This window comes from Ixodes scapularis, unplaced genomic scaffold, assembly GCF_016920785.2.
Source record: "Ixodes scapularis isolate PalLabHiFi unplaced genomic scaffold, ASM1692078v2 PGA_scaffold3__209_contigs__length_174095766, whole genome shotgun sequence".
Classification (NCBI taxonomy): domain Eukaryota; kingdom Metazoa; phylum Arthropoda; class Arachnida; order Ixodida; family Ixodidae; genus Ixodes; species Ixodes scapularis.
Genome location: NW_024609868.1, coordinates 29,216,861 through 29,348,950, shown reverse-complemented (window position 1 = coordinate 29,348,950; position 132,090 = coordinate 29,216,861). Strand labels below are relative to the sequence as shown.

At 48.5% G+C, this 132,090-nt stretch overlaps 1 protein-coding gene, 2 long non-coding RNA genes and 1 pseudogene across 3 annotated transcripts; 3 read left to right on the top strand and 1 right to left on the bottom strand.

Annotated features, from left to right (window-relative positions):
• Positions 1–22,534: 22,534 nt before the first annotated feature.
• LOC121837041 lies at positions 22,535–26,263 on the top strand (annotated as a pseudogene).
• Positions 26,264–30,454: 4,191 nt separating this feature from the next.
• On the top strand, positions 30,455–30,948 carry LOC121837040. The gene is made up of 3 exons (XR_006078071.1): positions 30,455–30,511; positions 30,629–30,710; positions 30,845–30,948. It is a non-coding gene; the product is annotated as an uncharacterized LOC121837040 (long non-coding RNA).
• A 19,391-nt stretch (positions 30,949–50,339) lies between these two features.
• On the bottom strand, positions 50,340–51,093 carry LOC121837039. The gene is made up of 3 exons (XR_006078070.1): positions 51,022–51,093; positions 50,820–50,886; positions 50,340–50,626 (listed from the first exon to the last, which is right to left on the bottom strand). It is a non-coding gene; the product is annotated as an uncharacterized LOC121837039 (long non-coding RNA).
• A 6,418-nt stretch (positions 51,094–57,511) lies between these two features.
• On the top strand, positions 57,512–127,481 carry LOC115317863 (ornithine decarboxylase-like). The gene is made up of 9 exons (XM_040205729.3): positions 57,512–57,607; positions 58,122–58,218; positions 90,365–90,441; positions 94,927–95,093; positions 95,676–95,810; positions 96,213–96,378; positions 99,417–99,570; positions 123,927–124,030; positions 127,125–127,481. The coding sequence occupies exons 1-9, from the start codon at positions 57,512–57,514 to the stop codon at positions 127,479–127,481; spliced, it is 1,353 nt and encodes a 450-aa protein (XP_040061663.3).
• Positions 127,482–132,090: the final 4,609 nt, after the last annotated feature.

The following is a 132,090-nucleotide window of genomic DNA, read 5'->3' as shown; positions in this document are numbered from 1 at the left end:
GAGGTGAATTAGCTGAAGAGGCACACGTGGCTGTTGCACTCCGACGATGGTATCAGCGGAACCGAAATGCCGGTCGAAGCAGAAGCCCAGGGTAACGACCAGAGCAGGAAAAACGCCAGGATCGACTGCGAAACGCAGAAACACAGCATGAGAGTCATGCTGTCACCACTGTTCCCGAGCCCACTGGAGCAAGGTTCGCATAGCAAGCTGTTTAAGGGGGGGTGCGGGAACTGATGTCGCTGCTGTTGACGCCGTTGTGCCGAAAATGGGGAGCATCCGAGACGGCCGATCCGAGGTGAATTAGCTGAAGAGGCACACGTGGCTGTTGCACTCCGACGATGGTATCAGCGGAACCGAAATGCCGTTCGAAGCAGAAGCCCAGGGTAACGACCAGAGCAGGAAAAACGCCAGGATCGACTGCGAAACGCAGAAACACAGCATGAGAGTCATGCTGTCACCACTGTTCCCGAGCCCACTGGAGCAAGGTTCGCATAGCAAGCTGTTTAAGGGGGTACGGGAACTGATGTCGCTGCTGTTGACGCCGTTGTGCCGAAAATGGGGAGCATCCGAGACGGCCGATCCGAGGTGAATTAGCTGAAGAGGCACACGTGGCTGTTGCACTCCGACGATGGTATCAGCGGAACCGAAATGCCGGTCGAAGCAGAAGCCCAGGGTAACGACCAGAGCAGGAAAAACGCCAGGATCGACTGCGAAACGCAGAAACACAGCATGAGAGTCATGTCGTCGCCACTGCTCGCGAGCCCACTGGAGTAAGGTTCGCGTAGCAAGCTGTTTAAGGGGGGTGCGGGAACTGATGTCGCTGCTGTTGACGGCGTTGTGCCTAAAATTGGGAGCATCCGAGATGGCCGATCCAAGGTGAAACAGCTGAAGAGGCACACGTGGCTGTTGCACTCCGACGATGGTATCAGCGGAACCGAAATGCCGGTCGAAGCAGAAGCCCAGGGTAACGACCAGAGCAGGAAAAACACCAGGATCGCCTCCAAAACGCAGAAACACAGCATGAGAGTCATGTCGTCGCCACTGCTCCCGAGCCCACTGGAGTAAGGTTCGCGTAGCAAGCTGTTTAAGGGGGGGTGCGGGAACTGATGTCGCTGCTGTTGACGCCGTTGTGCCGAAAATTGGGAGCATCCGAGACGGCCGATCCAAGGTGAAACAGCTGAAGAGGCACACGTGGCTGTTGCACTCCGACGATGGTATCAGCGGAACCGAAATGCCGGTCGAAGCAGAAGCCCAGGGTAACGACCAGAGCAGGAAAAACGGCAGGATCGCCTGCGAAACGCAGAAACACAGCATGAGAGTCATGTCGTCGCCACTGCTCCCGAGCCCACTGGAGTAAGGATCGCGTAGCAAGCTGTTCAAGGGGGGTGCGGGAACTGATGTCGCTGCTGTTGACGCCGTTGTGCCGAAAATTGGGAGCATCCGAGACGGCCGATCTAAGGTGAAACAGCTGAAGAGGCACACGTGGCTGTTGCACCCCGACGATGGTATCAGCGGAACCGAGATTGCGGTCGAAGCAGAAGCCCAGGGTAACGACCAGAGCAGGAAAAACGCCAGGATCGACTGCGAAACGCAGAAACACAGCATGAGAGTCATGCTGTCACCACTGTTCCCGAGCCCACTGGAGCAAGGTTCGCATAGCAAGCTGTTTAAGGGGGGTACGGGAACTGATGTCGCTGTTGTTGACGCCGTTGTGCCGAAAATGGGGAGCATCCGAGACGGCCGATCCGAGGTGAATTAGCTGAAGAGGCACACATGGCTGTTGCACTCCGACGATGGTATCAGCGGAACCGAAATGCCGTTCGAAGCAGAAGCCCAGGGTAACGACCAGAGCAGGAAAAACGCCAGGATCGACTGTGAAACGCAGAAACACAGCATGAGAGTCATGTCGTCGCCACTGCTCCCGAGCCCACTGGAGTAAGGTTCGCATAGCAAGCTGTTTAAGGGGGGTACGGGAACTGATGTCGCTGCTGTTGACGCCGTTGTGCCGAAAATTGGGAGCATCCGAAACGGCCGATCCAAGGTGAAACAGCTGAAGAGGCACACGTGGCTGTTGCACTCCGACGATGGTATCAGCGGAACCGAAATGCCGGTCGAAGCAGAAGACCAGCGTAACGACCAGAGCAGGAAAAACGCCAGGATCGCCTGCGAAACGCAGAAACACAGCATGAGAGTCATGCTGTCACCACTGTTCCCGAGCCCACTGGAGCAAGGTTCGCATAGCAAGCTGTTTAAGGGGGGGTGCGGGAACTGATGTCGCTGCTGTTGACGCCGTTGTGCCGAAAATGGGGAGCATCCGAGACGGCCGATCCGAGGTGAATTAGCTGAAGAGGCACACGTGGCTGTTGCACTCCGACGATGGTATCAGCGGAACCGAAATGCCGGTCGAAGCAGAAGCCCAGGGTAACGACCAGAGCAGGAAAAACGCCAGGATCGACTGCGAAACGCAGAAACACAGCATGAGAGTCATGTCGTCGCCACTGCTCCCGAGCCCACTGGAGCAAGGTTCGCATAGCAAGCTGTTTAAGGGGGGTACGGGAACTGATGTCGCTGCTGTTGACGCCGTTGTGCCGAAAATGGGGAGCATCCGAGACGGCCAATCCGAGGTGAATTAGCTGAAGAGGCACACGTGGCTGTTGCACTCCGACGATGGTATCAGCGGAACCGAAATGCCGGTCGAAGCAGAAGCCCAGGGTAACGACCAGAGCAGGAAAAACGCCAGGATCGACTGCGAAACGCAGAAACACAGCATGAGAGTCATGCTGTCACCACTGTTCCCGAGCCCACTGGAGCAAGGTTCGCATAGCAAGCTGTTTAAGGGGGGTACGGGAACTGATGTCGCTGCTGTTGACGCCGTTGTGCCGAAAATGGGGAGCATCCGAGACGGCCGATCCGAGGTGAATTAGCTGAAGAGGCACACGTGGCTGTTGCACTCCGACGATGGTATCAGCGGAACCGAAATGCCGGTCGAAGCAGAAGCCCAGGGTAACGACCAGAGCAGGAAAAACGCCAGGATCGACTGCGAAATGCAGAAACACAGCATGAGAGTCATGTCGTCGCCACTGCTCCCGAGCCCACTGGAGCAAGGTTCGCATAGCAAGCTGTTTAAGGGGGGTACGGGAACTGATGTCGCTGCTGTTGACGCCGTTGTGCCGAAAATGGGGAGCATCCGAGACGGCCGATCCGAGGTGCATTAGCTGAAGAGGCACACGTGGCTGTTGCACTCCGACGATGGTATCAGCGGAACCGAAATGCCGGTCGAAGCAGAAGCCCAGGGTAACGACCAGAGCAGGAAAAACGCCAGGATCGACTGCGAAACGCAGAAACACAGCATGAGAGTCATGCTGTCACCACTGTTCCCGAGCCCACTGGAGCAAGGTTCGCATAGCAAGCTGTTTAAGGGGGGGTGCGGGAACTGATGTCGCTGCTGTTGACGCCGTTGTGCCGAAAATGGGGAGCATCCGAGACGGCCGATCCGAGGTGAATTAGCTGAAGAGGCACACGTGGCTGTTGCACTCCGACGATGGTATCAGCGGAACCGAAATGCCGGTCGAAGCAGAAGCCCAGGGTAACGACCAGAGCAGGAAAAACGCCAGGATCGACTGCGAAACGCAGAAACACAGCATGAGAGTCATGCTGTCACCACTGTTCCCGAGCCCACTGGAGCAAGGTTCGCATAGCAAGCTGTTTAAGGGGGGGTGCGGGAACTGATGTCGCTGCTGTTGACGCCGTTGTGCCGAAAATGGGGAGCATCCGAGACGGCCGATCCGAGGTGCATTAGCTGAAGAGGCACACGTGGCTGTTGCACTCCGACGATGGTATCAGCGGAACCGAAATGCCGGTCGAAGCAGAAGCCCAGGGTAACGACCAGAGCAGGAAAAACGCCAGGATCGACTGCGAAACGCAGAAACACAGCATGAGAGTCATGCTGTCACCAGTGTTCCCGAGCCCACTGGAGTAAGGTTCGCATAGCAAGCTGTTTAAGGGGGGTACGGGAACTGATGTCGCTGCTGTTGACGCCGTTGTGCCGAAAATGGGGAGCATCCGAGACGGCCGATCCGAGGTGAATTAGCTGAAGAGGCACACGTGGCTGTTGCACTCCGACGATGGTATCAGCGGAACCGAAATGCCGGTCGAAGCAGAAGCCCAGGGTAACGACCAGAGCAGGAAAAACGCCAGGATCGACTGCGAAACGCAGAAACACAGCATGAGAGTCATGCTGTCACCACTGTTCCCGAGCCCACTGGAGCAAGGTTCGCATAGCAAGCTGTTTAAGGGGGGTACGGGAACTGATGTCGCTGCTGTTGACGCCGTTGTGCCGAAAATGGGGAGCATCCGAGACGGCCGATCCGAGGTGAATTAGCTGAAGAGGCACACGTGGCTGTTGCACTCCGACGATGGTATCAGCGGAACCGAAATGCCGGTCGAAGCAGAAGCCCAGGGTAACGACCAGAGCAGGAAAAACGCCAGGATCGACTGCGAAACGCAGAAACACAGCATGAGAGTCATGCTGTCACCACTGTTCCCGAGCCCACTGGAGCAAGGTTCGCATAGCAAGCTGTTTAAGGGGGGTACGGGAACTGATGTCGCTGCTGTTGACGCCGTTGTGCCGAAAATGGGGAGCATCCGAGACGGCCGATCCGAGGTGAATTAGCTGAAGAGGCACACGTGGCTGTTGCACTCCGACGATGGTATCAGCGGAACCGAAATGCCGGTCGAAGCAGAAGCCCAGGGTAACGACCAGAGCAGGAAAAACGCCAGGATCGACTGCGAAACGCAGAAACACAGCATGAGAGTCATGCTGTCACCACTGTTCCCGAGCCCACTGGAGCAAGGTTCGCATAGCAAGCTGTTTAAGGGGGGGTGCGGGAACTGATGTCGCTGCTGTTGACGCCGTTGTGCCGAAAATGGGGAGCATCCGAGACGGCCGATCCGAGGTGAATTAGCTGAAGAGGCACACGTGGCTGTTGCACTCCGACGATGGTATCAGCGGAACCGAAATGCCGGTCGAAGCAGAAGCCCAGGGTAACGACCAGAGCAGGAAAAACGCCAGGATCGACTGCGAAACGCAGAAACACAGCATGAGAGTCATGCTGTCACCACTGTTCCCGAGCCCACTGGAGCAAGGTTCGCATAGCAAGCTGTTTAAGGGGGGTACGGGAACTGATGTCGCTGCTGTTGACGCCGTTGTGCCGAAAATGGGGAGCATCCGAGACGGCCGATCCGAGGTGAATTAGCTGAAGAGGCACACGTGGCTGTTGCACTCCGACGATGGTATCAGCGGAACCGAAATGCCGGTCGAAGCAGAAGCCCAGGGTAACGACCAGAGCAGGAAAAACGCCAGGATCGACTGCGAAACGCAGAAACACAGCATGAGAGTCATGCTGTCACCACTGTTCCCGAGCCCACTGGAGCAAGGTTCGCATAGCAAGCTGTTTAAGGGGGGTACGGGAACTGATGTCGCTGCTGTTGACGCCGTTGTGCCGAAAATGGGGAGCATCCGAGACGGCCGATCCGAGGTGAATTAGCTGAAGAGGCACACGTGGCTGTTGCACTCCGACGATGGTATCAGCGGAACCGAAATGCCGGTCGAAGCAGAAGCCCAGGGTAACGACCAGAGCAGGAAAAAAGTGAAAGCCGTTTACCACTCCCTGTAACGCCGAATTGGAGCGCAGCTCTTGAGGAGGAGGAGGGGAGGGTACTGAGGGCCACGTGCTCTCGGGGGGGGGGGGGGTCACGTGACCTCCCCGAGGGCACGTGACCTTGGTGGGGTCACGTGGGGGCAAACACGTGCCCCCCTCAGAGGTCACGTGACCTCGGGGTGTCACGTCTCCCCGGGTCACGTGACCAAAATTTTTCCGCTAGATTTAGCGGGGAAATGTTTTCCGCTAGATTTAGCGGGGAAATTTTTCCGCTAAATTTAGCGGGGAAATTTTTTCCGCTAGATTTAGCGGGGAAATTTTTTCCGCTAAATTTAGCGGGGAAATCTTTTCCGCTAGATTTAGCGGGGAAAATTTATCCGCTAGATTTAGCGGGCAAATTTTTCCGCTAGATTTAGCGGGGAAATTTTTTCCGCTAGATTTAGCGGGGAAATTTTTTCCGCTAGATTTAGCGGGGAAATTTTTTCCGCTAGATTTAGCGGGGAAATTTTTCCGCTAGATTTAGCGGGGAAATTTTTTCCGCTAGATTTAGCGGGGAAATTTTTCCGCTAGGTTTAGCGGGGAAATTTACCCATAATGCACCGCGCGGTTACGCCGACGGCGACGGCGACGGCGACGCCGACGCCGACGGCGACGCCGACGCCGACGGCGACGCCGCTCAAGCCGGAAACAGGCGCCTAAGAGCTGCGCTCTAAAACGCCAGGATCGACTGCGAAACGCAGAAACACAGCATGAGAGTCATGCTGTCACCACTGTTCCCGAGCCCACTGGAGCAAGGTTCGCATAGCAAGCTGTTTAAGGGGGGTACGGGAACTGATGTCGCTGCTGTTGACGCCGTTGTGCCGAAAATGGGGAGCATCCGAGACGGCCGATCCGAGGTGAATTAGCTGAAGAGGCACACGTGGCTGTTGCACTCCGACGATGGTATCAGCGGAACCGAAATGCCGGTCGAAGCAGAAGCCCAGGGTAACGACCAGAGCAGGAAAAACGCCAGGATCGACTGCGAAACGCAGAAACACAGCATGAGAGTCATGCTGTCACCACTGTTCCCGAGCCCACTGGAGCAAGGTTCGCATAGCAAGCTGTTTAAGGGGGGTACGGGAACTGATGTCGCTGCTGTTGACGCCGTTGTGCCGAAAATGGGGAGCATCCGAGACGGCCGATCCGAGGTGAATTAGCTGAAGAGGCACACGTGGCTGTTGCACTCCGACGATGGTATCAGCGGAACCGAAATGCCGGTCGAAGCAGAAGCCCAGGGTAACGACCAGAGCAGGAAAAACGCCAGGATCGACTGCGAAACGCAGAAACACAGCATGAGAGTCATGCTGTCACCAGTGTTCCCGAGCCCACTGGAGCAAGGTTCGCATAGCAAGCTGTTTAAGGGGGGTACGGGAACTGATGTCGCTGCTGTTGACGCCGTTGTGCCGAAAATGGGGAGCATCCGAGACGGCCGATCCGAGGTGAATTAGCTGAAGAGGCACACGTGGCTGTTGCACTCCGACGATGGTATCAGCGGAACCGAAATGCCGGTCGAAGCAGAAGCCCAGGGTAACGACCAGAGCAGGAAAAACGCCAGGATCGACTGCGAAACGCAGAAACACAGCATGAGAGTCATGCTGTCACCACTGTTCCCGAGCCCACTGGAGCAAGGTTCGCATAGCAAGCTGTTTAAGGGGGGTACGGGAACTGATGTCGCTGCTGTTGACGCCGTTGTGCCGAAAATGGGGAGCATCCGAGACGGCCGATCCGAGGTGAATTGAGGCACACGTGGCTGTTGCACTCCGACGATGGTATCACCGGAACCGAAATGCCGGTCGAAGCAGAAGCCCAGGGTAACGACCAGAGCAGGAAAAACGCCAGGATCGACTGCGAAACGCAGAAACACAGCATGAGAGTCATGCTGTCACCACTGTTCCCGAGCCCACTGGAGCAAGGTTCGCATAGCAAGCTGTTTAAGGGGGGGTGCGGGAACTGATGTCGCTGCTGTTGACGCCGTTGTGCCGAAAATGGGGAGCATCCGAGACGGCCGATCCGAGGTGAATTAGCTGAAGAGGCACACGTGGCTGTTGCACTCCGACGATGGTATCAGCGGAACCGAAATGCCGTTCGAAGCAGAAGCCCAGGGTAACGACCAGAGCAGGAAAAACGCCAGGATCGACTGCGAAACGCAGAAACACAGCATGAGAGTCATGCTGTCACCACTGTTCCCGAGCCCACTGGAGCAAGGTTCGCATAGCAAGCTGTTTAAGGGGGGTACGGGAACTGATGTCGCTGCTGTTGACGCCGTTGTGCCGAAAATGGGGAGCATCCGAGACGGCCGATCCGAGGTGAATTAGCTGAAGAGGCACACGTGGCTGTTGCACTCCGACGATGGTATCAGCGGAACCGAAATGCCGGTCGAAGCAGAAGCCCAGGGTAACGACCAGAGCAGGAAAAACGCCAGGATCGACTGCGAAACGCAGAAACACAGCATGAGAGTCATGTCGTCGCCACTGCTCGCGAGCCCACTGGAGTAAGGTTCGCGTAGCAAGCTGTTTAAGGGGGGTGCGGGAACTGATGTCGCTGCTGTTGACGGCGTTGTGCCTAAAATTGGGAGCATCCGAGATGGCCGATCCAAGGTGAAACAGCTGAAGAGGCACACGTGGCTGTTGCACTCCGACGATGGTATCAGCGGAACCGAAATGCCGGTCGAAGCAGAAGCCCAGGGCAACGACCAGAGCAGGAAAAACACCAGGATCGCCTCCAAAACGCAGAAACACAGCATGAGAGTCATGTCGTCGCCACTGCTCCCGAGCCCACTGGAGTAAGGTTCGCATAGCAAGCTGTTTAAGGGGGGGCGCGGGAACTGATGTCGCTGCTGTTGACGCCGTTGTGCCGAAAATTGGGAGCATCCGAGACGGCCGATCCAAGGTGAAACAGCTGAAGAGGCACACGTGGCTGTTGCACTCCGACGATGGTATCAGCGGAACCGAAATGCCGGTCGAAGCAGAAGCCCAGGGTAACGACCAGAGCAGGAAAAACACCAGGATCGCCTCCAAAACGCAGAAACACAGCATGAGAGTCATGTCGTCGCCACTGCTCCCGAGCCCACTGGAGTAAGGTTCGCATAGCAAGCTGTTTAAGGGGGGGCGCGGGAACTGATGTCGCTGCTGTTGACGCCGTTGTGCCGAAAATTGGGAGCATCCGAGACGGCCGATCCAAGGTGAAACAGCTGAAGAGGCACACGTGGCTGTTGCACTCCGACGATGGTATCAGCGGAACCGAAATGCCGGTCGAAGCAGAAGCCCAGGGTAACGACCAGAGCAGGAAAAACGGCAGGATCGCCTGCGAAACGCAGAAACACAGCATGAGAGTCATGTCGTCGCCACTGCTCCCGAGCCCACTGGAGTAAGGTTCGCGTAGCAAGCTGTTTAAGGGGGGTGCGGGAACTGATGTCGCTGCTGTTGACGCCGTTGTGCCGAAAATTGGGAGCATCCGAGACGGCCGATCTAAGGTGAAACAGCTGAAGAGGCACACGTGGCTGTTGCACCCCGACGATGGTATCAGCGGAACCGAGATGCCGGTCGAAGCAGAAGCCCAGGGTAACGACCAGAGCAGGAAAAACGCCAGGATCGACTGCGAAACGCAGAAACACAGCATGAGAGTCATGTCGTCGCCACTGCTCCCGAGCCCACTGGAGTAAGGTTCGCATAGCAAGCTGTTTAAGGGGGGTACGGGAACTGATGTCGCTGCTGTTGACGCCGTTGTGCCGAAAATTGGGAGCATCCGAGACGGCCGATCCAAGGTGAAACAGCTGAAGAGGCACACGTGGCTGTTGCACTCCGACGATGGTATCAGCGGAACCGAAATGCCGGTCGAAGCAGAAGCCCAGCGTAACGACCAGAGCAGGAAAAACGCCAGGATCGCCTGCGAAACGCAGAAACACAGCATGAGAGTCATGCTGTCACCACTGTTCCCGAGCCCACTGGAGCAAGGTTCGCATAGCAAGCTGTTTAAGGGGGGTACGGGAACTGATGTCGCTGCTGTTGACGCCGTTGTGCCGAAAATGGGGAGCATCCGAGACGGCCGATCCGAGGTGAATTAGCTGAAGAGGCACACGTGGCTGTTGCACTCCGACGATGGTATCAGCGGAACCGAAATGCCGTTCGAAGCAGAAGCCCAGGGTAACGACCAGAGCAGGAAAAACACCAAGATCGCCTGCGAAACGCAGAAACACAGCATGAGAGTCATGTCGTCGCCACTGCTCCCGAGCCCACTGGAGTAAGGTTCGCGTACACTGTAAAAAATGTACGTAAAATATACGTGCATTTTCACAATCAAAAAATGCGACGCGCCCTCGTATTTTTAAAAGACGAGTTGTGATCGTTTCTCGGAGTGCGCGGGGCGAAAAGCGCGCGCGGCGAGCCGAGAGCCAGCGGAGCATGCCAAGCGCCAGGACGCCGAGCATGCGCAGAGAAGGGCGAACCCGACCCGTGCTCGACGCCCGGAGGCCCCCCTCTCCCTTTCCGGCGCATCGTCGCGTTTGTCCATGTACCGCCGCGTGTAGGACGGTACTAACAAACTTTCTCTTTACGTTCTCGCGGCAATCACAACCTCGTGGTTTTTGGCGTTGCCTTATAAAGGGGTGTCCAAACAGGACACTACAAAACCCGCGACTCCGATAAATCGTGAAAATTGAAGCGGACGCTTCTATTTTTCCGGTCTGTCGGAGTCGTGGAAATGTTTGCAGGAGTCGTGAAAATTTTTACGATCACGACTGCTCTCCTCTTCAGATTGACGTCACACGCCACCTGCGTCTGTCTCACCTCGCCAACTCCCTCGCGTACCGCCGTCGCCTCTGCTCGAAGGCCAAGGAGGTCCGGCTTTGGGTGGATTTGGGACATTCCTGCGTCAAAGGGTGCGTTTCGCCCGCCTCGGATCTGCTTTCTTTGTCGAGATTCACTTTCGTCGTGATGGCGTCCGATGCGGTTCCGTATTGTCAGCGGTGGCCTTGACCAATTGACCGACAGCCAAAAGAGCGTGTGAGTGGCTCTCCAGACCTACGTGATGAGCAGAGCAAGGCCGCCGTGGAGGAAGCGAGGGGGAGATTTGACGGGGGGAAGTTTTCCCCCGGGAAGAATTGACGGAGGGAAATGTCCCTCCGACGGCCGGAAGCGGATCGCGGCAGAGCGCGGCACGATTTGCCGGAGTCGCGCGTTTTGTAGTGTCCTGTTTGGACACCCCTTAAAGGGATCGTCCGGTCGAAACCGGAAGTACTTAAGTCCTTGCTCTCGTTACGTCGAGGGAGCCTTCATATGGACAAACGTCATTTTTATTTTTATATATGATCTCCCGTTATTAATTAAACCTTTCATGATCCTATGTACGAAACTGCGCCCCGAATTTCGCCAGTGTCAATGGCTGACATCCGTAGGTGCTGAGTGACGTCACAAAACGCAAAGGTTTGTCGGATGGTCGGGATAACAAGCGTTGGTCAATTGATGTCTTGTATTTTGTTTCGAATTATATAGTCTCCTAGGCAGTACCCTACTGAAATACGGTTCTTTTAATGCACGAAGCGGCATCTGGGTACACATTTCGGCGGATCCACTGGATCGGTGATGAGGCTGCGGGTCATTCTCTCAGAGGCGACGTCCGCGGGTCGAAGGCAAACAGCGAACCGTTCATATGCATGTCGTCACTTGACTTGGACGATCTTGGTGAATCGTAGGTATACGCTCCATTTTCACACGCAGGTCAAACAGATATCGGGCTGCACGCGTGCTAAATACAACTTCTGGTATCATTTCGAGATGGCCAAGCTGTTGGTTTCGGTTTCACTGCATAATCAAGGTCTGTTCGATTTGGCCAGGAAGTTCTAAACTGTCGGTTACAAGTCAAGAAGGTAGCGGCAAATGCCCCTCAAAGGGAATCTTTGCATTTCGACGATAGGTTCGCGGCATCAGGATGGAGACGAAGGCCTGACGATAACGTCGTGGCCAAGACAATTATCGACCGTAACTTTGGCGTCAAGCTAAAACGAAAATCGGCAAAAAAAAAAAAAAAAGCCGATTCTTGGTGCTTTTCTCAGGCCCGTTAGTGGGCGTCCACAGATACCAGCGGACAAAGCATGCAGTATTATGCTCAGCTAGGGGGACATGCGAGTGCCAACGCACTAAATCCCAGACCTCTGCAATGTATCGGAGTCGTCAATATGCATCCAAGGGCAACGGAAGGCGGAGACTATCAAGAGGGCAACACCTTTCCCGTGTCTGTAGGTAAGAATATCAACACTGTGGATCCCCACATAGCATCAAAAAGAAACAATTTACGTGAGCCAATATTTCAACACTCACCACGGGGAGCCAAACCTACGCGAGCAGGTGCCTAAAACGCTTTTAGAATATCATAATCAAGCAAATTCCTGCCCTCGGTGATGATCTCAATTCCGCGTCCACCGCGGGTACGTTATTGTCATAAGTGAGGGGAAATGCAACCCCCGTATCGGCGTTATTGTTAAACATCGCAGACATTTGAGCAAGCGCTGCGAAAAATGGCACCGCGAGCAGAGACGGACGAGGAGTTCTGTTATCGCCGACTGCTCTTGTCGTCTGCTTCTGCACGGACGCTGAACTGGCTGAACCGAGTCCGTAGCAGGTGCAAGATTTTGAGGAACTGGGTCTGAACTCGTTCAGAACTGGAATAAATCGAATGCGCCAGTGCAGCGGTCGTGCAACTTCCGGTTGAATCGAATGCACCAGTTCCTGCACTGCCGAACTATTTCAGCCAGTTCAGGCGAATCGAACAGACCTAAATTGACTGATCCGATTTGGGCGAGGAGTGGGTGGACGTAGTTTAATATCGTTGGCGCAGCATCACACCTCAGCTTACAAGCCTTCTGTCCGCTGAGAGCCCAGCTCGTAGCTTTCTTCTGCGAGATGATTGCTGCATAAGCAGGATCTCGATCTGGACGAGAATCCAGTCCCTACGCACGACGACGATCCACTTTGCTCGTCACTGCACGTCTCGCGGAAAAGTGTGGAACGTCATGTCTTGGCTCGCATGTGCTGCCCGGTGGTTGTGGCACCCAACCGCGCAACAAAACACTTACCCAACCACGAAACAAGTCGAGCGCAACAACAAAAACGAAGCACGCTGAGGGGTTCACTTGCAGGCAAACAACGAGACAAAAATGCTTGCTTTGTGTTTTGTGACGTCAGAGCTTCAATGTTGCCAACGAAAGCAGCGTTTACGCTAGAATGTGATTGGAAAAGTATAAATTCAATTACTCACGTAGAGGGGCATATAAAATTCGGATATTGCATGTACGATGCTTCTCGAGGCAATAACAATGATATTCAATTGTTTTCTCGAATACAAAATTCGACCGGACAATCCCTTTAAGCCGTTCCCTCCATTCGTTCCTTGCGGGAAGCGGCGTCCAAAGGTATGCAATAGGGTGCCTTCTTGTGCGCTTCACATAGGGTGATGCCAACTGCCTGTTTCCCTTTCCCACACCCTCGTCCACCGCCATTTTGTTCCTCTCATTGTTTTCCCGTGCGCCGGAAAGTGGCCTTTGTGTCCATCGGTAATCCCATCCGAGGGGGAAAATGCTAATCCTCCCTCCGTGGGTTCCACAACGCTGCTCCGAACTTCCGAGATAAGTTGCTTGTTTCCGGAAGGGTTATAAGCCCCACGGATTATCGCCGAGGAACAAAATGGCTGCTGGCTTGTCGGCGAGTGGTATTACAAAGGATGGCATCACCCTAGCAAAGCGCACATGAAGGCTCCCTAGTATGCACTACTCCAACAAACTTTCTATGTAATATCGGAGACAATATGAGCGTGAACGCGCCTCCGCTTGTCACTGCGGAAGCGCGTTCACGCTCATATTGTTTCCGATAGCACTTGACCCTCTCGCACAGCAATCGAAGCCTCGTGGTTTTTGGCGTGACCTGTTTGGCTGTATCGCGCCGTTCCCTCCGTTGGTTCCTGGCGGAGCGACGTCCAAAGGTATGTGAACACTACTTTATTGCTTCAAAGAAACATCGAAAGGCATAAAAAGAAGGATGGAGCTTTTTGAAATCGGTACTCCAAAGAACATGTTGTATACGCTACAAAGTGCTACTGGTCCCCGCTCTGCATTGCCGTCGGTAGTGTCTGCGGTGCTGCATGAGGACCGAGTGTGAGTGCGTCCTTTTGAATAACTCTTGTATTTAAAATCCAATACATTTGACGTGTCTTTAAAGGTTCAAATTTCAAACGTGCTTACCTGAAACTGGTCATACAAACATTTTTGAGCGAAGAGTATTATGTTTTTTCTCTTATTCGTCAACTCTGAAGCCGTGAAATCTTAAAAACAGAACAAGAACGGCTACCGTGCATATTTTCGTTGCCGTCGGCTCCGGTAATGTAGTACTGAATGCAAAAAAGAAGCCTCCTCTATCCTACAAGAGGCTGGTGTCCAGCGAAATAATCGCGTTAAATAATGATTTGATCGAGGCGTTTGACAAATTGTGCATTTCTCGGAACAATGTTAGTGCCTTCTTCTTGCAAATCTGGATAGCTCGCCGAGTGAATTCCTGTGCCCCTTGTAAATCGCGAGCGATCTCTCTGTGTGTTGCGCTTGTAGATCGGGAGACGAACTGATGTGCCCAAGGAGGTGGAGCGCGTAGAGCGGTTGGAAGAAATTCGCTGCGTAGTGGTTCCGCATAGGCTCGCGCGGTGACCGCAGGGCCGTAACCAGGGGGGGGGGGGGGGGGGGGGTTAGGGGGTTCTGACCCCCCCCCCCCCCCCCCCCGAAATATTTTTCTGGGTACGGCCCTGGTCGGTGCACTGGCATCCAGTCGATTTTAATCTCCACCTCTACGCACGCGCAGTGGCGCCGGTCGGCTGCCGGCTACCAAACCGGGACCGGTTCTCCGGTTTGCTGTAACTCTCCATTATATGCCACCTATGCACATGATTCATAGGCGAAAATAAGACAACAGACACTTTCAAAATGGCTGCCGTTGTCCTAGAAACCCCCTCCCCCCCCCCCCCCCCCCCCCCCCCCCCCCCCCCCGAAATTTTTTTCTGGGTACGGCCCTGGGTTGACGTATGTATATTCACTCGCGACATTTCGGTTTCGATGTTTATGCCGCCGTGTTCGTCACAGCCGCGACAGCGATCGTATCCATTTCGCTAGCAGTACTCTTGATGTCATGTTATCAGGTGGGTGCATTTATGTTACACGAGCTATACACGTGCTCATGGTGCCCACCATGCCACCCAAGTTTGGTGCCGACGCTCTTGCCTAATAATCGAAGTTGAAATCGGAATCCACTAATAGGTACTTGGGAGGGAACGAGTTTCGTCATTATTCCGTGGGGAGGGTAACAATTTGTTTATCCGCTAAGGCAGCAGAACCGTAAGTTATGTTGCGTATGTCGGATCACGACGCGACGTCATCGCCCGAGATGGTTTCCGTGCAGCCCGTGAAGCATCGCCGGAGAGCTCGGCAGTGGCAGCGGCTGCCAGAGGACAGAACAAACTCGTTTGCTGCAACATGTGCCGCTGAGCTCGCTCGCGGAGGCTGGGCGCTCGAAGCTGTGATTCTGCTAGCGCTCTCGGTTCGCAAGGGGAAGGGGCTGTAAAGCGGACGAACGGTTGTTTTTCCCATTTCGTTCTGGGAACGCCCAAACGAATAAGCAAGACAAAAAAAAAAAAAAAACAAAAAAAAAACAACAGGTGCAATTTTTTTTTGTGTAATGTAGACCTTTCATAAATAAACGTTTCTTCATTTTAAAATATTTGTTAATCTGGGTAATTGGTCATTTAATTTGTAAAAATAAATCTTCATCGCAATTATATCGTTCATCGCCAGCTGCAAATTTTGCCAGCGTGCCAAACGTGCCGGCTTTTACGGTCGCACCGAGTACATTTATGCAGACGGTAAATTCAGAAAGGTTTCCGTTACCTGGTCCATGCAAATTCAAGCGTGTACATAGTATTAATTTGTTTTTCGTAACTTTTTTTTTACCCAAACATATATCACTGTTTTGTGCGGCTATGCGACCCTGTGTCTTCCGCCACAACATATTGTGGCGGAAAGTGAGTCATGTAGTATAACTGACATCAGCAACATCTCAAATTATGTGTACACCACTTGACTAACTCTATCAATGAGTGTGTTGGTATAATTAGGCCAAACATCAAAAGGCAAAACGGAAGTGTGCAGCTCTCCGGAATCAAACAGTGCGTATTTTCTGGTCTATAGTCTGCAGACTATGCATGTATAAAAGTTGTTTTTTTATGTTGTGCAGACTATCTACAGATACGGGTTATACTATGCAATACTTTTCGTTTCTAGATCCTTCGTTAGCACCAGACTGGTCTGATTGGCTTGCAGATTTTAGAATATTTTATGCCGGGATTAAGAAGTGAACGTCACACTTTCAATCTGTTGCTCAGGCTTTCTATGCCTTGCAGGTGACACACTGGTCGCTTGGATGCCTGCAAGCGGTCAATGTGGGTCAAGCTGAGAGCTCTGCGGTTCACCCAGGAGAGGTGCACAAGAAAATCCAGACTTTCGTCCGCAAATATCTTTTGTGCGAGAGGTGCGGACTGACAGACTATGGATGTTAGCTTTTCAGCCTACGTTTTGCCCTGCGGACTATGCATTGAGCGCCAACTATCCAAACGAAAACTTATCTTTTAGGCAAAATTGGCTCCTAGGGTCTTTAGACCGGAAAATACAGTACTTTAAAGCACTTGTTGCTTACGCTAGAAAGTTAAACGAACCCTGCCGTCAGTGTTCACTGTCTTCGGAGCCATAACTTCCCTGTCAATCATGTTCGGGAACCGACAGTTGGAGCTCAGTCATTAAAATCAGCATAACATGCTGATGGTAATTTCACAAAAAGGGCTTTCGCACCGTCCTCCCTGGAAATTATTTCGCGCGCCTAATTTTTCTTTGTTTCCCCAGACCTACAGAAGGGCTCTTTATGTCCCTCTGTCCGGTGGTGGTCGCAAGCGAGGCCTGCACCGTTATTGCCATCACCATTGTCTGAAGGTACATATACACCACTTGTCTACTTCCATAGAGGAGTGTGCTCAAACATTAAAGGGCCAAATGCCAGCGTGCTGCTCTTTTAAGTTGGGCAACACTCCAAACCATGTGTTTTATAGGCAAAAAAGAAGTTTTGCACTTGAGCGGTCTGCGGTGGTGGTATTTCACTCTCTGCGGAGTTGTAACTTTCTTGTGAATCATGCTAGTGCAGCGCAATTTGAAGCCAAGCAACCATAACATGCGGATGGCTAATTCACATACTCTCTCCTCTGTGGTGATTACTGCAGGCGTCTAATGTTTCACTTTTTTACCCAGACCTACAGCAGGGCTCTGTCTGGCTCTGCGTCGCTCTGTCCAGTGGTGGTTGCAAGCGAGGCCTGCACCGTAATTGCCATTACCATAGTCTGAAGGTACGTATACACCACCTGACAACTTCCATAGAGGAGTGTGCTCAAACATCAAAGGGCCAAATGCCAGCGTGCTGCTCTTTTAAATTGGGCAACACTCCAAACCATGTGTTTTATAGGCAAAAAAGAAGTTTTGCACTTGAGCGGTCTGCGGTGGTGGTATTTCACTCTCTGCGGAGTTGTATCTTTCTTGTGAATCATGCTAGAGCAGCGCAATTTGAAGCCAAGCAACCATAACATGCGGATGGCTAATTCACATACTCTCTCCTCTGTGGTGATTACTGCAGGCGTCTAATGTTTCTCTTTTTTACCCAGACCTACAGCAGGGCTCTGTCTGGCTCTGCGTCGCTCTGTCCAGTGGTGGTTGCAAGCGAGGCCTGTACCGTGATTGCCATCACCATAGTCTGAAGGTACGTATACACCACCTGACAACTTCCATAGAGGAGTGTGCTCAAACATCGAAGGGCCAAATGCCAGCGTGCTGCTCTTTTAAATTGGGCAACACTCCAAACCATGTGTTTTATAGGCAGAAAAGAAGTTTTGCACTTCAGCGGTCTGCGGTGGTGGTATTTCACTCTCTGCGGAGTTGTAACTTTCTTGTGAATCATGCTAGACCAGCGCAATTTGAAGCCAAATCAATAGCAACCATAACATGCGGATTGCTAATTCACATACTCTCTCCTCTGTGGTAATTACTGCAGGCGTCTAATGTTTCTCTTTTTTACCCAGACCTACAGCAGGGCTCTGTCTGGCTCTGCGTCGCTCTGTCCAGTGGTGGTTGCAAGCGAGGCCTGCACCGTAATTGCCATCTCCATAGTCTGAAGGTATGTATACACCACTTGACTTCTTCTACAGTGGAGTGTGCTCAAACATCAAAGGGCCAAATGCCAGCGTGCTGCTCTTTTAAATTGGGCAACACTTCAAGCCATGTGTTTTATAGGCAACAAAGAAGTTTTGCACTTCAGCGGTCTGCGGTGGTGGTATTTCACTCTCTGCGGAGTTGTAACTTTCTTGTGAATCATGCTAGAGCAGCGCAATTTGAAGCCAAGCAACCATAACATGCGGATGGCTAATTCACATACTCTCTCCTCTGTGGTAATTACTGCAGGCGTCTAATGTTTCTCTTTTTTACCCAGACCTACAGCAGGGCTCTGCCTGGCTTTGCGTCCCTCTGTCCAGTGGTGGTCGCAAGCGAGGCCTGCACCGTAATTGCCATCACCATAGTCTGAAGGTACGTATATACCACCTGACAACTTCCATAGAGGAGTGTGCTCAAACATCAAAGGGCCAAATGCCAGCGTGCTGCTCTTTTAAATTGGGCAACACTCCAAACCATGTGTTTTATAGGCAGAAAAGAAGTTTTGCACTTCAGCGGTCTGCGGTGGTGGTATTTCACTCTCTGCGGAGTTGTAACTTTCTTGTGAATCATGCTAGAGCAGCGCAATTTGAAGCCAAATCAATAGCAACCATAACATGCGGATGGCTAATTCACATACTCTCCTCTGTGGTAATTACTACAGGCGTCTAATGTTTCTCTTTTTTACCCATTTGTAGTTAACTTTTGGAATTGAAACAAGCCCACAGACATCGAGATAGCTTGTACAGTGGGACACCTGTTCTACAATTTAAATGTAACACAGATTCGACAAACATTTTGCTATTTTTGGATCGTTTACTAATGGAAAGCTGGGTCAATTAAACCAGGATGTCAAATGAACACATTTAACGCACACTTTCAGTATAGGAATCTGCCTTTTCTGGACATTTGATACTTTATGAACCTCTGCCGTTGGTTACATAAGCACGACATTATGGCAGTATTCATCGGTTATGTTATTTCTTATTTCAAAAACTCTCCCATTTCAGGCCGGAAGTTCACATCATTAAAACTGCATCATGTACAGTTGCCATGTTTGCAAGCTGCGACAGAAAAACTTGTACCACTATGAGAGACACTATAGGCTTCATTCAACAAGTCACAACCTAAGTTTGCCCTGCTTGAAAGAATGGTGTAGCAGGTCTTTCCGCTCATTCAATGCCCTAAGAGTGCACACGTCAAAATGTCACAGTGGGCAGAAATCTCATCACGACGGGAGAGAATATGTTTGCCCTCACGCATTCTGCTCACAAAAGGTTTGGAGCAGACTGGAAATGACCAAACATATCAAAGGCCACATCAGTTCAGGCCTCAAGACAAGTTGCTTCATGGAAAACTGCAGAAGGCAGTTCCAGAACTCAAATACATTCTCGGCGCACATGAGTCGCTGTCATAGTCACCAGGCAAAACCCCCATCGTCATACAGTCAACATGATTATGATAGTGATGGTGCACAACCTAGAACTGACATGGAGAACAGTGAGTCTCTTTCATTTGCGCACAGTGCTGAACAGGCAAACACATCTTGTGAGGGCCCTGGTGAGGCATCGTTAGAAACAACACATCTGGCCTTGTTTTTTATGAAGTTGGAAGCAATGCACCTAGTGCCTGCATCAGTTGTCCAGAGTATTGCCAATGAGATGTACTTTCTTGACTCTGTAGCTAAAGACAGCAAAGTTTCAGGCATTTGTAGAGTTCTGGAATGCTTCGATGTCAGCGCAGAAGTATGCCATGCAGTTTATTTATTGAAAGTACCCTCAGGGCCCGAAGGCATTACAGGGGGGGGAGAGCACATACATGAAACAAAGATAGTAATATAGTAACAAGTCAACAATATTAAATATACAACAAACAAAGAATAATAATAATAATAATAATAGGTCATGGGTCACTGCTAAAATAGCTAGTGATGTGGCGGAACTGAAAGCTAGAGTTGTGGCAGAACTGAAAGCTGAGCAATCTCCTCTGTGCCCAGACAGTGGGGTCGTGCGTAGTATGCATTCGAGGAGCCAGTTCTACAAAAATAATTTTGCCGTGATAGACCTTGTGGAGGTTAAATGTGCGCATGCTAGAAGTTTTCACTATGTGCCAGTGAAGGAAACACTAGAGGCTTTCCTTTCTGACATTTCTGTTCAGAAGCTACTCTCGCACAAATGATCTGGAGCCTGGCTTTCTCCAAGACATCACTGATGGGAAGCTCTATGGAGAGTCCAATTTTTTTATTGCTGGTGAGAACACCATTCAGCTACTATTATTTCAGGATGCATTTGAAGTTGCTAACCCTTTAGGATCTGCCAGAAAAAAACACAAAATCTTGGGGATGTACGACACCATCGCTAACATGCCACCATTCGCTCAAACAAAAGTTCATGCGATGCAGTTAGTAATGTTGTGCTATGAGTCCACCTTACAAAAAGTGGGACATAATGTTAATGGTGATGAAGTATCTTGTATCAGACCTTGCAGATCTTGAAAAAGATGGTGTTACAGTAAATGGAGTCAGATACAACTGCGGCTTGTTGTCATGTCTCGGTGACAACCTCGGAAGCCACGGGATAGGGGGCTTTGTAGAGTCGTTTTCAAGGTCAAAATATTTCTGTCGCTTTTGCGAAGTGACAAGAGATGCCTTTATGGCCGATTTTAGATCGATGGGACCTCGCCGTACGGCTGAGAGCTATGAAAAATGTCTAAAGCGCATCAAGGAAGAAGGACTAGACTCATGTCTTGGGGTTAAGTTTGACTCATCCCTAAACTCACTCCTGAGTTTTCATGCCACGTCTGGCCTGCCCCCGTGCATTGCTCACGACCTATATGAGGGTGTAGTCCCATATGACCTATCGCTTATCCTTCGGAGACTCGCCACTGAGAAGAAGTGGTTCAGCATTGAGGAACTCAATTCAAGAATAGCGAACATGAAGCTTAAGGGGCATGACTCTAAGAACCGGCCGTGCAGTTTCCTGTGAAGGAAACTGTAGAGGAGAGGCAGTAGAGACATTTTATCTTGTCAGATTTTCACCCGTCCTGCTCTTTGACAAGGTCAGAGATGTGGAAGATGAGGCCTGGCAGCTATACCTCATCCTAAAAGACATTGTAACCATCTTGGCATCGCCTCAACTTGATGTGATTCAAATAGAGTACTTGCGTGCTCTGATTGATGACCATTTGTCCCGTAGGGTACATCTGTTTCCTGGCATAGCTCTAAAACCAAAACATCATTATCTGAGGCACTACCCCGACCTCTGCTGCGAATACGGTCCATTGTGCCATTTGTCAACGCTTCGCTTTGAGAGCAAGCATTCTTACTTTAAGCGAATCATACGCAGCACTCAAAATTTCAAAAATATTACTTACTCTATGGCAAGGAAGCACGAGATGCTTCAGTCATATTGCAGAGCGGGCAAGCTTTTTCCAGATGAATTGCTTCAAGAGCATGCATTGTCTTCTGTAGAGGGAATGTATTCAAAAGAACTCACTGATGGTGTAGTGAGCTGTGGCATTCAACTGTTAGCTGCTGAAGTTAGTCAAACATTGGTGTATCGAGGGACAGAGTATGTGGCGGGGTCGGTAATTTTTTTTCCAACAGTGTAGAGAGCCAATGGCTGGCAAAATAGTTGCTGTATCGTTGAGCACGGGAAGGTTGTGTTTGCGGTAGAGGCATGCGAAATAACAACATGGGCAAGCATGGGACTGAAAATTGTAAATTGTTGCAGAGGTAGTTTCCTGTGTGTTGCTTACAGTCAGCTTCTGGATTTTTCTCCTTTGCACATTTATGCCTGTGGAACAAGGAATGTGGTTTCCTTGAAACATGATGTGGAATATACTCCTTACCTGTAGAGCCCTGTGTATCTGTGGGTATCCACAGTGAACTGGTGGATGTAATATCTTAATAAAAAGAAAATCAAACAGCTTATGAAGTGTGACTGCGAGGGAATCTTTTTTAATTCACGCTTGTGTTTATGGTGTAGGAGAAATATAAAGGAACACTTTGGATGACCGGTGGAAAAGAAAGTCGAAGATACAGTTCAGGTGTGGGTATAAAGTCTCCAGATGCAGATTGCATGATCAGATCGCTGTATTCATGCAGGGTTTTGCATATCTGTAGTTCTCATCACAGTGATGCTTTGCCAGGCTCCTTAACGCTTTAGAATGCCTTTATAAAAATAGCTAAGTGTCTCCTGTCACTTTTTTTTTGATAGTGAAGGAAATTTAATCTAATCACATTGACTGTATTTCTCCCCTAAAATAAAGATGGACTCTGTAAGGGCAACTATAACACAACTGGTACCCGAGATACCCGATGGCCATTTCGACGCACTGGTGACCCACCTTGTGGAGGAGGGATACAGTACAGCAAAATACCTTCTATACTTGGAAGAACAGGACTTAAAGCCTTTCCCCAAGACCTTGCATATCAGGAAGCTTTTACATCTCATAAAATCTGGTTCCCAACCACAAACTGAAAACTGTGCACTTCCCTCAACGTCAGCTGCTTCAACACCGACAAACCCAGCGGCAGCCACGGCTCACCGTGCATCACAAGAGAGGGCTTCGAAGGACCGCTGGGCGAGTTCTTTTGAAGTGGATTGGGGCGCAATGCCTGCAGATCTGGTACGAACCTGCCAAGAGGAGAAGGTGCCAGAGCCTTACCTAAGACGAAAGATGGTCAAACTCCTGGGAGAAGCAATCGCAGTGCATGATCCGAAACCCAAAATCAAAGAAGTAAGCAAGATTGCCTCCCTGGTTGTGGCAAGATACCCACACTCCTTTGCTGACGTGATGTCGACAGGAAATATTATTGGTGACGTTACGTCATCTTGAACACGACAACTTGCTGTATAGATGGATAACAGGCGTCGGCCACACAATGCTGCAAAACGAGGGCCGGGAAGAACTGAAGATGACGAACCAGAAGTGACATCATCTAAGCAAGGCAGACAAACAGACTCCCACGGTTGCGTGGCATGGGAGCCAGACTGTGCGCCATACACGTGGGACGATCTAGAGGTAATGAGGCAGCAGCTGTGCAAAGCCACCAATTTAGAGGAGATCTCCTCTACTATGAAGAAAACCTACGCACTGCAGAGGAGGCACATCAACTCCATGCAGCAAACACTCCTTGAAATTGCGGAGTCTTGGTCTCACCTCTTCGTTCATGTTGATACACTCCTTGAGTTTTCCTACCACACTGCCTTCACCACTGAGCTGACGTCGAAAGGAAATCAGCTCTTTGATGTCATATGTGGAGAGCCTGGAAGCCTCAGTCAAGGTCCCTCCTCCAGACAATCCAGAAAACTTTGGACTGCAATGGACAAGCGCCACCACGCTACGCCTTTGTTCTTCAGCTCCTGACTACCTACTTCGACGAGAATCCAGAGGCTCTCATCTCATTTCACCCGGTGAGCTTGGTAATCTTATTCCATGAACTTGTTTAGTTATTCATAAATGTATGCAATCAATTGCAGAGGTCAACTCTGTGAGGCAGTGATCATCTGCTTTGTTGACTGCAATTCCTTGTGTGAAGTGCATAATACCACGCACAATATTGTTCATGGCATTTAAATATTAGCTGCAAAAAGTTTATTAATTTAATTTCTGAATTCTCAGCCTTGCTGACCAATTTTTTACCATGAAAGTATCTGTTTTCTTATCAATAACAAGTACACCATTAAATATTCTTGATTTTTGTATTAATTATAGCACTCAACAGCTGCCAGTGTTCTTGGCTCCTGCCCAGATACACCTCACCTTGCAATCCTTGGTGAGATAGCTTTGCGCTGCCTTTTAATTTTTAGATAATTAAGAAAATTGTGAAAGAAGTGCAAGTACTGTCTAAGCTCGTTATAATGGCCCTTGTTATTGACCAGGGCTGGGCTTTCGATAGTATACTTGACACCATGGAAAATTACATTTAGGTACTGATACAAGATACAGACGCAAAGTCCATCTTTGATATAAATACTCCATGCAGTATCCTAGATGCTTCGATACATAGCTGAAATCCCATCGCAAGTATTTGGAAAGCAGGAAACCTGATTAATTTACATTGATTATAAACATTTCTCACCTGGATTTTATGGGTTCTGGTATCGATATTTTTCATAAACGTTTGTTAGCTTTGCATGTTAGCTGCGGAGTCCAACAAGGTACCGTACTCGGCCGACTTATTTTTTATTTATATTAACAACCGTCCTGCACGTATCTCCTCTTTCATAGGCCTCTATGTTGACGATTGTGTTATTTATAAAGAAATTCTTAACGATTCTGGGTTAGGAGGCGAATTGATGGAGTGGAGGAAATCGAGAGATATCGGTCTAAGTCCACGATTGCACAAACACATAATCACACAAGGGAGTGAGGAGGAGGGGGAAGAAGGAATGAAGGGGAAGGAGGGTGAGGTGGATGGCTGAGTGGGAAGGAAGAGGGATTTAGAGGAGAAGGAAGAGGAGGAGCAAAGAGGAGGAGACGAGGGAATGAAAGGGAGAAGGGAGGGGAGCTAGAAGGGATGGGGGACACAGGAGGAGGAGAGGTCAAGGGTCCAAGGTCAGGGTCACCTTTTACCTTGACAAACGCACAGCCAAAAAGGGAGAGAGGAGGAAGACAAGGGGATGGGAGTGACGAGGGTAAACGAGGGATAGGGAGAGGTGGAAATGAGGAGGGCAGGGAACCAGGAAAGAAAGAGGTCAAATGCTACTGGCCACGATTGCCTCGGTAGCTCTCTGCCGAGCTCAAAGGCACGCTTAGCAGAGATCTTGAAATTTTTATAGACCGTTTTGTTAATCCCGATGACGATACCTTTCTATTGCCCTTAAACATGTTTCTTTAGTGGGTATCACTTTAGGACTGAAAATCCGGCTTACTAAAACCCTCTAATGATGATATATTGCATTGCATTAGTCCACTTATCAGCCTTCAACTAAGGAGATCTCAGTTCAACAAAGATGCCGGTGTTGTCTGTCTGCCCTGTTACAGAAGGTGTTTCCTGACCTGTTCCCACAGTTCCAAAAAAAAAAATTGTGCAATTTGCATGTACAGCTCACAAAATAGAAAGAAGGATAGCCTGGTTTTGCCAGAAAGAAAATGAACTGGAAGTGAGCTTTAAAAGTTAATGCTAATTTCTTAACTATTGGGTATCTTCAAAATACTCGATACTGTAAAAATGGGTATTAGGTACTGATACATTGATACATTTTTTCCTGGCAGGCAGTACCAGATACAAGGTACTCGACTGTCTCTGAAGTTAGTATTGGAGATACATGCATCTTTGATATCGCCGAGCCCTGGTTTTGACAACTATTTCGCTCTGTTGTAAAAAAGGATTATGTATTATTCAGATAGGAAGTTGAATCAGTGGTACAAATAGGAAAACCAACTGAGCTTCACAAATCAGTATGTTGTATCCAAGTTTCTGCTGCAACAAGATCTGTTGTAACGAGCTTGTACTGTATTGCAATGCAGAGCATCCATATTTCCTAGTTTACCTCATTGCAATGTCCTTTCTGTCATCCATTTGAACCGTTATGATTGCAATAAATTAACTACATCTGTAACATGTAGGTTTGATGATCATCACCTCTTGCTTTTTTTTTTACTTAGGTTCTACGCTTCTAGATGACCCTCTCCAGATTGCGCTGGTTGTTGACAGGGTGCTTGTGTTTGAGGCAAGCAGTCTCGAGGTCGCTCTCTGCTCGCGCCTGGGAGCTTATTTCGTCTTCAACATCAAGTACCCAAAGGAGGCCTCGTACACGCTGGAGTTCCTTCAGAGGTACAGATATGTCAGAATTCAGTGTTTGTTCATGGCAGGACTGGTGGTCGATTATGCTAGGGCACCGGGACCCTGAACATGTGGACCTAGACCTCGCACTGCAGAGTCCAGGAATCCACAGTCGGACTAGCGCCTCACCTGTTCTAATCTTGATAGGCATTATACTGGCATCTGTTCGTGTATCACTACTGCATGTTGGCTCTAAAGGCCTCGGGTTAGCAGCCATACTGCACGAGATATTTTGCTGCGCAGTCTGAACCAGCCACCGACATGTGAAAGTCAGCCCAAAGGCAGGCTGTATAAACACGCACAAGGACATCTCGACATCTTTCACCCAAAAATGTGAGTTGTTCATGTTCAATTGACGTGCGTTTCTTTGACCTGTTATACAGGCATTTTGTCCAGGTAAACCCATCTAAAGGTAGCAAGTCCAGCTCCCGTGGTCACAACAAGGTCAATGGAATCCCAGCCAGAATTCTAGGCCTGCTGAACAAGATTGGTTCACTCTAATGGTGTGTTTTCTATTTTCGTCTTTCCCTCTTATATTTTGTGATGCTTGATTTTTGCTATTACAGATAAAAATTTGTTTTATCGGATCAAAAAAAGAAAAAGACGTTTACAACACCCCGTAACGCCGAATTAGAGCATAGCTCTTGAGGAGGAAGAGGTGAGGGTATACCCTTCCTCCTCTCCTGCTCCTCCCTGTCCCTCCTCTGCTCCTCATCCCTCTTCCCTTCTCTTCTCTTCTCCTCTTCCCCTCCTCCTCCCCTCGTCCTCCTCCCCACGTGTTGCATGATGGGAGCGGTCTTATAATGCACCGCGCAGTTACGGCAACGCCGACGCCGCTGAAGCCGGTAATGGGCGCCCAAGAGCTGCGCTCGAAAAGAATTCCTTTAATTCGATTTTCTTTTTCTAATTTGACCGATGGGGATACGAGACTAAAGGCGAAAATGTTTCTAAAAGTTCCTGTACTGCCTTCAGTTCTTACAAATGGTACACAATATAAAAGAAAAAGCAAGGACATATGCGGCAGCCCTGCAGCATAAATTAAAGAGACAGTGTTTTATTTATAGTACTAGATGGAATTAAAATGATAGACAGATGAGATAACTTGATTTTATATATATTATTTATATTAGGTACAATGAAGGCTCGTGTACCGCCGCCTATACCATTAGAATCTTGAGGTCCTTGTAAATTTACAAAAATATTTGTTAATCTATGTTTTAATTGTTACAGCGAGGGCCAAAGGAATCTAACCTACAAATTTATATACATCGCAAAAATCAGTAAAAATAATTGGGGTTATGTGGATAGTTATACAGCGTGTAGTTAGTCAGCTATTTCTAAGTTGTGACAAATAACTCGCTGTAGATGAACGATTTAGCCAGTGCTGTACAACCGCTAGCCTGCGGTCTTTAACAAGCACACGCAGTAGTGAGACACGACCGCATGCTGGTACGATGCTCATTCAGTTCAAATGAGCATGTGTGGGGACTTAACCCAGGATCCCTAAGTTCTGCAGTGCGAGCTCCCGCTCCACATGCTCCGATGTGGTGTGCGCTAGCGGACTTGACCACCCCCCAAAAATCAGTCTCGCTTGCTACGGTAGTGTGGTTTGTGACGTAGGTTCAGCTAGGTTGTGGATTTGTTTTGTTAAAATAGTACCAAAGAAAACACTTACCTCAGCAAAGAGTTACAAATAAAAACAATATATTTGTTATAGGCCAACATGGTTTTGAGCTTATTCAGATTGGAGCTTGAAAATGTTGTGGGCCAATGGGACGTTCGAATTAGCTCAAACATTGAAGGTAGGAACGAAGACACTTATTACTTCGCTCTCATCACCCAGTTTGTCTTGTATATGGTTTAGTGCCCCTCAACCGCGTTTTTAAACTTCCACCTGAGACAGCCTTAATCCCATGTCTGTCCATAGGAAACCTATTGTATTTATTTGTAACATTTGACCGGGGCAAGTTTCTCCTTCGAAATTTTTACAAAAAAAATCCACCACCTAGCTGAACAAACCGTAGAATACCGTGCATCCGCCCACTCTCCACTAAGTGCCCATTCCCAAATTTGTAATATCTGAGAAAGTCTGCGCAGTACGTTGAAATGTAAAATTAATAACCGGAAAAGCGCCCATCTCCCATTTTTTTGCGATTATGTCTAAATATTGAGTGGGCGCTTGCCCGGTATTTTACGATACGTCACAAATTACAGTGCCGCTTCTCGCGAAGATAGGTTAGATTCCCTTTGGTTCTCGCTGTAGAGTGTTTAAAAATTGGAAGACTTTTTTTTGTTTTTCATAGTTTATATGTATCATCAACCTGATTACTTTTTATATGCCATATTTTTAGAGTGGTTCAGTGGGCAGGTTTCATATGTTGCCCTAGTAGTCTTAAAATAGTCTCGTTTTCACCTGTAGCATATGTGACTTGTTGTAATTTGCGGATGATTTCTAAAAGATCCTAGAACACAATACCTGGCCTTGAGGTGTTGGGATCAACGAAAACTGCATTTTCTCAGACAAGCGCAGGTTTCCTCGGAGAGAAGCACAAGATGGGGCGTTGACAAGTCTTCTCTTTTCAACTGACCAAAGCAGTGTTTTACTGGAGGTGAGCTATGGTCTCTTTAACAGTGGTCTTTGTTTTATTCGTCATAGACATTATTCAGCACATCAGTTGTTTTTTTATGCCTCTGTTCTGTAATGTCAATTAGTTATCAACTAAAACTGCATTTTCCCTGATAAGTGCAGGCTTCCTCAGATGAAAGCGTAGGCTGGGGTTCTGTCAAGTCATTCTTTTTTTAACGGGTCCGGGCACATCGTTTTTATTGAAGGTAAACTATGGTCTTCTCGAAGTGTCTGTTCCTTATTCATCACAGACATTATTCGCTGCACTAGATTTTTCTTCTCTTCTGAAATGTCAATTGGTTTTCAACTAAATCTGAATATTCCCCGGCAATTGCAGGTTTTCTGCACGTAAAGCGCAAGATGGAGCGTGGACAAGTTTTTTGTTGTTTTAATCGTCGAAGACATGGAGTTTTACTGAAGGTGAGCTATGGTCCCGTTACAAGTGGTCCATGTTTTATTCGTCAGACATTCACTGCATCAGGTTTTGTCTTGCTCCTCTTGTGCAACATCAACTTTAACTCCATTTTGCCTGACAAGCGCAGGTTTCCTCAGACGAGAGCGTAAGCTGGGGTCCGGACAAGCTGTTATTTTTTTTTTAAACGGCCCGGGCACATTGTTTTATTGAGGGTGAGCTATGTTCTTCTTTAAGTGTCTGTGCCTTATTCGTGACAGACATTATTCGCTGCACTAGGTTTATCTTCTGAAATGTCAGTTGGTTGTCAACTAAATCTGCATTTTTCCCTGGCAACTGTAGGTTTTCTGCACGTAAAGCGCAAGATGGAGCGTGGACAAGTTTTTTTGTTTTCTTAATCGTCCAAGGCATGGAGTTTTACTGAAAGTGAGCTATGGTCCCGTTACAAGTGGTCTGTGTTTTATTCATCACAGACATTATAGCCACATCAGGTTTTATCTTGCTCGTCTTCTGAAATATCAATTGGTTTTCAACTAAAACTGCATTTTCCTGTTAAGCGCAGGTTTCTTCAGATGAAAGCGTAGACTGGGGTCTGAACAAAATGTTCTTTTTTTTTAACTGGCCCAGGCACATTGCTTTATTGAAGGTGAGCTATGGTCTCCTACCGGCCTTACTTGTCACAGACATTATTTGCTGCCCTAGATTTTTCTTCTCTTCTGAAATGTCAGTTGGTTTTCAACTAAATCTGCATTTTCCCTGGCAATTGCAGGTTTTCTGCACGTAAAGCGCAAGATGGAGCGTGGACAAGTTTTTTTTGTTTTTTTAATCGTCCAAGGCATGGAGTTTTACTGAAGGTGAGCTATGGTCCCGTTACAAGTGGTCTGTGTTTTATTCATCACAGACATTATAGCCACATCAGGTTTTATCTTGCTCGTCTTCTGAAATATCAATTGGTTTTCAACTAAAACTGCATTTTCCTGTTAAGCGCAGGTTTCTTCAGATGAAAGCGTAGACTGGGGTCTGAACAAAATGTTATTTTTTTTAACTGGCCCAGGCACATTGTTTTATTGAAGGTGATGCTATGGTCTCCTACCGGCCTTACTTGTCACAGACATTATTTGCTGCCCTAGATTTTTCTTCTCTTCTGAAATGTCAGTTGGTTTTCAACTAAATCTGCATTTTCCCTGGCAATTGCAGGTTTTCTGCACGTAAAGCGCAAGATGGAGCGTGGACAAGTTTTTTGTTTTTTTAATCGTCCAAGGCATGGAGTTTTACTGAAGGTGAGCTATGGTCCCGTTACAAGTGGTCTGTGTTTTATTCATCACAGACATTATAGCCACATCAGGTTTTATCTTGCTCGTCTTCTGAAATATCAATTGGTTTTCAACTAAAACTGCATTTTCCTGTTAAGCGCAGGTTTCTTCAGATGAAAGCGTAGACTGGGGTCTGAACAAAATGTTCTTTTTTTTAACTGGCCCAGGCACATTGTTTTATTGAAGGTGAGCTATGGTCTCCTACCCGCCTTATTTGTCACAGACATTATTTGCTGCCCTAGATTTTTCTTCTCTTCTGAAATGTTAGTTGGTTTTCAACTAAATCTGCATTTTCCTTAGCAATTGCAGGTTTTCTGCACGTAAAGCGCAAGATGGAGCGTAGACAAGTTTTTGTTTCGTTAATTGCCTGAGGCCCAAGGCACGGTGTTTTACTGGAAGTGAGCTGTGGTCTGTGTTCTATTTGTCACGGACATTACTTGCTGTATCAGATATTTCATGCCTCTCTCCTGCAATGTCAATTGGTTTTCAACTAAAACTACATTTTCTGTGATAAGCGCAGGTCTCCTCGGAGGAAAACACTAGGCGCCGAGATGTGCTGGCCTTCCCTTATGGTCCAGACCAGTTGTTTTCATCAAGGTGAGCTGGTCTCTCTTTGCAGATCGAGCAGGATTATTTGTATTGTGTGCATGTCAGGCTCACCTTGTTTTGAATTGTTTCGACAGCCTTGTGCTTAGCTTATGACTATATACATCTTTCTTTTGCATATGCAGGGAGCATTGAGATAGCCCTACACCTCGGAAGAAGTACCCATAAACGAATTTTAGATATAATAAAGAGCTATTACAATTTCCCTCGTTTTTTGTTGTTTAAAATAAGCTCGAAGAAAACAGCTACAAAGAGCTAAAGAAAAATAATTTACAAACAACCGACCAAACTATTTTGCATTTTCACTGCTGTCTCAATTCTGAACCCTTTCTCAAGGGTGTTTATGTTGCGAGAATTTGCTGCCGATATGATGCCTTAATATGATCCGGCCAGCTTGAGCTGCACTTTCGAAAACCTCCAGGTCGCTCTGGTCTGTTCCAACTCTAGAACAGCAAGAGCAAGCCCCTCCCACAGAGCCCGTCACTCTTTCAACATCAGCAGAGCGGAGGCTGGAGAGCAGGGGAGTGGGGAGGAGAAAACAACCAATCATGGTGCAATGGTGGTTTCCTTCCCTCCACTTACCTATTATTCTTGGCTTGCAACAGATTTTAGCAGCTCACAGCTGTGTCTGCAGGTGCATCACATGAGAAACACTGTAGCTAGTTGCTGTTTTGCTGCACCCTATCTCACCTATTTTGAAGTTAAAGTTTCTGTGCCAATTATTTTCTCTTCATTTTAGACAAAGCAGCAGAGCTGCTCCAAAGTGCATGAATTCACTATTGCATTGCATTGCAATCCCCATAGTATATGGCTCACGTTTCCAGGTGCATCAATGACCCTGAAGTTATATTTCAGAATATCATTGCACAGAAACTTGTGTAAGTGAAAAATATTGGACAGCAGAACATGAGCTACTTCAGTGCCTCAGCTAAAAAGAGATGTAGAAACAAATATTTTGTAAAAAAGAAATGATGAAATGCTTGGCAGCTCTATTAAGAGGGGTTGCCCATTAAAATGCTAATGTGCCCCCATATTGTGAAAATATGTGAAAAAAGATGTCGTCAATGCAACGGTACCCATTTTACCGAAGTGCAAGGTTGCTTGTTAAAATTATGTGCATGCATAATTTTAATGGGCATCCTTATACTTCGGAAGAATGAGTATTGTCATATTAACGACTTTTTTTTACATTTTTTCAAAATATGGGGGCACGTTAGATTAATGTTATAATACCCATTTTTTCAGAGTATAAGGATGCTCATTAAAATGATGTGTACACATAAGTTTAACGAGCATCCTCGTATTTTGAAAAAATGGGTATCCTTGCATTAACGTCCCTTTTCACATATTTTCTGAATATGGGGGTGCGTTATTTTAATGAGCATCCCCTCTTAATAGAGCTGCCAAGCATTTTCTCGTTTTTTCTACGAAAGATTTTTTACAGTGTAGCAAGCTGTTTAAGGGGGGTGCGGGAACTGATGTCGCTGCTGTTGACGCCGTTGTGCCGAAAATTGGGAGCATCCGAGACGGCCGATCTAAGGTGAAACAGCTGAAGAGGCACACGTGGCTGTTGCACTCCGACGATGGTATCAGCGGAACCGAGATGCCGGTCGAAGCAGAAGCCCAGGGTAACGACCAGAGCAGGAAAAACGCCAGGGTCGCCTGCGAAATGCAGAAACGCAGCATGAGACTCATGTCGCTGCCACTGCATCCAATCAACTTATTAGTTAAAGCAGCAATATTCGACAACATCATATTTCCTGTTTACGCCATGCATTTTATTAGACAGTTTTAGTATAACGTTTCTGGCTCTTGCGTACGCAATACGGAATAGTCCAGCGTAAGCTAAAAACGACCTCCTCGGACCGATTTTATATTTGCGTTATGGTGCCCAATGAATATCTCGCGTGATCTTTGCTGATTTGCTGATTCAATATGCCAGAGCCGTAGAATTCCGCGTGTATATAGCGCCATTATGCAGCTCCAGAGAAATATTGAAAATGAAAATATTTCCATCACTTTATTTCATATTGAACTAAGCCACAGCTGCCTGGTTTTTCCTGGCCGGGCTTTTCTGCGGGGTATGGAGGCTGAATACGAGTGCGTAGCCAAATTCGATCACGGAGCCTGCGTCAATCATTTCGTGCAAACGGCACCTTTTATCAATGCTATCGCAGAAAGAAATTCATGACCACAGGGATGTCCAATCCGCAGCGACGACTTCGGCGATTTTTCGAAGAGCCGTTCGTCCGTCGGCGATGAACTGCGCGAAGAGGCTTAGCATTGAGCAGATCGCAGCGTTCACGCATATTACGAGCGGTGAACATTTTCACGATGCACTCCTTCAGCTGCACGGCGATCTTATTCGGCCGCGGTATACGTCCCGGAAAAAATTGCCGAGACGTATACCGCGCTATTTTAAGCAACAGTGAACTTCGTGAGTACCACGTCGCCCTTGCTGTGCCAGTCGAGGTAATCGCCATCTTGAAACAGGTGCTCTCGCGGGCCCCGATATCTTTTGAGAGCTTCCCACAAAGCCCGCTAGCGTGCAACGCTAAATCCCCAGCGTTGCGTGCATACTCAGTACGCTAGGCCTTCTACTGCGTTCTGCGCATGCGCACTCTCGACTCGCACTGTCTCTGCTTATGCAAAGCCTTAGCGTACGGTCCACTAAAACTGTTTGTTGACACCGCAGCAGTTTCGTCGAACGAATGTTGCAGCGTGACAACGGGTGCAAGCGATATTTTTTTTTTTTTTGGCGAGACGGACATGCATCTAGGGCGCTATAGCTAACTTTGTAAGGGTGCCTTTCTGTGCACATCTCACGCCAGTCGCTCACAAAGGGACACGGAACATAACCTATAGACCGACACGCGGAAGGGCTCTGTTTACCAACACGGCCGGAAGGCCGCGCATGCGCGGTAGCTATGTGGGCAAAAGCAGCCCGGCTCTCCGTGTTTTCGCCATTGCGCTCTATGGCGTGCGCTCATGTTGTTGACGTTGTAGGGACGCTTGTATCTTTATTTGTGCGTCGTATTTCCTCACAACGTATGTCGTATGCTATGCCCGACTATTTGAGCTCGTTGCCCGAGCCTGAACGGCAGCGGTATCGAAACAAACTGTGCGTGGACGGCGTTGACTACGAGGATCCGTACGCCGTATGAACAAGACCTGCTGGACTTCCGACGTAAAGTTGCTGTCACCAACGTCGATGGCTCACGTCGTCTTTTATTTAGTTTTTTCGCCAAGCCACTTCACGGCCGACACGGTGCAGGCGTACACGTCTCTTGAGGTCTACGATTAATTCGAGTTTGTTTCCGCACTGCCGGCGGGATCAGCAGCCTGTGGGTCCGCGGAAGTGCGTGTATTCATTAATTGATTAAATACACACAGCGTCTTCAAGTCAAGGTATGATATTTTCCCTGCCCTCATGACCACAAGGCATGACAAGCAGTAACGCTTTGTCCGTTCTGCAGTCTTGGCGGTAACAGGTTACAACTAACGGCGTTGTTGGTAACGCGTTACTTTTTTCAGTTACGTAGTAACGCACTCGTTACGTTTTCGACACAGTAACGGGTAACGTATTTATGTTACTATTTCAAGTAACGTAGTTACGTTACTCGTTATTACTTCCTAAGTCTTAAAGAAAGTACACTTCAATTTTTTACGTGTTTTAGGCGTCAAGCCATGATTTTCTTTGCGTTTTTTCTCGTAAGTATTTAGGTGAAACCGTAAAAAAAGATAAAGTAATTATGTTCAGTTTCTGCATGAACGTAATGTTTCTTGATATATTACCTGTATCGTCAAAACCGTAAAATGTGTTAAATCCTAATTTAAAAAAAAGTAACGCAGAACAGAAGTAACGTGCGTTACTTTTTATCGGTAGCGGTAACGCGTTCCTTCTATTTTTAGGTAACGTAGTTCAGTAACGCGTACCTTTTATTTGCAAGTAACGAGTAACGTATTTCGTTACTTTTTTCGGTAACGCCTACAACGCTGCGGTTCTGTCGCCGTTCCCCTTCTGCTGGGTAGCACGGGCATAACGAGCCTCCGATGAGCGCTTGGCCGGCACGTGCTTTGTGCGCGAACACCATGGGAACAAAATCCGGGAGGTCTCGATCAGACAACGGTTTCCCTGCACATAAGCAAGCCTCGGGACGGAGATTGAAATGGAAGCCGCACTTGTCTTCAAGAAAGTGTTTGCCGCACAAACGGTCGTTCGCGCGAGGCGACCATACTTTTCGATCCACGGATATTATCCACCTTCTATGCCTTTCAGAGTCTGCCGGGAACTTGTGGAAACTCACTCCGCTGCTTTTCTTGTACATTTTGGCGCAATTAACGGCAACACAGCTTCGCGGCATGCTGAAATGCTATGACGCCCAGGCGAAACATGCGCGCTTTTGCCCACACCCCCCGGCTCAGGCGCGATTGGAGCGCCGCCGCAGCTCCGTGACGTCAAGCCCGCGTGTCGGTCTATGAAAGCCCAACTAACGAGAACACAATTTGCGGCTCGAAATTCGCTTTCTTTCCGCCCGAAAACAGCAGGTCGAGAATTGGCCGGTTACAGTCGCGCTCACTCTCTTTTCCATGGCGACCTGGCCTTCAAACTGTGTACGAAATGTATTCAAAGTCGTCGGTAATCTTAGTCACACATGCAATATTATAAAAAAAATATACAAACGCTATTTTTGTGGTTTCTAAAAAAAACTGCAAATGTTCTGTCAAAAAAAAAAAAAAAAAGCGTACACAGATTACAGGAACTACATCTAGACGTCACTGGGGGTCTTCTAGCAAACCGTTACAGTGTTTCGCGTACCGCACTAACGGAGCCTTCGAACCATGCCTTTAAGCGCACGCTCTGCAGTCACGGCATCACCGGGCGCGCGCTTAAAGGGTAACTGCAAAGAAAAAAAAAAAAAAAAGGACTCGTCAAGCTGCACAAATGCAGCTTTTTTTTCTCTGTCCCCTTCCATCATGTACTTGTGCTTGATGGAAAAATAAACATTATTATTATTGTTAAACAGCCTGATTGGGACAAGCATGTCACAAAACAATTTTTCCGCCAAGAACAAACTTTTCTACAGCAATATTTATTGCGCGAGACCGATCTTAGTTTGCAGCTATTTCGTCCATTTTAAATCGCGCGCCACAAAGTTGGTATTATACGTCACGGAGTGGCTGCTATACGCCACGTCACGTATTATAACCACTCCGCGCGCGTCGAAAGAGCGGGAGTTTCGAATGTGGAGAAGTTGCAACCCCGACTAAATTACGTCTGTGTCTTAAATATTGCTAGAAAAAGTTAGTTTTTTCGCGGAATATTTGTTTTGTGACATGGTTGTCCCAATTAGGCTGTTTAAAAAAACACTTTTTTTTTCTTTGCAGTTACCCCTTAAACTCATGCGTCAAAGGGACCGGTTGTGCGGTACGCGGAACACGGTAACGGTTTGCTTAAAGCTTTTAATATGGCGACGTATCGCGGGCATAGCGCGGGCTGGACGACGCAATGGCGGCGCACGACAGACCAACGATGCGACGGACGTGGGGCCGCTACTTCGGAGCCGTCGTTCCTGATACCGGCCAATCGATCTTCAAGCGCAGAACGTCGAGCGGAAAGAAGTGCGAAATAATCGCACGACAAACGGTTCACGCAACTTTGTCGTCTGCTTCACGCGTCGAAAAAAGAAAAAAAAAAAAAGAAAACCAATACAAAAAGCTTCGTCGGACGTAGTCATGGGACTTCCGGCCATGAGCTTCCGTGCTGGTGTTTGCGGGCTTCTAGCTCCGGTACTCACAGACCCTGTTCCCGGATGAATATGACACTGCAATGCTTCGCTCTCAGCAAAGGGTTTATACACTCACTCATTGCCTCGGGGAGTCTCGGGATCGGGGAACGGTCATCAGCGATGCCGGGGGAAAGTCCGCTGCCACTGCAGCTTCTCCTAGTCCCAGCGGTGGTCATTCACACCGCGTCATGGGGACGTCGTCGTCCAGGGTCGCTGTCCGGTCCGTTTATCGAGTCCGCCACTCGACGTAGTGCCCGCACTCCCCGCGCCAGCGTCCACCGCCGTCCGAGCTCGCCTCCGTGACTCGTTGATCCTCAAGTCGGCAGCAAGAGAGCGAGCGTCACCGTTCAAGAGCGCTGCCGTCCAAGAGAGCCTTCTTTTGTGCGGCTTTCCCCTTTCAAGCCTTCGCCCCTTTTCCTGGGAAGCCAGTCCCGTGACGTCAGTTGGCTTAGGGGAGTGGTCCAGCCGGACCTTGTGCTGCGCGAGGTCACCGCCGCTCCCCCGAGGCATGACATATCTCGGAGGCATCGAGTCCGAGTTGCCGGAAATGGACTTCTTCCAAAACCGACGCGCCCCATCGCGGCGAAATACTACGCAGTGCACTCTGGGAACTAGTTGGCCACTCAGTTTCGGTTTCGACTGAGCAGCTCCATCTCATGCTATCGCGCCGCGACCGAACGCGCTGCTTGCGTTTTCGATTATCTGACTTTTTACGAACGTACAGTACACCCATTTTCGAGCGATACAAAACGAAGACCGGGGCACTTTCCTTGCTTCCCGAAACACCGGATATTATGAGTGCGTATATGCAAACGTAGTAAGACGTGGCTTAGTCAGCTTACCTTTGAGTTCAATTTCAGTAATCCCATCTAGTACCAATGAACTACAACTGAAATTTGATCACCTGGAGCCTTACACGTATTTTGTTTGCCAAACGTCCGCTTCTTGTTGCTTCATTGGGCGAAGCAAGCCACATCCTCTCAGGAGTATCAAAGTTGAGCCCAGCGTTGACGCATGAACTTTTAAGGAAACGCAATAAATTCGACCTCACTACTGCACCAAAGTTACTATGGTGTCTTCCTCGTGTCATCATATATCTCCCACTCAAATTTTATGCTGATAGAAGATTAAGTTTTCGCAAACGCCGAGGTCGGCTAGCTATGACGGAGGCCCTAACAAGCGTCCCGTACTCCTCGCTAAGCCTTTTTGGACGAGCTTTTACTGACGCCCAAGATCTGTGCCTGAACGGTGTGTCTGAAATTATCTCGGCATACCCAGGCAGGAAGAAAGCAGACACATAAGAAATATTATGCCAATTAGCAACCGTCCAATGCACTTTGAATAATTTCGTTCGCTTGGCGCACCGCATAGGGGTTCATGCTCGTCAGGCGTACTTCTGGCGAACGGTGCGACATTCTTCCCACAAGTGCTCGACTTTTGCTTTCTTAAAACGGTTTGTATGTGCGGATGTGCCTACACGATTGCAGGATAACGTTATGCGCATACGCGATGTTGAATATTAGTAAAATGCAAGTGGGTGGGGACTTCGCTTCGTACAGTGCTGCGGGTCAGTACAGTTAAGAGATAAGAAGTGTGTTATAATCTAGCTTTTCAGTGGCGCCTCCGAGTTTTACCTCATGTACTCAAGCGTATTAAGAAAACAATAATTGCAAAAAGTAATATTTCGTTTATGGGCGCACGAAACAAACTTCCTGATCAACAACACTAATGTAAACGCGCGAGCTCGATGTATGCATACTTATTGGTTGCTACAGCTTGTTGATTCTTCCGTAAGCAAGATCCCCGAGCTTCGCAGCGTCGACACTCCCAGCACTGGCTCGTCCACATTCCTCGAAACGCTGACAGAAAGGCACAAGTACAAAAATACAACAAGCATGTGTTAACACAAGCTATACGTCTCGGGCTTGTGCTAAAGCTTCGAGATCTGTCCATTTAAGTTAGTTTAGAGACCACAAATGACGTTCTCGGGACCAGAAAGCATGAGATAACGGTCATTATTAATAGTCCACGCTTCGTGTGTAATCTCTTGCTGGCGTGTCGATCGAAACCGAAACCATGCCACTCTCCTCCCTGGCCAACTAGTTCCCAGACTGCAACGCGCACCGTGTTGCATGCAGGGCTTTATGGAAGTAGTCTATTGGGGCCCGGAGGGTCGGCGCGGGGGAGGGCAGCCAGAGGCCAGAGGCCGGATTCTCAAAGCGAACTTACGACGAAAAAAATGCGTACGACAAATTTGAGAGAAAATCCGTATTCTCGAAACGAAATTGTCGTAACTTTTGCGCAGTTTACGACAAAATCCTACAACAGCTCCGAAGCTGTCTTACGCACTTTCTACGATCAAATTAACATGGCCGACAACGTCGCTCAGTTGCTCGGTCGCGACGACCCAACAGATATTTATTTTTCTACCTGCTCTTCTTGAGCGTCCCGACTTCAAGCAGCAAGAAAAAAATGAAGTACTTGAAACCGACCACGACGAACATGAACGCTGGATCCACAGACACCGGGAAAAGGCAACAAAGGCAACGATCCCACCGACCAAGCGAGCTCGGCAGAATATATAGGCCTAGCAGGCACTCCGACCCGTTCCGGCGCAGCATTACTCAGACGGTCCTTGGCCAAGACCGTCTGCCCACGACCGGCTGACTTGCTGAATGGAATATGCCCGCGCGACCCTTCTGGACCCTCCCCGTATGAATAGTTTGATAGCTGAACTAAACTTCAGAGGTCAACCGATTCCCCTTATCATCTCGATCACCTTGTTTTCCGAGGCAGCGGTGACGAACGCTGTCGTCGAAAAGGGACTCCTCGATTCTATCTCCTTGTTTTGTGTGATATGGAGCTCAAATAAACGCCGTATGGATTACCTTCGCAACACGGTATGTACACTTTGTTATTAGTATGCCATTTTTAACTGTCGAGCTGTATCAGTTTGTGGGAGCTACGTGATGCCGGTCCAACCTTTCTTTGCCGAGTGTCACGTCAGTATCGAGTTGCAATCGTAGATGATCGGTCCCAAAGCGCTTACCGAAACGCAGTCTGAATCCAGCACTTCGATCAAACGCACGCGTCCGCTCCGAGTGTGTACAGGTATTTGCGTGACTCTTGCTGACACTCTCGTAGTTCAAACGTATCTTTTTTAACGTCGGCGCACTCCTACATCTCGGAGGCCGCGAGAAACGCCGCGGCGGTTTGTTTCCATCTACGTCGCTTTGCAAACGACTGGCACGGGGCTTTTACCAACGATGACAGTTGTGTTGACTTCGTAGCGATCGAGTTTGTAGCAGTCAACGAAGCGTTTAAATCGTGTTAGCGTCGATATACTACTGCACGGACACGAACCCCAGACAAGCGGTGGTGGAAAGGTCGCCCGTGTTTGTGAGAATCAGCTTGAACACTACACATTTACACACAGACAGGACAGGAAATACACACAGCTGTCTATGAACGAGTGGTTAGCCTGTGTTCGTTATTAAAAATCCACGTGCTCCGAACTATGCCTAGCTCTCTAATTGGTTGTTCGTTTTGCCGAAGACGCCGTTGCCATAGCAACAGCACCGGAAGTCATCGTTTCTCCGTAAGAGGTCGTAACTTTCCTCCTCTCACTTAAGAACACGTTTGTGAATACCGTTCTCGCCTCATCTTACGATGATCGTAACTTTACGAACTTCGTAGCTAAGTTGTCGTAGGTAAAAGATTTTTTTATGAATCTAGAACGGTATTCACACACGCGTTCTTAAGTGAGAGGAGGAAAGTTACGACCTCTTACGGAGAAACGATGACTTCCGGTGCTGTTGGTATGGCAACGGCGTCTTCGGCAAAACGAACAACCAATTAGAGAGCGAGGCATAGTTCGGAGCGCGTGGATTTTTAATAACAAACACAGGCTAACCGCTTGTTGATGGACAGCTGTGTGTATGTCCTGTCCTGTCTGTGTGTAAATGTTTAGTGTTCAAGCTGATTCTCATAAACACGGGCGGCCTTTCCACCACCGCTTGTCTGGGGTTCGTGCCCGTGCAGTGGTATATCGACGCTAACACGATATAAAAGCTTCGTTGACTGCTACAAACTCGATCGCTACGAAGTCAACACAACTGTCATCGTTGGTAAAAGCCCCGTTCCAGTCGTTTGCAAAGCGACGTAGATGGAAACAAACCGCCGCGGCGTCTCTCGCGGCCTCGGAAATGCAGGAGTGAGCCGACGTTAAAAAAGATACGTTTGAACTACGAGAGCGTCAGCAAGAGTCACGCAAATACCTGTTCACACCCGGAGCGGACACGTGCGTTTGATCGAAGTGCTGGATTCAGACTGCGTTTCGGTAAGCGCTTCGGGACCGATCTTCGATTGCAACTCGATACTGACGTGACACTCGGCAAAGAAATGTTGGACCGGCATCGCGTAGCTCCCACAAACTGATATAGCTCGACAGTTAAAAATGGCATACTAATAACAAAGTGTACATACCGTGTTGCGAAGGTAATCCATACGGCGTTTATTTGAGCTCTATATCACACAAAACAAGGAGATAGAATCGAGGAGTCCCTTTTCGACGACAGGGTTCGTCACCGCTGCCTCGGAAAACAAGGTGATCGAGATGATAAGGGGAATCGGTTGACCTCTGAAGTTTAGTTCAGCTGTCAAACTATTCATACGGGGAGATCCACAAGGGTCGCGCGGGCATATTCCATTCAGCAAGTCAGCCGGTCGTGGGCAGACGGTCTTGGCCAAGGACCGTCTGAGTAATGCTGCGCCGGAACGGGTCGGAGTGCCTGCTAGGCCTATATATTCTGCCGAGCTCGCTTGGTCGGTGGGATCGTTGCCTTTGTTGCCTTTTCCCGGTGTCTGTGGATCCAGCGTTCATGTTCGTCGTGGTCGGTTTCAAGTACTTCTTCATTTTTTTCTTGCTGCTTGAAGCCGGGACGCGCAAGAAGAGCAGGTAGAAAAATAAATGTCCGTTGGTCGTCGCGACCGAGCAACTGAGCGACGTTGTCGGCCATGTTAATTTGATCGTAGAAAGTGCGTAAGACAGCTTCGGAGCTGTCGTAGGATTTTGTCGTAACCTGCGCAAAAGTTACGACAATTTCGTTTCGAGAATACGGATTTTCTCTCAAATTTGTCGTACGCATTTTTTTCGTCGTAAGTTCGCTTTGAGAATCCGGCCTTCAGATCTCCACATGTTTCAATTTCGAGCAGCTTATTATTTTCTCTTTCGTCTAACAGCGAGTACGAGCTCGATTGCGAGACTTATCGCCGAATTCAGAAACCTCACTCAAACTACACTCAAATTGAAGGGCCCCTCCACTTCCTCGAGGAAGGCGTGAGGGCCGGCCCTGGCCAATCGCGACGGCAGATCCGTCCTCGCGATTGGCCAGCGCCGGCCCTCGCGCCTTCCTCGAGGAAGTGGAGGGGCCCTTCAGTTTGAGTGTAGTTTGAGGGAGGTTTCTGAATTCGGCGGTAAGTACGGTCAGCGCGCTGGTGGCCAAAAAAAAAAAAAAAAAAAGGCAGCCTTTTTCAGTTTATGCCAGCGAACGAGCGGATATTAGGGAGTTTGCGTAGATCGTTTTCGCTGTCCCGCAAAGCCCTCGGCAACCCGCTAGGATAGCGGGAACTCCACAGTCAAGGCTATCGGCGCGCAGGCGCAGTAGCAACTTATTCGTTGCGGAACGCTTAGCGGAGGGGGCAGCGCGGTCTGCGAAAACTCCCTATTAGCTCTGCGTCAGTGTTTGCGGCAGGGCACTCAGAAATTCGTGCTCGAGATCGGGTCTGCTTGCGAGGCGCAGGCCGTCTGAGAGTTGCGAGAAATCCCTATAAGATGGCGCTACCTGTCCGACCAAGCTTCATAGGGCATTGAACGACCGATCTTGGTGATGTTAAAACTGCCACAAAAACCAAGAATACCTACTGTTCAAGAGGAGCCGTGACCGTCGTATACCAGCCAAGGTATATGCAGACTTGGACACGTTACTGAAAAATAGTAAGGAATTACATTTACAATTACTCAAGTCTAGATTGTAATTTATTACAACTACAATTACCCTCTCATAAAAGTAACTGACCGTTACCCCAAAAAGTAATCCGTTACTTTCGTGGCGTTACTTTTAAAGTTATTGTCCTCAAGCAGAAAATAAATGGACGAGGGTCATTCAAGTTCTTATCGGATAAGGCGTCCTGTCTAGTTCTCCCTTCGTTTTTTGTCCCTGTTGTTTTGGCGTATTACACAATGAAGTTCTTATCGTTGCAACCTGTTCCATTTAATGACCTTGAGTATTTTGAGCAACACGGGCTCTCGAAAGTCTCCTCAGACATTTTGCGTTATTTCTTACTCAATATGTCGACTGCTACGCTGAACACCATTTGAGCTGAGACACTGGATGGGAGTGCAATGTTGTTCCTCAAGAATGCTTCATGCTCTGCATTGAGCTTTTTCAGCGAAGCAGTGGAAGTACTATTTACCTCGAATGTAGAGCAAAGCTTCGTCGCTGCGGCCGTTGCTTGCTATTCGAGAGATTTAGTAGATCGTTACGATACCTCCGATACCCGCGATTACGGTACCCGATAACGATATGATGCATGCGCAAAGACGGCGGCGAGCTATCAGATATCATTATCGGAATCATCGGACCGATCTACTAAAATTCTTCATTGTCTAAATCTCGAAGCTGTGGAAGTCATCATACATCTAGCCAAGAGTAGAATAAGAATTGATTTATGTCCATTTTACTATACCGACATTTATTGCCAGACATAGCAAAACATAGTTGTAACAGTAAGGTGATAATTAAATAATAAATAAGGTTTGGCTCGATATTCTTGTTCCTCTGGGTCTGAACAGTTCGAGCCTCGGTTGAGACGTTGGTGAATAAAAAAAAAAAAAAGGTTTCTACTATACAAATATAAGTAATAAAAGAAAAATAAGGACACTCATAACAACAATTAATTAGAACTTCGGTTAAAACAAGGAAATGTAAACGCACGTTTGCCGTGTGTACCTTTCTTGGTGCCTTTCAAAAACGCACGACGCACGAACCGACTGCAGTTTACTCCGGTGTTCTCCAGATAGACGTCCGCTGATGCCGCAGGCAGTGAAGGGCAGAGTACTAAGTAAGCCGCGCTATGGCCCCACTCACGAGTTTCACTCTCTCCTCAAGCCAAGAATATCAAGCCTCCGTCAGCCACCATTATGTTTTATTTGTAAAAATATCTGCTTGAGATAAGATGCGTCCTGCTGGGGCAAAACAGGAAGAAGAAGGAAGACCATTACCATTTTCCAAGTGCTCGCAAATAGCTGACTCACAAAAAGGGTGACTGAGATGCTGACAACCTGGCTAGAATTCACAAATAAAGTGGTCCAACCATAGAAGTTGGACTACAAAAAAGCAAGTAGCTTTTAAAACAGGGTCAAATAATATGAAAGATGCAGAAAAAAATCATCCTGTTTTCTAAGAGAAGATGATAAGTGTGCAGCAACGAACTAAGATGCTTGTGGCAATAACACCATCACATATTGTCGCATCTCTTTTAGTGGATTTTACGGTAGACGGAACGTTGTCTGGTGTTGTGACATTATGAAAATGGTCGTAGTCACTATAACCAAGAAGGACATTGTTAATTCTTGTCTGTGCACTTACCACCTCGAGCTTCTCGAAGAGGCGCACAATCACTTGGCGCCCACCTCTCCCCTTCTTCGATCGCAAAGAAAAAAACAAAGGGACAAAAAAAACGGATATAACTTGCCCCCCCTTTTTTTTTGTAGAATTTTTTTTAACAATGTTGTTAGGGTAAAAAAAAAAAAAAACATCAGGGGCTTAATGTTGCAAAAAAATGCTTTGCGGAACTGAAGGGTGCCAAGCCTCCCTTTGCGCTGGTCAATTCGCGTGACAGTGTCACTGCGCTCGACTTTACCAAAATGAAAAAAAAAAAATCTTTATTGAGAAAGGGGGGAGGGGGGGTTGGGTTCTGGAAAAAAATGATTCGGATTACAATCAATCAATCAATCAATCAGTTTATTAAGTCACAAACAATTACATTTGGGACTAGGGGGCTGGAAAAAAGCTGCGTACTCGCAGCTTTTTCAAGCTTTTTTCAAGGAATCCGTTACGTCAAAAATGTAAGGAAATTACTTTAAAATTACCCTAGAAAATATGTAGCTTTTCCGTTACTAAATTACTGATAAATGTAAGGGATTACAAGTAATTCCGTTACTTGTAACGGATTACGTACAAGTCTGGGTATATGTATAGATGGTAGCGAAGCTTCCATAGAAGCCCATAGGCGCAAAAAATGGCGGCTCATGGGGCGCAGCGCCATCTGTTAGTTGCGCGGCATTGTCATTAGTCATGCTCGCCCGTGACGTACGAGAAGTGACGCTTTATTAAAAAGGAACAAAGAAACACGATATGACGTATTTTCCTCAAGATTCCCTATTGAAAATCGCTCTGAGGGGACTTCAGGAATTTTTTAAAGGGTGTGAAGGGGACTTCAGGAATTCTTGTGATGTTTGAAAGGTGCACCGATATTTCCTGGTGGGTTCGTTGGCCCCGTCAGAGAGTTTCCTGAAATGTCTGAAGTCCCCTTTACAATGCCTTGAAATGTCTGAAAGCCTGTCAAGAACTTTTCTAATGGGGTCGGGAAAACCTTCAGGCTTCTTGATATGTCTGTGGGGACACGGCCTAGGTGGAGAAAATACATGTCGCAGAATTAGAACATAGCTACGTACTGTTCACAAAGGGAAAACAAATAATTATTTGGAGAATGTCGATCGTATGTGTGTACGGTCAGTTTTATTACTGCTCTTCTATCAAACACAACTGGGCTCCTCGACCTGTCTGTCACTGGCCGGGTGTTCGGTCGCCATGGGGGCTACGGGTTCGATCGCCCCATGTGGAGAATTGACAAGGCGCGGGCCGAGTGTTGTTGGCCGAGCGGCGTTTTAAAGGCGAACAAGCTTTACTTGTTGCACTAATAATAATAAAAAGGGCAAGCCGAGAGAAGCGCGTTCCCCAAATTCAGGGACCCTGGGGAGGTTCCGGGGGCGAAGCGGCAGCGACTCGTGCCGGGAACCGGTTTCCCCGCGGGAAATGGTCCCCAAAAAGAAAAAAAAAAATGAACAAAACTATTTTGCTTTTCATTCAGAGTCGGAATTCCTCTCTTTTTCGTCGTCGCCAAAAACACGAACAGGCAACTCAAATCTCCCCCCCCCCCTTTTACATTGCCTACACACACACACTGCGTTTCTCTCCGCCGGGCAATGGGGAGAGGGTGCAATACCGTCAGTTCCGGACAGCACGCTTCTCCAATGGTCGGCGGGAGAGAGTGGTGTGAGGACGAAGAAGTCAGGAGGCCGCTATAGCCATTTTCTTTCCGCTCGTGGGCGGTTTGTTTCTCACTGCCATGGAGATCTGGAACGGACCGGTTTCCTACATCCAGAAAGGTAAGCACTGCTTTGAGGGCTCGCCCCTTGGTCTGTTTTAATCCGTGCCGTTTCTTCCTTGAACCTTGGATCCGCAGGTGAACCCCAGTTCGGCGCTGGCCGCCTTCAGCACCGCTCGAGCGCCATCGAGTTCAGCGCATTCAAGGAGATGGTGGCCGGTGTCGGCCTCTTCGCAGCAAGCCTGGCAGTCGGGATCAGCGTCCCACCGCATGTAGTGCCTGCGCACCGGGATCATAGCACTGTGGGTCCTGGGACGGTGGATGACGGCCGCTGTCGCGCCTTGTTCCTTGCGCCTCTTCGTCCGACCGGCCTCAGAAGCATCCAGCGAGCGAAAAATACGCCGAAGACGCTGCCCCGACGACATCGTGGACGAAACCGTGACTGTGCTCGGAATTTCTCAACGGTGACGGGATCTGCTTGCGAGTTCGTGGTTTTCGCTAAACGTGCTTACTGAGACTGTGTATGTGTACCTGAGATGCACCTGCTCCGTTTTATTAGCTGAAGTACCGTACATCAGGAATTTCCCCAACGGCATTGTGAGTACTTTGAAAGATATTTTTCGTTGTGATGAAGAAGTTAGTTGCTCCTATTTGATATGATCTCTTTCGTCGACGGCTGCTTGCGCCCAGGTTTGAACAAGCGTTCGTTTTTATCGTCTTTTTGAGTTTTAATACGCATGTAAAACTCGATCAATGTCCGCAATAAATTTTCAATAACGTTTTGAACTGAATTTTGTCTATGGTTCCGAGTCATTTAGGCGTCTAAAGGGTTGATGGGCTAAGGGGTTTGGGTTGAAGGGCTGTGGGGCTGGAGGGTTTTTTCTGAGGGGTATACCTGAAGGGTATCTTTGAAGGGTTTTGAAGGCCTGTGAGGTCCCATAATCCTTCAAGGCTGATGGGCCTTTTAGAATTGTTTTCAATAGGGTTGTGACGTCACGATTGTTTTCGGCGCGAAATTTAAATGATTTTCGCCCGTGGCGCGAAATTTAAAGTTTTTCAGATGTTCTACATGCCTGCTACCGTCCTTCAAACCTTGCTTCACGCTTAATAGCCTTGTTTGTATCAGTCACTCCCATGTAATCCCTCTCCCAAAAGAACCAGTTTTTTTATCAGTTCTGGGAACCACCAATAAGTTACTATCTTCAACTAAGCAGTGTGTTACAGCACGCCTATGAAGGCGTACTTATCATTGTAATACCGGCTTGTTCGCAAAGAAAGACAAAAAGGCACAAGCTTGGTTTACACAGTTTATTATATACAAACTTACAACACCACCACTGAACACTTGATGATAGATATGGCATTAAAAGGAAGTGAAATAAGGTCTGGACAACTCTATGCACGCACTTAATACTCTCGACGGGAGGCACGTTTACGCATTTATCTTGTACTGTTCACGTTGAGAGCTCGTAACTAGATTTAACTATATCAATCACAGGTGGAGGTGCGGGGCTATGCATGTCTTTTGCATTGGAATGTCCGCATGAATTAATGCTTCAAGAGATTGAAAATTGAGACGTTTCGTTATAGCACATGCGCTCGTCACACACATATTGCGCTCCACAGCTTGGCTATTTATGTGAGGATTAGTACGCAGGAAACTGCCACAAAATGACAGGAAAGAAAGCATTAGAAAAAAGATAATAATTCGCTTTGTGGCAAATTGTTAGCACCATACTGACTCACTGAGTTACGTTTCATCGCAGTTTGATATACTTTTGTGTACCTCACACAACCAAACATTAATCCAGGTTTATGTCTCAAGTCGTCAAACTGCACAAGAAAACATCGAGGTCAACGCTTCTTCTCACACACTCCTCAATAATGCACAGGGTGTGTAGGGTGTCTACCAACCTGGAAAACTTAAACTATTTAAGTAAGGGGGATTATATTTGAAGAACAGGGTAATATAAAGGGAATCGTAAAAAGTTCCTAATCAGTAAAAATTATAAGCGAAAGTGGAACGGCAGCGTGCAACGAAGCCCGATGATTGCACAAGGATTTCACGGTGGTGCCGCTGCACTGAATAACGTTGCCCGACACGTCATTAGGCAGCGCAGGCCACTAGGCACTCCCTGAACCGAAGTAACGGTCAACATTTTATCGAAATAGAGAGGAAAACCTTGGGAAAATTGGGAAATTTGGAATAAGTGATTTGGTAGACACCATGTCCCATCATTCAGTGAGCAACGTCATCTAGCACTATACAGCGAGGGTCGAATGAATCTAACATATTTTACTTAGAACGAAAAAATTAGTTTTGCATGCTGTGACACTGAAATTTTGATATTGATTCATTGAAAATTCAAGTTCATCTAGCTGAACCTATACGTTGATTGCACTGTCTGAGCATTAGAAACAAACTTTTACACTTAATTTAAAGTATGATAGATTCATTTGGTCATCACAGTAGACAGTTTCGGCAAACCGTGTGATAATTTAAAGGCATGTACTCGCACAATCCGGTATGCCAGCGTGATCGTTGAATGCAACACGTAAGACAAACTAAAGGGACTTCCTGTGGGCATAACGCAAGTGATGTCTCATCTGCACAGCCTCTGGACTCGTTGCTGGGTTTTGCGTCTCACAGCTGCATCAAGGAGCTCAGTATTTTTTTTACGGGCGAACCAATGAAGCCTCACCCTTGTAAAGAAAGCAAATAAATCACCATAGACATCCTCACTGCAGAGTGTCAGCAGCTTTTCGACCTTCTCATGAAGAGTGATGCACAACGCCTTCCCAACGCCTTCTTCCAAAACAAGACTGTCAATTGACGCCACAAAAACCTTCTCACAAGCTTGAACGAAAGAAACAAAGCAAGGTGAGGGGACCGAGAGGCTTCCAAAGTCTCCTTCAGCCGTTTCTTTCACACTCAAATACAACAACACTTGGCTGTCATCAGAAAAAGTGGCATTCTTGATTTGCAATTCACATTGCTGAGTCACGTTTTGACATGTGTGATATTTGATAAACCTTGTTGCAAGCCATCTAGCAAAGTAAACCATGTTGTTAAGTGATAATAAAGTGGGATAACTACAGGATGTGAGGTCAGCTGCACATTGTGGAAGTGAGCTTCCTAGACTAAGTGAAGCTGACGGAGATGAGAAACCAACCGGAAGAGCCGCTAAAAGAGTTGCCACGTCCTCTTCGCAGTTCCTCTTGTCAGACAGTTTAAACAAGTTGCTAACTAGGAGATGTCTAAAGGCTGCCTGAAACTGCCGCCAAGAGGAATTGGCGTTCGCACCAGACTTTGACCTTATTACGGAGAATGTGTTTTCGAGAGTGCATCTTGGTTGAGATGGCGAGTCAGGAGGTATCCAAAACCATACTCAGATGTCAGGTGCTCACAAATCAGCCTAATAGACCGAATGGTCAAGGAGAAACCGCTAATACAAGCAGGCTGCCGTGGGCACCCAAGAACGGTAAGGCTTTCGAACATATGAAGGCATTCTTTCAGAAACTCCTTGTGAACAGAGCCTTCGTGCATTGCAGACACATATGCACTCTTCCCGCGTTTCTGTGAGCTGTTCAAGCTATCAAAAAGACGATCCATTTTTTCAATAAACTGGGCCGTGTGGATAGCTTCAACTGGCAGTTGCTGGCAAGTTACCATGGCAAACATTGCAGCAGCACAGTGATTACTGAATATTTGCGCTGCTAGTTTCACTGACATTTTGGAGGCAAAAGTCAAATTAAAATGCTTCTCACTGAGCCTTGGCATGGATCGGATTTCAAGCTGTTTGTCTCTTTCGTAAGCTTCCCTGAGGAAAGAGCTTCTCAACGTGTGGTCCCCAACTTGAAAATTGTACTTGAAGAACATATTTCGTAAGCACTTCAGCAGATGTGGAACATCAAATAGAAAAAAAAGTGGCTTCTCATTCACAGTTACGTAGGGCTTCTCAGGGGTAACAAGGCCATTGAAAAGAGCAACATTTTGATTGCCTTGGTCACATACGACAGCTACTGGCTCCAGGCCGGCTTTCACAAGCAAATTGTGGCACTGGAAAAGAAGGTCACGCAAAATGTTGGCAGGTGTTCCCCCATGAGCAAAAAAATAGCTCAGTGGCTGCTTACATATCGTACGAATGCCTTTAGCCATAAACACAAGAGCTTTGTTTGCAAGGTTATGGCCTCTTCCAGCGTTACTTTCTTCGAGCCCTTCAAACCTGTCCACAGAGGGGTTGTACGAGAGCTCTTTCGTGACGTGCATCTTGTCAAAGGCAATAATGCATGGCTTGTCTTCTGGTGAAAAAGAAGCTGCACGTCTTTTGACTAGTTCGAAAACTTCTGGGTAAAAACCAACCCTCAGGGCAACACGCTGAAGCCAAAGCTGTAGCGACCTATCGGATGGGAGTCTCAACAATCGCCTACAGTACCGGTAACCCTTAGGGCTGTGAAAGTACAAGCCCAAGGCAAAGGCTTTGTTCTGGCTGCACCACCGCCTGCCGAACCTGCTCGCATTGGTCATCTTCAGCTGAGCTTCCACAAGGGCAGCAACGGCTGGAGAGACGAGGCTACGTACACTTTCAGCTATCTCAGTGACAGTCAGCATATGACGCCGTCGCTGCAGTCGTTGCTGGAGTCTCTTGTTATGTTTCCGAAGCTGTCGAAGTCTGGCCCTCAACACGTCCATCTTCCCCTTGCCCTCGGTGCGGGTGGCACAGGACCCTGCAAGGGGAAAGCAAAAGCAATTATGAAACATTTCGAGAAATAATGAAATAAACAATGTGCCTCCTCTGAAGAAAATGTGGAAGTACAAGTAAACTTTGTGCATCATGATGGACACCTACGTTGGTGAGGAACCGCAGAAGTCGAAGACACCGACGCATCATAATCGGTAAGGGAAGGTTCAGGTGCCCACACATCGTTTCCTCCAGACGGCGGGCCATGTCCATCCATCGCGCCTTGCATCGCGTATGTGTGATCCACTACAATAAACAAAACGATGGAAACAAAGTGAAAGAGTGGTTGCAAAAAGCTGAGCCAGCTATGACTGGTCAAGTACTACGCAACAAAGTAGTCTTCAAAGACTGTCCTAAACAACGCACACTATAAAAACTTACCATGAACTCTGGTTGGAGGGCTAGTCTTCGTGCCAGAGGTCAGAGCCGTGAGACTGCTCCCCACATCTGCAAAGCAATGACGAGGCAATTAAAAAAATCTGTCAAAAACATCAGTCATTGTATTGTTTCAGGAAATTCCTGCGGCATGTGACAAGCTGTAGCCCGTTGCAACCTAAGAACGAAGGGCGAGGGTAGGACAGGCCGGGGAGGAAGAAGCAGACGGAACGCTGGAGAAGAGAGAGGAGAACCTCCTTCTCTCTTTAGCGTTCCGTCTGCTTCCTCCTCCCCGGCCCGTCTTACCCTCGCCCTTCGTTCACAGGTTGCAGCGGACTATAGATTAAAAACGTGTTCATACATGTTTTACATGTTTCCCAAAGATGGCTGCTTCACGACAGTCCGAAATATATAAGAAACAAGGCCTGCAACACTTCTCCGCCAATATGCAATTGCTTTTACCTTCTTCTGTAGTGTGGTGCTTGTGACACCGTGATGATGTGGGCCCATCGGTGCTACTGCTGCTGGCCAGTGTGGGCTCGCCCTCGCTAGTCAATTGGCCAGGGCTGCTGCTCTGGACGGCATCTCCGGCACCTATGCAAAGTTAAGCACACACGTAATGTACACTAAAAAAGTTCCCTGTATCTGCATGTAAAATACTTTCTGAATAAGCTCATCTTTTCAAAGTTGGTCAAAAGACCAACTTTTCAGAGAGCTGCGTGTAGTGAAGATATTTGATCACTATGCTTTCAAACTTAGCATAAAGTATAAACAGGAATGTTGCGAGTTAAACAGTTTTTTATTGTCATTATCATCACTTCGAAAAAAAGCTGCAACATATTCCCCCCGTCACTCCGATGTTTGGGCAGTAGAAACGTCACGAACAGATTATGGCCTCAAAATGATTAAAATAAGCTTGCCAACATTACTGAACACTCTTATGGGCTCTAAATTTGATGTCGAATCTTCCAATATGTGTGCGCTTAAGGATTATTTTCTTTATAATTAAACAATCCTTACTGCTCTTGATTAGCTAGAAGATTTTTGCTTTTGTTCTTGTTTCGTTAATTTTTTGCTGTTAAGTATTTTGTATTATATAAATTCTTGTGTATGACTTCCCCAGTGCTGTGTACCTGTGGGGGGCTGAGGACCAGTCAAGCTGCTTGCACAACTTTTTTCCTCAGCTCCCATCATACTTGTATGGTAAAATAAAGTCATTATTATACTCAGTAATAATGAAAACAATATTTCGTGCTCACCCTCAGTGGTCAAATATGCTGGTATTGCATCACGACGCAGCCTTCCTCGGTAAAGAAATGCAGAGGGTTTGAAGTGCCTGGAGCATACCACCCGTTCCCGCAGCTGCTGTGGTGTCTTGTTCTGTAGGCTTCTGTTCCGGCAGAACTCAATCCAGACCCTCCGCCTGAATGTGAAGCAGTGTATTACTTTACATACCCTTGGCTAAAGTGGACATTTAAGAAAGAAAAGATTACACAATAATGTTAGCGATAAACTAGTCACATCATTGTACTTGGTCTCCCGTCTGGGTCCAGCGAACGCCATGAGCGAGGAGCACACCTCTGTGCCCGTGAGGTTAGATAGGTTCACAACGCAGACGATTACATTACTAGATTCCCGAGCACGACATCCACAGGAAGTAGACCTGATAGTCGCCAGCACGTTAGAGGGACGACACCAAACACGTTTCAAGCAGAAAGGACGTTTTAGTGTTATTCACACCATAACATGAAAGTTCGTTAAAACTGAAATGTTCAGTCATTGTTTCTTATTAGGTTTTTGGGGTCACGCAGCCGTTCAGCAGAGGTCAAGCAAAGCCGCCACTAATATCTAAGATTAGTTTCGTCTCGCGAAGCTTGGAACGGAGACTGGGCCCAAAAAAGCTCGATCAACGAGTGGTAATTACTAAATGAGCATGCATGAGGGCCCATAAAAGAGGTCAAGAGCTTACCAGACATCACCGGACAACGGACATCAGGACATCACACATAGTTGCAGCGGACACAGCTGCTACAAGCTTCACCTTGCAGCGTCTACAGGAAAACGATGGAGTGTGATGCCAGCGGTGCAGTCATCACTTGGGGATCGCGCTACCGCGCAGCGCCTCTTTACATGGGGCGGGCGCATCGTCCCGACGACAGAGCCTTGAACGCGCCCGTCCGGCGCTCGACGACAAAAGCAACCAAACGGCGCAATAGAATTCAACTAGTCCAGACCGTTCGTTGGAAAACTTAAGACCACGAAGTCGTTTTAAACTATTGCAAAAAGTGAAAGTTCGACGGGAGCTACAGAAACGTAGACACACTGGCGAACGCAAACAATGCAAACACGAGGCGTATCAGGACTGCGAACTTCTGCCGACGGCGAAAAATAGCGACGTTGTAGATGTCGCAACAAGTATGCATAACATATTACATATTAAACATAACCTGAAAAATTCACCACACTAAACATGTTTAAACTAATTTATTATTAATAAATAATACTTTGATTTAAAGTCAACTATATAAGACACTGAAAGTGTGTCTTTAATATTTTACCAGCTTAGTGCTTGGCCGCGCAAAACATAGTCGCGCTGCGGTAGCGCGGCCTCCAGGGTGACGACGCTAACGATTGGTTTTGGGCCGCTTTTTTGCTCCACTTTCGCGACCTATATGAATTGACCTTGTACCAGCTGTGAGTTGTTCACCACGGACACCGATACAATAAAAAATGATAACAGTGGTTTTTGACGCAGGATATGCACATGTGTATTTCCGTCAAGTGTCACTCGTATCGGTCCATTAGAGCGTGTGATTGAGCCCATCAACTACATATCTTCGAAACACATATGTCGAAGCTACCCAGCAGAACATCTGCCCGATAGGTCGCTCGCAGCTCTACTGTTGCTACGCGATTAGCAGCAACCTATTCACAAAATAATGCCGCATGGATAACATTTTGAGGGTGAACACCAAATATTGCCGCGTCGGTATTTTGTGGGAGAGGCGAGGCAGTCGTATTCCTATTCTTCCACGCACTTCTTTTTTTATACCTCTAGATTATCTTTACTATATATTCTAAGCATTTCTCGTAAGTAAGAAGATTTCACGGAGGAAATGCTTTTGGATTTTAAGACTTTACATCGGAGCCATTTACTTTTAGTGACCGTGACCTACAGTCGCGGTCACTAAATGGCTCTGATATAAAATGTGTCCAAACGCTATCACAAAAAAAAGAAAAAAGAAACCTGCTTGATTGAGCTAATGAATAGAGTGCTGCCTAACTTTTCACAAAGGTGATTTTCGATGATGCATTTGTTATAATTAGAATGCAATTAATTGCAAAGGTGCAAGCGAGCTGGACAAGAATGATGAAAATCATTCTTCATGCATTTGTCATAGTAAAATTTTGTGAGTGCAAAGGAAAAAAGAAAAGAAAGAAAGATAGTAATTCTTATAAACAGATTGAGAACAGAATCAAACCGTCTGGTTAAAGCTATTGCCCCCAAATGGCACTATATGGGAGAAAAACTTGATAGACGTACACCGAAAAGCAGATCCATACTATCCGAGCGTGTGTGCTGCCATCTGTGAGCTGTAGCGTGAACCAGACTTAATATTTTCCGCGTTTCTCCCTGTGCAAAGGAATAACACCATTTTCTCTCCTTTCGTTTTCTTTTTTTTACCCAGAAACCTACACTCAAGCAATCTGAGTTTAAAAGTGCACTGTCTGGAGAACCTGTGGAAAAAAACGTTTATTGCGTTCCGCTCCTTCGCCTATACACACGGTGATTGTTTTTCGACCGAATAATGCCTCGAAATGCCCCGTAGTAGCGTGGGAAGAGTAAATCGATGTTCATGCCTTTTAGTTGGGAACGGGAACGGGGCACGTAATTAGAAATGGGGCTAGCATACACGAACTGAACTTTGTTACGCCACGGCGGGGTGGTGGGGCGTACAGCGCACTTCCGGTCTGGGGCTGTAAGCGAAAAAGAGAAGCGACACAAGAGCACGGAAAGAAAGCAGACGAATCACTAGTTCAGACTTGCGGATTCGCAGGCGAATCCGCAAATGGGAACTGTTGCCGGCGACGGAATATTCGATCTCGGGACCAATCGGTCAGGTACAGATTTGTATCGCGCAGAAAACGTTTCCACGCCGTCACAACCAATTGGAACGCACGGAGGAAATGGCGCTTGCCGGCGAGTCGCCCGAGTTGTTGGGGTGGCCACCAGAGTTGCCGGAGTTCCCAAGTTGCGCAAAAGGCGCCGCCAAAAGGCCGCCGCGTGTCGGCAGAAATGGTGATTAAGACTCAGTTACTCATCCCTGGTCGAAAAGAGGAATCTAAAAGACGAAGACAGTGTCCACAAAGAAGATCTGTGGATTGAAATTGGCGTGAGGAGTACGTAAGCACGTTGTCTTCGTTTGCTCGTTATTTTAATATTTCCTTTACGTATCGCCGAGAGATTGTTGCACATTTTCTCGACACTTGGTTTTGGCCTTAAGTGCGAAAGGAAATCTGCGAAAGCATTTTTTAAAACACCACTCGAGTCAGGGGCAGTGTGCTCTGATATCTGCGAGAGACAGGACCCGCGCGGACGCGACGGGTGGCAAGAAATGTGGACGGCGCCGTCTTTTACCGCGGAGTAAATTCGGTCGGCGACAAGAGAGTTTTATGCGAGTTTGAACGCGGCCGAAGGGTTAGGAGTGCTCGAGCGCTTGTCAACTTTTTTAAAATTTTGTCAATGCACGATCTTGGTGTTTTTCTGCAAAGAAAGAGCGAAAATAACAAGGTGCATACCTCACAGGTGATGTCTTCCTGCTTCTTTGTGCATAGAAAGGCGTCGGCAGCGATATGGGGTTATCGGGACCGTCAACTGAGGGCCGCCGATGTCCGCTTATATGCCCTGCTATACCGAAGTGAACAAACGCATGGGAGCCTTCGCTATAGATTATTTTATTAAGTCTATGATCTCGACAAAAAAGCTTCGTGCCAAACGAAGGGTTTGTGGACTGCACTTCGTGTCAGGTGAGGAACCTCTGCGGTTGACTACGAGAAGAAAATATTCTGAAATGTGGTTATACAAAGGTAGCTCTACGACTCTAGGGCACTATTGCTGCCTCAATAAGACGCGGAATGCCTGCAACATGGTTCAAGGCACTGGTAGCAGACGACAAGGTTGGTTTCTATTTCAAGTCTGACAGGATGTGACGAGAGGTACAAGAAGCCTAAATGAATTGTATTGTTTAGTTGAACTCTTTTTACATGTGCATTACGCTGTGCCACTTCACAGACCATTGATTGCTTATGGGCAGGGAAATAAAAACACGATGATGATAATGATGATGATGATAATAGCGATCATGCTTGGTGTTCCAAGTGTGTCGCGGTGTCCAGTGTGACGCAGAAGTTCCCGAGGGCGGAAGGCGAAGCACCACGGCTAATGGGCAATACCATGACCTTTCGGCGGAATTATTTTAGTTCCGAAGTAAAAACTATGAAATAAATAAGAGAAGCATGACTGGCAATAAAATGTTTTGGCTGATATCGCAGCGCGCTACAAGGCCTTTTTGGTTCGTGAACAATTTTGGAGAAGAAAAAAATAATTTTGTCCAACAGAACTACGGGACCAAGAAACAAAACGAGCGTATGCAGCGGAGGCATTCAAGGTACCCCCCCCCCCCCCCTCCCCACTTACCCTCCGAAACAATCAAAGACGCAACACTCAAGGAGGAAAGTGATAGCGACAGTTTTTTTAAACGAGAGCTGGATCTTGCTGATTAATTATCTGGAAAGCAGCAGGTCGTGCAGGCGAATCTTATGCCAACGTTCTCTGCAAACTGCCTCAGGCCTTCGTGAAGAAGCGACAATGATTGGTGACAAGAGAAGTCCTCTTCCTGCACGACAACACCCCCGTTCGCAAGTCTCGTGTTGGCCAGGCTGTGATTCGAGAGCGTGCTTTCGAAGATCTTGACCGCCTACCCTACACTTCCCATCTGGCGCCCTGTGACTTCTTTTTTATTCCATAAACTGAATACCTTTAAGGGAACAAGGTTCCATAACTTGAACTCAGTGGAAACTGCCCCAGCCAAACACACAAACAGAACGCTTTTTTTACTTTGAAAGGTCTCGGGAGGTTTTTTCAGGCAGATGGGAGATGTAAAACTATTTCGTTGAAACAATACTCTTTTTTTTTTTTTTCAAAGCCACGGTAGTTTTTTTTTTTTTTTTTATATTCGAGTCGCAACACTTTTTTGTTATTAAACTTTTCATTTCCGTTCCGGAGTCTGTTTTGCCGGAGCCTGTTTTGCCGGAGCCTGTTTCGCGCAGGTTTTCCAGCTGGCTATACCAACACTTTTGCTGCCAAAAAAGAAAAGGAAAACAAAAATTCATCATCTGCAGAACAGTACGAATAGAGCCAGCATACAGCGCGCATTAAATTGAAGCATTTCTTAGTGCTAAGTCATCAACACAATTTGCTGTTTTCGGTACCGGAATGGCGAGAAATATGAGGAACAGTCTCGATGGACACCTCTCCGTCTACGTAGAAATGAATGCTTTGGAGCTTGCTCGAGAACTGGTAAACCAACAGGTAAGTGAACGGAGTAGCCGAAAGTTATTAGAAACGCAGGTGTTGGCATCTGTAAGGGTATGCGGCCCAAAAGGTTTTTACCGACACAGAATCTGCTTATTGGCTAGATTTTATGCAAAAAAAGTGTTACGTTCAGATGTTATCCGTTGCACCCAGCATACACACAGCCCATGAAGGCAAAGCATAACCGCACAAATCATATATAGACGTACTTAGTAATACTTAATGATAGTTAGTCAAGCTTCAGCTTGGCTAGGTGTGACCCAAAGGATCTTGCGATAGTAGGGGACTCTCGGCGAGTGCAGCTGGCCTCTAAATCCTCATGCATGCCTTGTCTTCTAGCTGGTATTTGCCAGATGCCTTTTGTTTCTTAGGCACGCAAACCCACAAAGTTTCCTTTTTGCCATTTTAACGGTCGTTTTCAGGGTAGACGCGTTGTAGGTATCTAGAATCTATACAGAAGTGAAGAAATGAAGAGGTGTTCATAGCCGAAATCATGTCATTCTCGCCACAGGAAACGGACGAGGCCTTCTATATCTGCGACTTGCGAGGCTTGGAACAAAAGATGAAACTGTGGCAGCAGGAGTTGCCACAAGTGACACCATACTACGGTGAGGCGGTTCCCCACCTGCTTGCTTACATGTTACATCTTCGTTTGCGCACTTCGCTCATTTACAGAGAGGAGCAACTTCATATTGTTATTTATGAGCATGATCTAAATGTAAAATTTTGTAGATACCTTGAGGAGATCTGTCCTTTTGAAGTGCGTACTCGTTGCCTTCCGGTGCGTTTTGGCTGGGCGTGCTCACCACACGCTGAAATGTTATCGAACGTGGGGTGGGCTGGAAAGCGACGTTTTCAATTACCTGCATCTTTGCAGTTCAGTTGCTCATGGCTGAAGTAAATGGCATACTCATCGAATCTGATAAATAATGAGTCAATAACCACACAGCACTAGGCCGCGTCGTCACGCGTTCTATGATCATGGAGTGTTGAGAACTGGCAGCGGTACCCTGGGGGTGCTACTGACCGCTCTTTGAACCCGCTACGGATCATATCGTTTCTTGTAAAATGTCTCCAATTGAGAGGATAATCTCTGGTCTCCGTGAAAAATGTAGCAGGCACATAATCGACATGACAATTGAGCAGAAAGACATGGTGACGACAGCCTTCTCGAGAAGTATACCTTCCTGGAACATTATGGTTATAGCCTTAAAGGCCCGCGGATAACTCGCGGATCATCCGCGGATATCCATAGATGGCAGATGCAGATGCGGATCAAACGAAATCATATTTGACGGGTTGTGGATCGGATTCGGATGGCAGGGGCTGCGGATGCGGATCGGACGCGGATATCCACTGGTCTGGATATTTCTGCCGAGGCAGCCTATACACGTGTTCAACCGCAGAGTGTGGAGTGAACAAAGGCCCGACCACACTAGCGTCGCGGAGGCTTGCCGCGCGCCGCTGGCCGCCGCGGGCTGACGGCTAAAACCAGTTTTCGCCCGCGGCGGCTCGCCACTCGGCGCCGTCAAGGCAATCTGCCCGTGCGCTGTTGAGGGCTCGCCGTTTCTCGCCACAGAAGAAAGGAGCCAATGGGAAGTGGCGTAGATATTGACGTTGCGATGCCATGGCAAAGCGCAAGCCGCTTCTCCGGGCGTCTTTGACGTTGCGAAGGAGCGTTGTTTCGTTTCGTCTGCTATCCCTATTTCCCCAATGCCTTTCCAATGCCTTTCCAAACGGAGCTGTTCTTTGAAACTGCGACTATTTTCATTTTGATATATCAAGACGTAGCCGTATACCTAGATAAGGACGCTAAGAGGAGCTGCTGGGAAATTATCGGAGATTAATTCGGAATAACAGGTGAGTTTCTCCGTGGAACTTGTCGCATGACGCCTGCGTTGTGAAAGATGTATGGATTTGGTTCACACTCATAAGTAGCCTTCATGTCTCGCGCTCAGCCGGGGTAGCAAAGCACTGACCTGCCTGTCGTGTGTCTCGCGGCACGATGAAGGAAGTGACAGCCAACCAAGTAGTTCCCAGCAGAACAACCCCCAGCCTTTATTCCGCGCGCGTATATATCGCCAACCGCCGTACCACTGATAAGCGGAGAGCGAGGTGAGTCACGTACGCAGGTCAGATAGTGAATGACAGTCAGTGTTGGTACAGCAATATTTCATTTCATTTCATTTATTGTCGCTCAAAGACATCCTTTCCTACGTATTACATGAGCGAGGATTTGGAAAAAAATCATACCCCCCCCCCCCCCCCCCCCCCCCCAGAGCACAATACATATAAAACTTTGGGTTCAAAAACTATCAAACCCGAGGATTCGGGGAAAAAAATACAAAAGCATAATACATAAAAAACTTGGCATTCAGAAACAATAAAAAAAAAAGAAGAAAGAACAACATCAGAGGGACCCTTGATTGGCTCAAGTAATGTACACAATGCCAAGAACAATCAAACCGAAAACAGATTATCATTTTGGAAACCTAATTCAACAATAATTCGCTACATTTTTTTTCTAAACAACAACTCGTCACGTTCAGCTGCCAAAGAGTCTGGGAGTGCGTTCCAATTTGAAATACACAAAACTAATGGAGATGAGAGGAATAGATTAGTGCGTGATGCAAAAGGTTCCACTTTCTGGGTGTTATCACATCGGGCCGAAATATGGGTTGCAGGCCTACAGAAAGTTTGTCTGAAAGTAGAGTCACTGTAATAAATTAGATGAAAAAAGCACAAGCGTGAAATTTTCCTTCTTATCTCCAAACATGACAGACCCAGATTTTGTTTTAAACTCGTGGCACTGGTTTGATAAGAGTAATTTCCAGAAATAAAACGGGCGGCTTTACTTTGCAAGGCCCCAAGATTTTTAAAAAGGTAATTTTGGTGCGGGCTCCAGATTATATTTGCATATTCTAGTTTCGGTAAAATTATAGTTTTATAGGCAAGCAGGCGTGTCTCTTGGGGTGCCTGGTACAGCGTACGCCTTAGAAAACCGAGTTTTCTAGATGCGCTTAATGTGATGTGATTAATGTGCTCGTTCCAAGTTAAGCTGGATATGAAATGGACACCTAGATATTTATACTACGTGGCAACGTCTAGTTAGAGAGAGAGGAGGCTGTACTGGGTCAATATAACATTAGTTTTATTGGTAACTCTCATTAGCCGGCATTTTTTTATGTTAATGTTAAGCTGCCATTTTAAGCACCAATTACTAATTTTGTCAAGGTCAATTTGCAGAGCACAACTGTCATTTGGACTACTTATTTTTCGATATAAAACACAATCGTCTGCAAACAACCTGATTGTTGATGATAAGGTGGATGGAAGATCATTAATATAAATTAAAAACACGAGGGGACCAATTACGCTACCCTGAGGAACGCCTGATGTCACGGGAAGTTGAGGAAAGGGTATCGTTTAACTTTACTGATTGGGTTCTACCACGCAAAAACGCTGCAGTTCATTGCACGATAGATGGGTCTATTTGAAGATGGGCCAATTTTAAAAGTAGGCGACTATGGGGAACTGTATAAAATGCCTTTGCAAAGTCGATGAAGATAACATCAGTCTGGGTACCAGCATGAGTGTTAAAGTGCAAATCTGTGATGATTTCAAATATTTGAGTATTGCATGAGTGATTTTGTCTAAAGCCGTGCTGATTTGAAAAAAGGAAGCCATTGCCGTCGAGGTGCGACATAATAGCTGTAAAAATGACGTGCTCCATGATCTTGCACGAAACGCTAGTGAGGGAGATAGGCCGATAATTGGAAGGGTCAGACTTGATGCCAGATTTGAAGATTGGTTTGACGATAGCGAAACCCCAGTCAGTCGGAACAGTGCCAGTATCGAGACTTTGCTGAAATAGCAGAGATAAAAGAACAGAGGCCGAGTGGTTTAACATTTTTAGAATCTTTGAAGATATGGCATCATCGCCGGCGGCGCAGTGAGACGGTAGTTTATCAATAAGTTTAGCAATGCCATTACTTGTGAATAAAATGGGAGACATGGGTGCAAATTGAGACTCCGGTGGCAAAGGAAGCGGGAATGATTCTTGAGTAAATACCGCCGAGAAAAAGCTATTCAGCATATGGCCCGCATCGCTATCGGACAGGCAGCCACCCTCTTGGTTTGTGAACAACAAATTACTTCGAGTTTCACTAGGATTTAATACTTTCCAGAACTTACGAGGATCATTTCTTAGCATATGTGTCAGTTTGACTCCGAAAAACTCCTTTTTTGCCTTTATAATTTTCTTTTTTATATTTTTTGACCAAAGACTATGTGCGAGCCAATCATCGTCTCTGTTAGTTCTTTTTGCTTTTTGAAACAACCTCTTCTTTTTGTTCAACACACGTTTGAGGGAATTTGTGAACCAGGGTGAGAGATGGTTGGATGCGATATTGATTTTAGGAATGTTGATTGACACCAAATTACAAATTTCGCGTTTGAATAGGGTCCAATTTTCTTCGACGAAGCGATCATGATAATGAGGCAAAAATTCTTCTAAAAATACGTTAAGCGAGATATTCATAACTTCCATATTTGCTCGAGCGTAGTTAAATATTGTCTTGCGATTGTTTGCTCGGTTTTCGGAGGTAAAGGTAGTTTCAACGTAAATAATCGCATGATCACTGATGAAATCTAGGACATTTATTGTGCTTACTTGGTCAGGTTTGTTGACAAAAAATAGACCTAAGACCGCATTCCCTCGGGTAGGGGTGGTAACTAGTTGGTGCAGCCCGAAACAGTTAGCCAAGGCAAGAAAATCATTGCAGTGACCCGGATTTGCACACTGAAATGAGGGACTAAGCGTCGCCCAGTCTACACCAGGAAAATTGAAATCTCCTGCTAGTAATATGTGGTCGTTTGGGTAAGCTTCCGTTAAGTGCCCCAGACAACTATACATGGAATCATGAAATTCGCTGGGGTTTGTGTTCGGCGGACGATAACATGCGCCGATTAAAACTTTACGAAAGCACAGTTGCAAACGTATCCACAACGTTTCAAGAAGCGTGTCATAAGTTATTAACGTACATTTTAAATTAGCTTCAAATGCAATGAGTACACCACCTCCCCTTGCATTTGGGCGGTCTTTACGGTATATGTTGTATGATTTGTTCAGTGTTAACTCTTTGTTGTCGACGCTTGACCTCAACCAAGTTTCAGTTCCAATAATTATGTCAGGTTTGCAAGAGGCGGTAATGTACTCAAATTTATCTTGCTTTGGAAATAAACTACGGAAATTTACAACAAAAAAGGACAATGTTGGATAAACAGAACGTTGACGTACATTCCGGTTTCGTCAGACGTTTGCATAGACAACTTCAGGTGGTCTTTGAACAGGTGCGACAGTTTCGGTAGCATAGTTATACACATACGTTTCATTACCAACATGCAGTTTATCGAACGAAAGTTTGTACCTAGTATGTTGATTCCTAAACGGGGTGGCAAAATCCAGCAATTTGTTTCTTTGAAAACGTACTCTCGGCGAAAAATCCTCTGAAACCAATACCCTCGGCGATACGTTTTTTTATTTTGACAGCGTTTCGGAGAACGTTACCTTTAGCTTTGAAGCTGAGAAAGAGGACAATTATTAGACGGTTTGAACCTAGACGCTTTGGCCCCAGTCGATGGGCTCTTTCTATTTCGCTAACGTTAGGCGTCAGTTTTTCTTTGATAAAGGTGGACACCACTTCTTCTGTGTCACTCCAGGTTTCGTTTTCACGTTCCGGCAAACCGCCAAAGATTAGAATGTTTCTGCGGATCTGCCCATTCATGTCATCCAGAGAGTTCCTTAGCCAAGAAAGTTGTTCATGTGCACTCGCAGATTCCCGCTCCACAATACCAAGTGTTTCGGTGACGTTAGCCAGGTTTTCCTTTATTTGGCCGATTTCTGCAACTCTGACTTCCACGCTGAACACACGAGAGCTCAGGTCTGCAATACCTTTGTTGATTTCGTTTAATTTGGATACGTTTTCCCTCTGGTTTTGACTGCTACTTGCTATCAGACTATCAATGGATTCTTGCAGTTTATCTATTTTCTCAGCGTTAGTGGGACCTGGGTTTAGCTCAACGTCACCTGCTGAAGAAAGTAGTAGAAAAAGCACAGTCAGGACAGCGAGGAGCTTGAAATGACTAAATGCTCCCAAGCCAGAAATGTTGAACTGTTTTGGTGATAACTTGAGAGTCTTTCTTTTCGAGCAGGGCGAGAACCTTCCGACTCGTATTCGGTACGTCACAACGTCAACACCCATTTATACACTCGGATGGGATTTGCAGCCAAAGTAACTAAAAAATATACGGCAAGCACTAAGGAATTACTCAAGTGTACACACCAGTGAAAGTTTCGCGACACGTTTAGTGCACTGGCAAAGCTTGGCTGCAAATCCCGAGGCGGCAGTCCTGCCGATCCCTTTTGTAGCCTTCTGACGAGGTCACGAGGTGGCGACGTGGCTTCGGCTGACGAGATGACGATAGAGATTGTTGTTCCAAGCTCTGATGAGGATCCTTGGGATCGTGGCGGCACGTGGGAAACAAAAAGGTTGCTCAGCCGGCAACAGACGATGCTCGCTCAAGGGTGGGTGATGCTCCTGTGAAAGATTCGGGACACGTTTAGTGCACTGGCAAAGCTTGGCTGCAAATCCCGAGGCGGCAGTCTTGCCGATCCCTTTTGTAGCCTTCTGACGAGGTCACGAGGTGGTGACGTGGCTTCGGCTGACTAAAGTCACTGGATCCTGGGAAAGTAACGCCAAGCTCCCCGTGTGGTCGCCATCTTGGTCCATGAAATGAGCAATTTCTCCTTGACCCCTCCGTTCTTGGTGAGCCGATCTAGATTCGCTGGTGACGGCTAGCTTTATTGAGTCGTTTTTTGTATACCGAGATTTTGCTAACCAAACACCGGCGAAACAGGCGTACACGTTCGTACCACCACCAGATGCTGTGTCGGTGCTTGGAGGTACTGAAAAATAAGTTTACTGTATTGAAATGCGCAAGAAGAACAATATAATTGTAAGAGATTCATGGGGATGGGCATGGTTAATAACTTGATCGCATACCAAGTGCCAAAGACTCTTATATTGGCGAGGAACGCTTCCATTACGACGATGCTCCATGGATATCTTGGCGCGACTGGTTTAGAACGACCCCCTGGAAGCTTCGAAGATTTAAATGGACCAAGATGGCGATTTCCATGGCAACGTAGGCCGATTAGCCAATCGCCTTGCGAGGTTTGGATCGTCTGTATGTTAGTATCCGTTTGTGTCCGGCTAGCAGGTAGGAAAGGCAATGGCGCTACTTTCCCAGGATCCAGAGACTTTACGGCTGACGAGATGACGATAGAGATTGTTGTTCCAAGCTCTGATGTGGACCCTTGGGATCGTGGAGGCACGTGGGAAACAAAAACGTTGCTCCGCCGGCAACACACGATGCTCGCTCAAGGGTGGGTGATGCTCCTGTGAAAGATTCGCGACACGTTTAGTGCACTGGCAAAGCTTAGCTGCAAATCCCGAGGCGGCAGTTCTGCCGATCCCTTTTGTAGCCTTCTGACGAGGTCACGAGGTGGTGACGTGGCTTCGGCTGACGAGATGACGATAGAGATTGTTGTTCCAAGCTCTGATGAGGACCCTTGGGATCGTGGCGGCACGTGGCAAACAAAAACGTTGCTCGGCCGGCAACAGACGATGCTCGGTCAAGGGTGGGTGATGCTCTTGTGAAAGATTCGCGACACGTTTAGTGTACTGGGAAAGCTTGGCTGCAAATCCCGAGGCGGCAGTCCTGCCGATCCCTTTTGTAGCCTTCTGACGAGGTCACGAGGTGGTGACGTGGCTTCGGCTGACGAGATGACGATAGAGATTGTTCTTCCAAGCTCTGATGAGGACCCTTGGGATCGTGGCGGCACGTGGCAAACAAAATGTTGCTCGGCCGGCAACAGACGATGCTCGCTCAAGGGTGGGTGATGCTCCTGTGAAAGATTCGCGACACGTTTAGTGCACTGGCAAAGCTTGGCTGCAAATCCCGAGGCGGCAGCCCTGCCGATCCCTTTTGTAGCCTTCTGACGAGGTCACGCGGTGGTGACGTGGCTTCGGCCACTTCGGCTGACGAGATGACGATAGAGATTGTTGTTCCAAGCTCTGATGAGGACCCTTGGGATCGTGGCGGCACGTGGGAAACAAAAATGTTGCTCGGCCGGCAACAGACGATGCTCGCTCAAGGGTGGGTAATGCTCCTGTGAAAGATTCGCGACACGTTTAGGGCACCGGCAAAGCTTGGCTACAAATTCCGAGGCGGCAGTCCTGCCGATCCCTTTTGTAGCCTTCTGACGAGGTCACGAGGTGGTGACGTGGCTTCGGCTGACGAGATGACGATAGAGATTGTTGTTCCAAGCTCTGATGAGGACCCTTGGGATCGTGGCGGCACGTGGCAAACAAAAACGTTGCTCGGCCGGCAACAGACGATGCTCGGTCAAGGGTGGGTGATGCTCTTGTGAAAGATTCGCGACACGTTTAGTGTACTGGGAAAGCTTGGCTGCAAATCCCGAGGCGGCAGTCCTGCCGATCCCTTTTGTAGCCTTCTGACGAGGTCACGAGGTGGTGACGTGGCTTCGGCTGACGAGATGACGATAGAGATTGTTCTTCCAAGCTCTGATGAGGACCCTTGGGATCGTGGCGGCACGTGGCAAACAAAATGTTGCTCGGCCGGCAACAGACGATGCTCGCTCAAGGGTGGGTGATGCTCCTGTGAAAGATTCGCGACACGTTTAGTGCACTGGCAAAGCTTGGCTGCAAATCCCGAGGCGGCAGCCCTGCCGATCCCTTTTGTAGCCTTCTAACGAGGTCACGAGGTGGTGACGTGGCTTCTGCTGACGAGATGACGATAGAGATTGTTGTTCCAAGCTCTGATGAGGACCCTTGGGATCGTGGCGGCACGTGGGAAACAAAAATGTTGCTCGGCCGGCAACAGACGATGCTCGCTCAAGGGTGGGTAATGCTCCTGTGAAAGATTCGCGACACGTTTAGGGCACCGGCAAAGCTTGGCTACAAATTCCGAGGCGGCAGTCCTGCCGATCCCTTTTGTAGCCTTCTAACGAGGTAACGAGGTGGTGACGTGGCTTCGGCTGACGAGATGACGATAGAGATATTTGTTCCAAGCTCTGATGCGGACCCTTGGGATCGTGGCGGCACGTGGCAAACAAAAAGGTTGCTCGGCCGGCAACAGACGATGCTCGCTCAAGGGTGGGTGATGCTCCTGTGAAAGATTCGCGAAACGTTTAGTGCACTGGCAAAGCTTGGCTACAAATCCCGAGGCGGCAGTCCTGCCGACCCCTTTTGTAGCCTTCTGACGAGGTCACGAGGTGGTGACGTGGCTTCGACTGACGAGATGACGATAGAGATTGTTGTTCCAAGATCTGAAGGGGACCCTTGGTATCGTGGCGGCACGTGGCAAACAAAAACGTTGCTCGGCCGGCAACAGACGATGCTCGCTCATGGGTGGGTGATGCTCCTGTGAAAGATTCGCGAAAGGTTTAGTGCACTGGCAAAGCTTGGCTGCAAATCCCGAGGCGGCAGTCCTGCCGATCCCTTTTGTAGCCTTCTGACGAGGTCACGAGGTGGTGACGTGGCTTCGGCTGACGAGATGACGATAGAGATTTTTGTTCCAAGCTCTGATGAGGAACATTGGGATCGTGGCGGCACGTGGCAAACAAAAACGTTGCTCGGCCGGCAACAGACGATGCTCGCTCAAGGGTGGGTGATGCTCCTGTGAAAGATTCGCGACACGTTTGTTGCACTGGCAAAGCTTGGCTGCAAATCCCGAGGCGGCAGTCCTGCCGACCCCTTTTGTAGCCTTCTGACGAGGTCACGAGGTGGTGACGTGGCTTCGGCTGACGAGATGACGATAGAGATTGTTGTTCCAAGATCTGAAGGGGACCCTTGGTATCGTGGCGGCACGTGGCAAACAAAAACGTTGCTCGGCCGGCAACAGACGATGCTCGCTCATGGGTGGGTGATGCTCCTGTGAAAGATTCGCGACAGGTTTAGTACACTGGCAAAGCTTGGCTGCAAATCCCGAGGCGGCAGTCCTGCCGATCCCTTTTGTAGCCTTCTGACGAGGTCACGAGGTGGTGACGTGGCTTCGGCTGACGAGATGACGATAGAGATTTTTGTTCCAAGCTCTGATGAGGAACATTGGGATCGTGGCGGCACGTGGCAAACAAAAACGTTGCTCGGCCGGCAACAGACGATGCTCGCTCAAGGGTGGGTGATGCTCCTGTGAAAGATTCGCGACACGTTTGTTGCACTGGCAAAGCTTGGCTGCAAATCCCGAGGCGGCAGTCCTACCGATCCCTTTTGTAGCCTTCTGACGAGGTCACGAGGTAGTGACGTGGCTTCGGCTGACGAGATGACGATAGAGATTGTTGTTCCAAGCTCTGATGAGGAACCTTGGGATCGTGGCGGCACGTGGGAAACAAAAATGTTGCTCGGCCGGCAACAGACGATGCTCGCTCATGGGTGGGTGATGCTCCTGTGAAAGATTCGCGACAGGTTTAGGGCACTGGCAAAGCTTGGCTGCAAATCCCGAGGCGGCAGCCCTGCCCATCCCTTTTGTAGCCTTCTAACGAGGTCACGAGGTGGTGACGTGGCTTCGGCTGACGAGATGACGATAGAGATTGTTGTTCCAAGCTCTGATGAGGACCCTTGGGATCGTGGCGGCACGTGGGAAACAAAAATGTTGCTCGGCCGGCAACAGACGATGCTCGCTCATGGGTGGGTGATGCTCCTGTGAAAGATTCGCGACACGTTTAGGGCACTGGCAAAGCTTGGCTGCAAATCCCGAGGCGGCAGCCCTGCCCATCCCTTTTGTAGCCTTCTAACGAGGTCACGAGGTGGTGACGTGGCTTCGGCTGACGAGATGACGATAGAGATTGTTGTTCCAAGCTCTGATGAGGACCCTTGGGATCGTGGCGGCACGTGGGAAACAAAAATGTTGCTCGGCCGGCAACAGACGATGCTCGCTCATGGGTGGGTGATGCTCCTGTGAAAGATTCGCGACAGGTTTAGTGCACTGGCAAAGCTTGGCTGCAAATCCCGAGGCGGCAGCCCTGCCCATCCCTTTTGTAGCCTTCTAACGAGGTCACGAGGTGGTGACGTGGCTTCGGCTGACGAGATGACGATAGAGATTGTTGTTCCAAGCTCTGATGAGGACCCTTGGGATCGTGGCGGCACGTGGGAAACAAAAATGTTGCTCGGCCGGCAACAGACGATGCTCGCTCATGGGTGGGTGATGCTCCTGTGAAAGATTCGCGACAGGTTTAGTGCACTGGCAAAGCTTGGCTGCAAATCCCGAGGCGGCAGCCCTGCCCATCCCTTTTGTAGCCTCCTAACGAGGTCACGAGGTGGTGACGTGGCTTCGGCTGACGAGATGACGATAGAGATTGTTGTTCCAAGCTCTGATGAGGACCCTTGGGATCGTGGCGGCACGTGGGAAACAAAAATGTTGCTCGGCCGGCAACAGACGATGCTCGCTCATGGGTGGGTGATGCTCCTGTGAAAGATTCGCGACACGTTTAGGGCACTGGCAAAGCTTGGCTGCAAATCCCGAGGCGGCAGCCCTGCCCATCCCTTTTGTAGCCTTCTAACGAGGTCACGAGGTGGTGACGTGGCTTCGGCTGACGAGATGACGATAGAGATTGTTGTTCCAAGCTCTGATGAGGACCCTTGGGATCGTGGCGGCACGTGGGAAACAAAAATGTTGCTCGGCCGGCAACAGACGATGCTCGCTCATGGGTGGGTGATGCTCCTGTGAAAGATTCGCGACAGGTTTAGTGCACTGGCAAAGCTTGGCTGCAAATCCCGAGGCGGCAGCCCTGCCCATCCCTTTTGTAGCCTTCTAACAAGGTCACGAGGTGGTGACGTGGCTTCGGCTGACGAGATGACGATAGAGATTGTTGTTCCAAGCTCTGATGAGGACCCTTGGGATCGTGGCGGCACGTGGGAAACAAAAATGTTGCTCGGCCGGCAACAGACGATGCTCGCTCATGGGTGGGTGATGCTCCTGTGAAAGATTCGCGACACTTTAGGGCACCGGCAAAGCTTGGCTACAAATTTCGAGGCGGCAGCCCTGCCCATCCCTTTTGTAGCCTTCTAATGAGGTCACGAGGTGGTGACGTGGCTTCGGCTGACGAGATGACGATAGAGATTGTTGTTCCAAGCTCTGATGAGGACCCTTGGGATCGTGGCGGCACGTGGGAAACAAAAATGTTGCTCGGCCGGCAACAGACGATGCTCGCTCATGGGTGGGTGATGCTCCTGTGAAAGATTCGCGACACGTTTAGGGCACTGGCAAAGCTTGGCTGCAAATCCCGAGGCGGCAGCCCTGCCCATCCCTTTTGTAGCCTTCTAATGAGGTCACGAGGTGGTGACGTGGCTTCGGCTGACGAGATGACGATAGAGTTTGTTGTTCCAAGCTCTGATGAGGACCCTTGGGATCGTGGCGGCACGTGGGAAACAAAAATGTTGCTCGGCCGGCAACAGACGATGCTCGCTCAAGGGTGGGTAATGCTCCTGTGAAAGATTCGCGACACGTTTAGGGCACTGGCAAAGCTTGGCTGCAAATTTCGAGGCGGCAGTCCTGCCGATCCCTTTTGTAGCCTTCTAACGAGGTCACGAAGTGGTGACGTGGCTTCGGCTGACGAGATGACGATAGAGATTGTTGTTCCAAGCTCTGATGAGGACCCTTGGGATCGTGGCGGCACGTGGGAAACAAAAATGTTGCTCGGCCGGCAACAGACGATGCTCGCTCAAGGGTGGGTAATGCTCCTGTGAAAGATTCGCGACACGTTTAGGGCACTGGCAAAGCTTGGCTACAAATTCCGAGGCGGCAGCCCTGCCCATCCCTTTTGTAGCCTTTTAACGAGGTCACGAGGTGGTGATGTGGCTTCGGCTGACGAGATGACGATAGAGATATTTGTTCCAAGCTCTGATGCGGACCCTTGGGATCGTGGCGGCACGTGGCAAACAAAAAGGTTGCTCGGCCGGCAACAGACGATGCTCGCTCAAGGGTGGGTGATGCTCCTGTGAAAGATTCGCGAAACGTTTAGTGCACTGGCAAAGCTTGGCTGCAAATCCCGAGGCGGCAGTCCTGCCGATCCCTTTTGTAGCCTTCTGACGAGGTCACGAGGTGGTGACGTGGCTTCGGCTGACGAGATGACGATAGAGATTGTTGTTCCAAGCTCTGAAGGGGACCCTTGGTATCGTGGCGGCACGTGGCAAACAAAAACGTTGCTCGGCCGGCAACAGACGATGCTCGCTCAAGGGTGGGTGATGCTCCTGTGAAAGATTCGCGACACGTTTAGTGCACTGGCAAAGCTTGGCTACAAATCCCGAGGCGGCAGTCCTGCCGATCCCTTTTGTAGCCTTCTGACGAGGTCACGAGGTGGTGACGTGGCTTCGGCTGACGAGATGACGATAGAGATTGTTGTTCCAAGCTCTGAAGGGGACCCTTGGTATCGTGGCGGCACGTGGCAAACAAAAACGTTGCTCGGCCGGCAACAGACGATGCTCGCTCAAGGGTGGGTGATGCTCCTGTGAAAGATTCGCGACACGTTTAGCGCACTGGCAAAGCTTGGCTGCAAATCCCGAGGGGCAGTCCTGCCGATCCCTTTTGTAGCCTTCTGACGAGGTCACGAGGTGGTGACGTGGCTTCGGCTGACGAGATGACGATAGAGATTGTTGTTCCAAGCTCTGATGAGGACCCTTGGGATCGTGGCGGCACGTGGCAAACAAAAACGTTGCTCGGCCGGCAACAGACGATGCTCGCTCAAGGGTGGGTGATGCTCCTGTGAAAGATTCGCGACACGTTTAGTGCACTGGCAAAGCTTGGCTGCAAATCCCGAGGCGGCAGTCCTGTCGATCCCTTTTGTAGCCTTCTGACGAGGTCACGAGGTGGTGACGTGGCTTCGGCTGACGAGATGACGATAGAGATTCTTGTTCCAAGCTCTGATGAGGACCCTTGGGATCGTGGCGGCACGTGGGAAACAAAAATGTTGCTCGGCCGGCAACAGACGATGCTCGCTCATGGGTGGGTGATGCTCCTGTGAAAGATTCGCGACACGTTTAGGGCACTGGCAAAGCTTGGCTGCAAATCCCGAGGCGGCAGCCCTGCCCATCCCTTTTGTAGCCTTCTAACGAGGTCACGAGGTGGTGACGTGGCTTCGGCTGACGAGATGACGATAGAGATTGTTGTTCCAAGCTCTGATGAGGACCCTTGGGATCGTGGCGGCACGTGGGAAACAAAAATGTTGCTCGGCCGGCAACAGACGATGCTCGCTCATGGGTGGGTGATGCTCCTGTGAAAGATTCGCGACAGGTTTAGTGCACTGGCAAAGCTTGGCTGCAAATCCCGAGGCGGCAGCCCTGCCCATCCCTTTTGTAGCCTTCTAACGAGGTCACGAGGTGGTGACGTGGCTTCGGCTGACGAGATGACGATAGAGATTGTTGTTCCAAGCTCTGATGAGGACCCTTGGGATCGTGGCGGCACGTGGGAAACAAAAATGTTGCTCGGCCGGCAACAGACGATGCTCGCTCATGGGTGGGTGATGCTCCTGTGAAAGATTCGCGACAGGTTTAGTGCACTGGCAAAGCTTGGCTGCAAATCCCGAGGCGGCAGCCCTGCCCATCCCTTTTGTAGCCTCCTAACGAGGTCACGAGGTGGTGACGTGGCTTCGGCTGACGAGATGACGATAGAGATTGTTGTTCCAAGCTCTGATGAGGACCCTTGGGATCGTGGCGGCACGTGGGAAACAAAAATGTTGCTCGGCCGGCAACAGACGATGCTCGCTCATGGGTGGGTGATGCTCCTGTGAAAGATTCGCGACACGTTTAGGGCACTGGCAAAGCTTGGCTGCAAATCCCGAGGCGGCAGCCCTGCCCATCCCTTTTGTAGCCTTCTAACGAGGTCACGAGGTGGTGACGTGGCTTCGGCTGACGAGATGACGATAGAGATTGTTGTTCCAAGCTCTGATGAGGACCCTTGGGATCGTGGCGGCACGTGGGAAACAAAAATGTTGCTCGGCCGGCAACAGACGATGCTCGCTCATGGGTGGGTGATGCTCCTGTGAAAGATTCGCGACAGGTTTAGTGCACTGGCAAAGCTTGGCTGCAAATCCCGAGGCGGCAGCCCTGCCCATCCCTTTTGTAGCCTTCTAACAAGGTCACGAGGTGGTGACGTGGCTTCGGCTGACGAGATGACGATAGAGATTGTTGTTCCAAGCTCTGATGAGGACCCTTGGGATCGTGGCGGCACGTGGGAAACAAAAATGTTGCTCGGCCGGCAACAGACGATGCTCGCTCATGGGTGGGTGATGCTCCTGTGAAAGATTCGCGACACTTTAGGGCACCGGCAAAGCTTGGCTACAAATTTCGAGGCGGCAGCCCTGCCCATCCCTTTTGTAGCCTTCTAATGAGGTCACGAGGTGGTGACGTGGCTTCGGCTGACGAGATGACGATAGAGATTGTTGTTCCAAGCTCTGATGAGGACCCTTGGGATCGTGGCGGCACGTGGGAAACAAAAATGTTGCTCGGCCGGCAACAGACGATGCTCGCTCATGGGTGGGTGATGCTCCTGTGAAAGATTCGCGACACGTTTAGGGCACTGGCAAAGCTTGGCTGCAAATCCCGAGGCGGCAGCCCTGCCCATCCCTTTTGTAGCCTTCTAATGAGGTCACGAGGTGGTGACGTGGCTTCGGCTGACGAGATGACGATAGAGTTTGTTGTTCCAAGCTCTGATGAGGACCCTTGGGATCGTGGCGGCACGTGGGAAACAAAAATGTTGCTCGGCCGGCAACAGACGATGCTCGCTCAAGGGTGGGTAATGCTCCTGTGAAAGATTCGCGACACGTTTAGGGCACTGGCAAAGCTTGGCTGCAAATTTCGAGGCGGCAGTCCTGCCGATCCCTTTTGTAGCCTTCTAACGAGGTCACGAAGTGGTGACGTGGCTTCGGCTGACGAGATGACGATAGAGATTGTTGTTCCAAGCTCTGATGAGGACCCTTGGGATCGTGGCGGCACGTGGGAAACAAAAATGTTGCTCGGCCGGCAACAGACGATGCTCGCTCAAGGGTGGGTAATGCTCCTGTGAAAGATTCGCGACACGTTTAGGGCACTGGCAAAGCTTGGCTACAAATTCCGAGGCGGCAGCCCTGCCCATCCCTTTTGTAGCCTTTTAACGAGGTCACGAGGTGGTGATGTGGCTTCGGCTGACGAGATGACGATAGAGATATTTGTTCCAAGCTCTGATGCGGACCCTTGGGATCGTGGCGGCACGTGGCAAACAAAAAGGTTGCTCGGCCGGCAACAGACGATGCTCGCTCAAGGGTGGGTGATGCTCCTGTGAAAGATTCGCGAAACGTTTAGTGCACTGGCAAAGCTTGGCTGCAAATCCCGAGGCGGCAGTCCTGCCGATCCCTTTTGTAGCCTTCTGACGAGGTCACGAGGTGGTGACGTGGCTTCGGCTGACGAGATGACGATAGAGATTGTTGTTCCAAGCTCTGAAGGGGACCCTTGGTATCGTGGCGGCACGTGGCAAACAAAAACGTTGCTCGGCCGGCAACAGACGATGCTCGCTCAAGGGTGGGTGATGCTCCTGTGAAAGATTCGCGACACGTTTAGTGCACTGGCAAAGCTTGGCTACAAATCCCGAGGCGGCAGTCCTGCCGATCCCTTTTGTAGCCTTCTGACGAGGTCACGAGGTGGTGACGTGGCTTCGGCTGACGAGATGACGATAGAGATTGTTGTTCCAAGCTCTGAAGGGGACCCTTGGTATCGTGGCGGCACGTGGCAAACAAAAACGTTGCTCGGCCGGCAACAGACGATGCTCGCTCAAGGGTGGGTGATGCTCCTGTGAAAGATTCGCGACACGTTTAGCGCACTGGCAAAGCTTGGCTGCAAATCCCGAGGGGCAGTCCTGCCGATCCCTTTTGTAGCCTTCTGACGAGGTCACGAGGTGGTGACGTGGCTTCGGCTGACGAGATGACGATAGAGATTGTTGTTCCAAGCTCTGATGAGGACCCTTGGGATCGTGGCGGCACGTGGAAAACAAAAACGTTGCTCGGCCGGCAACAGACGATGCTCGCTCAAGGGTGGGTGATGCTCCTGTGAAAGATTCGCGACACGTTTAGTGCACTGGCAAAGCTTGGCTGCAAATCCCGAGGCGGCAGTCCTGTCGATCCCTTTTGTAGCCTTCTGACGAGGTCACGAGGTGGTGACGTGGCTTCGGCTGACGAGATGACGATAGAGATTCTTGTTCCAAGCTCTGATGAGGACCCTTGGGATCGTGGCGGCACGTGGCAAACAAAAACGTTGCTCGGCCGGCAACAGACGATGCTCGCTGAAGGGTGGGTGATGCTCCTGTGAAAGATTCGCGACACGTTTAGTGCATTGGCAAAGCTTGGCTGCTAATCCCGAGGCGGCAGTCCTGCCGATCCCTTTTGTAGCCTTCTGACGATGTCACGAGGTGGTGACGTGGCTTCGGCTGACGAGATGACGATAGAGATTCTTGTTCCAAGCTCTGATGAGGACCCTTGGGATCGTGGCGGCACGTGGCAAACAAAAACGTTGCTCGGCCGGCAACAGACGATGCTCGCTCAAGGGTGGGTGATGCTCCTGTGAAAGATTCGCGACACGTTTAGTGCACTGGCAAAGCTTGGCTGCAAATCCCGAGGCGGCAGTCCTGTCGATCCCTTTTGTAGCCTTCTGACGAGGTCACGAGGTGGTGACGTGGCTTCGGCTGACGAGATGACGATAGAGATTCTTGTTCCAAGCTCTGATGAGGACCCTTGGGATCGTGGCGGCACGTGGCAAACAAAAACGTTGCTCGGCCGGAAACAGACGATTCTCGCTCAAGGGTGGGTGATACTCCTGTGAAATATTCGCGACACGTTTAGTGCACTGGCAAAGCTTGGCTGCAATTCCCGAGGCGGCAGTCCTGCCGATCCCATTTCTAGCCTTCTGACGAGGTCACGAGGTGGTGACGTGGCTTCGGCTGACGAGATGACGATAGAGATTCTTGTTCCAAGCTCTGATGAGGAACCTTGGGATCGTGGCGGCACGTGGCAAACAAAAACGTTGCTCGGCCGGCAACAGACGATGCTCGCTCAAGGGTGGGTGATGCTCCTGTGAAAGATTCGCGACACGTTTAGTGCACTGGCAAAGCTTGGCTGCAAATCCCGAGGCGGCAGTCCTGCCGATCCCTTTTGTAGCCTTCTGACGAGGTCACGAGGTGGTGACGTGGCTTCGGCTGACGAGATGACGATATAGATTGTTGTTCCAAGCTCTGATGAGGACCCTTGGGATCGTGGCGGCACGTGGCAAACAAAAACGTTGCTCGGCCGGTAACAGACGACGCTCGCTCAAGGGTGGGTGATGCTCCTGTGAAAGATTCGCGACGCGTTTAGTGCACTGGCAAAGCTTGGCTGCAAATCCCGAGGCGGCAGTCCTGCCGATCCCTTTCGTAGCCTTCCGACGAGGTCACGAAGTGGTGACGTGGCTTCGGCTGACGAGATAACGATAGAGATTCTTGTTCCAAGTTCTGATGAGGACCCTTGGGATCGTGGCGGCACGTGGCAAACAAAAACGTTGCTCGGCCGGCAACAGACGATGCTCGCTCAAGGGTGGGTGATGCTCCTGTGAAAGATTCGCGACTCGTTTAGTGGACTGGCAAAGCTTGGCTGCAAATCCCGAGGCGGCAGTCCTGCCGATCCCTTTTGTAGCCTTCTGACGAGGTCACGAGGTGGTGACGTGGCTTCGGCTGACGAGATGACGATAGAGATTCTTGTTCCAAGCTCTGATGAGGACCCTAGGGATCGTGGCGGCACGTGGGAAACAAAAATGTTGCTCGGCCGGCAACAGACGATGCTCGCTCATGGGTGGGTGATGCTCCTGTGAAAGATTCGCGACAGGTTTAGTGCACTGGCAAAGCTTGGCTGCAAATCCCGAGGCGGCAGCCCTGCCCATCCCTTTTGTAGCCTTCTAACAAGGTCACGAGGTGGTGACGTGGCTTCGGCTGACGAGATGACGATAGAGATTGTTGTTCCAAGCTCTGATGAGGACCCTTGGGATCGTGGCGGCACGTGGGAAACAAAAATGTTGCTCGGCCGGCAACAGACGATGCTCGCTCATGGGTGGGTGATGCTCCTGTGAAAGATTCGCGACACTTTAGGGCACCGGCAAAGCTTGGCTACAAATTTCGAGGCGGCAGCCCTGCCCATCCCTTTTGTAGCCTTCTAATGAGGTCACGAGGTGGTGACGTGGCTTCGGCTGACGAGATGACGATAGAGATTGTTGTTCCAAGCTCTGATGAGGACCCTTGGGATCGTGGCGGCACGTGGGAAACAAAAATGTTGCTCGGCCGGCAACAGACGATGCTCGCTCATGGGTGGGTGATGCTCCTGTGAAAGATTCGCGACACGTTTAGTGCACTGGCAAAGCTTGGCTGCAAATCCCGAGGCGGCAGTCCTGTCGATCCCTTTTGTAGCCTTCTGACGAGGTCACGAGGTGGTGACGTGGCTTCGGCTGACGAGATGACGATAGAGATTCTTGTTCCAAGCTCTGATGAGGACCCTTGGGATCGTGGCGGCACGTGGCAAACAAAAACGTTACTCGGCCGGCAAGAGACGATGCTCGCTGAAGGGTGGGTGATGCTCCTGTGAAAAATTCGCGACACGTTTAGTGCATTGGCAAAGCTTGGCTGCAAATCCCGAGGCGGCAGTCCTGCCGATCCCTTTTGTAGCCTTCTGACGATGTCACGAGGTGGTGACGTGGCTTCGGCTGACGAGATGACGATAGAGATTCTTGTTCCAAGCTCTGATGAGGACCCTTGGGATCGTGGCGGCACGTGGCAAACAAAAACGTTGCTCGGCCGGCAACAGACGATGCTCGCTCAAGGGTGGGTGATGCTCCTGTGAAAGATTCGCGACACGTTTAGTGCACTGGCAAAGCTTGGCTGCAAATCCCGAGGCGGCAGTCCTGTCGATCCCTTTTGTAGCCTTCTGACGAGGTCAGGAGGTGGTGACGTGGCTTCGGCTGACGAGATGACGATAGAGATTCTTGTTCCAAGCTCTGATGAGGACCCTTGGGATCGTGGCGGCACGTGGCAAACAAAAACGTTGCTCGGCCGGCAACAGACGATGCTCGCTGAAGGGTGGGTGATGCTCCTGTGAAAGATTCGCGACACGTTTAGTGCATTGGCAAAGCTTGGCTGCAAATCCCGAGGCGGCAGTCCTGCCGATCCCTTTTGTAGCCTTCTGACGATGTCACGAGGTGGTGACGTGGCTTCGGCTGACGAGATGACGATAGAGATTCTTGTTCCAAGCTCTGATGAGGACCCTTGGGATCGTGGCGGCACGTGGCAAACAAAAACGTTGCTCGGCCGGCAACAGACGATGCTCGCTCAAGGGTGGGTGATGCTCCTGTGAAAGATTCGCGACACGTTTAGTGCACTGGCAAAGCTTGGCTGCAAATCCCGAGGCGGCAGTCCTGTCGATCCCTTTTGTAGCCTTCTGACGAGGTCACGAGGTGGTGACGTGGCTTCGGCTGACGAGATGACGATAGAGATTCTTGTTCCAAGCTCTGGTGAGAACCCTTGGGATCGTGGCGGCACGTGGCAAACAAAAACGTTGCTCGGCCGGAAACAGACGATTCTCGCTCAAGGGTGGGTGATGCTCCTGTGAAAGATTCGCGACACGTTTAGTCGACTGGCAAAGCTTGGCTGCAATTCCCGAGGCGGCAGTCCTGCCGATCCCATTTCTAGCCTTCTGACGAGGTCACGAGGTGGTGACGTGGCTTCGGCTGACGAGATGACGATAGAGATTGTTGTTCCAAGCTCTGATGAGGAACCTTGGGATCGTGGCGGCACGTGGCAAACAAAAACGTTGCTCGGCCGGCAACAGACGATGCTCGCTCAAGGGTGGGTGATGCTCCTGTGAAAGATTCGCGACACGTTTAGTGCACTGGCAAAGCTTGGCTGCAAATCCCGAGGCGGCAGTCCTGATGACCCCTTTTGTAGCCTTCTGACGATGTCTCGAGGTGGTGACGTGGCTTCGGCTGACGAGATGACGATATAGATTGTTGTTCCAAGCTCTGATGAGGACCCTTGGGATCGTGGCGGCACGTGGCAAACAAAAACGTTGCTCGGCCGGTAACAGACGACGCTCGCTCAAGGGTGGGTGATGCTCCTGTGAAAGATTCGCGACGCGTTTAGTGCACTGGCAAAGCTTGGCTGCAAATCCCGAGGCGGCAGTCCTGCCGATCCCTTTCGTAGCCTTCCGACGAGGTCACGAGGTGGTGACGTGGCTTCGGCTGACGAGATCACGATAGAGATTCTTGTTCCAAGTTCTGATGAGGACCCTTGGGATCGTGGCGGCACGTGGCAAACAAAAACGTTGCTCGGCCGGCAACAGACGATGCTCGCTCAAGGGTGGGTGATGCTCCTGTGAAAGATTCGCGACTCGTTTAGTGGACTGGCAAAGCTTGGCTGCAAATCCCGAGGCGGCAGTCCTGCCGATCCCTTTTGTAGCCTTCTGACGAGGTCACGAGGTGGTGACGTGGCTTGGGCTGACGAGATGACGATAGAGATTGTTGTTCCAAGCTCTGATGAGGACCCTTGGGATCGTGGCGGCACGAGGCAAACAAAAACGTTGCTCGGCCGGTAACAGACGATGCTCGCTCAAGGGTGGGTGATGCTCCTGTGAAAGGTTCGCGACACGTTTAGTGCACTGGCAAAGCTTGGCTGCAAATCCCGAGGCGGCAGTCCTGCCGATCCCTTTTGTAGCCTTCTGACGAGGTCACGAGGTGGTGACGTGGCTTCGGCTGACGAGATGACGATAGAGATTTTTGTTCCAAGCTCTGATGAGGACTCTTGGGATCGTGGCGGCACGTGGCAAACAAAAACGTTGCTCGGCCGGCAACAGACGATGCTCGCTCAAGGGTGGGTGATGCTCCTGTGAAAGATTCGCGACACGTTTAGTGCACTGGCAAAGCTTGGCTGCAAATCCCGAGGCGGCAGTCCTGTCGATCCCTTTTGTAGCCTTCTGACGAGGTCACGAGGTGGTGACGTGGCTTCGGCTGACGAAATGACGATAGAGATTCTTGTTCCAAGCTCTGATGAGGACCCTTGGGATCGTGGCGGCACGTGGCAAACAAAAACGTTGCTCGGCCGGCAACAGACGATGCTCGCTCAAGGGTGGGTGATGCTCCTGTGAAAGATTCGCGACACGTTTAGTGCACTGGCAAAGCTTGGCTGCAAATCCCGAGGCGGCAGTCCTGCCGATCCCTTTTGTAGCCTTCTGACGATGTCACGAGGTGGTGACGTGGCTTCGGCTGACGAGATGACGATAGAGATTCTTGTTCCAAGCTCTGATGAGGACCCTTGGGATCGTGGCGGCACGTGGCAAACAAAAACGTTGCTCGGCCGGCAACAGACGATGCTCGCTCAAGGGTGGGTGATGCTCCTGTGAAAGATTCGCGACACGTTTAGTGCACTGGCAAAGCTTGGCTGCAAATCCCGAGGCGGCAGTCCTGCCGATCCCTTTTGTAGCCTTCTGCCGAGGTCACGAGGTGGTGACGTGGCTTCGGCTGACGAGATGACGATAGAGATTCTCGTTCCAAGCTCTGATGAGGACCCTTGGGATCGTGGCGGCACGTGGCAAACAAAAACGTTGCTCGGCCGGCAACAGACGATGCTCGCTCAAGGGTGGGTGATGCTCCTGTGAAAGATTCGCGACACGTTTAGTGCGCTGGCAAAGCTTCGCTGCAAATCCCCGATATGATGATGATGCGGTCAGGATGACACCACATTTCCCCTTTTTTTTCTATTAAGGCAACAGTTGAACTATACTGCCCCCAAAAACAAACAGTGGAACACCTAAAACAAACTTAGTAATGCTAGCTACACCCATAAAATTGCGGCCTTTTCACGGGTCGACCAAAACGCGTGACGTCTGTGGCCTGTGTACCGCTTTCTTCTTGAGCTGCTGAGTCAGAATTGAGCGCGGAAGGCACTGTCAAATTCGCCTCGTTTTCTGGCTCTCCATTTTCCCCTTAACCGGAATCCTGCGGAAATTCAGAGAGGGAATCGCTTGTTTCTTGTGGTGGTTCCTTATATAGTACCAGACCTCGGCGGTTCCTCTCTAGCTCTGCTCCTGTTTCTGTTTGCACCATATAAGACCTTGGCCGGCAGGCTGGTCTCAAAACCGTAGCCCGGACTGGACAGTCCTTCACCCACACCTGGTCTCCAGGTAGCAACCGTGGAAGTGGCCTGGCCGCATGGCGGTGGTCGTAGTTGCGCCTTTGTTTATCACGGAACGCCTCATCCTTCCTTCTGAGGCTCGCAAGGCCTCTTGCGGTGCACGGCGTCAACTCTTTAGGGTGCACAGGTAGCGTAGAGTGCAGGCGTCTGCCCATGAGCAATTCCGATGGGCTTTTTCCGAGAGGGCCTGGGGTGCTTCTGTAAGTCAGAAGTGCCAAGTAGAGATCCGCCGATTTCTCTAGCAGCCTTTTCACTGTCTGAACTGTACGTTCCGCTTCTCCGTTAGATTGCGGGTACCGAGGGCTCGACGTCACGTGACAGAACTGGTAGCTTTCTGAGAAAGCCTTGAACTCTGTAGATATAAATCGACTACCATTAGCAGTTGCAAGAAGCTCTGGAATACCATGTCTGTCAAAAAACTTATCAATTGCACAATGACGGCGGCAGACGTCGTTGACGACAGTAGCACGAGCTCAGGGAAACATGAAAAGTAGTCAACCACAACGAGGTACTCTTTTCCCCTAAAATGAAAAAGGTCTGCACCTAGCTTTTGCCACGGCAGAGCGGGGGTTTCTGAGGGCAGCATCGGTTCCGCTCTTTGAACACGGAGCTTTTCACATTGCAGGCAGTTGTTCACCACAGAGGCCAGCTTCTCCCAAGCTGAGACCGGGCCACCAAACCGACTCGCGAGCTCTAGCTCGAGATTTGACAATACTCTGATGAGCTTTCTTGCAATGAAGCCACAACTTCTTTTCTGAGCTTTTGAGGAATAACAAGGCGAGACTTATACATTAGCACGCCATCACAAATAGTAAGGTTCGCTCTTTCTGACCAATAAGGCCTTAACCAACGGCTCACACTGTGAGGCGTGGCCAACCATTGCGACAGTAAAGCAAAAGTTGTTGGCATGAGGTGTCCTGCTCTTGTGTCAACCTTATTTTGTCGAGGTGCGCCGACAGTTTCAATTCGCTGGCTCAACCGGTTACAAAACTAGAAACGTCCTCAGATGACAGTTCCCCCAAAACAAAATCAGTTTCTTTGCGGGGCGCCCGAGAGAGGGTGTCCGCAGTAGCAATCTGCTTTCCGGGTACGTAACAGATTGAGAAAGAAAAACGCATGAGCCTTAAGCGAAATCTTTGTACTCTCGGCGGAAGCACATCTACCGGCGATTTCCCAAGAAGCGTCACCATAGGCTTGTGATCAGTTTCAAACTGAAAGTCAAGACCCTTCACATAACATTCCAACCGTTCTGCTGCCCACGTCAATGCCAGCGCTTCTATTTCTATTTGAGCATACCGCTGCTCGGTTTGCGTTAATGAACGAGAAAGATATACAACTGGCCGTCTTTGACCTTCTGGCTGCACCTGCGCCAATACAGCGCCGATCCCAAACGATGATGCATCGGCTGATACTACAGTGGGAAGCCTCGGATTAAATTTCGCAACACAATCGGCCGAAGAAATAACCTCCTTCAATGAATCGAAAGATTTTTGCTGCGACCCGCCCCAGCACCAATCTTTATCCTTCAACAGCAACTCCCACAGTGGTGCAGATATTTCAGCGAGATTCGGCACAAAGCTCGCCAAGTAATTAACCATGCCCAAAAATCTACGTATGTCTACAACTGACGAAGGTATGGCCATTTCTGTTATGGCCTGTACCTTTCTGGGGTTTGGTCTGATACCCGAGTCACCAACAACATAGCAAAAAAAGCCACTTCGCGAACCGCAAACGAGCACTTAGCCCGGTTAAGGGTGACGCCGGCAGTGCTCAACCGTTCGAGAACGGCGCGCAATTTGTCATCATGCTCAGTCTTTGTGGCTCCAAAAATTAAAATGTCGTCCATCATGTTTGCTACTCCCGGAAGCCCGTCCAAGACTTCGACCATTCGCTTTTGAAAATACTCTGGTGCCGAGTTGATTCCAAACAGTAATCGCCGGAAGCAATAGCGGCCATACGGGGTGATGAATGTTGTTAGCGTCTGGCTTTCCCTTGCCAACTTTATCTGGTGAAACCCAGAGTTAGCGTCCAGCTTCGAAAAATACGTAGCTCCCGCCAACTGGCCCAAAGTATCGTCCACTGTTGGCAAGACAAAGCGTTCGCGCAGTACACTCTTATTCAACTGCGTCAGGTCTACACAGAGGCGAGCTTCGCCAGAGGGTTTCAGTACAGGCACTATGCATGCACACCATTCTGTTGGACCATCTACCTTCCGTATCACCCCATTGGCTTCCATCTTAGATAACTCCGTTCTAACAGCCTCCTTTAAAGGAATGGGAAAGCGCCTGGGCGTGAAAATAGCGAAAGGTATCGCGTTGGCCTTCAACCGAATGGTGTACTCGCCAGACAATGCCCCAAGACCAGAGAAAAGCTGCGAGTACCTTTGCTCATAATTATAGAGCGCAGCTCCTAGGTGCCCGTTGCCGGCTGGAGCGGCGTCGCTGTCGGCGTAACCAAGGTCACCCCAAGGTCACGTGACCCCTCCCAAGGTCACCCCAAGGTCACGTGACCCCTCCCAAGGTCACCCCAAGGTCACGTGACCCCTCCCAAGGTCACCTCAAGGTCACGTGACCCCCCTAGGTCACGTGGCCCCCAAGGTCATGTGACCCCCACGTCACGTGGCCCCCAAAGGTCACGTGGCCCCAAAAGGTCACGTGACCCCGATACCCCCGAGGTCACCCAAGGCCACGTGACCCCCCCAAAGGTCACCCAAGGTTACGTGACCCCCAGGTCATGTGACCCCCCAAGGTCACGTGACCCTTCCCTAGGTCACCCCAAGGACACGTGACCCCCAAGTCACGTGACCCCTCCCAAGGTCACCTTAAGGTCACATGACCCCAAGGTGTGGTGACCCCAAGGTCACGTGACCCCCGAGGTCACGTGACCCCCGAGGTCACGTGACCCCCCCTCCCCTCCGAAGTCACGTGCCCCCCCCCCCCCGAGGTCACGTGACCCCCTCCCTTAAGGTCAGGGACCCCCCGGAGCATATTAAAGAATGAGGGGAGGAGGAGGAGATGTCCACCCTCCCCTCAGTACGCTTCCCTCCTCCTCCTCAAGAGCTACGCTCCAATTCGGCTTACAGGGAGTTGTAAACGGCTTTCACTTTTTAGAGCGCAGCTCTTAGGGGCCCGTTTCCAGCCAGAGCAGCGTCGGCGTCGGCGTCGCCGTCGGCGTAACCGGGGGGGGGTCACGTGACCCCCCCCCCGAAGTCACGTGATCCCCGAGGTCACGTGACCCCCCTCCCCCGAGATCACGTGACCCCCGGGGTCACGTGACTACCCGCAGGTGACGTGACCCCCCTAGTACCCGTCCCTACTCCTCCTCAAGAGCTGCGCTCCAATTCGGCGTTACAGGGATTTGTAAACGGCTTTCATTTTTTTATCTTCAAGCACATCTACAAATTTCACCCCACCGAGCGCCTCTATGGCGGGAATTCTACGACATACAGAGTTTGTGGTGTGGTTTTGCCCTTCCGAAAAATGTCAGATTCAAACGTGGCTTTCAAGCGAAGGCGCTCATTTCCTGCGCCAGTCAGCTGTGCCGACGAGGGGGTGCTCCCGTGCGTCCACTCCGCTGGCCCACGGCGTCGACTTCCCCCGAGGTCGCTGCATCTGAGTGAGGACGCAGCTCCTGCTGCTGGCGACGAACAGTCTCCTTGAGGCGGGCCTTGGCTAGTGCCGTCTCGAGAGTGAGGGTGGCATCCATTTGGAGGGTTTCGGATAACTTTGCATCGGCAAGTCCCACGACGAACCGGTCACGGATCATACGGTCTCGGAACTGTGCGAAGTCGCAGCGGTCAGCGAGCACATGGAGGTCGGTAACAAACTGGTCGACACTCTCCCCGCTTTCTTGCTTGCGACGATGGAAACAGGCACTTTCGTAAACCACGTTCTTCGTGGCTATGAAGTGGCCCTCGAACTTCTTCCTCACTGTATCGTAACTATGAGACTGCGTTTCCGAGAGGCCAAACGTCTGGAAAATGTTCCTGGCCTGCCTTCCCATGGTATACAGCATTGTCCGTACCTGGGCTTCCTCCGACCTCTCGTTGAGACGCACGGCGTAGCAGAAATCGTCGAATTGTTGAATCCACTCCGGCCATTCTGAAGTCCGGTCGAAGTTGAATTGTTTGGACGGAGGAACTGCCAGAGGAGGGACCGCTGGAGGTACAGTGCGCGCGAGCGAGCGGCTTTCTCCGGGGAGCGCTAGACTGGTAGCATTCGCGGAAACTAAGCTAGTCACGTGGCGCAACATGGAACGGCCCGCTCGAGGAGTGTCCTGCCCACTCTATCAGCTTGATAAGCGATAAAAGTAAAGTGCTTTATGATATATTTTTGTTTTTTGATGACTACATTGTTGATACGCCTTCGTGCTTTAGTTTGTTTATTGTACGAGCAATGATGCTTGTAAAAAGCTTGCGAGCAGCCTTCCGCGTTCGGCGTTAGCTGATAGAGTGGGCAGGACACCCCTCGAGCGGGCCTTTCCATGTTGCGCCACGTGACTAGCTTAGTTTCCGCGAATGCCACCAGTCTAGCGTTCCCCGGAAAAAGCCGCACGCTCGCGCGTTATAGACAAGTGTGATTAGCACTGTACTTCCATCTTGCAAACCGAGTGCAAGACGAGGGCCGCCAAAACAACACGGGCGAGAAGCATCACCCCACTCCTGACACGATGTCGTGTGTCTCGCGGCACGATGAAGGAAGTGACAGCCAACCAAGTAGTTCCCAGCAGAACAACCCCCAGCCTTTATTCCGCGCGCGTATATATCGCCAACCGCCGTACCACTGATAAGGCGAGTCACGTACACAGGTCAGATAGTGAATGACAGTCACTGATGGTACAGCAATATGATGATGATGCGGTCAGGATGACACCACACTGCCCGTCGGTGTTTCGGTGGCACCAACTCGGCAGGACCCAAAACCTGCGCCTCTTTTTCTCAGAGCGCGGTCACGTCGCAAGATCAACGAGCAGGCTAGGATGATCACATTCACGCTGATCACCGGGTCATCATCGACACCTACGATGTAGGCAGCGTGCGCGGTTTAGATGCTTGATATATGTGAAAGATGAGAGCCGAAACGGAAGAATCTTAGAAAGAGCAGACGGCGAAAGAGCGAAAAATCTGGCGGAGGCACGAGCGCGTTCTTGGGAGGGGGAGAGCCAGTGCTGGTCCCGTGACTATAACGCCCGCAAAACGGAGGCCAATGTGATCTCCTCGCGTTGGACGGCGGTGCCGCCCAGCGGCGCCGGCCGGTGGCGCAGTGGCCGCTAGTGTGGTCAGGTGCAACTAGTGCATAGTCAAATGTTTTGCCCAAGCAAATTACTCTCTCAGAAGAAAGGTCTCACCGGGTTGAAAATTGTGTTTTACGCCAAGAGAGACCTGATTCTCACAGAAGATCGCTTTAGAGCGTTTTATCTCGCCAAAAATGCTGCTCCTAGGAAAAGTTTAAAGAACAAATGCAAGAGCATCAATTCTCTTTGAAAAGTATTTTCTTGTTTGGCACGGAGAGAGGGGAAAACGACATTCGGGCAAAGGGAAACACCAACCGTACAATACAAAAGAAAGTATAGAAGCCTTTTTTCCACCTCCATGTGTACTCGCGTCTTACCAGGTAAATACGCGTACTTCGCTTTCGGTGAGTGACCGCCTTTCCTCCCCGTTGAAACTTTTTGTGCCACTCGTACATCTGCCGAAGCGATGTACGGGCGTCTCCGTACCGCTTCAGCATCCTGCGATGAATATCCGCAGGTTTTTCGCCCTCTGCGCCCAAAAATCGGATAACCAAACGCTGCTCCTCCCTGGTGCATCCTGACAAGGGGCGGACATATTGAAAGTGCTGTGGTCACGTGACATTTTCTATCAAGTCGCCAGGCCGGCGTGCACTGCTCTCTCTTGTGGTAGGTCAGGACTCAGACACATTTCCAGCGCAGCAGTCTATCACTAGATTTGATTTGCTCACGGATAAATTTCGGTTGTCTTTTACTCTGCCTCGTACAAGCACTTTTAACACTTTCATGATGCCCTTTCATACCCCCATAGTGTGGTGTGTTTTTTTATCTGGTAGGCATTGCCTCAGGGGTAGTTGGGGATACATCACTAATTTTTAGAAATGGCGGCGTGGAGTTCGAGGTGCGGGGACGGCTGATGCAATTTTCCTGTGTTTTTTAAGCCAGGGGCAGATGATGCAACCCGGTGTCTGATGCAAGGTTTCGACGCTCATGCCGCTTGAGCTGGAACACAACACCGACAGACCACCCCCCCCCCCTCCGCCCCCCCCCCCCCCCCCCCCCCCCCCCACACACACACAAGCCGGTGTTTCTCCTTGCGAGGGCTGCCGGTTCCAGATCGTCTTGTGGCTTCCGAAAGACTTTCTGTTTGTGTTTAGAGCCCCCAGCGAAGGCCACCACCCGCCTGATGTCACAGGCGTTCTGCGTACCGGGTAGAGAGGCTGTTCTCGGGCAATATCCCTTTCAGCGCTCCCAGAAACATAGCAATACCCCATTGCACAGAGGACGTAAATATTCAGACCTACATTTATTTATTTATTATGCCGAGCGAACGAATTTCAAGCACGTAAATTTATTGATGATGTGATAATCTCTGCTCATTTGTCACTAGCAGAAAGGGACTTGAGGCAACAACAAAAATATGTATCTTTTTATACATACAGCTGTCCAAGGTTACTTTTATGTCCACTCACATTAACACGTGCGAGTGGACATAAAAAATGTCCACTCGCACGTGTGACGTTTACGTTACGTTACGTTTAGAATTACGTTTAGAATAAACAGTTATGTTTAGAATAAACAAAAAGATATTTCACCTGAGAGTTTTGTTTTTGTGCGACAATAAACTACAGACCATGAATCAATGTGTTCGCCATTGATTTCCTGTAAATGTTTAGGAGATATAGTCTAGCTGCTGCCACGCGTGGAGCTATAGCTTGACCACCAAGATCATCATACATAATAGCCCGTGGCTTTCTGTTATGAGGTTTTTCTTAACACTGACTTTTCAAGAATCCAATAGTACAAGTATATGGATATACATAAAGGGGAGGGTCTAAACTGCTGCTTCAGAAATCGGTACGGATATGCTGCAGCATACGTAAAAAGAGCTGAAATATCGCCTTTGCCATTTTACGAACAGGTAATGATGCACACTTTGAGATTACGCTCCTGACGAGCGTGTGGGTTAAGTATACACTCCGTGCGGGGACTATAGGGGGCGATTTGAAAAACGTGCGCAGCGCCGCTAGCGGAGGAGCTGGCGTTCGACTGTGAGGCGCGTTCAGCAGCCTGCGGCGGCTTTTCGCATGCCAAGCTGTGGCGGCGGAAGCGCGCACGGACGAAACTTTTGCTTTTTGAGCCAATACGTTGAGGGTGACGTTGCATGAGTGCTAGGGCAGAAGGGCATTTAGCTGTTCTCCACTTCTTGTATATTCAGTTTGAGTCGTTATTAGGGGTAATTTCTCTAGTTTCGGCCGAAAAATGAGTTGGAGCAATTTTCTAAAAAGCAAGACGGCCGCCACCATAATTTCTTTGAGTGGAAAATTTATTTCGCTCGTCGCTGTACACGTAGGACTGCTGGGACGATGATATTTGGAGGTGACTCAAATGTTCACTAAGTTTGTACACGAAGTGTGCCAAATTTCATTAAGACAGGAGGTGTGAAAGCTATGTTTCTAACGAATAAAGAAATAGAGCTGTACGGGATATCCAATATTGGACCCAAAATGTTATGTTATAGCGGGCTGTGCAAAGTTCAGATTTGGGCACACAGGTGCTTGAACTTGACAGTAACATGTCACAGCACTTACTATACCAAAAAGAGGTGGCATAGGGAAATCACGTGGAAATTTGGTTTGGGCGGCGTAACTCAATGGGAACCGGTTTTGACCATGAAAGGGCTGTCAAGAAAATACCACTGGTCGTGGGAGGTGGAGACTTTACAGGTAGGATTGGACTAGTGGACTGTACTACCAATTGAAACAACTTTACGAAAGGTGGTTCTAAAGCCGAGAAAACAAAGCTGTCGTCCAACACACGGTTTGGCCGTCAAGGGCTTTTGAGGTCAGCTATTGTGTAATAACCTGTTGTGCGAGGTGCTGATTTTCGGCGCACAGATACTTTGACATGACCGTAACCTGACACAACACTAATTATACCAAAAAGAGTTGGCATAGCGAAACCAGGTGTAAATTTAGTTTGGGCGGCGTAACTAAAGTGGAACTGGTTTTGACCGTCAAAGGCTGTCAAGATAATACCACTCATCGTGGGAGGTGCACACTTTACAGGTAGGAAGGGACCAGTGGACAGTACTTCCAGTTCGAACCACTTTGCGATAGGTGGCTCTAAAGACGAGAAAAAAAATGTTGTCTACAGAACTCGGTGTGGTCAGCGCTCCCACATCCAAAAGAAGGCTGATCAAGAAAGAATGCACACCACATAAACTTCCATACTCAAACGTCGATTCTCCAGTGATTCTAAGTTTCATTGTTGTTTTCTTTAGATTCATATTTGTCACTTTTTTAACCGTTCGTATCTTTCTTCATGAAGTACAGATTGCGTGCCATACTTGTCCGGAAATATCATCGACACGTACGATGGGGATGAAACTTCTTTGGAGGGCATTCCTCCAACGAAATTGGCACTGCATACTCGCGAGTTTGGGATGGCATTGTCGTTCGTCCCATCGGCGCTAACACATGTAGGTGTTACTGGTACGAAAACAAACGCAGAGCGCAAAGCGGCAGAGTAGAATATGTCAGCCGTGCCGACACAGTGGCAGACATGATCGGGAGACCAAATTTCTCGCGTCGTACGGCACGGGTCCATCGTTGTCGCTGTCCCACAAAACATCGGCGAGGTTAAAAACTGTGAAACTTTGCCCCCACGAGATACGACGCATAACTATTGAAGCACTTAATGACGCAGCACAGGCAGCACTTCATGCTGTGAACCCAGCGCAACCGCACCGCTCCGACTTCAATGCGTACGCGGAGTGGTTTGGGTTTCGTTTTCTCGGGGGTTCCCACTGCCTACCTTCGGTATCGGCCGTGCGGCGGCGCGCCAGTCGCGTCGCACGGAGTGTATACTAGATAACAGAAAGAATGTAACACAGAGGGGACGAAACATCCTCTCTATGTTTTATTGTTTATGTTATCTAGTACACTTTGAGTGTTTGTAATTCCATGGAAACGAGAACATGTTATTTTGGGCAATAATATTTTTTTAGTAAACTTAACTTTCACAGTACATCCCTTGTGCCCACTCAGACTTGTGAAGATACTTCGCGAACATCCTGGCCGGTTATGTTGAGATTTAGTAGCTAAGATGTGCTAGTTAAATTTTCTGGAGATATTTTCTATACTTGTTATGAAAAGCGAGACATTTTAAAGCTAAATAGGATGAAAGAATGCAACTACTCCGTATTCAATTTGGTTTCAGCCGTAAAAGCGTGCAGGGATCCGGTTATTCTTCACTCCATGAAGTCACTTGGGGTCGGTTTCGACTGCTCTAACAAGGTAACTTTTCTTTCGTAGATACTTTAAGCAAGCATTTTTCACCTTAAGCTCACTTGATATTTCGTGTAGCTAATCTTGTGAAATTAAGAGGTATGTGAATAAATTGAAAAAAGTGGCAATTTAAATCTTAAGCCCACTTTTGGATTTTAATATACCGCTGCCGCTTTTGGTAACAAAAAGTTGAAAAAGATAGGGCAGCTTACCGAAAGTAGCTAAATAGAGAGAGAGAGAGGAAAGAGAGAGAGAAAGAAAGAGGTGAGTGTTTGCTTGAGTAGAAAATGAAATGCTTGATTTAGATAAAAAAGATCCAGCTGATGTGATGGGTTGCGAAAGGAAAGAAATTAGAATTATCCTAGGGGAATATAACATTAATTTGGGAGCACTAAGAAATAGAGTAAAGCGCACTTAATAATAGGATTGGGAGTATTGTTTGTAACACAAGGTTGAGCGAATGCCTTCAGTAACAAAATCTTCCTGGTACTTCTCGTGCCTGCATAACAATGTCTCCAATGTGGAAAAAAACACGTAATAGGAAGCACAAGATCGTCTGCTTCTTGCGTAGTGGTTGCGGTCACGTCAAAACGCCGACCTCTGATTGGCTCCGATTGGAGGTATAGTGGGTAGTCCTCGAGGCAGCTAGCATTGAGCTCTACCCACTATCCTTCACTCGGAGCCAATCAGAGCTCGGCATCGTGACGCCACTGCCACCCCTACGCAAGAAGCAGAGATCTTGCGCTCGGAATACATTTCCATTTGACAAAATTCAAACCGAATCGTGAAATGTGATATACTGGTTAGCAGCCAACGTGTGGTGTTATCCAGATGCCATTATGTCTTGAACTCGCCATTAGCATGGTGCTGGAAAGACCTGTTGTGTTTACCACGTCTGCGTTTCTGACCATTCATTTTCCGTCTCGTGGCGACACAACTGGCGGATTGAGTCGTTGGTCTCGATCACGGCGGTGTAACAGCGGCGGAGAGAAATATTGCTGACGTCTGGTTTGTGGTACGTCGCGCTGGTTCCACGGATTGGGACACTGTGACAACAACGATCCTTGCGTCTGCGCCCACCTTGCTAGCCAGCACTTAAACAACCGACCAACAGGATCGCGCGTGACAAGCTGCACCTAGTGTAGCATATACAGTTACTCTAGCTGCAAATGACTCGTGACGTAATTTGTTGCTACTTCAGGACCACCTCTGGTGCATGGTCGCTATGCGACGCTGAACACAGCAGTCATACTCGCGCTCCAGACACCGTACTCTATCAGCGATGCACATTTGTTTACTTATTTCTTTATTTTACTCTCAGTGCCAAAGGGAGTGGGTTTAAAAAAAAAACAAAAAAAACGCAACAGCAAAACGGCAGGAGGACTTATGTTGTGTGAAGCAACACATGTTAGTCAAGGCATTTCTAAAACTCTTAGTGTCCGCGAGTTCGGCAATATCCATGCGAAGGTGATTCCAATATAAAGAGGTGTTGGGAATAAAGGAATGATAGTATGCGTTAGTCCTGCAGGATGGAATGCCAACTTTGAATCTATGACCGTTCAGTGCCGAGAGATAAGGGGGTTGTGTCAGTAGCCTCTGCTTGATAGATGAAATATGATGATATATTTTTTGGTACAAACACAAGCTAGCCACCTTTCTGCGCATAGAAAGATTAGGCAAGGATAAGCGGGTTTGCATTACGTTTACGATGGCGGTACGACGGTAATTAGAAAGAATGAAGCGGAAAGCACGATTTTGGGCGGGTTCTAATTAAAAAATGAGCGATTAAAGACCGGGGTCTCAGATAGAGGCAACATATTCGAACTTACTCCGAACAAGGGTTTTGTAAAGAATCAGTTTAATGACGTAGGCGCTAGAAAAAAGTTTTTTTTAAAGGTAATCAAGCATGGCGATTAGTATTGTTAACGATATGTCCAACATGAGCTTTCCAGGATAAATCCCAAGTTATGTGCACTCCGAGATACTTGTAGGATGGCACATACTTAAGAGGAACATACGTTATCCATGCAGTAAACAAGACGTGTTGTGTTAAGACGAGAGAGACGTACGTATTTACATTTAGCAGTATTTCATTTCATGCGCCACAAGCTACACCATTCAGAGATAGAGTTAGCATCAGACTGAAGGAGAGATATGTCAGAGTCATTAGTAATTTCACGGTAAATAACACAGTCATCTGCAAACAGACTGGCAGATGAACATATATTGTTAGGCAGGTTGTTAACACAGATAAAAAATAAGAGGGGCCCCAGAACAGAGCCCTGAGGACCACTTGAAGTGACTGGTGAACGTTGGGAATCCACATCGTTGACAGTTACGAGCTGGGATCGATTAGTAAAAAACAAACGTAGCAATGCAACGACGTTAGGGTCTAAATTAAGTTTTACAAGCTTTTGAATAAGGAGGGAGTAAGGGACCTTGTCGAAGGCCTCAGAAATATCTAGAAAAATAGTCTACCCGAGAGCCGCGGTCAAAAATGGGATGAAGGTCATGGGTAAAACACAAGAGCTGAGTTTCACAAGAAAATGATTTCCGGAATCCATGTTGAGCATTACAGAAGTAAGAGTTAGAGTCTAAAAAATTAGCAAGATGAGAGTAAATGGCATGTTCAAGAATTTTATAGGGTATATATGCTAGTAATTGAGATGGGACGAAAGTTAGTTGGAAAATGTTTGTCACCTGATCTATGCAAATGAATCACTCTCCCAATCTTCCAATCGTCGGGGACAAAACCAAACTCCAAAGACTGCTCAAAAAGTGTAGATAAAATAATTGTACTGTACATTTTCGTATTTTTCATAAATTTAGAATTGATGTTGTCACTATCAGCACTTTACATTTTCGTGTTTTTTTTTAAATTTAGAATTGATATTGTCAATACCAACAGACGACGACATTTTGAGAGTATATATCACATTGGTTATGCCTATAGTGTCAATACAAATTGAATCCATTGGAAAATATGCATTGGTAGAAAATTCAGGAGTACAAGAAATCTGAGAGGAAGAGAACGCCAACACAAACATTTCGTTGAAGACACTTGCACGATCACTGCTAGGAATATCACCACCATCAGTATTTCTGTGAGACACGGCACAATTATCATTCTTATTTACAGAGTTCAACAATTATTTGGGATTATTAATCAGCATGCTGGGCAAGATAACATTAAGAAACGCATCTTTGGCGTTCGTAATGGCTGTCTTATAAGCGCTAGCTGCGGACGCATAGGCGTCCCAGCGCTGTTGAAAGTTAGAGTTTTTGGCAGATCGAAAAATACGTTTCTTCTTGTTAGACAATCGTTTTTCAACCACGGACACTGGCGATTATAAGTAACAGAACTTAGCGGTATGAAGGTGTTCATGAGAGATTCAACTTTGCATTTAGAAAGATTCCGATTTTCCTCTAGGGAGCGATACGAAAATTGTTGTAAATAGTCATTTAAGAAAAGGCACAACTCACGATTTATTGATTCGAAGTCCTCTCTCTTATAATCTCTGACGTGTTTTGTGTTATCAACACCACGAGATACTTAAGCCTTAAGCTCAAAATGAATGATTGAGTGGTCACTCAAGGCAGGCAGGCACGATATAGGAGAAACAATGTCGGGCACAGTAGAAAAAATAAGGTGTAATATGTTTGATGGGGTGAAGTGATTCTCGTAGGTTGTGTAACGAGTTGCGAAAAATTGAAACCAAGACATATCTGTAAAAAGTCGTAACATTCCTTTAAAAAAGGATTCGTAAATGGTCGTTCGCTCAAGCATACTATGTTGGGATAATTAGGGTCGCCCAGTAAATTTACTGGGAGACTAGGAAAACGAACAGAAACTTTATTGACAGCATCATGTAAATCTTGAACGAAGTTAGAGCTACTGAACGGTAGACAATAGGAGGCTCCCAAAATGAACCCCGAGTGGCGCGAGTGAAGATGAACAAACACAATTTCCAAGTTGCTACTCATATCAACCAGGGATGACTCAAAGCAGTCAGACACAGCAATCAAGACGCCCCCACCGCACCTTTCGCCTGTACCATGTCGGTATACACTGAAACGCTTGTTACAATTGAAAAGTTCACCGTTATCAACTTTGCCGAAAGCCAGGTTTCAGTCAAAACGATTATGTCAGCAACAGTGGAATCGATAACAGAACACAAATCGTCCCTTTAAGGAAAGAAAATGGTAGGAATATTAGTAAACAGAACAGAAACTTGTTTTGGCAACGGTGACAAGACACTGCCCCTCACGACTCGTCATTGCCGGGCGTTGGAAGCCAAATCAGTTACGTCGTGATTAGCTGGTTGTTGATAAACCTAAGTACTAGACGTGTTGTCAAGCTCACAGACACTGTCGATAAGGGGATTGTAACTGAAACACTTGTTGTTCATAAAGAGGTAGTTATAGCGCAATTTAAATGTACCATTGTGTGATTTGCCTAATTCCACAAGCTTCTTCCTATATACATTTTTTTAGATAGAGTTGAAGACAGTGCTCGACATGGGCGTAACACCCGATCGCATCGTGTACGCCAACACAATCAAGAGTACTTCCCACCTGAAGTACGCCTCTGAGCACGGTGTTACCTTGATGACATTCGACTCTGCAGAAGAACTGGTGAAGATGGATGACAAGAACGCAAGGTACATTCGAAGTTCGGTTAACGGTTCATGAGTTTTTTTTTTTTTTCTGTTTTTGTTTTATGGCTGACTTGCTGACTGACCAAAAGTCACAGATGATACGACTGCCAGAAAGCTTGCGTCATGCTAACACTTCCGACAAGAAGGGAGATAGGTTGTAAGGGAAAGAACATGAATCAGTAGTGAGAAAAGTGTGTGTTGAATTTCCGGACGTTTATAGGATAGTGAAGCGAAAGTGGTTTATGCTGGTAGTTACGCGTCTTTTGTATTTCTTTTTTCTTGAAAAATATTACCCTTTGTTTTCTCTTTGAAATTTATTTACACTCCCCTTTCTCTTTTTTTACGTTATTATGTGGGCGCTGTAGTTCTTGAGATTACAATTTTTTCCAAATACAACAAATATTATCTTCATTTTCTTCTCTGGCTGTGAAGTCGACGTAATTTATATCGGTAGCGATTTCTCCAAACAAAGAACATATTAATTTCTCTGTCTGAATCCCCCTGCAATTCTTTCGGTGTGAAGACGATGTGGGGCATGCTTAAGAAAAAGAGTTTGGCATCACTTCTTCTTTTTGTTTAATGTAGATTGTTGCTGCGCATCGCAGCCAGCGAGTTCGGCAGCCAATACACGATGAACGAGAAGTTCGGTGCTTACTCTCACGAAATCGAGAATATTCTGAAGCTGGCACTCGAGCTTGGCCGGAACGTGGTCGGAGTTGCGTGAGTACCTTTTGCTACGTTCTGTCAAAGCAAATTTTGTTTCGAAAGGCTGAGTTGCTTGCGAGAGAGTCCTTGCGGTCTCTTCTAACAAGGGAACACATCGACACGCTGGCGGCACCTATGGAAGAACCTTGGAGCTGCATTTCACAAGAGCAAAGGTTTCGTGGTGTTTCCCTGATCAAATGCACGTATAAAATTTATAAAAAAATGGTGTAACAACATTGTCAAACGTTTTTCGAGCTAAGAAAAAAGAGCCATGCTCGATAAATATGATATACGGGAAGCCCTAGCGTTCTACGGCTAGCCGAGCCGATAGATGGCGCCAGTGTGTCAAGAGGTCACAAACGCTCGGTCGTAAACTGTCATAAAGTGAAATATGTGTCGTCGCTGGACTTGTTGCAGTTTCCACGTGGGATGCGCCTACACTCATCCGGACATCTTCGTCAACACCATCGATCACGCCAAGCGGGTCTTTGACATGGGCACCGAAATGGGATTTCGAATGAACGTGCTTGACATCGGCGGTGGATTTCCGGGCGGACTTAGAAAGCAGGATACGATGACCGAGGCAAGTTTCCACTGAATCACAGAACCAGGACTGGCCCACAAGGACCACCTGGGGCAAAGATGAGACTTTAGCTTCTCATGCATAAACAGTAATTGTAATTTGTGGTGTGTATGTTCAGAGAGCCGGAAGTTTGTCAGCCTCAATAACATTTGGTGTCACAGTTGTTGATGAGAAAGTTTACCAGCGAAGGTCTAGTCTTGTACACGTTACTCAAAACAACTAATCGATTACATCCACTCTTGCTTAACAAGTATTGAATTAGATTACTTGATTACTCAATACGAAAAGTACTTGGCCGGTACCTGAAAAAGTAACAGTTACTTCTTTCATCACATCAGATTTTCAAACCGATAGAGCTATATGGCGGTTTGAAAACGGGTATTTCGTGCTGTTAATTATTGAATTAAAATCACAAAAAAAACTATAAACTACTTATATCGTCGTAAACCACGAATTTTGGTCAACCATTCTGTTAAAAATTTGGTTCGAGGATTCCTTGGTACAAAAGTTGTGCGAAAAAAGGGCGCCATTAAAAACGAGAAAAAAAAGTAACGGCTTCAGGAAATGAGTACTTACAAAAGTAATCAGATTGCTGTTGTGAATACTTCCTAGTAAATGTGATAAAATGATTATAATCTTACTCCAAAAAGTGATCGATTGTAAAGAGTACCGCACAAGTTTGCGAAGGTCTCAGTACCGGTCAGGGATTTTTAAGGCGCATAACGCAGTATGCGCCTTAACGCCGGAACGATGCTGACACGGATCGAAGCGGGCAGAGGTGGTGAATGAGTCCAGGATCCCTGGATTCTGCAGCCCGATCTTTCGCTCCAGGCGCTCTAAGCTACGTTGCGCTGACACCACTCGACTCCTAATTCTCCCTTTAATTTCAAAAGCCATGCGTATTTTTCTACAGGATCACAGCGGCTATCCGTTCACAAAAACATATGTGCTATTATTGTTTCCCTACGGAGTTAGAATAATGCAACCTATGAAACTAGGGTGACGGATTTCGGGGATGAGTTATCCTCTGAAATTAAAGACACGACTTTGACTGACGGGCATCGCCACGCAAGCTAACCACCCATTTTCGTTCTTGAAAAGCATATTGGCTCTTTTTCTATGCTTACTTTCGCGAGAAAGTAGATAATCCAGCGACTTGAAAATAAAATTAGAATGTTGCTGCTGTATTGAGTGAGCACAGTTTCACGACTCGCGAAGATTCACTATCAGTCAGGTACGCCAGTCTTGCGGAACGGTTTACTTGTATCTTGCTATATGAAATACCAATTCGCCGAGGCAGTTTATAAGGCTATGATAAGGAGCATTTGGTAAGATTCACTTTATTTTTAGAGTGAAGATATAGAAAACTATTTCGGTTTATTCCGATCACACTAACAAGCAGTGTGGAGCTGGTCAAAGCAAATCCAGCTAAGTCACCCCAAACAGCCTCGTCTTCTTCGAACGGAACTGTCATATCGTTGTAGACTGCACGTGCCGAATAAACGCAGGCACTACACCTTGTGTTCTGTTGGTCAGCTTGAGCTCACTGTACGTACTATACTAGGGTGCCCGGAACGCGTCTTCGACTGGTGTGTTTAACGCCTTATCCCGTCTTCGAGGTGGCAAAATATGACGTCACACTACAGGGCGGAGTGTGATACTCTTGTATGTCGCGATCCTGGTGGTTGGTGCTAGAAGTCTCGGCAAAAAAGTGCGTGTGATCGCGAGTGTCGCTGTCATCGCGGAGTCCTGACTCTTAGCTGCTGGAGCTTCCTTGGACTGTCCTAACTCCCACTCGACCCCCGATCCTCTCTTCAACTTCAAAAAATCATGTGTAGCTTCCTACAGCATCACAACGCTATGCGTTTACAAAAAAAAAAGTCGTTTGTGGTTTTTTTTTTAGAGTTAGAATAATAGAACCTATGAAAGAGGATGGCGGATTTCGGGGATGAGTTATCCTTTGAAATTAAGAAGACGACTTTTCCTGACAGGCATCGCCACGCAAGCTAACAACTCATATGCGTTCTTGAAAAGGATTTTGGGCGTTTTTCTATGGTGAGTCTCTCGAAAGAGTAGACAAACCAGGCACTTTAAAATGAATTTAGAATGTCGCTGCTGTATCGAATGAGCGCAGAGTCTTACGACTCGCGAAGTTTCATGAGCAGTCATGCATATACGCCAGTCTTGCATGCGCTAGGCGAGACTTGTTTCCCGCAGTATAAAATACCGAATTCGCCGAGGCATTTTATGCGGCGATGATAAGAATCATTTGGCAAGAGGAATTTTATCTTTAGAGTGAAGATATAGAAAACGTATTCCGCTGAATCCAGCACACTAACAAGCAGTCTGTAGCCGCTCGAAGCAATTCCAGCAAAGGCGCCCGAAACAGCCTTGTCTTCATCGAACGGGCCCGTCATATCGTTGGAGACTGTACATGCCGAGTAGACGCATACAGTGCACCTTCTGCTGTGTTGATTAGCTTGAGATTAGTGTATGTACTAGTAAGGTGCCCGGAAGCCGTTTTCGACTGGTGTGTTTATGGCGTCCTATCCCGCCCGTACCTCAAAAGTGGTCCCGAGGTGGCAACAAATAACTTCACATAATCCGGAGTGTGATGCTGTTGGATGTCGTGATCCTGGCGGTTCGTGCTAAAAGTCTCTGCAAAAAAGTACTTGGAATCGAGAGTGTCGCAGTCGTTGCGGAGTCCTAACTCTTAGCTGCTGGTGCTCCCGAGGACTGTCCAGCAGAACAGCGACCTGCATCAGGACACGCGTCTGGCACCACCACTCCCGCGATGCCGCCAGAATCGCGGCCGTCGAAAACATGACACTTCTACGACGTCATCAGGCGAGAATCGAGGGACCAGTATTCAGGGCGCGGTAAACACATGCGTCGAAGAGGCGCTCCACGCTCCGTGGTACTATACTCTCGATCGAGCGAGCCACATTTCACAAGTGGAAGACGTAATTGAACTTTTCGGTTTCTACGCCACAGAAAAGTGAATCCGAATTCGAAGGTTCACGACGGTCTATTTTCAGGTGTGCGGGGCCATTCGGTCCGCAATCGATAAGCAGTTTCCGCCGTCCAGCGGGGTCAAGATCATCGCCGAACCGGGCCAGTTCTTTGTCACGGCAGCGTACAGCTTGGTCCTCCGAGTCGTCGGCAAGAGGCAGAGGGAGATCAGCATCGATGGTGAAGCGCCGCATATTTTCACTACTTCCCGCAAAGAGCTTTGTTTCATCACGAATGCTGCAGAGCCGGAATCACACTGCTTGATACATCACACAAAAGACACGGTGTTTGACGCACATATGAGGGCAGAATTATCTCTTTGGAGACGCCTCGAGCGAGTTCGAATGATAATATTCTCTACGCATGTATGCATCAAGCATGTCTGCAGACAGTTCTTGTGTGACCAAAGTGGCAGGGCCGCCACACGCAGAAGAAACGCGCCTCAGACGGCGTCAGCGCACTCTTTTTTGTGTGGTGCGATCGACCGCGGCTTAACACTAGAAGTAGACTGATATATCGTGCTCGGACTAATAATGACATCAAAACACGCAGCTGGGCGTATTCCACAGAGACATTAGCGATGATTGTTTAAATGTGCTCTAACGGCTGCAGTTGACCCAACGGCAGCGACGACCCAGACGTCTTTGTTCAACAGTCCCTTTACTAAATTCAGTCTGGCTACCTTAATCACTATCATCATCGCCACCAAAATGGCGGCTCGCTCGCCGGGGGGAAGCAACTAATATAGGGGCCGATTGGGGAGTGGGGGGGTATGAAGTTTTTATTTTTATTTGATCGAATGCCCCAAACGCCATCCTGGTGATACCCCATACCGCCTGGTGATAGTTAAGAAATAGTTGACAGTAGGAAAATCGGCTCAGAAAAAAAATAATATTTTTGGCTCTCAGTTTCTAGGCTCGGTGGCGGAAGCTACTGCTGTTCTAAAGGTTACAGCCGTTATTTATTTATTTATTTATTTAGTAATACTGCTAATCTCACATGGAGACCATAGCAGGTCATAGCATCCATCCATCCATCTGGCTTCTTCGGCCGCGATTAGCTTGACCGTATCGACGCTTTAACGCTATTTGGAGTGTTGTTTTTGTCAGTGAGGTGGTGGTCGAAGAGCCTTTTTGTGCCAAGTGACCTCACCAGCGACAAAGTTGACGTATACCACTCATCGCGAAGACTTCGATACGAGGATAATATACGCAGCCACAAGTTTATGGCCGAAAGCTACGTGCAGTACGGATCCACCGAAACTTTGTCGTGCACTACACAGTGAGTACCTATTTGTTCTACTTTGGGTCGGATTCTCGTTTTTGGTCAATGTTACGCACTGCATATAGCATCTATTATCTCTAGAATGATCATGCGCGTAAATACGGTGGTGGATACGCTGATACGCTCCAAAAAGAAACCAGTTCGAACCAATCTTGCCTGCTGCCTTCGTGCATGTTAGCATGGCACACACCGTGGCTTGGGTGTAAACGTAAACAAGTTAGTTGTGAGAAATGAACATCTAATTCTTTCTCGTTCTATTTCTTTCGTGCAGCGGTTCCTCGCTCGTGCGCGTGCGCGCACTATGTGTCCGGAGACAAAAGAAAACCGCAGCCACATACTGAATTTCAGCAGTGCTGACACATGATGGCTTCCTTGACGAGTGGACATGCCGGTGAGCTGCGAGGGAGAATGGTGCGAACCATTATGTTACGGCACTTCTTAAGCTGCTCGCGCTGCTCAAGGAAGAAGAATGTCGCGAGGCGCCAGCTGAACAATCTTGTACTGAGATGTCTCAGAAGTGAAGACGACCGCGAGGGCATAAAATACCAGCGTGCATCTTCGATGAGCTTGAATGGAGGTCTGCAAGACATGGTGGACTCACGTGGTTTTGTTGCGTCTAGACTGTATGAGGCTTGAAAGAGGCGTAGGAACGTCCAAGATGTAGAAGATGCTGCAACGGAACAAAACTAGCTGCCCATGCTGTGTCCCCATTTTTAAAACATCTTCAGTTCATGCCGGCACGGGTAGCCAACTTCATCTATGGTGAGACGTGTGAAGGTAGCCTTCTGTAGTGTCAAAAACCACTCGTTCCACATAATTTCTTGACGTATGTGAGCCCGGACATTCCAGTCGGTGTTACGACAGGAGGTGCGACTGCCACGCCATCACGGCCTACATTTTTTTCCTTGTCCTCAGTTTCTTCGGTTTCATCAGGGGACCTGCCAGCACCGGGGAGAAGTCTCGAGGCAAGTACATAAACGAAACTGAGGTGTTAAATCATATAAGAAAATGTCATATGCAAATATGCTACGATACATAAGAATATCTGCATATTGAAGCGTGTCAAGCCAGCAAGGCAGGAAAAGAAGAACGAATTGAACTGGCTTGTTGTTACCAGCACGGACAGAGGGCAAATACAAAAGTTGGCCGTCGTCCTTTTTTGTGGTGCCTTGGCTTGTCTTCTTCGCTACAAAATGCTAATGTATATATTCCACAAACTTTGCAGCAATGAAGTGCATGTTTAAATTAGGCGTGATGATTGCCTACACTGTTCCTTTGACACGTCGACGATGTCAAGCAATCTCCTGAACAGCATGTTCAAATGGTCCTCGTGCACTTGTTTTCTAATTTTGTCAACATTTTCGGGGGATGTGCTCGTGGAAGGTTACCTGGAGCTATCTTCATTATTGAAGTCCATACTGAAATCGCAAATGTTTGCATGTACATGGTAAAGAAAGCTTGTGTGGCACAGCTCCCGATGTTAACAGACTAACATCCTTGGCACAATGGGAAATGGATGTCGCCGCCCTCGACCGCGGCTGTGTGAACCGATGTGCTGCCCCTCCTTTTTTTTTTTTTTTTTTAGTGTCAAAAAACTGGTTTTGGGACTTTTTGTCTATGACACAGCCAAAAAATACGCGGGCCTTAGCAGACGTGCCTATCACCATTGTTTATAGCCTAAGGGGCTGCCCATTGTAAACCTGGGGGCGAAGGTGCGGACAACAAAATCAAGTCTGGCGGCACTGAGGGCACTGAGCACATAACAATGTAACTCCTGTCCAACCCGACCGGATCAGCCTCAATGAAGGAGTCAGTATGCAGAGCTATATCGCAAAAAAAAAATGGTGTCGACGAAACATCACGATTTTTTGCCGAATAAACGAACGGGAGCTTGTTTCGATAAAACAATCTGTCGATGAAGCATTGCACTGAATGTCATTAGATGGCACTTTTGAAAGAACCCGAGTTTGCGGTTTTAAAAAGGACAACATAAACACGGATATCTCATTGGATTCATTTTTAAAATGTGTAACGTCCACCGGCCTCACTTGTGCTCTCACATTTTATTCATTGATGAACTGATTGGAACTGTTTTTTTTTTTATTTGTTGATCGCCGCTGCAACTTCACCACTGCCGATTTGTTTGCAGGCCTTAACACTATCCGCTTATGATGCTCGCAGTCTAGAATGTAGCACTCATCAGCGGTACAAGAGTCCTGTATGGTAAGCCACCACTGCCGAAACCTGGAAAGGTAAAGAGAGTTGTGTTTACGAGGCCATTGGATTAAGAAGTCCATGGAACGCCTTAAAGTACGACGAGCAGCGAGGAGGTCCCAGAACACTGGTTTGGTCAACGAGGTAAGAGCGTCTTTGACATCCCCTCAAACAGGCGTTGAAGCTCTAAGCGTGCTTTACCGAAGTCTGAAACTGAGCAACACCGAGATCATGAAGACAAATGAAGGATTGGAGCCTGTGGTGCCTGCCGAGGAACTCATTGTTGAGTGCGACGCCGTGATGGTGTACGAGCACACTGTGATCGCCTCACTGGCGTAGCTGGAACTTAGGATCGACCGAATGAAGAACGGCCCGACGACGCGCACAGAAGACTCGCTGCACCGAGAGAGAGCCACCGGAAGCGGTACAAGATTGCCTATGCTGCAAATGATCATCTTCAACGGCAATCTCAGCAAGTGGCAGGAATCTTGGTGTCAGCTCAGAGCGATGGTTCACGATAATCGCAGCTTGTTGAATGTTAAGAAATTTCACTACTTGGCATCTCAACTTACCGGAACGGCCGCCTCTGCTCTCTCTGGACTTGTAGCAACCGAGGAAGGTTACGTCGAGATGATAGAGATTCTACAGAAGAGGTTTGGAGATAAAATTTAGATCGAAAAGGAGCACCTGAACAGGCTTAGAACGATACACCAGGTGAGGTCCCCGTACGATGCCGTTCGATTGCGAAAGCTAGATTATCATGTTCAGACTCACATTCAGGGGTTGACATTAATGGGTGTAAATTCGGCGCCCTACTCGTCGATGATGTGTGAGGTTCTCTTGAAGGCGATGCCTAATGACATAATCGTAGCTTACCATCGACACCAAAGCTACAATGGCCCAGTGGACGCTGAGACATCAAAGGGGACGCTGAAAAAGATTTTGGAGTTCCTGTCGGTCGAAGTTGAAAGCAGAGAGCCTAGCGGACATGATGCGTTTGCTCAGAGAAATAAAAAACGACGGTCAGCTTCAAAAGGAAAGGTCTTCCCAACCTCCATGGCCCTCCACGGCAAGCTTACCTCTGATACTGCTCTTTCTGTAGTTCTTGTGGGCACAAAACCGAAGATTGCAGACATCAAGAGGGCCCCAGTGAAAAGATGACACGCTTGTCTAAGGATGGCAGGTTTTTAAATGCATGACACGAGGTCACCGCGCAAGAACTTGCCGTCGTAAAGTAACTTGCAAAAACTGCAAAGGCAGTTTTCGCAAGTTACCTTATGTGGAACTCACGGTATGCAAAATAGACACCTGAGGTCGGAAGAAACGAAGTGAATAGCACGAGTATTCACACAGTTTTAAAAACAAACGGAGGTTCTGATGTTAACGACGATGTACCTCTACAGACGTTCCGGGGCTGGCTCATGACAAAACATGAATGCTGTTACATTAGAGGCGTCATTGATAAAGGCGGTTAAAGAACCTTCATCAGAAAAGATGTGTCCAGAAAGCTGAAGCTGAAGGTGACTGGTAAAGTAAATCTCAGCGTTAACGCGTTCTGAAGTGTCCGGGACAGCGAAAGGCAAGAGCGAAGATTGGTCAAAATCGAACTTCAAAGTCATTATGACAATTAGAAGCACAGGATCGAGGCGATTGAAGTACCGGCCATATGCAAAGAAATCGATCGGGTACCGATGGACAATGACTTCGTGAAGAAAATCGCGAAAGAAAACAATTATCTTGCTGATGAGCTAATCTTCCCAGGCGTTCAGAGAGAGAGAGCGTGCGGAATCAGCCTTCTAGTTGGAGCAGATCAGCTTGGAAAGCTGTTAGATCCTGAAGTATGCTGGGATAAAAACAACAGGTGTCTATCAGCGGTAAAAACAACAATGGGACATAGTTATTTTACAAACCAAACAACCAGCAACGTGTGCATGCTCAGAGCCGGTGCAACGGGCGACGATGTAGTAAGTTCGACCCTGCGACAGTTCTGGGACTTGAAAACCTTGGCATCAAGGACTCAACGACCAGCTCTGCTCACGACGAGTCTGTACTACAAGTGTTTGAGGAGACAATCACCATGACAGATGGAAGACACGAAGTTGCCCTTCCCTGGAAGTATCAGAACATGAAAGATCTCGGCAATAACCGAAAGCTGGCAGAGTAGAGACTGCAAGTGCTCTGCCATTGCTTGGCTCGAGACGAAGAACTTCTTCTGAACTACAACTCTGCTATGGAGAAATACCTGAACGACGGACACGCAGAGAAAGTGAGGGAAGAAACCAACGACGAGGAAAATCTATGCTACATGCCGCACAGAGCTGTTATCCGAGAAGCTTCAGCTACTACAAAGCTGCGAGTTGTTTTCGATGCGTCTTCGCACACTTCCGGAGAACGCTCGCTAAACGACCATCTGGAGAGAGTACCTAATCTAAACAACGACCTACTGAAGATCCTGGTGGACTTCCGTTTCCACAGGATAGTATTAGCACCTGAAATTCAGAAGGCGTTTCTTCAAATCAGCGTGAGACGTGAGGACAGGGATGCTCTTCGTTTTTTGTTGTTTGACAGCCCTTTCGTTCCTGGAGAAGAATTGCCTCCCATTCAAGAGTTTCGAATGACAAGAGTTCGAACATGAGCACAGAGCAGGTTGACACAAATGACAAGTGTTTTATCCTTTCGTGTTTCAAGACAAGAGCTCGTTTTGGGTCACTTGCAGACCATCTTTTTTCTTGAAAACGACACAGCAGCATCACCTGCGTTCAGTCGAGAGAGAGGCCAAGCCAATGGCGATGCACCTTGAAAAGTGTTTTTATGTTGACGACCTGATTGTGGGTGTCTCATCATACGACGAGGCGCAGAAACTCTGCGATGACTCCACGGAAATGCTTGTCAAGGCGGGAATGAGGCTTTAAAAGTGGTCGACAAGCTAACAAAAAATCGTGTCACACTGAAAAGACTGCGGACGAGACGTCTACGCGTGCTGAATCGTCAGGCCTGAAATAGGTCATTGAAATTCTTTGGGATACCGAACAAGACAATCTGCAAATGAATTTATAGTCCCCGTCAGACTTCGTCAAAGGAAGAATGGATACAAAGAGGTTCGTTCTTCAGACCACGTCGAGACTTTTTGACCCTTTAGGACTGCTCTCTCCATACAGCATCCGAGCGAAAATTTTGTTTCAGCAAATTTGGGAGAGAGGAATCGATTGGAACACCTGATTGTCGAATGAGTTACGTGAGGAATGGCTTGCATGGTGCGGCGAACTTGCTGAACTTGGCTCTCTCAGTCGATAGATGCTTCTTGAGGGCAGAGGGAGCAGTTAAGTCCAGACAACTCCATGTTTTCATGGACGCAAGCACTCGGGCGTACGGAGCGGTGGACTGCATGCGAGTCAAGGACACTAACAGAAACACCTTCATAAGACCTGTGATGTCAAAGGCACGTGTTGCACCTTTGAAGAAAATGACCCCGCCACGTCTGGAGCTCCTCGGCGCTCTTATCGGATCAAGGTTGATGGCTTTCTTGACTGAGACGTTGGATTTGCCCTACCAGGATTGCTACCTTTGGACAGATTCCACCATCACCGTCAATTGGATTCAGGCATTGGCAAGCAAAGGGAAGCCATTTGTGTGCAACAGAGTCGTGGACATCGAGAGCAACACCGACCCCTTTTGGTGACGACACTGTTCAGGGAAGGTCAACCCCACGGACATGCTCACCCGAGGAGTACCCACCTCCAACCTGACCCTTTCCAAGGTGTGGTGGCAGGGCCCGCAGTGGTTGTCACGTAATCAAGATTTCATGCCTCAAAGAAGAGAGACGAACGACGGTGTTCCGGATGCTGACGCAGAGCTAAGAGGCAAAAGCACAGTGCTGCACAGCAAAACAACCGTACAAGGGCCTCTCCTCGTGCTTACAGACTGCAGCAAATGGCTCAAGGCAATGAGGGTTACTGCGTGGATCGTGCGATTCATTAAAAACCTACAAGGCAAGGGCCCAAGAGTCAGCGGCTTTTAGTCCGCCAATAAATTGGAGGAGGCAGAGAGATACTGGACGAAACACATTCAGGAAGAGAGCTACAGCAAAGAAAAAAGCAAGTTTCGTCGCCGGTCGCTGCCTGGAGTTGAGCTTGCATATCTGGGACTTGCACCCGTTCTTGAATGAAGACGGTGTCATCCGTATTGAGACTCGACTGCAGAATGCCTCGGCACCCGACGACACCAAGTTTCTGGTGCTACTTCCGGGAGACAACTGTTTCATGGAGCTCCTCGTTGAGCACACGGATGTTCGAATTCTGCATGGTGGTGTGAGTGCACTACAGGGTTGTGAGAGGGCGACAGAGTGTAAAACGAGTGGCCAGACGTTGTAAGATGTGTCTTCGACTCAAGCTCAAGCTTATGACAGCCCCCATGGCACCTCTGCCTGAAAACCGCGTAAAAAAGGCACAGCCTTTCGAGGTCTGTGGCGGGGATTATGCTGGACCGATGTTCGTGAGATCCGGAACAAACAGTGTCAAGACATATATTCTTTTATTGACATGCGCTGTTACGCGAGCGATACATTTAGAACTTGTCCTGGATGTGTCTATCAACGCCTTTCTCATGGCTTTCAGACTCCTTGTGTCAATGCGTGGGTTTCCGCGAATAATGTGTTCAGACAATGCACTGACTTTTAAACGAGCTGCTAAAGAACTAAAGCAAATTTACTTAATGTTATGTAGTTCCGAATTGAAAGATTAGCTGCGTCAACCACCGGATCACTTGGAGGTTTATCGTTGAAAGAGCTTCATGGTGGGTTAGGTTAAGAGTTGCATGAAAAAAATATCGGCAAAGCTGCGCTTGATGTCGATCAGGTCACAACTGTACTAACGGTTGTGATCACATTACCTCATCATAAAAGAGGCGACGTGACATCCACTGGAACGGAGTTGGTTGGGATATGGTCGCACCGCCGTCAAATAATGAACATGTTTTGGAACAGGTAGTCTAAAGAATATCTGTATAACCTAAGAAGTGCTCATACTCGTAGGCCTCAATTTTGCAGCGGTCTTAATGTCGGTGATGTCGAAGATTGTGCATGACGAGCACGTTCCTCGACTATTTTGGAGAACCGGCAGGATTCTGGAGTGTTTCCCAGGTCGGGGCCGAAATGTACGATCCTGTAAGATAAAATTGTGTAACGGCTGAGAGGTCAGGCGCCCTGTTCAGCGTCTATACCCACTTGAGATGAGCTGAGCGTTGGGTGAGCTCATCTGCGGGGAGGGTGTTGCAGATAGAGTTTCACGCGCCACCTCGGTCTACTGGCTCGTACACCACAAATAGTGTACCATTCTGCGCACTATGCGGGGGCCCCCATCATACGTATGCTAAAGAATGCAAGCAGAAGTTCTACCGACCCGATTTGCCCAAGATGGCGGCAAAAATCAGGAAAAGTAGGAGCTGGAGCCGGAGAAGACGACAGCGACAGGTGGCGTGGAGCTCTACAATATCGGACGTGTCGATGAAGAGCAGATCGAAGTCACGGAGTCAGACGCGTAAACAAGTGACGCCAAACAGAAGGAGAAGCAGATCGAGGAACTACCTCCAGGAAAGAGGCGCGGCAAATATGAAGAATGGAAGGACGCAAGCGTCAACAGAGGGTAGGGATCTGGCCAACACAATCAAATGGCCTTCCCTACCGAAGTCGCAAGCGGAGCAGAAGCTAGAAAAGCAAGTTCAAGCGCTGATGGAGGAGAACACTCGACTTCGCAAGAAAGCGGGGAAAACGGATACTCCTAAACAGCAGGCGATTCCGCCGCCGCAAACCACACTGGGAGACGTGTACTTCAAACTAATCCGGGAAGTCCGCACGGAAGTCGCGCAGCTGAAGGAGACAATTCAGCAGATGCAACAGCAGATGCAGATGTTCCTGACGGGAATGCAGACTCTGGAGAGCAAGTCTAACAAGAGGCTTGAGAGACTGGAGATGAGAAACAGCCAGGAACTTAAGCGAAGACGGCCAAGAGGGAGTACACCAACCCCCTCTGAACCGGGCTTCTCGACACGGACTCAACATGCGGATTCAACCGAAACTGAGTGTGTGGCAGTGGAACTGCAGGGGAATCGGCCGGAAAAGGGATGGCCTCAGCCTGTTGGCGGCGCAAGCGGCTGAACCCCCTGCGGTTATCACTCTTCAAGAACTTGGAAAGTGTACGAATGTCACAATTAAGGGCTACGATACTCACTATGCGGACCAGTATGTGGCAGTGTTAGTCCATAAAAAATATCCGGTGGAGGTACAAGAACCGTTGATAACGGGCCTTCCGCATGTGTATGTGACCTTAATCCCCTCGGGAAGAACGAACAACAGACTCCATGTGCTGTGTGTGTATAGTAACCCTAGAGACACTCGATCGGACCTCAAGCAACTGCTCACGAGTTTCGCTTGCAAAGCAGGAAGGGAACCGCTCGTCATAACAGGTGATTTCAACGCAGCGCATCCGGCGTGGGGGTACCGCCACCTTACCGCCAAAGGCAGAAGAATCGCGGAGGTGCTTGACCAGGAGCTACTCTCTCTGCTTACGGACCCGGAGACGCCAACACGGATCGGGACGAGCAGGTGCCGGGACACGTGCCCCGACCTGACGATGGTGAGAGGCATCCGGAATCCAAGATGGGTGAACACCGGGGAAAATCTCGGAAGTGACCATTACATTCTGTGTACGAGCTGGGAGTCCGGGGACTTTGGCAGAAAGAAGATCGGTAAGGCAAGGATTGTACAGTGGGACAAGTGGCGCGAGTAAATAGGGCGAAGCGGTGCGACCATTGAAAAGATCGAGGAATGGACAGCGGAATTAGTCCAAAGCCTCGAGCGGTATACAACGGTGGTGGACACAATTGAGAAAAACCCGCAAGTGGACTCACATCTGCTGCACCTGTGGGAGGCGCGAAGTTCATTAACGAAGAGGTGGAAAAGACAGAGAGGCAACAGAAAGCTGCAAAAGAAGATTGCGGAACTGAATGAGGAGGCGGAGGATTATGCATTGCGACTTTCAAGGCAAAACTGGTACTCTCTGTGTGACGGGATGCAAGGCAGCTTAGGTCTCGCACAAACCTGGAAACTTCTTCGGGCCCTGGTGGATCCGGAGGGTACAAGAACGGTGGCACAGAACAAGATCACTTCCCTAATGCATAAGGAGGGGGCTGAAGGCGACGAAATTATGGAGCGTCTGGCTAGGAAATACCTGTGCCGGGACCCCCCGGTTGACCAACCAGACTACAAGGGAAAACCGAACAAGGTGCTCGATAGGCCAATAACGCTGGAGGAACTCGAGGCTGCACTGGCGGCGATGAAGAAGAATTCGGCGCCTGGGCCGGACATGATCACAGCGAGGCAGTTATAAATCTGGATGAAGGATCGTTGCGGGAGCTTGTGCGCCACTTCAACGAGGAATATTGGAGGACGGGTACCACCCCGGAGAGCTGGAAGAAAGCTGAGGTACGATTTATTCCAAAACCACGAAAAGACTAAAGTCTGGGGAACCTCAGACCAATTTCTTTAACATCATCCCTGGGAAAGGTGTTTGAACGGATAATCAATGCGAGACTAACCAAGCACATTGAGGACAATTCGTTACTGGCTCATACACAGTTTGGATTCCGCCCGCACATGTCGACGCAAGATGTGTTGTTGTGGCTTTATAAGAACTTACTCGAGAGCCCGGCGCGGGCGCAAACAAGGTGCATTTTAGCGCTTGATCTCAAAGGGGCATTCGATAATGTTACACATGGTAGTATACTAGAAGGACTTAGTCAAATTAACTGCGGGGAAAGAACGTATAACTACATACGAAGTTTTCTTTCGAAACGTCAAGTGGTTCTCTCACTGGGGGATTATAGATCGGACCCCCTAACACTGGGGTCACGAGGCACGCCGCAAGGGGCGGTGCTCTCCCCCCTACTTTTCAACTTGGCAATGATAAATTTGCCAGACAAGCTGAAGAATGTCCCAAAGGTGGAGCACGCGATATATGCCGATGATATTACGATCTGGTGCAAGTCCGGGAGCGACGGTCAAGTGGAGGAGAGGCTGCAGGCAGCGGCCGATATTACGGCAGAGTACGCGCGGAGCCGAGGGCTTCAGTGCACGCCGGAGAAATCGGAGTTGCTGGTCTTGAGGAACCCACGGGAAGGACTCATAACTCACATTAATGTCAAGATGGACGGACAAGAGGTTCCCAAGCCGCAGGAGGTGCGAATCCTGGGACAGCTTATCCCACAGGGAAGGAACAAGAGCACGCTTGACAAGCTCACAAAGGCGACGGTACAGATCAACGGCGTGTTGCGAAGAATTCGCAACCAACAACACGGACTTAAAGAAAGGGAGGCCATGCAGCTCGTGCACGCGTTTGTAGTGTCGAGGGTGATGTATGGACCCCCACATTTAAACCTCACCAAGAAGGAGGTAGAGAAGCTCGACGTACTGCTTCGCAAAGCACACAAGAATGCCCTGGGACTGCCGGAATATGCAGCCACTAAAAGGCTACTTCAGTTGGGAGTTCACAACACCTTCGAGGAGCTGGCCAACGCCCAGATTGGAGCGCAAATCAGAAGACTCGGAGGAACGGACAGCGGTCGCTGGCTGCTCGACAAGCTGGAGTTGGCGAACCCGAACGCCGCCTTTTTACAACAACAGATCAAGCTGGATGACCATATTCGAGCCGGTGTTCGAACAAGCAGAGTTCCAAGGAACATGAACGCGTCACGGGACGCGGAAAGGCGTATGGCAAGGTCCGAGGCCCTCGCTCGGACCTGGGATAGCCGACCAGGCACCCTCTACGTTGACGCCGCGGGGCCTGTTAGTGGGGTGGCCACGGCAGCCGTGGCTATTTCAGACGGGAGGAAGATCGTCACGAAAGCCTCCTTCAGAGTGTCTTGTGCTACGGAAGCCGAAGAGGTGGCCATCGCACTGGCTATCACTTGCAACCCAAAAGCAAATATAATATCGGACTCTCAAGGCGCCGTTCGCAACTTCACCGCGGGTTCCGTGGGGGAGGTGGCGGCCGGGCTACTGAGAAGACACCCCCCGCAGGCGGCTCAGGTCATCTGGTCTCCAGGCCATATGGGGCATCCAGGAAATGAGGTGGCTCACGCCACAGCCCGAGATTCTCTTCCGAGCCGGGACTCTATTCTTGCCCCAGGCACGGAGGAGCGGTGGTCGTTCTCCAAATGTCTACTGGACATCCGACTTGCACGTAAGAAATTTCCAGCACCGCATAAGTCCTTGAGCAAGAAAGGGGAACATATCCTTCGACGGCTACAGACGGATACATTTCTCACCCCAGACAAGCTACACACCTGGTACCCGGACAGATACGCGTCGGCAGCGTGCCCGTGGTGCGGATGGCAAAAGGCAGACACATACCACATGGTGTGGGCCTGCGAGAAGAATGAAGAAACTTCACAATGTGAAGCAAGCGAAGAGGAGTGGTATGCGGCGCTCGCAAGCGATGACCCGGTTAAGCAACAGCCGCTAATCCGGCGGGCCAAGGCGGCACAAGCAAGTGGAGTCCTGGAATAGGGTCACACAGCTAACTCCTACTTCTTCTCTATCTCTTTTTACCCCTAACCCCCTTCCCTCTCTCCTGCCTTTGTGCAATAAAGATGTTTTCAACAACAACAACAACAACAACACCAGAAATAACTTAAGCCGGGGCGAGGGAGCGTCGGAGTTTCTAAACTCGACTCAGGCACGGGGAGTTTTTCTGAGTGATTAGCCCGAGTGGTCGGCGTGGTATCCCATATGACAAGGAGAGAGAGAAACGTGTAATCTCTGGGTCGCCGGGGTGTGGCTCGGGTCTCTTTGTGTTGGGTCTTCCTAAAGGAAGGACGCCGCTAACGGGTCTTCTGCTCGAAATTGTCTTTATAGTAATGATACTTTCAGTGTGTACTTTTAACAAACAGTTGTTCAGTTGATACGGCTTAATGTGGTTCTATAACAGCCACCGCCTCATTGCTTCGAACTTGGGTCTGGCTGTCACACGTAAAGAATGGACAGAAAAGGGTCTGGAAAGCCTCACTGCACAAAGATATCTTTAACGATTGAGGGCAATATACTAAGTTTCGGCTGTCACTCTTCATTTCAGCAATTTTGAAAACGCCATACCAATTCTGATGAAATAACGCCGTCGCTACTGCGGCTAACCCCACATTTTCGGGCTCTGCGGTTCAGGAGAGGCAGAGGTGCGACTAAATCTTGGAGGCAGTGGTGTTTTTGTGGGGAAACGCCATTCTAAAACTCTGGCGTTGTGTTTACTGATGTCCACCGTGTGAGTCAGCCGTAATGTGCGCCAAAATTGGTTACGCTACACCAACTCCCCTTTTTCTGTTTTGTTTTCTTCAGATATGGTGATAAAAATTAGCGTGTGGCTGCACGGAGCTATGTAACGACCCTTCGGACTGCCAGACACGACGCACGGACCTTTCAGTGTGGCCTCGTCGTTGATCCAGCCTGCCCATGGCTTGGTACTTCAGCTGACCGACTTGTCTGGGACCCTGAAGAGGTCAAGTCCCATGGCATCCTAAAAGTCAAGTGCCCCTACTCAGTGAAAGATACGGCTACACCCCCGACTGCAGACGGCTCGTACCTCGTGAAGAACGACAGTGGGACGTTAAGTCTGCCCTTCGAACATGAGTACTACTATCAAGTCCTCGGACAATTGGTCCTCCCTGGGCTGACTTCTTCTGACTTAGTTATGCACTCCCCTCATTTTCTTGTTCTTAAGTGGATTACATTTGATAAAAATTAATGGAAAGTCTATAAAGATATCCTGGACAGGTTTTACTTCGGCATTCTTCTGCCATATTTAGAACAAAAGTCTGCTGCATTGTGGGTAACATCCAGCACTATTCACATGTCAGTTTAATAAAGTGGCGCAGTGAAGGGATCATACAGTTCTTGCGTCTTTTCACACTGTGGAAGCTTTCAATACAGACTGAACAGATTCAACATATATTGCTAGACTCCTTGATTCACACATGCACCATGCCACAGCAGACAAAAGGACGAAGAGAGAAATATTGCAGAGCAGATAACATTTTGTGTACAGTAATATTCTCTGCACGCTACAAATGAACTTTGGAAATTAGTAAGAAACACGCAAAGTGCCCAATTGTTATTCATGAGGGGTGACATAACAGTGGTATTAGCCTGTTAAAGATATGAAAGGCTTTAATACGCCGGATACGTCACTCAACATGAATTCGGAGACTTGCAACTTCCTCCGTTTCCCTTACTTCTTCTCGAATAAAACATTGTCTGCGTAGGAACAAGGGATATTCAAGGAAACTCATATCTTGCCAAAGAAGTCCTCTAGTTTTAAGCCTTTGTCCGCACTGTCTCTGCTCAGACTTGAGCTTCAGAAATCCACTTCTCTGAACCAGGCATTGACAGATATTGATCGAGTGAACAGCTTTGACAAAAAAATTAGCGTTCCATTTAGTGAGATGGCAATCAAAGCTTTGCAAGTATTTGCTGATTTGTAGGGTGAGTATGTGGATGACTAAAGGACAAGGGAACTGGGAAATTCGCGTCTGATCTATGATGCATCGATAATCGTTCTGGTAGTGGTATAGCGCTTCTTAAACACACCCGGCATGGCATCGTCAACTGCTTCTCTAGACATCCAGAGGTTGAACTGCCTTATCTGTTAGTACATGAAGCTTCTTTATGTGGTGCACAATTTAGACTGTTTCGATGTAAATTCTAGACCTGAAGTCAGGATCTCTTTTAAAGAAACCCAGGCGCGCCTTAGAGGACAACGCGCAGCTGTTCCTTGGCAGGCAACAGTTGTGGCCTCCCTATATTGCTTCAACCTTTGGTGGAGCTCCTTGCCACACATTAACATTTTCACAATTTTCGCCGGGATCAAAGAAGCGATAAGGACTCGTAAAAGCCTCGTATAACTACGAGGCTTTTACGCCAGTCCAGTCTAAAGGCCAGTCTAAAAATTAATTCCATCAGGGCTGTCTTTAAAACACTTGACAGAAAATGTCTCCTTTGCTGTTGTTCAAATTGCTCGTACTTTTCTACAGCTATTTCAAGCTCTCGTTGCGCTTTGTACAAAGGAGAATTTTCCGGCTTCAGTTCCTCAGTCACACATTTAAAATATATCTCGGGTGCTGAAGAGCGTTCCGCTAGCGCTGCAAGTTGTAGTGTCACAGCACCGACACTTTGTGCGAACACGCACAATCACACGCTACGTCGTCATCGATGCGGCCGGTCTCGCTGGGTGAGGCGTGGTCGTATTCCAACGCCCGGCTCGGTGACCACCGTTTCAGCACCACACATCGTAGCTTCCGTCGCGACAGAGATGGCAGTAATGACATTACCGTAATGAAATTACAGTAATTAAATTACTTTTTTTGGTAATGAGTAATGTAATGAATTACTTCTCAAGGCTGGTAATTTAGTAATTTAATTAATGACTTTCAGGCAGTAATTTCGACAAACATTAGGGGTCACTTTTGAAACTACTTTTGTTCCAAATTAGAAAGTTCGTTTACAAGCATTAAAGAAAAAAGAATTTGCATGGTGAAATGTTGTGAAAGAGACATCAGAGAAAAAAGGCTCCAGGTACACTTGAGAACTTCTTATGAGTTGTGAATGCGAAAGCAAGCAAGCCGCTCGTCCACTCCCTTGTTTCGCCTGCTGCGCACTTTTCGTCGCCGGTCAGCGCACGCGCTCTCCGGGGCGCGCCGACCTTGGACCAGGGGGGGGGGGGAAGGTGCCGCCGCTTCCAATGCACCCTCCTCAGAATTTACGGCGCTCCGTGGGGGCCGCCATGTTAAAACTTGATGCCAGTGTTGCTGCATCTGTAGGTCATCTTTAAGGTAGAGCTGACGGAGAAAATCTGGCCACGGCGCAACGCCGATGTACGCTGGAAGCTAGAGCCGGTTTGCTTTCGTTGTTTTTGTTTGGTCGGAGAGAATCTAGCAACAACGCACGTTCAACATGGCGCCGGTATTGCTTCGGCAGCTTCGGTTCGACCACGTTTGACGCGGTTTTCGAGCACATGTAGCGAAGACGTGACCGGAGAAGTGCCCCTTGATGGTCCCGGAAGACGGAAAGTATCATTCGTAATCGTCGTGTGTGCTTTGAAAGCGAAGGGAGTCACAGGGTCCACGAGTGCGCAGCCACAAGCCAAGGTTCACGACAGCGCTCCGTTGACTTCGGCGATCTCGTTCTGTTTGGTGCATAGAGATAGGTTTGGTGCAACCGGTGCAACACGGCGATGGGCGGCAAAAAGTTGAAACGTTCGTGGTGTGTGGTGCGGTGCTTGGAGGTCGAAGCCCATACTAACACGAAGCGCAAATTGGTTATTGTGGGGTTGAAATTCAGCGGTTTCAGTCCCGTCGTCGTCAGCTGATCCGGTCCCGCTGGTCCGGGAGGACGCAGTGAGCGCTTTTAAAAGTAAATCTTCCTTCGTTCCGTTTCAAAATGTGGAAGATTCTCGACGCATACCGTGAGTAAAAAGCTGCGGGCGTTTTCAACAAAATTAGTCGTTTTAATTGAACAATGGACTCCGGATTGTTGTCCTAGACCTGCCGTTTTTATGCTTCGTGCTGTTGGCGTTTGCACAGCGACGCACACCGCCTGAGTAGATGATTCGTTCCTGCAAACGACCGGTCATACAGAATTTTAAGGAAACTTAAGTCAGCACCGATATTTTCTTGTAAATCTCGTGTGAGTTTGTTGCGCTCGTCATGTGGTGTGAATAAATTAAGGCAACGTTTCCTCCTGCCTGCGGATGCATGAACTGAGATCATTTTTTACGTAGTGAACATAGCGTTTTTTCTTTATTTTGGAAAGGTGACGGGGAATTTATTATGGTACAATCACTTGAGAGTTCAGAAATTGGAGAGAGCGAGCATGCTTTCCCAACTTTGTCTCTTTTCTCTCTGGCATTGCCCCTAGTTTCAAGTTGCAGTTTCAGTAGACATGCCTACTAGCAGGTACAAACTGCTCTAAAGCAGGTAAAAGACTGGTAAGTCAGGGCGGCGCGGACTCCGTGTTTCAAGCTTTTCGCAAGGTGACTGGGTAAGTGCTTTTGCGAGGTATGTGGAATACACAAACGATTTTGTTACGCCCGTCGGTTGCGTCTCTCCAGCAAAACGAATAAGATTATCTACAAAGGCGCAATCACAAGCCAATATTTACGATAACAGTGCATTTGATTCGGTGGTCCGTGTAGTTGTATTCTACCCTGCTTTCTGCAACACCGTGCCATGGCGAAGAGCTGGAACTTTCACGGATTGTGCTGGGCTACCGGTTGACCCAAAGGCGGATCCAGAACTCCGTTTTTTTTTTCTTTCTTTGGGGGGGGGGGGGGGGGGGGGGGAGGGAAAATCTAAAGCAAGATAGACAGGACCCGGGTTGCGCCTTTTGTTTTAACCGCCGCAGAACCACAGTGTACCGACGGCCCCTAGATGTGCGCCGCTGCGCGGACTTTTGGTTCTAAGCCGTGCTTTGATACCGCCGCCGCGGACTTCAGTCTCGGTTGAAGCGACGGAGTGGTTCTCCAAGTTCAGAGTAGAGGTTGCATGCTAGGGTGCGGCCTACCCTATTTCGAACCCTCGTCCTTGAGTACCGAGCCTCCTACCACCTGGCAGGCCGGTAGTTGGTGTTACTTCGGGGGATCCACCTATGTAAAATCGCCCTTCGAGAAGGGGGCAGGAGGGGGGGGGGGGGGAAGCGGGGGGCGTCCCCATCGCCCCCCCCCCCCCTCTTGGGTCCGCCGCTGGGTTGACAGAAGCCCGCGTCGCCCGCATCGGCACTGAGTGCACTTGGGCTGTTGTAGTGGCTCTAGGCTGTTGATGCTCAAGCCTTTCATCCGCGGCTTGCCGCCAGCTGATCCGGCTGCTCGACGGTGAGGAAGCGGCGAAAGTTACCTCTGAAGTAAATGTAAATTCTTGTTCATACAGTTATCCGGTGTCAAAGTGTGGAAGGTGTCCAACGTGTATTGAGGGCAGGAACTACGAGCGTTTTGCCTTGCTTTCGTAACCGAAACCAGAACAGCGAGATAACTGCCTTGCGTACTCCAAAATGATGAAAGCAATAAGTCGTCAAAAACTCGTTTCTAAGGTTTCAAACCAAGTAAACAAGACAAATATAATTCAACTTCGTTGTCTGTATGCAGGAGGACTTATGTAACACAACAATACATTCTCGTTCCAAAACGAAAAAGAAAGTAAAACTCAGTCCGCCGTATATGGCAGCAACTTCTCCGCTGCAAAACCTATGCTGGCAACGTAAGCGGTTTTAATATGGCAGCCTCCGCTTTGCGCCGCGTTCCCTTTCCCTCCTCCCCCCCCCCCTGCCTTGGACGCTCCGTGTTAACGGCGCGCTGACGGACACGCAGCGCCATGGGGTAAGCGGCCATTGAAACTGACGCGCAGCGGGCAAGGGGAGCCTCGTCGACGCGCGCCAGCCAATGGGACCGAAGCTGAAAATCCATCAGTTCTACTCCGCTCCTTTGGGACTGGGGAAACTAGGTGCCATTGCCTAGGCTTTTCGCGTGGTTTCATAGCTGGGAGATGGCTTCACTTGGAGAAAGGATTTCAGGTGCCGTTTTCGCGCTTCAAACTGATGACGTCGGCTCGCTCCATGGAACAGTTAACGCTTTCGTATTAATAAACGACGGCCACGCGGAGTGCAAAGCCTCGTAGGAAGAACTAAACAGACGCACAAAGGCGGGCTGGAAACGTGAAGGAGAAAAGCTTACGGGTAGAAATCGCTGGAAGGCCACGGCTTACGAACTCCAGGCAGGACAGGTTTCACGGCATAACGTTAGCCTTACTTTTGGAAAGCAATTTTAATGTAATGTCATTCCCTTTTTGTCTGCGGTAATCTGGAATGTATATTAATTACATTTTTTCAGCTTTCAGGAAAGTAATTTGTAATGCAATTTACTCTTTAAAAGTCATTTTGCGATCTCTGCGTCGTGACGACAGTGGGACCAGCAGCGGACGCCGACCCTTGCCTTGCAGGCCCAGACGTGTTGCTCCCGACGGGGTCTGACCCTTTTTGCATGACGCATTATTGCGGTTTCGCTGCTTCCTCCTGGGCGCGGGGTTCACTTTTGCTAACGCGAACGCACTTGGGACCGCCGCTTGTTTCAAAAAGCGCCGATCACCGCCCACGTTCGGCAAATAGCTGTCAGCGGTGAACTGCTTCGAGCACGCTTTAGTAAATTTTGTCTCCGTGAACAACTCCCCTTCGTCGCGTTTTATGGCGATAATCCGCTTTTTCTTCGCATCAGGATCTTTTGGGAAGGCAAAAGACGACATATGTAACAAGAGGAATGAACATTACGAAGAGTTTAAGGAAAGAATACGCAATCGCAACGAATGCGGAAAGGTTTTGAACAACGTGGCTTGCCTTGCAGCCGTTCGCGTCGCAGACGCCTCTCTGATTGCATAGCGGTGCAAAGCAATAAACTGGCATGGTAGTGAAGTTCCATCGTGCCTCGATTTCCACGTTGAGTCAGAACAATTGACACGGTGGGTTAGAACGGGTATGAGAACCAGAAGCGAAAAATGCTGGAACGGACGCAGGCAGGCACCTGTACGCGCGCGCAATGCGGTCGTGTGCCGAGCTAATGGCGGCTGCTGGACGCTTCACGCTCGGCTCGACAGATGGCGCTGAATTCGGTAAAGGGTCTATTAACAAGCCTGGAATGATGTTCTGGAATGGCGTTTCGCTATGATACTTTGCGGAAACAGCGGCTGCTTAGACTACCCACTCCGCCACGCTCTTCTAAAATATGACTCAATAAACCGATCTCACCACCATGTTTCGTATATGCCACCGCTACCGCCATGCGTCGTGGGAACTGTAGTCTTTCTTTACACGCGACAAAGACCACTGGGTCATTCCATGCCAAAGGAGACGGCAATTAGCGTCATATTTTGGATATGCTTGAAAAAAATAATATGAATAAAGACACATTTGAAAGTAAGGATGGCTAAGGTTTGAAGGCTGAATAATGTTTATTTTTGCTGATGTCATACTCCAAAGTGCAGGGAATTTGAGAAAACCTCCTGTATTTCAAAAAATTGCTGAAAAAAAGCTATTCTTACCACATAATTTTACGTTTGCATGCAATCAAGCATAAATATATTCTATCTTACCTTGAAAGGAAAACACCTTACGCCGCCATTTTGGGTCCAGACAGGCACTCCAAACCGAAGCAAATTTTTAAGATTTCTTGATTTTTTTTTAGTCAACTTGAAATTAAAATTTGACTAGGAACCTTTTCCACTTATTTTCATCAACCTTATACTCGACTAGGTTGCCTTACAACAGTAAAAAATTATTCGGACAGTTTTTAATTAAATGGTGAATATGACACTTTCTTCAAAAACTGCCCTATAGAGGGTAAAGAAAGCCATGTGGGCAACGGTGCTCGCATTTTCTGAAATACCCAAAAGTTTAACCGACCCCATCTGTTCAACATATCAAACAATTGGAAAAGTACTTTTTGTTATTTTGGAGAAATTATTTTTTAAATATGAGGCAGAACGGCATCACCTCCAGGCGTCCACCTCGTCGGGAACGCACGCCGTCGTCTGCTACGGTTGAGTGAAACACTGCACGGGGTACTTACTTTCGTTAATTATATTTGTATAGCTAAAGCTGAGGATCTCAACATTATGACATGTCTATTTAAAGTGACTAGAGAGTGCATATTTTTTTTCTCTAAACTTTATATCCGGGTGCGCTTGCAAGTTGAATAGCAACAACTCGAAATATTGTTTGGGATACTTTTTATCAAAGCCGAAACGAAGCATATTTGCAGCTCACCGACGTTTTTGTTTGTTATGTAGATAAATATAAAATATAGTCACGAAATACTATATCACATTTAGAATATTAGTGTTTCATTAGCTTTCAGTTCATGTGATAGGCTAGAACACTGCGCACGTCTGGAACGTCACGGGTGTCAACCGTCTGCTGCGATGTCTTAAATTCGCATGGAAAACTCTTCCTGCACGATGGACGTGGGTGTTATTTTAGCCACCACGTAATAATATTCTTTTGGCACGCTAATTTGAAGGCTTTAATTCCACTTTACATGTGCTCAGGTGACTGAAGACAAAGCCGTCGTCTACTAACAGAGTTTGTGAACGCAGACGGTTCATCAAAATTGGTTAGCAGACAGCGCGTCTTCGCTTTTTGGTCATACTGCGTTTGCGTGTAAAAAATGAAATAGTGAACGCTGGAGATCGTCAATGATGCCGAGCGATAACGGTGATTTTCCTCCTTTTCAACGAAAAGGTATGGGGGTGCAAATACATAGCGCAACTGAAATACAGAGAGTGAAACATTAAAAGAAGCAGAACATTAAGAGTGGATATTCAGGCCAACGGCCAGTCGAAGGTTATAAGACAACAAAAGCATGTTGCGTGTTTACCACTTGTAAAATATATGTCTCCCCTATATTAAAAACAGTTCTGTGTTGTGCTGCTATCGAAAACCCATAAATATGAGTATTCGTCTGCCCTTTCTGGTATATTGATATCTTATCTGCGTGACATCTGTACATAGTATTTCTGGACTATATATTACATTCATGTACATAATAAAAAAAAAATGTCAATGAATTGCAAATGTGCTTTGTTTCGGTTTTGATAAAAAGTATCCCAAACAGTAATCGAGTAGTTGCTATTCAACTTGCAAGCGCACCCAAACATATTGTTTAGAACAAAACAAAATCCCCTTTTTAGTTACTATAAATAGACATGTCATAATGTCAAAATTCTTAGCGTTAGCTTTACAAAAATAGTTAACGAAATTAAGTTCCCCGTGCAGTGTTTCGCTCGACCGTACCAGACGACGGCGTGCGTTGCCGACGAGCTGGACACCTGGAGGCGATGTTGTTCTGCCTCATATTTAAAAAATAATTTCTCCAAAATATCAAAAAGTACTTTTCTACTTTTTTTATATGTTGAACAGAGGGGGTTGGTTAACCTTTCGGCTATTTCAGAAAATGCGAGCACCATTGCCCACATGGCTTTTTTTACCCTCTATAGGGCAGTTTTTGAAGAAAGTGTCATATTCACCATTTAATTAAAAACTGTCCGAATAATTTTTTGCTGTTGTAATGCAACCTAGTCGAGTATAACGTGTATAAAAATAAGTAGAAAAAGTTTCTTAGTCAAATTTTTATTTTAAGTTGTATAAACAAATCAAGAAATCTTAAAAATTTGCTTCAGTTTGGAGTGCCTGTCTGGACCCAAAATGGCGGCGTAAGGTGTTTTCCTTTCAAGGTAAGATAGAATATATTTATGCTTGATTGAATGCAAACGTAAAATTATGTGGTAAGAATAGCTTTTTTTCAGCAATTTTTTTGAAATACAGGAGGTTTTCTCAAATTCCCTGCACTTTGGAGTATGACGTCAGCAAAAATAAACATTATTCAGCCCTCAAACCTTAGCCATCCTTACTTTCAAATGTGTCTTTATTCATATTATTTTTTTCAAGCATATCCAAAATATCACGAAAATTGCCGTCTCCTTTGGCATGGAATGACCCCACTGTGAGAGTCTGTGCGACCAGAGTGCGAGATAGCACGAGCTGTCTCGTCTACTGGCGCCTGACTCCTGTGGACTACAGAGCTGTTGATATCAAGCAGGCGTGGAACGCATAGTAAGATCGGTCTATCGTGCTTTTGACCAGGAAGCACAACGTAATAATGTATGGTATTTGTTTGTGACCGATTGAATTGTCGTGTTTTCAGTCATCCCTGTAAACTTCTACATTAACTGCTACACTTCAATGATCCACACAAATAGACCAAATGCGAAATGCACAGCGCCGTCTAGTGGAACGCCGAAGTACATGCTCCGTCTCCCCAGTTCGCTTCGGCGCTGGCTAAGGCCAGGGCGCGAAAGCGAAATCCTTCGCTCGCACAAGCACTCGCGCAGAGAAAGCGCTTCCGAAAAACCAGGCGCCCGTGCCCGCGCTTTTGCCGGCACTCAAAGCCAAATTTCTAGCTGAAATGTACGTCCGCCATGTTGGTTGCGGATAGAAAGCAGCGGCCGGCGGGACGACGAGCACGTATATGTGCGCAAGAAGAGCATAAAACAGTACTAATCCTTAGCTCGCCGCTGTGGATGACGATTGACGACGGTGAGCAGGAAGCCTCGATTGTAACCGACAACGCTACGAAGTGAAGAAACAGTAGACGAATCTGGACGCAACAAGTATGGCAGCGCATACAGAGTGTTGCCACACGTTCGTACAATTTCGTATATGGTCTATTGTTGTGTTTTCAGTGATCCGTGTAAAGTGATACATTCACTGCCACATTTTAATAATCTACGCAAAGGGGCGATGCAACTATTTTTGTACTTTGCGCGAATACCACTTAGAACGAGTCCCTGACGTTGATGACCCGCGAAGCACGCGTTCGTTTTTCACCACACGCAATAAAAATCCGCAAAAAATGAAAAAAAAAAGAAGAGCGGCGTTCGCTTCTTCAATTTGCAGCCAAAACCAGCGGCCATGTGATCTGGAGCTAATTATATGCCACCAATGTTCATCATAGCCACACGCTGGGGTTCACAAAACACATGACAGGCGCTAAGTTATTGCTGTGGTTCGGCTATTGTCGTCATTGCAGCGATTGGATGAGGGCCTCTACCCGAATGCTTGTCGAGCATTTGATCATCGCGAGCCCAAATCGAGTGCTCACGCAATGCTGGGGTCCGATCTATGAGCCGCATTCAAATATCGTCACAGGGGAATTCTTCGATTCCCCAGCTACATCATTAAGTTTTGCAAAGGAGAGATTGAAAGAAAACGTTCGCTTTTGTCCTTGAAACGACACCGGAAAAACAGGAAGTTTCTTGGTCAGTGGCGTTGCGTGCGAGTGTACTTGTGTGCCGCTAGTGCGAGTAAGCTCGTGTAAAGTGAAAAACAATCTAGGCGAATATCGTTGCACGGCCCCTTTGACTCGTTAACACTGTCTGAAGGAGTGCCTTGGACCTCACCGCAGGTGTCGTGTGCTCGCACGTGGATGTCTTCATCAACGAAACTAAAGACAACTGCCTCCTCGCAGACCTCTACCAGTTCCTGGATATTCAGCTATATCCCTTGAACGTGAGTACGAAATGCTGTTTTTTGCTAAAGCAAGTCCCACCCGTAAAGATGAAGAATAATATAGAGAAACAACAGTTACCTGGAAACAGGCTAGCTACACTGCATGGAGGACGTACAGCGTATACAGCCTTCACTGACAGAGACGCGATCCTCCCACACCAATATCGCCTCTTAACAGACTTGTTCGCAGCTGTACAGGAACTATCCTCTTCCAGCATGGAAGACGCCCCAGCGTAACAAATTAGAAAAAAAGACTGCAGAGGCTTCAAGAATTTATGATCAAGGTAAACATACTCTGGACCCCAGGACATACAGTGCATGACGGGGGTAATGCTGTGCCGCATGCAGCAGCCGTACAGGAACGCGGGACAGACCGCACTTACGCCACCCCAACAATCCAGCCCACACACAGCGCATAGTCAGTAAGTGGCAGCCGCCACCTGTGTCAGCCGCACCACCAAGGTGTAGCCATTGTCTCCAACAGTGTCGCGCAGATCTTTGGCATCTCATAAAGTACTGTCCTGCCTTCGCACAGGGCAGAGACCGCATCGACGACCTACACGTGACCTCTCTCTCTATGAAACGCAGCGAAGCCACCGGTCTTCGAACAATGCGGCGCCCTATTGGTTGAAGATTGGTGGGTTCGCTGCGTTTTCATAGGAGTTAAGCCTTTTTCTTTTTTTACTTTTTCCTCAGGTAAGTGCGCTCTTCGCCAATGTTACAGAAAAAATGCTCCACCTGTGGGCAACGCTGCACAAAATCGTAGCGCGATAGGCTAAGAAACAGGTTTTTGCGGTCGATTTAAAGGGCTAGCCGCTATTTGAGACACGAACAGAAAGCCGTCGTGGCGTGTCATGAGCACCGAGATTGCCGACGCGCGTTGTCGTTAGGCAAGTTTGTTCGCACGGCTCGTGTATGAGCGGGTCGAACGTTCAGGGCGCGCGTGGCCGTCTAAACTCGAAGCCGTGAAAGCAGGTTCAAAACCGACCTCATGCACGGGGCAACGGGCGCGTTAAGTTAACGCGGTCGAGCGCGCTCCAGCGGTCAGAGTGCACTCGAGCTAAACTAAACGACAAAATTGTCTCATTTCCGGTGCACGGTGGCGGAGCGCGCTCCGCGAGCTCCGTCAGCTCCGTCGTCGGAGATGGTGCGCGAGTGCTCGAACAGGTCGGTTTGCGGTGAGATGACGGCGTTTCCGCTCTCGCAGCCAGTCTCGCGGTTACTCGCGGTGGTTTCACGCAGTGGTCTCACACGAGATGGAAATAATAATTGGGTTGTGTGGATATTTATACAGCGTGTAGTTGGTCGGCCATTAAAGTTGCGACGAGTCACACGCTGTAGATGAGCAATTTAGCCAGTGCAGTACAACCGCTAGCCTGGGGTCTTTAACGTGCACCACGCAGTAGTGATACACGACCGCACGCCGGTACGATGCTCATCCAGATCGCAACGGGCAGGGCTGGGGCTCGAACCCAGGATCCCTGGGTTCTACGAGATGGAAGAAACATCAAAAGCCAAACGTTTTGGGCTCCGGGACTGGTCGCCGGGCCACTCTGGACCAGAGGCGTCGGGTGTGTGCAAACCCTGGCGAGCGAGTTCGCTTCTGAACGCTCTGAGGATGCCACCGCGCTCGCCTCGCCATACCTCGCCGACCGCGACAGCACCAACCGAACCCCGCGGCCGAAAGGCTCCGGCGCAGCCAGGAACGGCACCGAGGTAGGCCGGTCGTGGGTAGGAGCTGCTCGTTCTGCGCTACCATGCAGTGCTCGGAGCTTTCGGCGTCGTTCGTGCTTGCGCCGAAGCTTTTAGGGGCTCCCTCGGGCGCGCAAGTCGCGCCTGCTCGGATGCGTGGATACTTCCCGCTCATTCACACTGGAAGCGGATACGCGTCCACAGAGCGGTTGCGAACGCGGTTGTATAAAGATCCAGTACACTTGCACGCGCACTCGATGACATCAAGTGCGCGTGCAATTGCACTGGATCTTTATACGACCGTGTTCGCAACCGCTTTGCGAACGCGGATCCGCTTCCAGTGTGAATGAGCGGTTCGACGGCGATCGCTTGGCAGCTCGTGCATTCGTTCCATCATCTTAAAAAAAAAACAAAAAAAACATGGTGCTGGTGTAGAAAGGTATGCATACATCCTTTAAATGCTTGTCAAAGTTCATCATGTACCTCGCCGCAATTTCAGGATCAGGTGAGCTAATGAATTCGGTCATTCAGCCGTCATTCATTAAGGCTTTTGGGAATTCAGAAGGCGTTCGGCGTACCTTTAATCGCCGCACCCACAGTGTGCTGCACAAACACAAGCTCTTGCTGTTGTCGCTGTCTCCGCGCACTTATTTTATCGAAGTCGTCATCGAACAGACACGTTTTCCACGTTTCGACGAGACGGAAGCCATGTTTAAGCGCGCACCGGAAAGAAAGAACCGGAAACGTTAAAAAATAGGGGTCAGATTGCGCTCCGAACCCGCGTGCTCGAGCGCAGATGTCCGGAGTCTGGAGCTCACTAACTTAACGCGCCCAATGACTTACACTATAGACCTTTTTCACAAGGGCGCCGCCATCTTGAAATATCGTCACTTCTAGTATGGGCGAAAACATTGTTTGGCCGCCGCCACGCCATTAAATGCATTTAGGAGATAAGCGTAACCGTCACCCATTCTCGTTTTGTCTCCCCTCCATTTTTTTACTATTTGCAGGTTGAAACGTTTTAATATTTTTTCGTCGCCCATACCGGATATGCCTAGTTGACGGTCGGGGGCGAGAGTAAGCAGAAAAGGTCTATAGACCGCGGCCATTGCTGATACGTCGTGTAAAAGACAGTCTGCAGACACTGTCTATGGAGTGTTTCTTGTGTGACGGTACTGTCAGAGTCGTACAAAACCTGTCGGCAAACGTGTGTTCCATGCATACATTTATACGTAAAAAGCAAATATGTTTCGAAGATGCTTGAAGCGTATCCGCAGATACTCTTTCATGACTTCTATAGAGATCACCGTGTGTTAGTAAGGTGTGTACGGGCAGCGTGTCCCCGTCTTAAGAGTCTTTTTTCTCGATCTGGTGCTATAGTCTGCTTACGTGCTATGCGCAGCCGCCGTTCGACCGACCCCGCAATGTTCTCACATCGCTGTGGGGAGCCACCTGCAACCCAACTGACCGCTTGGAGGAAAGGACGCTCATGTTCAACGTCTCGGTGGACGAGTGGCTCTTCATGGACAACATGGGCGCCTACAGTCTGGCCGGTGTCACGGGTTTCAATGGCTTCGGCTTCCCCTTCGTTAAGTACATCACCACCGCAGACAAGAGGCCGTCCGTTCAACGAATCGTCGACTCGATGGTGATGAGAGGAGGTTACGGTCAGGTCGAGGAAGCGATCATGGCTCGCCATCCAAGCGGTCGCATCACGGTCGCCGAAGCCGGCGCCGAAGAAAATGGCTTAGAAGCGTGAATCACATATCAGCAAAGAACCAATACCACTTAGAAGACAAGACCTGCTCCTTTCCCCCTCACCCCAATATAGTGGATCTCCCAAGCGCTGCCTAGCTTGCGTCAACATCGCCGTCCTCGCGTCTAGCAGCGTCTCGCATCGAGCCCAGCAGTATCACGTGTGGCGTAGCCAAGAGGGACGCTTGTGACACGTTTGCGGCGGCTCTCGTCGAGTTTCAGCATGTTTGCCGCTTGGGGAGGGTCGGTAGTCCACTAACCATGACGTCACGCGCAGGCCTGGTCTTTGAGGTGGTGTTGCAAGAGCTCGCCACCACGCTGGCGCTGGGACGTGGCGGCACAGCATTGTGCCACGTCGTGGTGCCAGCGGCGGTTGCGATGGTTACGCCGCTCGGCGACGCGACGCGACGCGGTTTTCTTACTTACACGTGTTTTGCCCTTTAGGGCACTGCCGATGTACGATTCGATGGCAGTGTCTTTCTTTTATTGTTGGTGACGGTATGGTACACACAACGGGCGATACCAGGATGATGTAAGCACCGCGTGTGGTGAAATGCACATGTAAATCGCAGTAATAAATCAACGATAGATTGTAATATCACTTTTCTTTTTGTTTGACCCTCTACTACTGCAATGTCTTCACGGGTGCTGTATGGTGTCTGAAATGAACAAATAAAATACAAATAAATAAGGAAATAAAAAGGGGCAGCTTTATGCTAGGGCGCATGCGATGAGGCGATGGATCGTAGGTGTACCACTGACACAGCGGGAAGTCAAAGTTGCATCGGCAGTCTACGCTACACCTGAAAGATCAACATTATTTCCAACCAAATGAAAACTAAACTTGCCGTTTGTGTTTATAGAGTGCAAGGTCGGTCTGCCTTTTGAGGTGCGGCAACACTGGTTTAGTCGGTAGACCAGAAATGTAGCCAGTGCATTACCACTGCTACCCTGTGTGGTTTTTAACGTGCATCCACTGACTATAGACCTTTCCGATGTTTACAAAATCACAGTCCAGCGTGCGATCTTCACAGCCCAGCACGTGCGTGTTCGTCGCTTTGGAAAGCGAGCAAAGCACGCGCCATACGAACGAACACTCAAAATGGAACCGGCCACACAATCTTTTTTGGAAAGGTCTATAGGTGGCTTTAGGGCTCCAATAGCTGCTCTGCGAGCCTGGCCAGTGCCTCCTATATAAGTTACGCTATTGCCAGTCAGCCTATCTCCAAGAGGCGCGGGCCTGTCGCAACGCCTATCCGTTGTGACGATTGGCCCGCGCCGGTCCTCTCGCCTTCCTTGAGGAAGTGAGGGGCGCCTCAATGGGAGTGTGGTTTATAAATTCGGGGGTTACACTCAGAGATTAGTACTTGAGCTGCATGAGACAATAGGTTCGTTGATATCCTCCGGCAAGAGCGACCTCCCTTGATTGTTCACAATAGCCTTCGCTGAACTCTAAACGGACAATCGAACTGCCTTGAAGTGGCCCGGACACGCTTAACCTCCTGTAATTGCCTGGAGTTACAAATTTCGCCCCTACAGTTTACTTGAAGCTAAATTGCACCTTACGTTTGCCCTTCATACAGGTGTACTCGTCCACGTGTGCGTGGCGAAAACGTCAAATTTTTACTTTCTTTTTGTTTCCCAAACTTTTAACCGAATAACCGGTTAAAAATTAATTACGATTAAGGCATTAATCGATTATTCGGTAGGTTATTCGATCAATTGCCCATCCCTAAACATAACTCGCATCATTACATGATAAGAAGGAATTTCATTATGGACTGGAGTGACAAATAAAATGATTAGGCAATCAAAGAAACCGTTGCTTACATTGCACAAAGGTTGAACAATGTAACCCACGCAACGTCCTAGCAGACCCGTTGTGCTGCTGTTTTATAACGGTGTATCGCACAATTGAAAAAAAAAACAAAAAAAAAACAAAAAAAAAACAAGAACAATATAGCGAAGCGCTATACTGAAGTCGGGCGTCTGCTGGGCTTCCTAGTGCATTCAGTCAATGTTTTGGTCCGTACTTTCCGGTGTCTTTCAGTGGGTTTTATTAATCATGTTCCGAATTAAATTCCGAAAATGTCGGATTTGAACTTGGTACATATGCACACTTGATCAACTAGAATCTCAACCTTTTCACCTTGAATTGCTTCCCAGGAGACTTATCGGGTCTGCATGCACTCTTACTGCACAACAAGCACGCTCTCTTGAGGTGCCAAGCGAAAATGCAGCGCCCTGGACGCTTTTCGAACCTGCACTCGGAAAGTTTACAAAGCCTGCCAAGCGCTCACTTCCAGGGCAAGCCGCTTAGTTCCGATGGCTTCATACCTGTTTGCTGAATGCGCCATCCAGCCGCTTGTAATAAAGATCACAAACTGTACTTGTGCAGTTGACCGAATGTTGGGAGCGATTGAGCGACTGTTGGCACTTGCGCGTTTTATCGATCGTCTACTTTGAACCATGTTTTAGCCGTGTGTTAGTAACGCGAGATTTTGAGTAATGCTGCAATCTCTTGACGTAATTTTCGCAGGTGGTACAGTGGTAAAAAATACAAATGGCATACAGAAAGAAAGAAAACAAGTTGTATGTACACTGAAACAAATACGGTAGAAAAATAAGCTAATTAAATTACACGCAAATAACGACAACGACGGCTGCATAACAATACTCTTAGCGAGGTCATTCCCCTCAGTTCTTTTCGTGAAGAAAAATATACTTAAATCAATTATTACGCGATTGAAAATGAGTTATTGCTAGACGATGCCTTTGTCGAGTAGCATATCCTGATGAGAAGGTGATTAATTCGGACAGGTATGCTCTGTAATTCCCATTAATTAACTGGTACAAAACGTTTAGTCGAGAATGCCGATTTGTTTCGGAGAGGGGCAGTAAATTAGCATGTGGTTAAAAGTTCCGTTATGGAGGCTCGTCCAAAGTTATTATAAATGAACCGAGCGGCCTTTTTCTGTACTCGATCAGGTTTGTTAATCTCAATCTTAGTGAAAGAAACAACAAAGATTACGGCATAATCTATCATGTTGGTAGGACTATAGTTTTACATGCAAGAAGACGCAAGAAAAGTGGAGAAAGTCTTAACTTTTTCTATGAAAGAATAACTTCCGCCGAGCATTAGGCTTTACGTAATTTATTTGCTTTATCCAAGTAAGATTATTAGTAATCTATAGTTCAAGCTATTTATATTGTGTGACTTCTGATCGTAAATCGCTTAGATTGTAAACGCGCTTCAAATTATGTCTCTGTTAGTAATTCTCATAAAAAAGCAGTTCTTTCAAACTTAATGGCCATTTGCTAATCTGTGCACCATGTCGGGATGATTTTGAAATGCTCTGTTTGACAAAAGTTGATCCGAAGCACTATCTACTTTTGAGTAAATTAGAGAGTCATCAGCGTATAATTTGATTTTCACAGGAACATCTCGTACTATATCGTTAATAAACAGCAAAAAAAAAAAAAAAAAGAACCATTCCATTTTGTGGAGGTGGATGACCAGCGAAGTTGTTTAGTGCACGTATCAGACGTGACACAGAATTTTGAACAAAGGTACGAACAGATATTTTGTCTTGATCGGTGGTAGTCAACTTTCCTTTGGGGGTGGGCGCGTCCTGGTCCGGATGGTGACGACCGATGGCGGTGCTCGCCCGATGACAGCCCCCCGGGAAGTTGATAAGAAAAAAAAAAAATGCTAAAAGTTGTTCGATCCCGCTGAACACATTGCGACGTTGGTTGGCTTTACAGTGGCCAGTGTGGCCACGTTTATTATGAAACAAAACAACTCAACAGTGAGTTAAAATCCTAAATTAAACCCCGTACTTTTGTTCCCAGTCTCCCAAAATCGAATCGCAGCCAATCCTCCAGAATCCCTCTCGGGGATCCTTTTGTAGCCTCGTAGGGGCCTCCTTTCCCCTCAGGGTCCAACCAATCCCTTTAAATTTCACCACTCCCACGTGGTACACTGTTCTCCAATGGTCGGCGAGCTGTCAGCCTGGCACTTTCAACCGCCAAATCCAAATTCTTTCTAGAATCAACCCCTGCATTTTAAGCAGACGGGCTGGCGCCAACAGGTAAATTATTACATCGGGTAAAAAGCGACAGTTTGACAATAAGCGGCAAAACCCTCTATGTACAGGCACATTCGGCTAAAAGCTACAAGCCTCTCCAGGCGCGGGTTGTCCCGCTCCCGGTCCGAGCAGGCTGCCGAAACCCGAGACGCTCCTTAACGACCGCGGGGGGAACCGCTCCCGCATCGCAGCCGCTCTGGCCCCGCCGACACAAACATAGAAAGCTAAAAAAAAAAAAAACAATGCCGACGCAACTCTGGAAAGATAAACTTTCCTAACAAAAATCACCTTAACTAATAAGCAGGATTTCTACAAACTTAACACCTCCCCACCAAGAATGTTGCAAGTACACTTGTTGTTCGCGCAACATCAGTCCCACTGTTCGTCACTTCGGAGACACACAGCACCGAGCAAGACTCAGAGTCGTACATTCCAGATTCGACAATGTCCATATAGCTATATTTAAACCCGCAAATCTTAAGGCTCTACAGTAGGGGTGCAGACATCACTAGGCACTCTATTCCT

Bases quoted from the DNA above. Each gene is read 5' to 3' on its own strand.
- LOC115317863 (XM_040205729.3), top strand. From the start codon at position 57,512: ATGGCGAGAAATATGAGGAACAGTCTCGATGGACACCTCTCCGTCTAC. The intron at 95,094-95,675 runs GTACATTCGAAG...TGTTTAATGTAG, and splicing joins ATGGATGACAAGAACGCAAG to ATTGTTGCTGCGCATCGCAG. The intron at 124,031-127,124 runs GTGAGTACGAAA...TGCTATGCGCAG, and splicing joins TTCAGCTATATCCCTTGAAC to CCGCCGTTCGACCGACCCCG.